The 137747-nt window shown below is 42.1% G+C and overlaps 2 protein-coding genes across 12 annotated transcripts in view; both read right to left on the reverse strand.

Moving 5' to 3' along the window:
- Positions 1-476: 476 nt before the first annotated feature.
- LOC107377561 (uronyl 2-sulfotransferase) lies at positions 477-86332 on the reverse strand. Its single transcript, XM_015947236.3, has 8 exons — positions 85893-86332; positions 42583-42626; positions 26528-26683; positions 12022-12101; positions 11779-11932; positions 2341-2438; positions 2113-2270; positions 477-918 (listed from the first exon to the last, which is right to left on the reverse strand). The coding sequence occupies exons 1-8, from the start codon at positions 86119-86121 to the stop codon at positions 626-628; spliced, it is 1212 nt and encodes a 403-aa protein (XP_015802722.3). The 5' UTR covers positions 86122-86332; the 3' UTR covers positions 477-625.
- A 10145-nt stretch (positions 86333-96477) lies between these two features.
- Positions 96478-137747, reverse strand: part of sash1a (SAM and SH3 domain containing 1a) — a 250617-nt gene continuing 209347 nt past the window's right edge. For 5 of the 11 annotated variants that reach the window (XM_015947237.3, XM_054747922.2, XM_070542788.1 and 2 more), the window contains 18 exons: positions 129792-129842; positions 129638-129687; positions 123113-123153; positions 121453-121542; positions 121255-121367; positions 118737-118835; positions 111941-112079; positions 110865-111841; positions 109138-109212; positions 108868-109011; positions 107336-107468; positions 106107-106276; positions 105470-105679; positions 102956-103106; positions 102699-102827; positions 99361-100397; positions 97071-97202; positions 96478-96913 (listed from right to left, as the gene is read on the reverse strand). In XM_015947237.3, the coding sequence (XP_015802723.3) occupies positions 96653-96913; positions 97071-97202; positions 99361-100397; positions 102699-102827; positions 102956-103106; positions 105470-105679; positions 106107-106276; positions 107336-107468; positions 108868-109011; positions 109138-109212; positions 110865-111841; positions 111941-112079; positions 118737-118835; positions 121255-121367; positions 121453-121542; positions 123113-123153; positions 129638-129687; positions 129792-129842 (4002 nt within the window). In that variant the 3' untranslated portion in view covers positions 96478-96652. The remainder of the gene's footprint in view (positions 96914-97070; positions 97203-99360; positions 100398-102698; positions 102828-102955; positions 103107-105469; positions 105680-106106; positions 106277-107335; positions 107469-108867; positions 109012-109137; positions 109213-110864; positions 111842-111940; positions 112080-118736; positions 118836-121254; positions 121368-121452; positions 121543-123112; positions 123154-129637; positions 129688-129791; positions 129843-137747) is intronic. The other 6 variants (XM_054747923.2, XM_015947244.3, XM_015947238.3 and 3 more) reach the window with 5 other exon arrangements.

Genomic DNA, 137747 nt, shown 5'->3' on the forward strand with positions numbered 1-137747 from the left:
TCATAAAATGAGCTAAAATACTCTGATGGTTCGATCATACTCAGACATACATGCACATCGAGTTGGAATTCTTTGAATTCATAATTGAGTGCATATGCTTGAACCCTCATTTACACCTAATACTTTGTCATAAATCAGTAATACAACAACTGACTTAATGTAGCACAACTCCAACCAGGTGCGCACTGAACACTACTTGGACTTGTCTCACAGTCACCAGAAATAAAAAAAGAGGTTTGGCACTTGGCAAAAGTCAGCTAATATACAAACAACACTCATGGCACTGTTAGAAAAATCCATGCTCCATCCAGTTTTTGGGACATCAGCGCTTTGATAAAGGGAATGTCTCGAATTTTAGCACCTTTCCAAACACGTTAAGAAGTCCCTCTTTTGCTCTGATCTCTCCCGGAGAATTCAGCAGCTATAGTTATCTTGAAAAGCTTCAGGACAAACTTAAATAAAAACTTGAGCTTGAAGTGATTTCCCTCTGTCTTTTGTCAGTAAGTCGAGAGTCCTTCCAGTTCCTCTAAATGCCGTGAATGGCAAAGCTGACTGCATCGAGTTTTCTTTGGACAATTTTTGCCAAAAATCTGTTTCATTTTTGGCTCCATCGTCTGAAAGGTCCTCAAGGATGGACCAGCCAGCTGTTGGCGTCCTCTACATCCGAGTCCAGCTCCTCGTCTTCTTCCAGAGGTTTCGGGGTTCGGAGGGAAAGTTCATGCAGGAAGGCAGGAGAGTAGGCGGGAACCTGGGGGATGGACTTGAGTCCAATCTTTTTCTTCATGAGGTGGAACTGGTCCCGGATGAAGTTGTAGAACTCGTACTCGTAGCGCATTCGATGGTAGAGCACCTGAAGAGCCTCCAAAGATGGCGTGTGTTTACGGACCGTGCCCGTCAAGTTCCCCACTTTCTTGTATTCTTAAGTAAAAACAGCAGAAATGAAGAGGTTAGTCAAATATGGAGGCTTAGAGTGTGAATTTAACCAATACACTTGCAGTGATCTCTATAGGAATAAATGCCTTGTAAGTCATACTCAGGGGAAAAAATAGCCCAGAAGCGCCTAGTTCAGCACAGAGAATTCAGCTGGAGAAAAATGTAGCTTCAGATGGCCAAATTTTGGAGTCTTCCTGATATTTGGACACCTTGCCTCGGATTGGCTAACATTAACACAACTCTACCACCGACTCCATTTGCTTTGCAACATTGATGTTTTATCTCCATAAATAACCACAGACGTAATATAATATAATTCTGATGTAGCACTGCCCATTCCTCTTATTTGACTAAATGAAGCAAATAGGTGGTTCCCATACCCGCCACGTTAGTCCTATCACATGTCTCGTCCTGCCCAGACAATCCAAAATAGGGAAAAGAGGTGGGGGTGAGGCTGGGACTATGACAGTGGGAGCAAATGAACCAATATAGCTACTAGCTAATTGAGCTAACTCAAAAGACTAAGGTGGAGCTCCGGGGCAGCCGACCCGCGTGGCTGCCTGGCGGCTGTAGTCATGTTGGTCACCTGTGGAGCTCTAATTTGGATTGTTAAAATACAAGCAGAGCTTCAGGCCACTGCGATCAGAGCTGGACGCTCTGGCTGCTTACGTCAGCTCATGCTCCGCCACATGTTGGAGATCAGCGGGACATTAGCTACATGCTAACCAAAGCTAATGTAGTTTTTCCGGGTGCGTTTAGCAAGAAAAACACAGTTGAGCGACTCCAAAGTGAAGGCCCCTCCAGCCAGGAGCGTCGACCGCTCCCGGCTTCGGCCAACACACACACACAAAAAAAAAAAAAAAACGCCTTGAGTTCTGCTGTGTGGTGGAGTTGCTAATGCTAATGGTTAGCTTCTGATAGCCGAAACGTTCTCTGCCGATTCCAGGACGCTAAACCAACAATGGCTTTCCATGTCGCGAGTCAAGATGGATGAGTCCATGAATGTTAAGCGGCAGTGTGACGTAGATCTGTCAGGCTGGTCTACTTTTTATCATGTGTCCTAATCAAAAGTCAAATATTTTCATTTAATCATTGAAAATGAGGAACAATTATTGATATTATTTTTGTTTTCTTTAAAAAAAAATCTCATGTCCCATCTATCAAGCGCTGTTCACACACCGGGGCTCTTATAGATGTCGAGTACTCCAGAGAAGTAATGAGGTAGGAGCCTCTCCAGCATGAGCAGAACATCTTCCAGCTCCTCCAAGACACCAACGAGGAGGTAGTTATCCAGAACATTCTGTTTGGCCCGTTCCAAAGCCCAAACACCAGGCTCTCTATGAGAAAACAAATCAGAAACATGAACCCTCTCCACAGAAGAAAACACTTTAGAACAACCTGACCTACCTGCACTGAGGATGCTGTCCACAGAAGTAGGGAATGATGTAGAAAACTCGAGGGTTGGAGCACTCTGGGTAATTCTCTAAAATGCACACATTTATATCCTGAAAGTAGACGAAACACACAAAACATGTTTTATTTTAGTGTGTATTTGATGCCTACTCTGTTGATGAGATCTCTAACTAAAGACAATGACAGAGTAAAACCATTAGAGGGGGCTCTAAGCTTACATCTGAAGGTGCTCTCAGTTCAACAATAACACAAAGACATTGACTCTGTAGTTGTATTTGGTTTCGTATATTCATCGTAACACAAAATAGTACATTTGTGAATGGTCACGTTCTTTTTATAGCATTTAAAAAGTAGAAATTTGAGACTTCTGGCCCCTTGTGGTTGTGATAATTACTTTTCATGAGTGTGTGATAATTTCCTCATAGCATAGCCTAACCCACGTGCAAAGTTTAATATTTCATGTGCTCATCTGATTACACCAAAATGCATTGAATCATTTCAAAGGTTATTAAATCTAGCAACATCATTAATTTTAATAATTTGGACTTTGCTAACAGCTGACCAATCAGAGGAGACTTTGCCCTTTCAGTGCACAGAAATAGAACAAAGTATTAAAGTGATTTAATATGTAAAATAATTAAATATAGCATCAAAGCTCTTGCATAAATGTAAAACTTCAGTTTATGTGCTCTTTGAAGCTGCTATTACAGCTTTTGGCCACACGGGGGCAGCAGAACAGAGCCTCAAACATTTAAAAGGGACATCGCTGAGTTTTCTTGTTCAATTGTTGTTACAAGTGTAAATTACTATTTATATAACCCTAAATGAAATATGTTGACGTCAGTAGGTATTTAATAATAACATTTCCACAGAGGTTCTGCCTCTGTGGAAATGTTTATTGTTGATATATTGATTGTTTATGTTAAAATTTTAACATTAACCATCATAAAATTGACTGTCAAAGGAAAACACTGATGTGGCTTGTATAAAAACAATTTTTTGTCTAGCTTTGTTCCTGTGTGTTTCCACAACATTACCAACAGACGACAAAACACCAGCATCTGTAAACGACCAGAACTAATTCATGATGTCTAGATTCACTTCTATGATGACTAAATAGGTCTTCTGTTAATATTACAATACACTTAAATTCATACAAGTTTCACAATTCATGTTCCCCGCATGCCTAGATCTCATGTGTTTATGATTCAGTCATAACTTCATGTCTTTTTCAAAATTAGATGATCTAAAAATGAGCGTGAAGCATAACGGGAAATCCATGCTGAATCTCATTCTGAAAAATAGGATTCAAAGTACTTTACAAGCAATTTAGAAAGTGAATTTTTAGCAACAATTTTTGTTATTAAACTTGCAACAAGCTGCTTTCCAACGTATTCCCCTTTCAGAGATGATGTATGGTTTTTCAGAAATCCGTAAAAGTGATTATCTTATCATGTACTGTGATAAAATGTAAACAATACGTCGCTCTTCTTTTTCTTTTTTTTTGCTAAGCACGCCCCCTGCTCCGCAGAGCTCTGTGCAACAGGAAACTGAGCGCAGACCAGAACTAACCAATAGCGTTAGACTACCGCTTATGGGCTTCAAATTTAAGGAGTATCTCAGCTGATGCAGAGTTGATGAACTTTTCACGGACAAGAAAGTCTCTAAAATATAAATATATGAGAACACAACATGACAAGAGAATAATACTCGCAAAGCAACGTGCTTTAGCTGTTTGTCGGCTACAGAATCACATAAATAAACGGAAAAGTGAAGTTGCAATCTTAAACAAACAAAGCAACAGATTTTTTGTGTGATATGCTTGTCAGCCACTAGATGGTGCCATTGCATAAGAGAAATACTCTGGAAAGAAGCTTTAATTTTAATACTATTTTTTGCAACACGCAGCACTTAAGAATGGACATTTTTAAATCATTAATATTATTATTTTGTAGTAAAAACCGTTACAGGAAAAAAATACATGAAAATAGAAACCATTGTGTTTTCCATGTGGTTTAGGAGCTCTTTCAGCCTGTTACACTTTTTCCATGAAGTAAATTTAAATGATAGTTTGTTTTCCCTTTTTATTGCTTCATGCACAGGGCTTTAAGTGTGTATAAGTCTGAAGAAGCCTGTCCATTGGAATTTGGAAATAATCTCTAAGTTAAATGCACACAGAATCAGAAAAACAGTACGGCCACAGACGCAAATTGGAAAATGCAAAACAATCCCTTCAGCATTAAAATCAAAACTTCTACAGGATTTCCAATTTGTTTAATAAACTCTGGAAAAAGCTTGAATTTTCTGATTAAGATATCAAATCCTAAGCTATCTTGTCTGAATGTGGGAGCCATTAAATAACAGCAGGTGGAAAAAAATGAGCAAAGATTAAAAACATGCAGGGGTGAAGCGGTCCAACCGCTAACTGCCGTGGAACCAGCAGTCAAATCCATGTGTGGTGACGTAAGTCTCATGCATGGAAATGAGTCCTGGGTAACAAAACACACACACTGAATCACACGCACGAACGCACACACACACACACACACACACACACACACACACACACACACACACACACACACGCACGCACGCACGCACGCACGCACGCACGCTCGCACACACACACACACACACACACACACACACACACACACACACACACACACACACACACACACACACACACACACACACAGCAGCGGTGGGCTATGTGGATGGGACAAATACCGATGTCAGGACACAGAATTGATGGCAAACTGAAAACATAATGATGACGTAAAGGCTTTCACATTTCTCCCCCGTTGTTTCATAAACCAGAGAGGTGTGTCAGAGCCAGCACCGAGGGCAACACCGTCAATCACACAGATGAAGCCGAATTAAGAAGGACCAGAAGTCTGGACGTTCCCAGAAGCAAACACTCCTCCTACCAAGCATGGAGCAAACACCAGACCAGGAGGCTTTGGCTAAAATTTTAATGCAGGACTTTTTAAAGTGGCAGAACAACCTTCAAACAGCCAGAAGTAAAAGCCCAAATCCATTGGACTTGAAGAAGAAAGATCATGGATGTAGGATAGTAACAAATTTGAGAGGAAGGAGGAGGCCATTTACTCCCTTTAATGTCAAAAGGGGAACGTGAGATTACAGATAATTAATTTCAGAGAACAGAGACAGCATTTATCATTTCTGATCATCAAACACCTTTTATAATATCTGGAGATTATTGTCACACCTCCTTCTTTGTCCTTTTTCTAATAATTCACACTGCACCAATATTTATTTCTGAGTGAAATAAAGTTGGATTAAAATACAAAGCAGCTAATCCAGAACGGGTGAGATGGCTGAGGGTTTGTACACAGAGTTAGATAAATGCTCTGCTTATTCCTTCTTTTCTTCTCTTCTTTGATTTAGCAACCAGCTGAGAAGTGACACGTTTATGCATTAAAGGAAACAAGCTGCAGATATAAACCCTGTATTCCCTCACCCAACCTCAGAAAAAGTTCAGCTTTGGGAGTTAGGGGTACTTCCTGTTCTCACTTTTATCTTTCTTGTTTTTCAACCGAGATTACCTCACTGGGACATGACACGTCTTCTCTCAGGGACGGATTGAAACAAAGATACTAAAGAAAAACAGGTTCATGGTTAATTTAAAACTTATGAGTGATTTCATTAACTCATCATTTTTAACCAGTATTTTGAGGTTTACCAAAGATGAAATCAAGTCAAGAAAAACATATGCTCTAAAACACACACACACACACACACACACACACACACACACACACACACACTTGCATGAATGTATGCCCGTAAGCATGCACACACACACACACACACACACACACACACACACACACGCATGCATGCAAGCACACACATGTACACGCTCCCTTCACTCTGGAGTCGCTCAACCGTGTTTTTCTTGTTATGATGCTCCCGCTCACACATACATGAAACAACAAGACAAAAAGGAGAGCTAAAATTACAACAAAAAAAAAAGTTAAAACAGGCAGTTACATGTGCTACATTTTCCACCAGGACGGCCCTCAAACATCGTCTCATTTCTATGCACCAGTTACACACGTGGGCAGAAAACGCGTACTCTTTAGAAAATCTCATTAGTATATTCAGGAGAGCTCCTGTGTTCACGCTCAGACTCGTTGTCTCGATTCTCACTGTGGATTAGATTAAGTGGGAAATCACATTAACTCTAACAAAATAAGCCCAATCTCAATCAATCAATCAATCAATCAATCAATCAATCAATCAATCAAAGCTTTATTTATAAAGCACCTTCTGCAACCCTGTCAGGAAGCCCAAAGCGCTGAAAGTCTCTACAAAAGTCTCCCACTGCAAAGCATGGGAAGTGGGCATGAAACTTTTAGAAACTTTTCCCATGAGGCTGTTCACCTCAGCTTCTTTTGTATTAACTTTAAAAAGTCTGCAGAAATGATTAAATCAAACTGGACCACATTATTTGGACCATAAACTAAATTTAGCAACACCTTCTTTGCTCCCAGTTGATCAGAAACTAGCATCTGAACATGAAAGGAGAAAAACACAGAAACTCAAATCAAATAATGAAGTTAACAAGTAATTTTCCCTTTTGCACATGGAAACATATTTGAAAAGACATAAAATGTCATTAAAAACATGAACACATTTAAATTGTTTTACTAAAGAGGGTTGCAATTACTAGTTTTGCCACATGAGAGCAGCATAAACAGGTACTAAATATTTGCAATGAAGCTTTTAGTTCAACGAGCCAGCATTAACATTTAAACACACAACTGTAGTATTTAGTTCAAATACTTTCCGGTTCTGTTTTTCATTACAGAACTAAGCATCTGGATCTAAAAACACGAGGAGTTTGTCTGCTGCCCGTAGCTTTCATGTTCAGAAGCATGTGTCATTTGGCTTACGGTCAGAGTTTGACAGCTTGTCGGTTTTCTGTCATCGTGGTAATCTCACTTGACTAGACCAGTATTTCTGAATAACCAGAACTAGTCCTTGACGCCTGGATTAACTTCACTGGTTGTTATGATTGTGGTAACCCTAACCCTCGCCCTAATCCTAATGGCATAGAAACGGATAATGAGATTATTTTTTTTGAAAGAAAGAAGTTCATTTTACAACCTGTTCATCTTGTGTGTGTGTGTGTGTGTGTGTGTGTGTGTGTGCAACATGGATCCGAGTGACCACTGCTTGCCTGTGCTAAGTGTAGTGTATGTTGAACAGGGAGTGGAGGCTGATGAAAATCCCCGCCGACCACAGGAATGTCTCAGTGACTTGTGCATCAACTTCCTCCTGGCAGGCGAACTGACGGCGTTCTTTCATTGACACTTCTCAAAAACAGCCAGAGCTGCAGCAGAGTCATCGGGGATTCTTAATGCACACCAGTCAGGAGATTCAGCCGCCATGGGTTTGAACTCTGTTCACATGGCTGGGAAAAACAGTCCCAAGGACACAGAGGAAAGCCAACCTTGATCTTCAGAACCCCACCAAGACTGGATTCTAATGTTTACATCAACATGGAATCAAATAACATCAAATAAGTCAGGTTATGTCATTGAGTCAAGTTAACTACGCAGCTTATTTGCTAAAGCAGTAGCTCAAAGTCACGTTGAGGTGTTAAAAAGAGAAAACCTGACGATAAATAGCAGCAAAATAAATTACATCTTCAAGGAAGTCCTAGTAAAGCTGGTGAAAATGACAGTTATGCAAAAATGAAAGGATCTGGCAGAAAGGGTGACTAAACAATGGAGATCAAGCAAAATGTGACCTTTGTGAACTGAGGAGTTGGGGAAAAAAATGCTTTTTCTGCTTTAGGAGGGATTTTTGCCCTTCACTAAAATGAATCCAGCTGATACTGAAAACGTTATTTTACGATTGCAAAACAACAAAATAAGGACATAGGTGGTTTTAAATTGGTGGTAGCATGCATCTTGAAAAAGTTAGACACCACTATTTTACAGCATCATCATTTTCACAATTAAAATGACACGATATCCCAGCAGGAAGCGCACCAAGCTGCAGCACTACTGCTGCTGATATTGAGTTACAATTTGATGCAAAACAGATTATTTTAAAAGTGCAGAGCTGTGAAATTTCCAAGAGTTTGGTTTTTCTAGGTTAGCAGTAATCTACCGAGCTCTAGGCCCTTCCTGGGCTAGCCGTTAGTGTGCTAATCCATCTAGTAATCTAGATTTATTCAAAATGGAATAAAAATATTCAAAAAGTTGTGTTTTTTGCTGAGTTGTGGTAATTTAGGGCACTGTTGCTGATGTAGACGGGAAAATATCAAAATGTTTTACACACACACACACACACACACACACACACACACACACACACACACACACACACACACACACACACACACACACACACACACACACACACACACACACACACACACACACACACTCACACACACACACACACACACATGCACTCACACAGGTAAGTCAAACTACAACAACACAGCCTCCCCCTCCATCTCAACTGTAGCAAGAGGTCCCATGTGCTCTGCATACTTCAATAACTCAACTCACATGGTCCAAAACTGCAGAGAAGGCAGTGCAATGCTTAATTACACCCAGTCAGACTCCAGCCAGACTCAGATCTACAGTTTTTTACACTCTGAAACACACCCGCTCCACAGCAATGAGAAATAACATGAGCTCACACACAGATGATTGTTTTAAATCCATCTAATCTATCTTCTGCAGGATTGAAAGTTTTTCATATTTGAAAACATTTAAACCGGCATTGAAACCATTATCTTATTGCAAACTTTAACTTATTCTTCGATGTTCTCCCTTAAAATGACACATGAAAGAGTTTTAACTGCATGCAATGTCAAATTTAAGACTTCTTTTATGATGGTGCTGCAGGAACAAACGTGTGTCATGTGGTAAATCAGGTCTGTAATTGGAATTATAACTAGACTTAAGCATTGGGCTGACATTAGGCTGCCTACAATTTCACATCGACCCTTTGGTGACAAAACATGTGGCACATTTTCAAAGAACACCCCCCTGCATCAGATGCTTATTTACTTTGCCAGAACATCTTGTGTTGCTACGCCTCGCTGCGTGCACGGCGGTGGCAGCAATGCCTGCAAATGATGCTGCAACACAGCTGAAAACGAGTTGACTCATCACTACTTAAAGGAGCATAATGGAAGTTTGACAGCCAAAACATGTATAGAAATAATAAATGTCTTCTTCTTCATACATTCTCCTGCAATGCCCTGGTCCTGTAGAATGAGCCCTGGCATTTTTACTGTGATTGCCTGTTTTTCTGTAAAATCACAGAAAAAGAGAGATGCTCGGGTCGAGCAGGCTGCTTCATGCACGTTCACGCTCGGGCATAGCCCGTAGCATTTGCTATCAGTAGCTTTAGCAGCAGAGAGAGAGGCAGTGCCACTTTGTCGCTGTTCCTAACGCCTAGTGACAAAGCTAGCTACATTTCTGAGGACCCTTAGCTACTTTCTGTAGAACTTTCTTCTAGATATTTCCTGCAAATTAGCAACAAAATAGCCATTTTCGCTCCAAACCGTTCTTTGGTTTGACATTGTTTCAGCTATCATCAAGGATATAAATGTTACAGATACGACTAATGTTACTGGTGTAAGATGTCGGACTCTCGTGCTGAAGACCCAGGTTCGATTCTGGATGTGAACATAGTTTATTTAGAGTTTCTTTTTTACATTAATGGTATATTTTTTTACAGTAAGATGCCCAAATTTGTTATTTGAGACTCGCCGAATGGCATTGAATTCACAGATAAAAAAGATGTGGGTTCAACTTTCATTTTGGAACAATTTTTCAAGCAAGGGAAGGGAATGATCTGAGCATGCAGGAGGACTGACCCATCATAAACCTTTGTCGGCTGTGCTGAGGAGAAAGGTACAGAACCACATTATTTAATTAATTAGCTGCACGTTCTCCTGTCCTCTGTCCTCCAGGCCCCACACACACACACACACACACACACACACACACACACACACACACACACACACACACACACACACACACACACACACACACACACACACACACACACACACACACAAACACACACACACACACACAAACACACACACACAGGACTGTCTCAGCTGTTATTTTTGTTAAGGAGTGTGCACGTACAGCATGCGCGCCTCATGCACGAGCCTACTATTGAAGCTGCCGTTACGCTTTTGGCCTGAGGGGGCAATCATGAGCATAAAAATTCAAAAGTCTGTAAAGTCCCTTTAACTGTGCTTAAAAAAACTTTTCTGGAAGTAAACTTCCTGCTTCTGTAGCAAATGTTTAAAAATAATCTTTAGTGTACATTCAGTGTATAAACAGGCCACGCTGGAATAAGGTATTATTAATTTGTACTTTTCTGTTTGAACTTTATGCTAAGACGTCATCTGGCCTAAAAACAAAGGAAAGAAAAACACTAGATCTGAGTAAATATACGACTTAGGCATACCATAAGTGTGCAGCTACAGTTTGCCAAATGTTCTCAACGCTTTAGATTTCCAGACAATAAACATATTTAAAAGTGATTTGGCCAAAATCGATAAGAGAGGGGCACTGGGATGAAAGCAGATGGAGAAGAATAGTAACAGATTTAGCTTTTTAATATGGAAAAAACAACTTTAGAATTCTTAAAGAATACCTCAGGAATGAAACAATTATAATTAAACATGGTGTTGTAATTGTAGCTACTGTATGTTAGCTGTTAGCTCTTGTTATGTCTTATTGGAAAATTAAAGGTGTGGATCACTGAAAACCATTTTTTAAATCTTATTTCTGATTATAATCAGTCACTCTGAATTTGTCATGCAGGCTGAACATGAACATAGTCTCCTACACCCATCTCCTGCAGTAGCTACTGATAGAAAATAGATGGTGAAAATCTAGGCCTTTAAAAGCCCGGCAGATCTATGTCACACAGTCACTTAACATTCATGGATTCACCCATCTCGACTCACGACGGGGAAGGCTGTTGTAGTTAACCAATCTGAGGAGAGATGTCCAAATATCAGGAAATAAGACTCCAAAACCTGCCGTCTGAAGCTCAGTTGTGATGCATTCCTGGAAAGGGTGCACCAGATCTTTTTCCCCAGAGTATGACTCTATAGGCATTCATACCTACTGGAGACCACTGCACATGTGTTGATTAAATGAGTGATCCACACCTTTAACGTAAGGGATGATTCCCCTAGAACAAATGTAATGTTTTGGATTAGGAATACAGTATTGTTTTATGTTTAAGGGTTTTTGATGCTTTTGATGTTTGATTCATTTTATTTTCTGTTTTTAAATGGCGTCTTCTCTGGATGGACCCCATGAGTCGTAGAGCTTTGTGACATGAAGTCAAAAATATACTACTACTGCTACTGCTACTAATACTGCTGCACTAACAACTCACCAAATATCGCTCATCATCCTTCATCCCTGGAGTTCGTATCAGGTGGTTCTGCTCCCCCCTCCAGTCTCCGAAGCGACGAAAGAAATAATTGGAGAGGAACCGGTTAATGGGGTCTCGGATGATGTTGATGTAAACAGGCTCCTCTATTCTGAACCTGATTAAAAAAATAGCAAAATGATGTTTGAAACTATTTAAGCCAATAAACATTAAGAAAGTTTTATGGAGTATTTAGCACCATCAAACCTGGTGAAGTTCAGGAAGTGAACATGTCTTGTGTAGAGGAAGGGTTGTGGGATTTTACTGATATTCTTCATCAGATCCACCTGCAAAAAGGACATTCTTGTTATTTTTGTCTTGAGCATTTAAAACCCAGTCAAGTTACAAAGACTCTAATCAACAGTAAAAAAAAAAAAAAAAAAACAGCAGACATTGCTCTCTGCAGCTGTCTGAAAACTCAGCAGCTGGGCAACACGCCTTCATTTCTGACCAATCAGAGCAACCAGAGCCTTTCAGCGGTCTGGTCTTCAGAGACAAAGCACGTTAAGGACTATATAGCAAAGCCACATGCATCCAGAGACTAAATGTTTAACACTTTTTTTATGGTGTGGAGCTTTCTTTCTTTTGTAAAATGTTTTAGTGAATATTACAGCCATTAGTTGAAAAGTACAAACATACTAAAGAACAAAATGCAACTATTCAAAAGCTTCCTCCTCTAGAAGATGAAAAATGTAAAAGAAAAAAAGGTAAAACTGTACAACTAAAGTGGCTTCCGTCAAAACTAAAAGAATAATCCCATCTGTTCATGAAGAATTAATGACATTAAACCAATTTGGATTATTTGATCTTAAACAGTTTTACAGTTTGGCTGTTAGTTTAGATCTGATGTGATTCGCTGTGACACATTCAAATAATTTCCATTTCTCATCCCAATAAAACAGTGCATACTTCTATCTCAATATGCATTCACGTTTATTTTTATATGGTTTTATTTATATTTACAAGTACATTTAAAGCTGTAACTTAAGTTTTTCTTTCTTCCCCTGCAGAAGAAGAAAGTATCATTTCTGTAGCGCCTCTCAAGATAAAAATCACGAGGCGCTTCACAAAAACAAAAAATGTAAAAATATAAAAAAGCATTTAGAAAATGTTTAAAAATATATTTAAAATGTGCAAAAATAGACAATTGGGATTTAAAAGAAAAAGTGTAAAGAAAGAGAGAGAGTGAATAGGAAAGAGGGAAATCAGTGGATCCTGAGGAAGGTGGAATAGGTGAGGAGAGCAGAATAAAGAGAGAGTGGTGAAGAAGGTCATACAAAAGCCAGCTTGAACAAGTGAGTCTTCAGCTGCTTTTTAAAGGAGACCACTGAGTCCACTGATCTCAGGCTCAGGGGGAGAGAGTTCCAGAGTCTGGGGGCCACAGCAGCAAATGATCTGTCACCTTTGGTCTTTAGCCTTGTGCTGCACAACCAGTAGGCTTTGATCACTGGACCTCAGGGACCTGCTGGGGTGTAGGGACTAAGAAGATCGCCAATGTAAGATGGTGCTTGTCCATGTAAGGCCCTGTAGACCAGAACCAGAATCTTGAAATGAACCCTGAAGTTGACTGGCAGCCAGTGAAGCTGGAGGAGAAGCTGGGAGATGTGGGTGTGTTTGGAGGACTTGGTCAGAAGCTGAGCACCGGCATTCTGAACTACCTGTAGACGGTTCAGGGAGGTTCTGCTCAGACACGTGAAAAGAGAGTTACAGTAGTCTAAGCGTGAGGAGATGAAGGTGTGGAGAACTGTCTCAAGTTCAGAGCGGGACAGAATGGGACTCAGCTTAGCAATGTTCCTGAGATGGAAGAAGGAAGAGCGAACAAGAGAACTGACATGAGAATCCAGGGTGAGAGCTGGGTCAAAGGTCACGCCAAGATTCCTGACGGAAGGTTTGGTGTGGGAAGCAAGCTGACCAAGAGAGTCTCTGACTTTGGGAACCAGCTTGTCTGGGGCACAGATGAGGATCTCAGTCTTATCTTCATTCAGCTGTAGAAAGCTCCCAGCCATCCAGGTTTTGATAGAGTCTAAGCAGGTGTGTAACAGCTGCAGCTTAGACATCTCATGGGGCTTAAAGGAGATGTACAGTTGGATGTCATCTGCATAAAGATGGTAGGAGATTCCTTTAAAGGAGCTCAGGATGTGCTGAAGAGGAAGCAGATAGAGGAGGAAGAGCAGAGGCCCCAGCACAGAACCTTGTGGGACACCGTGGGTAAGAGAGGTGATGGAGGACCTAAACTTGGAGACGGCCACAGAAAAGGAGCGCTCAGAGAGATAAGAGGAGAACCACTCCAGAGCAGATCCTGATAGGCCGACCCAGTCTCTGAGCCTCTCCAGTAGCAGGTGATGGTCAACAGTGTCAAAGGCTGCAGTCAGGTCCAGCAGGACCAGAACAGAACAGTCCCCTGCATCACTGTGAGTCAGAAGGTCATTAGAGACCCTAAGAAGAGCTGTTTCAGTAGAATGAGCTCTACAAAAACCTGACTGGACGCTATCATAGATGCTATGTTCATCAAGAGCAGCTGAGAGTTGTTTAGCCGCAACCTTTTCCAAGATCTTGGAGATGAACGGAAGTTTAGAGATGAGTCTGAAGCTGCTATGGAGAGAGGGGTCGAGACTCGTTTTTTAAAGAAGCAAACAGCTTCCTAAAGGGTTTCCAGGTCTGCATGGAGAAACATGTGACAACTGGCCAAAACACACCACATTCAGTCATCTTTGACTGAGAGCCATGCAGCTGAATTCATTCCGCACTTAAAATGCTTCCATATTGGAAGAATGTAACATAATATATGAAGCCAATTTTGACCCTGCACAGAGTTTAAAAAGGAATAAAAAAAAAACAAATGTGTGCAGGTCAGCTGATGAACTCAGACCTCAAGGTCACTCTGACAGCAGTGCAGGACAATAAAACTGAGTATTCTTAGAACATGTCATGACTAAATATCAGGCTGTTAGGACCTTTTATCACTCAGACTCAATTACTGAGCATAAGGAAATTGCAACACACACTTTATTCAGGGACATTTTCTTAAAGAATGCCACAAAATATTATTGAAAAAAAAATCATGTGACTTAATGGATTATTTAAAGGCCATTTTTGATATATTTAAAATATCAGTTATATGTACAGTATGTATACTAATAAAGATATAATACCTAGTATTTTGTCAGATTTTTATTAAACATAAGGAATGTTAGCTCATTTACTAATTGCATTTTAAATGGGACTCGATAAAAACAACTAATCCAATTAATTAGATATTTATGTTTACATATACATATACTGTATATATATATATATATATATATATATATATATATATATATATATATATATATATATATGTAAATACATATATGTACATATATATGTGTGTGTATATATATACATATATAAATATATGTATATATATACATATATACACACACACACACACACACACACACACACACATATATATATATATATATATATATATATATATATATATATGTGTGTGTGTGTGTGTGTGTGTGTGTGTGTGTGTGTGTGTGTGTGTGTGTGTGTAAATAACTATCTGTATAAATATATATATTTACATATATATACATATTTATATACCGGTATGTAAATGGTTGGTCTGAAAGGGCAACAGACGCAAAAGAAAATAACACAGAATATAACAAAGGTATGAAGGAAATGTCTGCACATCCTGTGTAAAAGCAGAGTTTATGAGCAGCATCTATATGGTTCAGAAGGACATCAAACATGGATGTTAGTTTCCCAGCAAATTAATTTGTATTGAACAATTTCTCATAAAATCTCCCAAAACTCCTGAATCAAGTCATTTTTTCTTCTGCAGTCTGATACAAATCTGAGACAAAGTGTTTTCTGTTTCTGCAGATGGAAGAGCTGGAGCTCAGAGGTGTAAAATGCAAGAAACAAACAAAAAATAACAATGCCACTACTTGTCCTCCAACGATTCTTCCTTGGAGAATTAAAATATTAATAGCTGGAAGAAAAACGTTCAAAGCAGGCCATGAAGTCACCATTTATCCCAAGTCTCTGTCATGCAAAAGAAATTGAATCAATAAAACAAAGATACATTAAAAATGAAAGAGTAATTTCTCCTATTTTACAAGACAACGGCTCCAGTTTCTGATGTTGGAGTTCACACTGCTGCAGCTGAAGTGTTATGCGTCCCTGGTTGGAGGCTGCAGCATCAACTCAATCCCACCAACAAATCCAGATTAACGGCTCAGCCACAGAGCTAAGAGGCAGGGGTGATCCATGATGTGATCATGATGGAATCAGAAATGATCACACAGGAAAGTCAGTTTCAGGCAGTTTCTCTGGTTCAGCATGCTGAAGAGATACTAAATGTAGGAAGGGGTGAAAGATGCATGGAATAGGCACAAAACACACAATTATGCCTTTCTATGCACACAAACTGGTGCAAAGTTTAAAGGGAACATGCGGAAAGGGAAAAGATGCTGGCCATGCTCATTCTTTAGAATATGCATTAAATGAGTGGATTCTTAATTTTGTGGAATGAAAGAAATATTTGCAACCATTCGACGTAAAATAAAATTAGCTTATTTTTCAATCACTAAATCAAGTTGCGAGGGCTAAAACAAATATGAACTTTGAGTTAAGATAGAAGATACTCGAGTGCAGGGATCTGCATGCAACCTGTGACTCTGGGGCCACATGTGACACCTGAGGAGGCTCTTTGCAACCTTGGCCTAAAAGTAACAGGACTTCTAAATGTACGAAATTCAGTGAGGCAGATATGCAAGCAACAGCAGTATTTGACAATGGGCTAAATAATCATGGAACTCATTTATAAAACTTTACATAGAATCTTCAATAAAGCTCAGCAAAAAAAATAAAAAATATATATATATATATACAAAAATGCTAATACATATTCCACCATATAGTACTATGTGTATGCGCAGCTGCACACAGTTCCTGCTTCACACCTATCTTAGAGATGTGTTCAGGTGTTTTGGATCACCCATTTTCTGTCATAAATGGTCATTGCAAAAACCTTTGTGAATAACTTGCAAATAAATAAGCTAGAATTTTACGAGTAACCATGAAGAAGCACAGACAATGATTTTATTGCCTTAGAGTGGTGCAGTGGCAATGCAGCCGTGTCTGGTGGAGCCATGGAGCAATCGCAGAGGACATAAAAATGGGCTAAAATAACAAAAAAAAAAGCACAGAAAAAGATGAAGTCAGATGGAGGCAATGATGAAGATGGCAATAACCATTAATGCCCTCCAAAATGGCTGCATTATGGTGTAACATGAAGAAGGAGCCATTTCTACCCTCTAACAACTGTTCCGTTTTGACACAGTGCCAGAGTGCATGAAACAGCCTCAAGGTCATGCATTCGCTTCTAAACTGTTTATGGTCCAGCAATGAAGACAGAAGAACAAAGAATGAACTCTTTTCTTTTAATTAATCAAAGAACTCTATTTTAATAAAGCTAATCCATCAAAGTGTTAGTCAATAATAAGATGTGACCGACCTGTGAAATTAAAATATTAATTACTTTATTATGATCTTAGAAATGAGAAGTACTGTGACTTCAACGATTCCAATAGGACTCATGTCACGTAGTGTTAAAAAGACATAACCCATTCTTTTAACTGATCCAATCAGAATCTTACAGATCTGACGGAGGCGTGCTTCTGACGGTGTTTGGTAATTTTCATTCGACAATAAACCATAACATCCGAGGTATAAAACTATGCCACGTCAGCTCTAACGCTAGTTCAAAGCGTTCCAGAGCAAGCATCGGAGTGGCCAATCCTAACCTTGTACTATTTAACCGAAAGAACCAACAACAAGCTGGAAATATCCAGTCGCTAAAACAACCAGTGGCAACAACAGCTCCTTTCAGAATAAAGCTCCACCGACCCAGGCTTGGGTCTGAACAGACGCCAGTAAAAGTGTTGTGTGCCGGAGGTAACTCAAGACGGGTCTGGTCGGAACCGTGGCTTCTTCTACAGCTCGGTTTGGGCCTCGGCATTCCTGATCTACCGAGGACTTCCACAAGGCAGGTAGACCCGACTTGATGGTGTCTCATGCTGTTTCTGAAACTAACCCAAGCTTATTTCAAAACATCTTCAGTTCCTGTCAGAACTAATCGCTTCTTCAGATTTGCTGGTTCTGATTTACATGACACGTCATCCATTCACCATCTCATCCATTTTTAGTCACACTATACATTTAGTTTTGAAGTCAGCCTAGTTTAATTTGTTAGTAATAAAATTCTTAACTTTTAAACTTGACTCTCTCTATTCTGTTGTGTCTGAGTGAATACATAACGGTTACATAATCTCTGCATTAAAAAGATCCCATCTTCTGATTTAAACAACCCGCGATTCGTAAGGTGGATTTCATATTTACTATGGAATCCCACGCCTTACGGCTTATTAAATAAAATGTAAGAACCTCTCAGTTTCCTTACAATGGTGCTCACGGATCACAGAGATATTCCAGATCTAGGCAGAACATTCAATGAAAACATTTGATTCAGTCTAAAGGGATTTTAGGTGGGAAATGAAATATTTTCCATCATATCAAACTCACACCTCCCCGTCTGTCCGCTAATTCCCACTGGAATGAGTCGGCTAAAGGAAACCTGACAGCGTAGCGATTCGCTGCAGTGCATCTCCGTCGCTAATAAGTCATTTCAATAGACTTATATTTTTTATTAATTCAGAGAATTAATGCACCAAAATGTAATTTAATAACCATAGTGTAATAGCAGCATATTTTTATTCAGATTATAAATATTGTCCTTCCATCTGTGTGTTCCAAAATCTGCTTACACCAGGGTTAGGGTTTGGATAAAGTTGCGCACATTTTCCCAAGATCTTTTTTCAGTAAATCCCAAAATTTGCGTAGAAAATGACATGCCAAATTTTCTGAATCAGTTTTATGACTAAGAAAGTTTTAAAAATGAGGCCCCAGGGGAGTATTTGACTGTTGGGATGATAAGCGACAGCAGCTAGGCTGATGATGATGATATGAAACAGGCGTCTGGGAATGACAGAGCGATCCAGAGAAAATAAACTACCGACCACTGCTACACAAGAAAACCGTCAACATCTCAATATAACGATTGATTCAGTAAATAAATGTTGTGCCACTCAAAATTTGTTGACTTTATTGACTCTTATAGCGTAGACAAAATATTTTTCTAAGAAAATACCTGAAGGGTGCAAATTGTTAATCTGTGTATACAATATGAAGAGAATTGCATGGTATGTGATAATAAAACAAAATTTGAACGATTCATTGATTAGCGGAGAAATTTGTCATGGCTTCCAGGAGAGGAGCAGCAGGATGTGCAGCTCAAATGAGCCAGAACGCTTTTATTGAAGCTAGAACAAAATCTACCAGCTTCAAGGAAGAAAACAGAAAAAAGTAAACCTGCGGTTGCTCCAGATGAGACAGACGCGATCCATTTAAGGAAACAAACAACTCCAAATAAAGGGAGAAAGCTTTACTTTATTTGTTTGTTTTATTTTTCTGTCAAGCCCTGTCTAGCATCTTCCTCTGCCATTATTCTGCCTTATCTTCACATTTTCAGTTATTCTTCAAAAGTAATCCAGTGCTGGCGACAATCAGCTCCATAGTGGCTCCATCTTGCTCTTATATGATCAGCTGTTCTGTCATAGCAACAGCTATTCACTTGTTTGTGTTCACAAGCCAGTTAATAAGAGGCCCCAGTCAGATTCACACCCTCCCACTTTTCTATAAACCCAGTAAATTTCCACTCACTCTATTTCCAGCCCCTATTGGTCTTCTCTAATATAAATATCATTAAGCACAGCAGAAACCATCTCACTACCATTTTATCCATCCATAAAACACCTAATGTAGTTAAATAAATAAACACTCTGCATTTCCTCCTTTTGTTCTAAACGTGAGAATTTTGACCCACCCCCTTGTCTGTCTGGCCACACCCCCCTCCTCTAATTTACCAGCCACAGGGAGAAAGTGAAGAATTCCAGACATACTTGCTCCACTGGCTGAGGTGGTGTCCTCGCAGGGCTCTAGGCGGAGGTCAATCTACAGAAAAATGTCAACAGCTCTTCTGGATTCAACTGCATTCAGCTCTGTTTAGTGATGAAAGGTAAATGTACGCCTCGATAATAAAAAAGGTTCTGAGAGAATCAATCTAAGTATTTTTAAATGTCTCTGCATTGCATACAAGTTGCATTTTAGAATAAATTAGGGGTGGAGATTTAACACGTTGATTATGATTAATTATTTAGTAATAATACTAATAAAAGTAAATTTTATTTGTAAGCATCTTTCAAGACTCAAGGACAAATACATCAGACATAAATACTATACTCAGTTAAAATCATGCATCAGACAATTCCAATAAAATCACACACACACACACACACACACACACACACACACACACACACACACACACACGCACACACACACACACACACACACACACACACACACACAAGTTCAATTGCAAGGATCAAAACAAAAAATCAAGAGTTTAAGAAACGTAACCATTCATCTCAGATAAATGAATCTAAACGAATCTAATTTATTACGTCCGGGAAGCACAAACAGGTAGATCATTAGCAGGTTCAAATCAATCATAATAATAAAACTGGAATTCAACTCAGACAAACAAATATAATGTATTACATCCAAAAACAACAGTGAGCATAGTTAGAACAATAAAGCCCTTGACCAGTACAATTTACTGAGATAAAAATACAGTGAACGATCATGCCGAATAAGCTTGTCTAAATAAATTAGTTTTAAGAAGCGATTTAAACATTTGAATCGAAGAAGTCGTGCGAACAGGCAGAGGAGTTCATTCCAAAGTTGTAGTGTGAGTGACCTGTGTCCCATTGTTGTTAAACAGATGGGAGGGATGACAAGAAGTTTGCCTGTTGAGAACCAAAACCTTCTTTTAGAGTGCTTTCATCATCTTTCCTCTTGTTAAAAGGGAGTTTTCCTCTCCACTGTCACTGCATGCTTGTGTGGCAGTGTGAGCGTCCTGTCACAGTGTCCCGATTGATCATGCACTCTCTGGCTACTTAGCCAATGGGATGTCCCTTTGGCTGTCTGGTAAGCGCGCTTGACTCTCACCCGGGAGTCTGGGGATCGAATCCCGCCCGGGCTCTCGTTTCTCCACCTTGCCACACTTGCTTAGTATGAGGATTGCGGAAAGGACTCTGACACTAGTCAGTGACTCGATGCAACCTGCTGGGTTCCTTACATAGAAAACTTTTTACTGATTGGCTTTAAGAATTGACCTGTATTAGAAAGTTTACTTTGTGAAGTGCCTTGAGATGACTCTTGTCGAGATTTGGTGCTATATAAATAAACTTGAATTGAACTTCAGGAAACTGCAAAAGTCACACATTGTGTCTATAAAGGAACAGGCTTGGTGACATTTGATCAAACAGCAATCTTTTTATGTCTAGGATAGGGCTGCTCGATTATGGCAAAAATAATAATCACGATTATGGTGACTGAAATTGAGATCACGATTATTTAGGACGATTTTTCTATTTATGTTGATTTTATTTGTTTTTATTCAGTCATAAAATTGCTCAAGACACAATCAGGACAAAAGTAAATAAGAAACAAGATGATCACTAAAATAACTCCTGATTCCCAGTATAAAAAGACCAATATACTTACAGCTCATAGTTTATGACCCAAGGGCTATAGACCTTGGTTTAACTTCTGTAAGTCTAACCAGTACAGACCCAAATACCAATATCTTGCAAATACTGACAGCAAGAATTATACAGTGGCATTTATAACAAATAAATGCAAATAAATTGATGTTCACAAAATGTTGCATAACATTTATTGAGTCGTGTCAAGGTGCTGTAGGAGAGTGCACTAGCACCGTGTCCTCAGAGAGATTATTTATTATTTATCAGCGTGAGGAAGTTATTTCTACCTTATTTATAAACTATTTAATTACAAGTCCATCAGTTAATGTAATAATTGTCTCAACCACAGCTGCACCCCCCACCCCCCAACCTGGTCTCACAGCAATCGGGGCAAGCTGCACGTATGTTTAGCGCGCCGCACGCGCACATTTAGCCGTTTTTATCGGCTCAGGAGTCCGCAGGTATGGCGTGTGTCACTCACCCTGGTTACTCCAACAGGGAGCCGACTCTGAGAGCCGTTTCTTTAGTGACTGACACATCACTACATCATTCCCTTTCCTAATGTCCTGAAGAACGGTCCGGAGCGCAGGCGGAGTGTTTAGCTAACCTGCAGGAAATGTCGACGACAGTTATCCAGAAAGTAGCTAAGGGTTACCAGAGATGTTTCTGAGATGTTCGCTAGGTACTTTTAAGATTTAAAAAGTCAAGAAGGGGGTCTGAGAAGCTGCTAGAAATAGCGTCAAAGTCGCCAAGTTGGCAACACTGTGGAGGAGCGCTTCATTTGTAACTCAGGGCAGCGCAAGTGGGAGGAGCAAATAATCGGCTTGTTTTGTTTTTTATAATCGTTCAAAACTCAGATCGTAATCGTGATTAAAATTCGATTAATTGAGCAGCCCTAGTCTAGGATGAAAAAAGATCAGATAAGTGTATCAACCCTAGTAAAGTTTCACAGAAGAGAAGAAGAAACAGAGAAGTATTAAAAAACAGGATTTATTTAAAAATGAAAGAAAGGTTGAGGGTGCGTCGAGAAGTTCCAGGCATTGCTAGATATTTTTAACAATTTGGGCATCATGCCAAGTCCCTACAACTTGGAAAACTAACTTTTGTCATGGTCTGCGTCTGCATTCCCCCCCTCATGTGTCTCCTTGTGTTCTCCATCCCCCTCTAAGTTCTCCTTTTGTGTCTCATAGCGCCCTCATGTGTCCTTTGTCTGCATCTCATTTATGTGTCTCTTTGTGTTCTTCATGCTCCTTGCAGAAAGACTTGTTTGCAGTCCCCCAGATCATTCCTCCCAAGTCCTGTGTTCATTCAGTCATCCCCAGCCCCTCCAGGTGTTCCTTCGCGTTCTGTGTCCATGTAGCTCCAGTCTTTTTGTCCCCAGCTCCCTCCTGGTTTTCTTCATGTCTCTTAGTCTCCCCACCTTAGTTTCTATAGGTCTTTTATTTCAGTTGTGTGTGTGTGGGTGTCCTTCCCCAGCTCGGTGTGTGTGTGTGTGTGTGTGTGTGTGTGTGTCCTTCCCCAGCTCGGTGTGTGTGTGTGTGTCCTTCCCCAGCTCGGTGTGTGTGTGTTTGTGTGTGTGTTTGTGTGTGTGTGTCCTTCCCCAGCTCGGTGTGTGTGTGTGTGTGTGTGTGTCCTTCCCCAGTCAGGTCTGGTGTCTTCCCCTGCTCCTTTCTGCTCCTCCTCTCAATTACACCTGCTCCTCGTCTCCTATCACTCCAGCCCCAGTGTATAAAATCCAGTCCTTGTCTCAGTGTTGTGTCGGTCCATTGTGGTATTCTGTCAGTCTTCTCGTGTCTCTAGTGTTTTTGGATCTCGTGTTCAGTAATTGGACATTTTTGGATTTTTGGCTCCCAGCCTTTGGATTTATTTTATTTTTCTTGGTTCATCCTAAATAAAGGATTTTTTCTTAATCTTCATCCCTGCCTTGTGTCATCCTGGGTATCTGCATTTTGGGTCATAACGATCTCCTGGCTCATATCGTGACAACTTTCCAACTAACCAGAAGCATCTTGGTTGGGTTCAAGACACAAGGTGTTGAGAGCAATTCGGTTCCCTATTCAAACATGAAGAGCCATCAGAGTGACTGCAGAGCACAGGTGTACTGATTATTTAGTTAAAACACAGAAAACCAGATTTTCACATTTATTTAAACCCATACAACAGCTGTCTTTCACTCACTGTTTTAATTTAAGCTTTCGGTTTTGTATTTTTCCAGAAAATATCACAAGTTTCCTTCACTCTGGCTCTGCTACTTGATTTCTGAAAAGGAGTGATGTGTCTCAAGTCAAAAGAGGCATTTCAAGCTCTCAGGCGAGAAAGGAACCGTTACGCTCAAGCTCCTGACCCTGGGCAAACCCATTAACGCACCGCTGAAAGGGCCAGCAGGAAACCGTCCAAAAACCTGCAGTGCCGAGCCAGAACCACAGCTGACGGGGTCGGGATCGCTAAACTTAGGCGACATACATCTGCATAAGTCAACACATGTTAAAGTACACAAGCAAATAAACACACAGAGATTAAGGCCCATTTTACAGTCTCGCTCGCAAACACACAGGATTTTTCACACCTTCTCAGGACAATCTTTCATTTCAAGAGATGGTTTGTGTGCAACAACAGTGTGAGGCTCTGACTAATGAGTAAACAAGTATGTTTCAATATTGGCTTCCAAATGACATCCAGTCGGCCAGTAATGGATGTGTACATTTAACTCCGACTGGATTTCCTAAAAGATGTAGCCTGTTTCAGACAGGATGTGAATCACTGTTGCAACACTCCACCACTCACACAGCTATCTCCAGTGAGTAATGATTTATTGGAAAAGTTCTATCTGTGGCTGATGGAGTGCATGATGACATAACTTTGAGGAACATTCAGCTGCATCTACATTCAGGAAAACTTTTTCTTCTTCTTTCTGGGAAAATTAAATCCCAAACTCAGCTTGACGGGGATGCAAAAACACCCTGAAAAAATCAGCTCTACATGAATTTTTTCAGACAGTTCCAATCCTGTTGCAGATGGAAATATAAACATTTTTATTCTTTTATTTTCATGAAACATTTTGAAGCAATTTGTTGCCTTGTTTACTAGTTGAAACACTGACAGGGAATGTTTAGCTGTGCATTATTAGCTTCCACCATCTGTTCCTTCTCAGCATCCTATTCACAAACAGGGTTCTGCAAACAGTTCCTACTTGTTTAAGGTCCCCGAGAGAACACACACACACGCACAGGGAGACCATGCAAACTCCTTGCAGAAAGACCCCAGACCAGGGTTTGAACCCAGGACCTCCTTGCAGCAAGGCAACAGCGCTAACCACAGCGCCACTGTGCAGCCCTGTGTCTTATATTTTTTCTTTGTGTATATAAAACAAAAACAAGTGAAAAGAGGTATCCTTGATTTTAACGTGCCTCAGCGAAAGAAAAATGGGTTTGAATCCACTGCAATTATCACCTCTCAACTTTTGGTTTTATATGTCAACTTGTAGATGTGAATGGCTACTTTTTAAATTGCTCTACAATAAGTTTTTATTGTAAAATAGCATCAACAGAATGGTAACATTTTTTGGACATCCGTCCATCCATTTTCTTAACCCACTTTTACACACAGGGTCACAGATGACACCTAAGGACAATTAAGATTAACCAATCAACCTGCCAATTATGTTTTAGGAATGAGGGAGGAAGCCGGCGTACCCGGAGAGATCCATCCATACACATGCAAGCTCCTTCCAGAGAGACCCCAGGCCGGGATGCAAACCCAGAACCTCCTTGCTTAAGGCAACAGCGCTAACCACTGCACCACTGCACCACTGTGCAATCCAATTTTTTTTACATTTATTTGCAAAAACTGATCTGACACCTGTTCTTTTCCCTGACATACCTGCCCCATTTTTAGGGCAACAATCCAGTACAAGCTACGTTTCCTGATTTCTTTTTCCATGACAGAGATACCGCAATCTCTCAAGGGACAACCAATATACTTTAACTGCATGTTACAAACAGTGCAGCTATTTGCAAACCAGATTCTTTTTGCCATAGCAGGTCACTGAATAAACGTTGTTTTACTAAGTGCGATTGATCAACATTCCTTTGCAACAACAACACTAGTACTACAGCAAGTCAAGACTACCAAAAAACGCCACTAACATTTAAAAAAACAACAACAACACTAGTTATAATGCTATTTTTCTACAAAGTCTCTATAGACACATGACCCAAACTAAAACAACCCAAAAAGCATCATTAGTTTCAGCTGCTTTTATTTTGAAAAATTACAGGGTAAACAAAGCAGTCATATGATCTAGGTAAAATGAGGCCTCATTTCATTTCACTTTATTTATAAAGGCCCTTCTGCAACCTTATCAGATGCCCAAGGTGCTGAACAACACAAGAAGCAATAAGAAACACATGTAAAACAGTTTAAAACAACAAAAAAAGCATTAAACACAATAAAGAGATCACATTACGTCCTGGACAATAGAGCCATGCTATGACAGCTGCTGTTAGAAAGCTATAACTTAAAATGCGTTTTAAACGGGACTTGAAAATCTGACACCAGTCAGGAATTTTTTTTTAAATAAAGCAACTTCGATTTGAGGCTTCGTATACATGCCCCTTTTGCCCTCGGTACAAGCCTTGAAGCCTCTGATTCTTTTCCCCCAGCAATAATGATCATAAAAAAGGCTCAAAGCTTAGCAACAGCTATGCTTACTGACTTTTGATGTAAGGTTATTTCAGAGAGAACACAAATTTACACTTCGGGCTCAAAAGGACCAAAAAATGGTTCTTTTTTCTTATAATGGGTAACTTATAGCCAACAACAGCCCACAAGGTGAAACGTCAGACTTAAAAAGGCAGAACCAACACATTTCCTTTGCTAAAATATGCAGTGAATAAAAGTATATTTGAAAAATGACAGAGTTTTTATTAATTTGCAGGTAAACTGCAAATAAATTTCCAGCTGTTGCACACAAATTTTCACAGGGAGCTTATAAATTAAATTCCTCATAGAGCTATTTTGGAGTCTTTACATCTTGTTTAACTTACCTGCTCATGTTTTGTGAGACGTGTCTTATTATGGATGTCAGAAGAGACTAAGTTGAATTGATGTTTCTCAGCCAGCAGCCTTAGTAAGATGACCACCGTCCGGCTGCCGCACTTCCCCACACGATTATAAACCACCTGACTGGGGAACGGGAGCACCTGCAAGTATAAACAGAGGAATAAAGTCTGAGATAACTATATCCACTTCATGAAGCTGTTTAGATATGCCGTTACTTATTTATGTGTAGTTGAATTAGGCTGTGAAATGTTTCTAAATGGAAATGAAGGCAGAAAACTAAACTAAAAAGAGAAAACTGAAGAAATCAAATATTTTTTCATGTTTATTTTTCCAGTTTGGACTCGCAACAAAGAGTGTGCAGAGTCCAGACATGCATGTGCATTTTCTTCACCTGCTCATCATTCAACTGAAAAAACTCATGCATTACAAACTAAAGCACACACACACACACACACACACACACACACACACACACACACACACACACACACACACACACACACACACAATCTAAAGCAAGTTGCAAAAATGACTCACCAGCTCAAAAAGCACCTCAGCTCTGATTCAGTAACTTAAAAAAACCTCTGCTCTTAAGGGAGGAATTGGAGACTTGCATGCATGGAACAAGTGTGGTCATTTTAGCAGCAATGGACTAATTCAGCAATTATCCCTAAAGGTCCACAAGGTTTATACAAGTGGAAAGCTATGTAAGCACATTTAGCAGGAGAGTGACAGACACCGGTAACGTCATGGTCTGTGGGTTCTTGTTGATGCTTTGCTTTTTGAAATTTCTCTACGTTAACATCCTCAGTCCGCTCCAGACAGAATGGAGGTGCTTTACAAAAGGATTGAAACCTTCCAAAAGCAATCAACCGCCCCAAAACGTTCAGCACTGTCCAGTGACCCATGAGATATTCTGGTAACAGGTAAACAAATACATTCACAAACCCGAAAGCTGAATGTTTATATCAGAGCAGTTTCACATCTTCGTCACTTTTCACACTGCAGATCTCAGCGTGGATTTAATGCAAACTGTGAGACTTCCTCCTGTCTTCTCTAAAATCAACAGAACCACCCAAATACAAAATATGTAGAAGCTTCTCAGGACTTAAAAAGAAAATGTGATGGATTCAAAAGAATCTGAAAAGCTGCTAATATCAGTAACATGTTATTTCTGTATCAATCTATTTCCCAAGAATTCAAGAGAGATGAAGGAATTTCACATCGACTGGTTTTCACACAATGTAATAAAACTCTTGGATCACCAGCAGGCTGGACTATTGCAACGGTCTTTTGCCTGGTCTTCCCAAAAAAGCTGTGAAGCAACTGCAGCTTATACAGAATGCTGCTGCTAGGGTTTTAACAAGAACCAAGAGAACCGAGCACATCACTCCTGTTCTCAATCTCTACACTGGATACCAGTAAACTACATGATCAATTTCAACTTGTTTATAAATACCTCAATGGCATGGGGCCAAAATACAAGTCAGATCTCTTTCAGGTACATACGCTCAGCAGGGCTCTGAGATCATTAGGAAACAGTCAGCTGGTAGAACCCGGGTCAGAACCAAACAGGGTGAAGCTGCTTTTAGCTACTATGCTGCTCACAGATGGAATCAGCTTCCTCATGACCTCAAATGTGCCCCAACTCTAGAAAGTTTTAAATCTAAATTGAAAACCTTCATGTTTTCATCAGCCTTTGAATGAATATTCTTATGCTGCACCTTCTGCACTGTAACTGCTCAGACTTTCACTTTGCTTCTTTTTTAATTGTATTTTCTCTCACATTTATGGGGCCAGAGCGGGCGACATTAAATCTTACCTGAAACTGCTGGCTAAGCATAAATACTGTAAGATTGTTATTCACGCTGGCGGTAACGACACCTGGTTATGCCAATCGGAGGTCACTAAAATGAATGCTGCTTCGGTGTGTAAGTTTGCCAAAACAATGTCGGACTCCGTAATTTTCTCTGGCCCCCTGCCTGATCGGACCAGTGACGACATGTTTAGCCGCATGCTGTCCTTCAACCGCTGGTTGTCTAGGTGGTGTCCTGAAAACAACGTGGGCTACATTGATAATTGGAAAACTTTTTGGGGAAAACCTGGTCTGATGCGGAGAGACGGCATCCATCCCTCTTTGGATGGAGCAGCTCTTCTTTCTAGGAACATGGCCAGTTTTATTAGTCCTCCATGACAACCCATGGTCCAGACCAGGAAGCAGAGTCGTAGTTTAACCCACCCCTCTGCAGCTTCTGTACTGTTACCCACCCACTACCCCATAGAGACAGTGTCCTGCCCACGGCCAAAACCACACAGATTAAATATCAGGCTTAATAAAGCAAACCATGGAAATCTCATAAATATTAGAACAAATTCAACTGAGCAGAAAATTTGAAAAATTAAATGTGGGTTGTTGAACATTAGATCCATTTTTTCTAAGACTTTGTTAGTTAATGACTTGATTTGTGATAATCAGATCTCTTTGCTCTCTCTCACAGAATCCTGGCTGCAGCAAGAGGACTATGTTAGCTTAAACGAGTCGACTCCTTTTAATTATTTAAATCATCATATTGCTCGAAGTACAGGGCGAGGAGGAGGAGTAGCAACCATTTTTCATTCAGACTTATTAATCAATCCCTTACCAATTAATAGCTGCAGTTCGTTCGAACATCTTATTCTTAGTTTTCCTAATCCAGATTGCAAAACTGTAAAACCACTCTTGTTTGTAGTTTTGTATCGTCTACCAGGCCCTTACTCTGAGTTTTTGGATCAGATCTCTGATTTTTTATCTGATTTGGTGCTAAATACTGATAAGGTCATTGTAGTGGGGGATTTTAACATTCATGTGGACATTGAAAATGATAGCCTCAATGTAGCCTTTAGTAATATCTTAGACTCAATTGGTTTTACTCAAAGAATAGATAGCTCCACCCACTCCTGCCATCATACATTGGACCTTGTGCTGACTTATGGCATAGAGTGTGAGGAAATAACAATCTTTCCACATAATCCAGTCCTCTCTGACCACTTTCTGATAACCTTTGAGTTTTTTATAACTGAGTTCTCGAGACATGAAAGTAAATTTCACTATAATCGGTCTCTATCTGACAACGCAGTTGCATCTTTTATATCAACTGTTCCATCTTTACTGTCCTCAGCATCTCAGAGGAACGTAGCAGAGGGCAATATTTTCAGTTCTAGCCCTCACAAATTGATGCTTTAGTTCATCATTTTAATTCCTCTTTACGTGTGGCATTAGATGATGTTGCCCCTTTAAAAAAGAAGGTAATTAGGGACAGAAAGTTGGCTCCCTGGTTTAATTCTCATTTACGAGCCTTAAAACAAAACTCTAGGAAATTGGAGAGAACATGGCGCTCTACGCACCATGAGGAGGCCTACCTATCCTGGAAAAATAGTCTTGCGCTTTATAAAAATAAGCTTCGACAAACTAGAACTGCTTATTTTTCAGCACTAATTGAGGAGAATAAGCATAATCCTAAATTTATTTTCAGTACAGTTGCTAAACTTAAACAGAATCATAGCTCTGAGCCATCTATTCCCTTAGCCCTCAGCAGTAATGACTTTATGGGATTTTTCACAAGTAAAATGAATTCTATTAGAAACAAAATCTTTAGCATCCTCACTAATGCGATTTCTTCTTCCTCAGTAAGTGAGGCAGCATCAGAGGTGACTGTAGAACCTCATCTGTGCTTGAACCGTTTTGATCCAGTTGAGCTTTCAGAGTTATCAAAAATATTAGCTTCATCTAAACCTTCAACTTGCATTTTGGATCCACTCCCAACCAAATTATTTAAAGATGCATTTCCTTTGGTTACTGCCCCCATTCTAGATATAATCAATCTATCCTTAGTAAATGGGTATGTACCACAAGATTTTAAGGTTGCTGTAATCAAACCTTCACTTAAGAAGCCTTCTCTGGATCCAGATGACCCAATGAATTATAGACCAATATCTAACCTTCCATTTTTATCCAAAGTCTTGGAGAAAATAGTGGCCATCCAAGTATGTGAGCATTTAAACACTAATGATCTGTTTGAGAAATTTCAGTCTGGTTTTAGAGAGTATCACAGCACTGAAACTGCGTTAGTGAGAATTACAAATGATATTCTCATGGCCTCAGATAAGAATCTTGTGTCTGTTCTAGTCTTGTTAGATCTAAGTGCTGCCTTTGACACAGTTGATCACAATGTTCTTAAAAGCTTGAACATGTTGTAGGGATCAAAGGAGCAGCGTTAGGCTGGTTTAAATCCTACCTGTCTGACAGATTTCATTTTGTAAAAGTACACGACAAATCTTCTTCATACTCCAGGGTTAATTGTGGAGTACCACAGGGTTCAGTGCTTGGACCAATTCTTTTTACTATATATATGCTCCCAATTGGTAAAATCATTAGACAGCATGGGATAAACTTCCACTGTTATGCTGACGATACTCAAGTTATATTTATCCATTAACCCTGATGAACCTAATCGGTTGGGTAGATTACAGGCTTGTCTTGAGGACATAAAAAATTGGATGACTCTAAACTTTTTGCTTTTAAATCAAGACAAAACGGAAGTTCTCATCTTTGGACCAGAAATCCAGAAAAGGAAATTGCTTAGTCAATCACCTAAACTGAATGGCATTAAATTTGTCTCAGAGAACAAAGTAAGGAACCTTGGTGTAATTTTTGCCGAGGACATGTCATTCAAATTTCAGGTAAATCAGGTTTGTAGGATCTTCTTTTTCCACCTTCGGAATATTGCTAAGATTAGAAGAATCCTTTTCAGGAGTGATGCTGAAAAACTAGTTCATGCATTTATTACATCAAGACTGGATTACTGTAATTCATTACTCTCAGGAAGTCCACAGAATGTAGTTAAAAGTCTTCAGCTTGTCCAAAATGCTGCAGCTAGAGTTCTGATGAGAATTAAAAAGAGAGATCATATCTCTCCTGTTTTAGCTTCCCTACATTGGCTACCTGTTAAATTCAGAATAGATTTTAAGATCCTTCTTTTCACATATAAAGCTCTTAAAAATCAAGGTCCATCATACATCAGTGATCTGATTGTTCCATACGTTCCTAACCGAGCACTTCGCTCTCATACTACAGGTTTACTGGTTGTTCCCAGAATATCTAAAAACAGGATAGGAGGCAGATCTTTTAGTTATCAGGCTCCTCTCCTGTGGAACCAGCTCCCAGTCTTAGTCCGTGAGGCAGACACCTTGTCTACTTTTAAGAATAGGCTCAAAACATTTTTATTTGATAGGGCTTATGGTTAAAATCTGATGTTAGCCTAAATCTGGACAAGTGGGGGAGTAGAGGGAGGTGGAGTGTACAGTCGGTAAAAACGGCTCTCCCTTGCCCTGCCTCCAACATGCCTCCATCTAAAAAGGCTTCGTTATCCAGAGTTATCTCTGTAGTTATGCTGCTATAGGCTTAGACTGCTGGAGGATACACAGACCACGTTTCACACTCTACTACTTTCTTCTACAGTCTGCTCTTTAACTGTATTATTTCCTGCTATTTCAGCTGTTAACTTTATTTTTTCTCTAAGTGTTTTTCTCCCCAGTGGAAGCTTCGGTGATCTTCTGCTGAGCTGTGGTGCCCTCATGGAGGGGGCAGTCGGCTAGCACACTGCTGCTAACCACTTAAAACATTCTCCCTCTCCTGATAATAACTTTTTGTTTCCTTGACGTTGGATGTGCTACTACTAGTTTACCCGTTTAATTATAGATCCACTAGGATAAATACAATAAAGTTTATCACTCACCAAATAGAATATTTACTAAGCAATCACGGTGTAACCATGGACACATTGCTTGGTGTGTGTGTGTGTGTGTGTGTGTGTGTGTGTGTGTGTCTGCTCTGTCTTCTCGATCCCCAGTGAGTCGTGGAGGATGGCTGCTTATACTGAGCCAGGATTCTCTCGAGGTTTCTTCCTGTTAAAAGGGAGTTTTCCTCTCCACTGTCGCTGCATGCTTGCTTAGTATGAGGATTGCTGTAAAGTCACTGACACTAGTCAGTGACTTGATGCAATTTGCTGGGTTCCTTATATAGGAAAAATTATTTCTGATTGGCTTAATGAACTGACCTGAATTGAAAAGTTTATTATGTGAAGTGCCTTGAGATGACTCTTGTCGTGATTTGGCGCTTTATAAATAAAATTGAATAAATTGAATTCATTTTAATGACGTTGATATTTTTGCTAATGGAAAGCACATTGAATTGCTTCTGTGTATGAAATGTGCTAGACAAATGAAGCTGCCTTGCCTTACGCTGCATCTTCTACACTGTAACTGCTCACCCTTTAACTTAGTCCTTTTATCTGTTTCTTATATCTGAAATGAATGTGTGTATTTTAATTGTGCATGTGTTGATATTGATGTTCTTGCTATTCTTGCTAATGGAAACAATATTGACACGCCTCTGTGTATGAAATGTGCTAGACAAATAAAGCCACCTTGCCAATAGAAAATTGCAAGAATTTTTTACATTTTAGTGATTTCATGCTTGTTCTGAAGTCTGAGACAACTTGTTTAATTGATTTTGATTAATATTATAATCAAAGCAACAGTTAACAGCAAAACAAAAACCATATACAGTTCTTAAGAGTTTTCTGTTCATGTCTCTTTCTTAGGTAGGCATTTAAATGTTTAAATAACAAGTCACAGCTAAGGTTCCTTACAGTTTGCTTAGGGTTAGGGTTGAGAAAGCCTAGGGCATTAAATTGCTGTTAAATATACATCTAAAGTTTTATCTTTTAAAAGACGCTTTTCAAACTTAACAAAAGCATTGCTGGCAAACATGCCTCAGCTTGAATGTTTTACTGAATGTTAAAGCAAACCTACAGGCCAAATACAACAAAACGTCAATTATACTTGCTTTGCAACGAAATTTAGGTCAAATAAGGGATGGTTTTCTTGGACAGCCATCCAACATTCTTTAGTGCTTTAGCCAAATAACAGTGGGCAGCTCAGATTGTGACATTTTAAAGGTGGGTGGAAAACATGCAGAAGATCATTCCTCGCTGATATAATCAAAAATGTGTCAAACTACTAACATCTGGCTGCTTATTAACACTGGAACAACTGAAAAGATGCTACAAAATGACCAAGTGTCCCATTTCAACTGATGATAATAAAGAAGGTGTCTCTTTATTTGATATTAGTTTTATTAAATCTGTTAAAATCTAAATCTAATCTAAATCTAAAAATGTCTGCAGTTAATGAAAACAATATAATTATATGTTATTTTATTATATAACCTTAACATGAAACATTCACTAGATTTGCCTACTCAGTTGTTTTTTGACATAAATATCTCATTGTCCATTCAGATGGCAGCAAAAGGCATCTAGACGAGTAAGATAATATTTGGACTGAATGAACGAGGTGATCTGAGTATTTCAGAAACTGGTTTTGACCTACAACCATCTATTGAACATACAAGGAATTGTCAGCTAATCCAGTGAATAGTAACATGGCTGGAAATGCCTTCTTGTGATCCATCCATCCATCCATCCATTTATTTTCATCCGCTTATCTGGAGTCGGGTCGCGGGGGCAGTAGCCTAAGTCGAGAGGCTCGGACTTCCCTCTCTCCAGCCACCTGGGCCAGCTCTCCCGGGGGAATCCCAAGGCATTTCCTAGCCAGGTGAGAGACATAGTCCCTCCAATGTGTCCTGGGTCTCCCTTTTGGCCTCCTCCCAGTTGTACGTGCCCGGAAAACCTCACCAGGAAGAAGTCCAGGAGGCATCCTGACCAGATGCCTGAGCCATCTCAACTGGCTCCTCTTTACAGGAGCCTTCTTGTGATCAAAGACCAAAATACAGAAAAGTTCCAGACGACAGAAAGGCAACAATATATCAAAGAACCATTGGTTGCAACCAAAGTTTGCATAGTACCATCTCTGATTCTTGAACTGTGGCGAATTTGTGAAATGGTAGCAGAAGACCACATTGGGTAACAATCCTGTCAGCAAAAAGCAAAAAACAGACACATTTACACTGATCTCCAACATCAGACATTCAGATGGTTGGGTCAGAACTTAGTGTCAATGACATGAAAGCATAGATTCATCCAGCCTTGTATCAACAGTTTACACTGATGCTGGTGGTAAGATGCTGAGGATATTTTCTTGGCCCCTAGTTTAAACATCACAGCCTCCTTGAGAATTTTTGCTGACCATGTCCATCCCTTTTTGACCATAGTGGACCTATCTTATTACAGTTGCCACCGGCAGGCCCACAGCTCAAATAAACTCAGTCCAACCTGCCCATCTCAGTCCAACCCCACCAATTCTTCCTGCCAAACCTTCAAAAGAATCCACGTGGGAATGTGTCAATCATCACAACTATCAGACACTCTTCCATCCTCCTGTAGAAGTTTCTACGGAAGCGAGCACCAGCTATCAGTGCTAAGTCAGGCTTAATACATCCTTCTGTAAACTTCTCTAATGCTCTGAGGCAATGTTTATGTTTTGGTCGAGGAAGAGGGGACAATCTAAGCATTTCCTGTTAACAATGAGCAGAAAAAAAAAAAGTCATAGCTGTGATGGTGTGAGAGCGGATCATTTAAAAAAAAAGAGAAAAAAAACTATAATGTAAACTTCATCTACATGAAATACATGTCTATATTATAGCTGAACAAATTCACTGTGAACTCTGAGAATGTTAAAAAACTCTAACCAGAGTGTAATGAATTAGATTACGTGTTATTTAATGAGCCATATGGCGTGGGATTCCATAGGAAATATGAAATCCACCTTAAAGATCTGTGAGTTATTTAAACCAGAAATTGGAACTTTTGAATGCAGGGATTAGATAACCACTATGTATTCACTCAGAGACAACAGAAGAAAGAGAGTCAAGTTTAAAAGTTAAGAATTTTATTACTAACAAATTAAACTAGACTGACTTTAAAACTAAATGTATGGTGTAACTAAAGTGGATGAGACGGTGAATGGATGACGTGTGATGTAATCAGAACCAGCAAATCCGAAGAAGTGATTTGTTCCGATGTGAACTGAAGGTGATGTCTTCGCATTAAGCTTTGGTTTGGAGGTCCATAAACAAATGAGACACCATCATGTCGGTCTACATACCCTGAGCGGAAGTCCCCGTCTAGATCAGGAGGTGTAAAGGTCGAGCTTGACCTTATGGAGCCGGAGCCTGTAGAAGAAGCCACGGCAACTGACCACCCGTCCTGGGATACGTCCGGGTCACGGCAATTTGTTGGCGTCTGGTGAGACCCAAACCTGGGTCTGGATGGTTCAGCTTTTATTCTGACAGGAACTGTTGCCGCAGTTGGTGTAGCGACAAATTTTTCAGCTTGTCGTTGGTTCTTTCGGTTAAAGAGTTTTAGATCAGGATTGGCCACTCCGTCACTTTCTCTGGAACACTTTGAACTGGCGTTAGAGCTGACGTGGCATAGTTTTATACTTCGGATGTTATGGTTTATTGTCGAATGAAACATTACCAAACACCATCAAAACCACGCCTCCGTCAGATCTGTCAGATTCTGATTGGATCAGTGAAAGGAATGTGTTATGTCTTTTTAACGCTACGTGAAATGAGTCCTGTTGGAACACTTAAAGTCACAGTACTTATTATTTCTATAGGATTATAATTAATATTTTGATTTCACAGATCAGTCACATCTTATTTATTGACTAACACTTTGATGGATTAGCTTTATTAAAATAGAGTTCTTTGATTAATTAAAAGAAAAGAGTTCATTCTTCATTCTTCTGTTGAGCTGAAAATAAGCAGGTTAGAAGGAATGCATGAGACCTTGAGACTGTCTCTCATGCAGACTAGTCTTGAGCAAAGAAGGGAAAAAAACTGTCATTCCGTTCTGTTACAAGAGGCATAAAAACACAGAAAGGACATTCCAGCTGCATTCCAGCTGCCACACACAAAGTGTCATAACTCTATTCTAGAACACGTGTGGTTTTTCCATACACTCTCATTTACGTTGCACGTACAACTCCAGTTCCAATCATTGCCTTACCGTTTGCCAGAACCGCAGCTTTCTAATAGTGTGGAGACATAAGTCAGCGACTGCAATTCCAAATCAGTTCCAACTGCAGGGGCATATCAACATAACGGATAATAAGAGACGGGGCTGACGCACCGCTCGCCGCAAACATTGTATTAACAGTCATGCTGGGATATGAGACAACAGCTAAAAGGAGTCCATCAACGTTTGTAAATAATTTACACCAATTGTCAGGCGTGTCGCAGCATCTGGAGGTTGAATGTACAGTAATAACACCTGTCAAGATGATGCTGTGGCTACATGTGGCAGGGCTCTTCTCTTATCAAGCCACTGTTTAAACGAAGGGAACTGACATGGGTTAGTAACAATGGTGACTGATTTAAAGATGTGTAAGTGTGCAAAGGCCTGTTTTAGTTTTAGTTATATCTTGTGAACTACTAGACAGACTTTAAATGAGTCGATTACTCATTTAATCAATACATTTTCAGTGGTCTCTAGTAGGAGTAAATGACTTGTAAATCGTTTTCGGGTAGAAAAAATATAGCTGTGCACCATTTTTCGGACGTACGAGTTGCTCACATCACAGCTGATCTTCAGACGGCAGGTTTTGGAGTCTTCTTTCCTGATATTTGGACATCTCACCCCAGATTGGATAACAACAATGTGGACCGAAAGCAACTATTGGACAATCCAATTGTCGGACTCGCTGAGCCACACTTCCCTTGGTCGCACTCACATATTTAAAGAGTAACTAAACCCCCAAATAACTTTTTTTTGCTAATTAACTGTATAATTGGGTCTTTACAAATACAATCTTTCTGTTTGTGTGCATTTTTGACATGTTTGTGTAAACTTAATTAAATCTAGAATCTAGGTCTGAAAACGTCTTAGTGCTGCCTCCTGTGGCAGAACAGCGGCTACTGCATTTTAAACTTGTGATTGACTGGTTCTGGTAAAATGTCACGTCATCGGTACAGTCTCCTCCCACTCCCCCTCCCTTACAGGATGGAAATTCCCCACACTTGGCCATGCCACTCTGTGCCTCCTGGCAACGCCCACTTTCATGGCATTTTTCAGATCTTGACTAGAGGTGGAGTTACGTTTTCTGATGGTGTGCAGTCCCTCTTTAAGCAACAGAACACCACTGGTGTGAGAGGTTCTCCACTCAATAATATCAGAAGGAGAAACAGCTACCACTTCATCTTTAGGACAAACTTCTAGAGTCCCAAAAAGAATGACGCCATTTGAAGTCACTGACAACAAAAGTCATCTGAACCTAGAAAGCGGCAACTGGTGTTAGAGCTATCTTGTTTCATCTGGCACTGCGGATTTCTGGTTCCGGCAGAAGCGTCTCAGGGAAGATACCTGTATCATAACTGTGTTCGTGTTAAAAAAACTAGCTTGTTTGCAGATTTGCTATAACAGCTTTAAAAACGTTCTAACATAGTATAGCTGTAAACATTTAGTGGTAATAAAAAATAAAACAAAAAATCAAAAAAAGAATGAAGCGGTTCTCTTGCATTTGTCTAAAAACCTCAGCCAATAACACGGCTTGGACCGAAATCAACGATTGGACCATCCAGATGTCTGTCTCACCGAACCACAGCACTTCCACCTTTACCTGGGTCCTCCACTCATAACGTGCACCCATGCATTTTGCAACAGAACACCACTGGTGTGAGAGGTTCACCACTCAATAATATCAAAAGGAGAAACAGCTGGCTGCTACCACTTCAACTTTAGGACAAACTACCAAAAAGAAAAACGCCAGCAACAGACAACAGAAGACGATTGGACCTAGAGAATGGAGTTTAGCACTCTCTTGTTTACTGTAGTAATGCGTGGCAGACGTGGCTCAGGGGTGAAAGCTGACAGCAGCGGTGATAGACTCGTGTTCATGTTTGTATTTAAAAGCTAGCTTGATTTGTAGATTTGCTATGCAGCTTTAACTGGTTCTGCACCGTCCTTTAAAATATTACCATCAACATGTGGAGTGAATCCAAATCAAGATGGCCACCATAGCTAACAGCCAACAATAGATATTGAGCTAAAGTTTGTGGTGGTACTGGCTGTCCAAATTTTTTGCATATTTTTTATTTTACAAAGTACTGCAATAGTTACTTGCCTAACACTTCACTACACATACTTCAGTGCTACACAAACCTTTTGCCTAAAGATTTGGCATTAACCATGTTTATCTGATGGCAGAATGTCTCATGAACCACTGAACAGATTGCCCTGAAACTCCCTGACAGTACATCTACAACTGACCAAGTTTTGGAGTCAGTCCCAGTCCACCATGGCTAATCAACATTAGAAAACACAAGTTAGGACAGCTGAGTCATTTAAAACACATAATTTAACACCATAATTTCTCTACACAGTAGGATCTCAATTTGAAATGAAGTTTGTAACTATCAAACAGTAGAATCTGTCAACAATCTGAAAAAAAAGGAGTAGAACGAGGAGCAGCTGCGTTGATTAACAGAAATGGAAAACAGGTGTGAGGGCAGAGGGAGCACAGAGCAAGCACGTTGTTGCAAAGGGAACTAATACAACTCAGACTAGGGCCCAATCCCAATACTTGTACTTCCACCTTTGCACCCTTCAATAGTGAGTTCTTGGCCAGGGGTGCGAGCGCATAGGGTGTCCCAAATCTCAAGTGTGGAAGATGACTACGCCCGCTTTTGCACCCCTGCAGAACTACAAAGGCGGAGCTGCACCATAAGGTGGAGCTGCACCAGAGTCAACCCCACCCATTCACGCAAACTCAGCCTAGCCCACTGACTTCCGTTTTTGTTTTCAACTTTATCGCAAACTGACCTGACCCACATGAATTACGGCTGTTACTAGTTTACAGTCGTTAATGCAATGTTCTGTGCTCCAATTAAACAAGATAAATATAACTTGCTACATGACAAAGTCTGAATATATCCCGAAATAAAAAAGTTTCTCGTAGCGAATATCTGCCCACAGCCGCTCTAACAAAAGTCATGTACGGCAGCATGTACCCTATCCCTGTGGGTTCTGGTAGTCCAGTGGCAAGATCATCTGACTCACGATTTGCTTACACCTCAGCTGATGCTGGTTCGATTCCCGGTGGGGTCAGCAACAATCTATTCAGCCAGCTGAAACATTTAATTTGTTCATATTTTAGTTGTAATGTTCATTTTCAGCAAAATATTTATGTCTCTACAAGTTCTTTGAATTTGGTCGTTCCTAAACAGCATTTTAGTTGAAACTCTGCTCACAGATGGACTCACACTGGCTAAATAAACGAATGAATAAATAAAAAAAACACATTAGTCATTATATGTTAAACGGCATACCAATAAATTGTTGTAAACATAGTACTGGCAAGTGTAGCTAGAAATGAGGAAAAGAGATTATAGAATATTTCCACTGCTGGGAGGCGAACCTGCGCAAAACTGCATGTCAACCTGACACCATCACCACTACACCACATCTGACAAAACTGAGGTGGCGTTACATTTTATTATGTTATTTGGTGTGTCTTTGTAGATGGGATGTATGATTTTTCTGGCGGTGTCTCAGTAGAAGTCATTTCAGAAATAATTTGTCAGAAAATTCACAGAATATCCAGATTTGAGAACCAAGACCAGACCCGCTTTGGGGGAGGAGACCAAATTGAAGCTGAGATGGGAAGAAAATGCATGAATGAGGCCAAAAATGGCTTTGGCGTGTTTCTTATGAGGAAATGACAATATAACATGATTAAAAGTTCCAAAAGTTAGATTTTTAATTATATGGAACCTTTACAAAAACTGTTCAATTCACTTCTCAACTCCCTCCTCAATCTTGCATTTTTTAGCTATAACACCCTCTTTGGTTCCAGAATGCTATAAAGTCTGACAACTGGAAGGAATTGGACTGACTCCGATAGAATGGGCGGGGCTGATTCTGGAATGGGCGGGGCTGACTCTGGTGCAGCTCCACCTTCTGGTGCAGCTCCGCCTTTGTGGTTCTGCAGCGAGCACCACTTGCCCCTGATCCACACTTCACCCAAGTCTGCATCAATTTAGACCCAATCTCAATACTCACACAGCAAAGTGCACTTGGACAAAGTGTGCAGTAGGGTTCGAGTGCGTAGTACACAAGTGTGCAAATAATTGGCGAATTGAGACAGGTAGCATCATCGATCGCAACGCATGCCGGGATGCTGGTCGAAGTGAAACTTTTCTTAAAAACCTTTATTAATAACTTTAAAACAAACAACAAAGCAATTTTTTTCTAAATAAATGTTACTTCATTGCTGCTTTGTTTACAACATTCAGAGCATAGACTAATCATCCTAAAATGAACTAATTTCATTAGAAAAGACGTATTTTCAGAAAATTAACTTGAGCCTTTTCTCCCGCAGCAATGACTTGTGGGTAATTCCCTTGCCCGAGATCCGCATCGTTGCGGACTTGGATGAAGTGCAGATTAAGGGTGCAATGGGGGCGTGGTCAACTTCTGCACTTAAGAATCGGGACACACCTACGCACTTGCACCCCTGGCCGGGAATGCGCAATTGAAGGGTGCAAGTGCAAGTATTGGAATTGGGCCTTGGACTTTGGGCAAGGGTATTACCCACAACCCATTGCTGCATTGGAATTTTAAGAAGAAGGCGGAGCAATGGCCCAAGAGCTTTTTTCTGAAAATATGTATTTTCAAATGAAAAGACATTCATTACTATTATGTTTATTCATGCTCTGAATGTTTTAGATTAAGATTTAATGTGGACAGGAAATAATGTAAATTTAGTCCAAAAATTGTTTGAAAGTTGTTAATAAAGATTAAAAAAAAATCCCGGTTAATGACGCATTGCTTCCTGTCCCCATTCAGCACACTTGTGTACTACGCACTCGAAGCCTTATGCACCTCCTCTAAGTGCACTTCACAGAAGGGCGTAGGGTGCAGTGCGAGGATTGGGATTGGGCCAATAAACAAAATCCAGAAATTAAAGAGGCCCAAAAACAGATACAACTAAACTGGAATTCCCAAAAACAAACTGACTACAAAACACCATAAAAGTGTGATTTAACCCTTGAAATGGCATTCTTGTAAAGGTCTGAAAATATGGGGCTTCAAAAATGTGTTTCTTTTTGCTACTACCAGTGTTTGTTTGTATTTAAGTACTCAAAATCATTGCCTTAATTAGTGTCCTCTGGTTTAAAAAAATGTTTGTGCAGTTGAAAAAATGGCAGAAGTGTCACAAATGTGCTTCAGTGTTTCCAAAGAAATTACAAATACAGACCTTTGTAGACCCAGATGAGCCATTATACTCAAAAAGAAATGTCTGCAGAAATATGAAAACAGAGTTTATAGAATGAGTAGAATTGAACAGAATGGAACTGGCTAATCGTATTTTTGTTTTTAATGGTGGAAAACTCTGAAAATAAAGAGGAAAAAACATCCTCTTCAGTTTGACATAAGTGACACTTCACTGGGTGGATGAGGCTGCATGAAACAGTGATGTGGCTGCTTGGGTTGTCAGCGGTCAGAACATGTTTTCATACACATTTACTGACAAGAAAAACACATATGTGACCTGAATAAATTTAACAAATGCTCTCATGAGCTGGAAGCAAACCTCACATCCACCCGTACTCAGACCCGATGAGAGGAAGAGAGTGGAAGCTTAATAACTAAGGGAGCGCGGTAAAAATGAAGTCACTTCACTGATTAATCAGGCTGATAAACAAGCAGAGCAGTCGGCACAGAGAGGAAGGGTAGATAGTGCTGCAGCTGGATGGACACAAAGACCCTGTGTCAGCTCTGCGTGTGTGTGTGTGTGTGTGTGTGTGTGTGTGTGTGAGTGTGTGTGTGTGTGTGTGTGTGTGTGTGAGAGAGAGAGAGAGAGAGAGAGAGAGAGAGAGAGAGAGAGAGAGAGAGAGAACTCAAAGCTTTACTGTAGCTCTGAAGCTTGTTTTTAGAGAGTTAGCATCTTTTAGGCAGACCTGACCTCTAACCTGTTCAGAGTTAATAAGTTTTCATTTAAGGACAAATAATTAGGGGCATGAAATAGTACTCACTCTAGGAAGAGGATGTCCGTGGTCATCCAGATATGTGGATTCTCCTGCAAGAACAAACACGTGTGTTAGAAAACCTTGTAATCCAATGAGACTCAGCAGAAGCAACATCTTATACTAAAGCAGAAATCTGGTTTTGTCCACTTTTCAGCTACTAAATATGATTTATGTTTTAGAAACCCTTGAAGTTCTGACCCTAATCTGTGATATAATGTAGGCAAGACATCAGTTTTTTTTTCTGTCTAGCACACTCCTTTGAGCAAATGGTATGTTTGATTGGTTGCAAGTAAACAAGAGACAACAGCACAATGTCACAATGGCCCAATAAATACATGCATGTATCTGAAAAACAGGAGAAAGCTGAGGAATGAAGAAAAGCCACATTAGTAGAGGAAATGGTGCATTAGACAGGAAATACCCAATTTGTTGCCTTCATGCATTTAAAATGTAACAAACCCAAACTTGAGGACACTACTGCTATCTCTTCATGACAGTTCTGCAGAACTGCAGACTTAGCACCAATTTCCTTTTTGTTGACTCATTCTAGGGGTTGCGGTCGCCTTTCGACCCGCTTTCCTAATCTCGACCCAAGACTCAGACGGCAACCGTTTTCTTACTTCGGAGTCATCCTATGTGTCACATTCAGGTTGTAAAGAGAAGAAGGGAACAGAAAAATAAACAAGAATGGAGAACGTGTGTGGGAAGGGGAGTTCAAATAAACTATAAAAAGAGGAAATATGACATAAGACAACAGCCTTCCCTTGTGTCTCTGAAATACAATCCAGGATGCAGATGAAAGTGAAGCAAATAAATCCACGAACTCTCACGCTGATTTATGTCCAACCAAAGCTTTCCTCTGGGCACACACATTGATGCTTTTTCAGATGCTTCAGCTGTAAATATATGATTTGTTAGAACTGTTTAGAAGTTAAAAGGCCTTGCCTGAACATGTTAGAACAAAGCTGTAGTAGCTTCCTCATTAATTCATCTGACGCTGATCTTTAAACGCTAACACAGCTGCGCTATGCTCACCCTCAGGTGTTGTTTTTGACCTAAAGTATCTTTTCATCTGCTGCTTCTGTTTTGTGGCATTACATCGTTTTCCTGAGGAATGAAGAGGGAAGCGCATGTTTGCAGCTGTCCTCTAAGGCATTTCAGGTCAAGGCAGGGTGAGGATACGGAGAGGCAGACGTCTCTGAGCCTTCCTCTGCCATCCATCACAGATACCCCCCCCCCCATCCAATAACCACCAACACCGCCAGCATGACCTTCGCCCAAGCCCTCCCTTCCTCCTGTGTGTGCTTCTCATTAACTTTTTGGACAGATTGGAACAAATTTCTTTTTCCTGGGCACGAGGCTTGTAAAAGTCGACAGCTCCCCCCCCCCCACCCCCACCGAGAGAAAATTTTTATTAAAGAGCCACTGTACAATGTTCTGTACTCACCGACCCTATTGTCTAATGGCACTACATAAAGTATTTAACTTTTTTTTTAAGTAAAAATAGATTTTAAACTTTAAGCTAGAGCTTTAACATTGATCTCAGTGATTGTTCACTTAGAAATTTAACCAGTTTCATTTGTAACACTACTCTGCCGCCCTCTGCTGACCAAAAATTTCACTAGGTTTTTGTGGAGCTTCTAGGGGCCGCTCTTTACCAGTTTTATGGCAGTTAGTTGTAATGCTAGTGTCCAACAGTGTAGATCAGGGGTGGGCAATCCCAGTCCTCGAGGGCCGCTGTCCAGCAGGTTTTACTTGTTTCTCTGCTTAAACACACCTGGTTTGAATCGACTAGTGATTAACAGGCTGCTGCAGAGCCTGATGAGCTGCTGAACAGGTGATTCATCTAGGAATCAGGTGTGTTGGGGCAGGTAAACAACTAAAACCTGCTGGATAGCGGCTCTCAAGGACCAGGATTGCCCAACCCTGGTGTAGATCTTTCTACTTCATGATTTATTTTAGTATTAGTTGGCTCTTGTTAATGTTAGCTCATTGTTAGCGCTAGCTATAGCAGGGTTGTTTAAGACATTTGTTATTCCACTTTCAACCAGTAGGGTGGATAAGCAGGAAACTGCTCAATGTTACTTTGAGAAGTACCAAAAAATATCCCAAAACTTACTTGGTATCCAGCAAAGGCTTAACTTTAAACAAGATGACTAGGCTATGACCTGTTTCAGGTTCATTTGCTCTGAAAGATGAAAATGATTGGAATTCAAAAACTAGATAAACTGCAGTCTGCTTTTCGAATGGGGAGCTTTATAAAATTATTTTACTGTTGGAAACTAGCTGCTGATACAAACTTCAGAGGAAAGTAAGCCAATTTATGGTTACATCTATACTTTATAGTACAGTATTGTGCTGTTGTCTCTTGGCTTTTAAACGTTTCCCACATCACATTGGAGCTTCAGATGGCAGAATCTGGATTCTTACTTCCTGATATTTGGACGTCTTGCCCCAGATTAGATAACAGCAATGTGGACCGAACGCAACTATTGGACAATCCGGTTGTCGGACTCGCTGAGCCACACTTCCCTTGGTCCTCCATTCATTACGCACTCATGTATTTAAAGAGTAACAGCAATGCGACTCTACCACTGACTTGCAACGTTGATAGTTTATCTCCATAAATTATCTCAAACTAGGTGAGACATCCTCTGCTGTTTCCTGGACGTAAAAACAACAATAGCCTTCGCCATCATGAGTCAAGATTGGTGAGTCCATGAATGCTAATCTACAGTGTGACGTAGATCTGTCAGTTTTCAAAAGCTAGAGTTATTTTCTATCAGAAGCTAATGCAGGAGATAGCTGTAGGAGACTATTTTCATGTTCAGCCTGCCTGAAAAACTCATAAATCAAACATAAAATTATTTTTTTCAGTCAACCACACCTTTAAGTAACACAGTGTCTTAATTATGTGTCACATTTTGTTTTCTTGCATTTTCTATTTCATATTTCTCACCAAACACTCACAAAGTTGTTTAATATTTCTTAAAAATTTCTCACTCCAAAAAAAAAAACTGATGAACTGAGAAAGATGTCAGGTGAGTTGTAGACATCCAAATAAAACGGACACTTTTGAGACAACAGCTGTTTTTCAGTTATTTTAAAAGAATATTCCAACAACACAAAAGGGAACTCGTTGAAAAAGTTTTCTAATAATGTTTGTTTCCTTGGATCACAAATTCCTCGGGTCGTGAATCCTTAAAATCACAGAAACTGATTAATTCAATTGAGCACAAGGGTCAGTTTAAAGTGAAGGAAAGGCTTAGTAACAAATATAAAAGTGAACATCTATTCCTTTGTGTGTTGCAGAAAGTGTGTATCAGTCTGTGATAGACAGAGGAACTAACTTGAGTGCAGACACGCATTGGCACGTGGCTAACTAGTAAATTGGATTAACGTGTCACAAGATTCAAGGACTCACCTCCAGATAAGAGGAACTGCAAAGCAAATTTAAAGCATTAACAAAATAATGCTATAATGAGAGCAATTAGAATCTGCCGTGATTAAAGTGAGTACGCACATTAAAACCAAACATGCATGCAATTAAAACAAAATATCAGTCTGCATGATGCAAAGTACATTACTGCTTAATATAATCTAACGCCTGCAGTTAATACTAGCACAGGATGTTGTTGCTTCTACATCAGTGTGGTTCGTACAAGAGTGCTAATACAATTTTCGTTGGACTTTACAAAAATTACCAATAATAATGAAATGCATGTGTCAAAATTAACTAATACACTTGAACAACAAAATGCAAAGTCTGAGTGTGCAGTAAAAGCGTGTTAGTTAGCTAGTTTTTAAACAATAAAGGATTTTTTTTGCTAGAATATCACTCATTGCTACCAAAATGAATGTAGAATAATTTTCTAGACTTTGGAAATTTCCATTTGGTGTTCACCTGCTCATGAAATGCAACAGAAAACTTCAAGAACTTCATGTATTAAAATCATAGACCGTTTAATTTGCTTTATAAAACGGCCTAAGTACGACCTACGAAAGCACCCGTCCAATAGGCTGAGATGGGAACGGAAAGCCAAACAAGAATGGTGTTTTAGAGGAGTTGCAGAGCCTTTGCTCGGCTGCGGGACAGGATTCAAAGCAAAGGTGGAAAGTTACAGAAGTGCTGTCATGGAATGTTGTACCGGTACGTGAAACCAGATTACAGGTTCCTCGTCTTGAGGAGACTAAACTTTCTCATTTACAACATCCTGCAGATATTTCCGAATAAAAACAAAAACCATGAATTTGAGGAAGGGAGGTGCTGACTCAGGCCTCATCTTTGTATTTAAAACAATCATATGTGAATGGATCCAGTTTTCTAACCTGATCTCTGTATAAATCAAACTCAGACACATGTCTATGGTTAAGGTCTTTACAATAGTGTTTCACCACAACAGACAGAACATACACAAAGTCTTTTGGCCTCAGTTACATGCACTACATGCCTGTTTGTGTGTGTAATGTTCGTGCGTGCGTGCGTGCGTGTGTGTGTGTGTGTGTGTGGTCAGAAATACCTTTGATTTGGTGTGTGGGAGTGGCCCTCCATTAAGACACATAGCTCAACCCATCGCCCTAATTACAGAAGAGAGTTAACACGAGGGTCAGGGGCTCCACCCCACTACGCCCTGCTCCACTTCACCCCTGAGGAGTCAGCAGTGGTCAGAAAACTCGCTGGTATAAATAAAAGCAACCATTGATATGTTTTTGCAGGTGTGCAAGCCCCAAAAACCTGGAAGGGAGGCTAATTTAGGGACTTAATGCTTCCCTAAAATTTAGGCTACTTGCATACATTGCAAGGACGTCCACACAGGCAGGCAGCTGTGTTGGGTTTGTGAACATATCATTAGTGGACACCAGTAGTTTCTGCCATGTATAGTGTAGTACAACAAGGATGCACTACTAAACTGATGACCTAGCAAAGGGGGGTCGTAAAAGTCAACTGTTTTGCAGAACAAAAAAAGCAAAGATTTATTGCTTTAGGTAATAAACTTGTGATAATCTACTATCACTGATGTCTGTCTCAAAGGGGAGGGTCAGAATATACAAAACTTCATTTGCAATGAGATTGGGCCTGGTTTTAAATGTGTTTCTGGAGATGACATCAATCTTTTGTACTGAACTTGTGCTGGTTTATTGTTGTGTTATTAAGGTCCTGGGTGGAGCGTGGTGATCATATGGGCCCACCATGCACTGGTGTGGTTTGATTGTCAAGAATTTGAAACATAATGTAACACTGGCCTCATGCTTGGGTTACAACCTCATTATACTCTCTGTTGCGCTAGCTTAGTGTGCTCTTCTAGCTTGTCATAAGGGTTGAGTCACTGCCTTGAGTGTGGCGCAGCTTGGGCGTGTGTGGTTGGACGGTTGTGGGAATGTGCAGCTGATGTATAGAGAGTGGTGAGGGTGTAGGAAAGTGCAAATATAGCACAGGAAAATCTTTTAGCTAAGGCTCCTTTCACACTGGATTAGGACCCTCTACTCTCCATGAACCTGGCTGGATTGAAGAAAGAAATGCTCCTTGGGTGTGAAGGCAGTCATTTAGCAACTCTCCTTTATTATTGGAGAATGTAGTTGGGTCTTGATCCAGTGTGAAGGAGCTTTACCCCTTTTTCACACTGAATGCATCAGCTGTGCAGAATGGGAGCGGAACATTGCTGCTTCAAACAGAATCCATTATAGTGTATGGGGGTGTGACGCGACAATTTTCAGTCTGCACCGCTAAACATAGGATCAGGTTCTATTTTTGCCACAAGCCACATCTTGGACAAGTCAATTTTCGCAATAAATATAGGGCTCGACAGGAAATCGTACATGGTTTCAGTGTAAAATCTCCAATAGTTTTCAAAATAAAAGTACTTCAGAAATGCCATTTCATATAAATGAAGCTACGTGTGACCCAACGTCTTATTGACTCCCTGCATTGTTCAAGTGCAACAGTGTGTTTTTCATGGCTTTAATCCTGACAGTGGAGAGGAACAATATCGTATATGACATCAAACAATTTCAAATGTGATTTCCTTATTTTTGGGATGGCGGATTTCAAAAAACAAATCAAGACCTTTTAAGTCTCGAGGGATATGGTGATTTTGCGAGTCAAGTGAGGAGGATGCGCTAGTCTCGAAGGATTTTGTCATCTTGTGAGTCCAGTGAGGAAGCCGTTTTGAGGCCAAGACTTTCCCGGTGTGTAATGGACAGCATTGAAGCTCGCGAGTAAACCGTTCCACTGCTGTTCCGCACCGCTGCTGTTTCCAGTGTGAAACAGGGGTGACTTACCATTAGTCCTTTAAAACCAGAGCCACATGTGCAATCTTTGAATCCAATGTGCAGATGCAAATGCAAAATTTATGGTCAAGACTGTCACAGTCCCCATCTACCAGTGCCCCTGAAGCTGCAGATCGGCCAACTCGAACTCCATCTCCCAGCAAGTTCAGTGCGACAAGTGACAATCCTACTCTATATATAGAAGTCAACCCTCTCAGTCGGTACTCAGAAATCGATTAAATCATTCATGCCTCGAGTTCTTAGCTTCCAAGCTCTTCTGAACAGTAAGTCAGCTTTCTTTCTTCCCAGAACATCTATACTCTCCAGTTTTCCTTCGAGAGACCTACAGGTGTTCCTAGAACAAACCATATGTCAGCAGCTCCCGACGCTCATGCCTCCGCATCTGGGTCGCACCGCACGCTACAGTCGAACTCCCTGCTTACTCAGTTGGTTCTTTATCAGACGTTGCTCAGTGCTTTTCTTGAAGTGAGGTACATATTATGTGTAAAACCATTAAATAAAGATTACATCTGTTGTATGGTTTGTCTTTAAAAGTGGGTCAAGAAAATTCTTCTAGATGACTCAGAAGTCAGCCGTTGATTAGAAACTGCAAAGATGCAAATGACAAAAGTGTATAAAGGCCATTCAAGAATGTAAAGTGGGGAGTATGCTATGCTGCAGCAGAATGTCTACATCTAGACACCTGAATACCAAGTCTCCATTCAAATCAACCACACGATTTACAACCTGTAACAACCTGACCGCGGTTCTGGTGTAATTTTTTGAATCTTGCTGTTAGAGGCTGTGACTCCAATTCCACATCACACTTCACTTATTTGTGCACACACAAAAACTGAAATCCCCACACTCCACTAGTCATTTTTAAAGTCTATAAAAAGTTGGACTAACTGGAAAAACACATCTAAGGTCAACAGCTGTTGAGAAAGTGGTTTGATGAGTAATGCCCTTCCTCGAATCTGATGCTTTAAAGAGATTAGGTCAACATTACACCACCAATGAAAACATCACAATCCTTAAATTACAGGATGTAATGCTCATATGAATTTCTGGTAAACTACATGCTTGGTCAGCTAACTCTTGACTACTCGTTTCCATTTTGCAGTTTGTACGTACATTTACTTGCCTTGTGGGCATGTGGACATGACACCAGATGTCTTTCTACTCTTTCCTTATGGGTATGACAGAGCCTGCCGGTGACCATTTTGACTGACCAGTGACTTTTCCAACACACCCCTAAAAAAAGGAGGGGACCTTTTTAAATTCTGTCAACAGCATCAATTGGCAAAAGTTCAAGTTACTGTATGAACAACTAATGATACAGTCCCCCCCCCCCATTTTTCTACTCACAAATTAAATACATTTAACATAATGGTGATTTACCTGCACATTAACTTTGTCAGCAGCGCAAACATTTTAGAAAATGTAATTTTAATGAGAAAATGGCTGGACTTTAAGTAATGGTACATCCATCAACTGCAACAACAACAGCACCCATTAAATTATAAACCAACCACAACTGGGCAACTACTTGGCTTGCGTTTTTGTGCTCAAGCACCAAAGTCATAAAACTCACACCACATGTGGAAATTCATCATTCACAAATGACTGGGCCACAAAAACACACCACTGGAAGCATTTGTGATGAACGAAAAAGGAATGAAAATAGATAGTTATTAGTTAGCTAATTGTAAAATGTCACAAAATCCCAAAAGGAAGTGCACTTGACTTGTCCCCATGTAACTGTTCAATATGGCACATTCACTGTAATACGTTTTACTGGTAGTTCAATTTGGTGTTGTATCATGGTCTTTTTCACTTAAATTGAGCACCAAATACAGCTGTAGTTTTATTATTTATTATTAAAACAGAAATCTGGGCTTTTTCTAAAGCCTGGGGCAGACTGGAGACAGACTCGCCACGTCGCGACAGCGATTTTGAGAAGTCAATTGGTCACACAGGACACGCGCCGCTGAACGCCTCTTGGAAAGTCACACAATAGTCGCAACATTACGCGGGACTGCAGAACAGGAAGCGGGAAATTACTATTGTTTACGTGATCAGACTTGCCGTTGTGTTTTGTGAGACTCATTAAAAATGGGTAAGTATGCAATTTACTTGAATATTTCAAGATCAATAGTACTTTAAAGTTATCATAACTGTGGTCGGGTTTGTGCCGTAAAGCCATTCTGTGTCGTAATGTCTGTTGTACAGTACTCCACAATGTTGTAAACAGCCACGGTGTCGGAAATAGAACTGGCAGCTATCTTCAGAGGCGCGGAGCGTCTGCCTCCGGTGTGCACCAGGCTTCAGACAGCATCATCTAGAGGTGGAAAAATTAATTGCACCATAAGCCCGTCCCCCTAATTCTGTGATTGTGTCTGAAAACAATGTCTCTCATTTTTGAACACGCGTCTCTAGCCGGCCAACAGAGCTACAGTGTTTACATTATACTTTTACATTTTTGCATCTTAAACTGGCTGTGTGTGAAAGGTGTGTGTATGTTTGTTTTAAGACTTACACCAGACTGTGTTTGAGGCTAAACAATCAAAGAAAAACAGGAAACACAGTCTTAATTGCTTGTTTAGAACGCAGCTCTCTTAAATTCCCACTTCATTCCTCAAAATGACAACGGCTGGTTTTGGAATTTCTAAACATGCACCAGCTCCCATATTTTAGGATTTAGTGATGATGCTGCCAAATCGCTCAAGCAAATCCTCGTAAAAATATGTGACATTCAGCTTTATGGTATTAGTTGCTTTAAACTTTAAAGTGATACTTTGGCTTGTTTTTAGCACCCCCCGTGTCCGTTAGTCAAACCAAAAGTGAAGCGTAGCTCCTTGCTATGCGTTCTTCTTCTTAACACCTTAATCTAACAGCTGAAATGTCTCCTCAGCCTTCACTAGCGTCTAGAGGAGAGGTTCATCGCTAAATTAAACAAATCAGCTGTGTTCATGATCTAAAACATGCAGGAAATGTGCTGGAAGCAGATTCCAGGGCCAGGAATGTCAGCTCCACTTTATTAAGTCCAGACCGGCACTCTGAAGTTGCAAGTGCGATCTTCTGGCCACAGAGGGCGGTGGAGATCTGAGTGACATTTCAGTAATCCTGTAAAGGGTCGTTACAGCATTTTTGAACTTTTGTTCATGTTCCAATTCCTACATTATTAATGAGGCAGAACAGCCACTCGTGTTTAGATAAAAAGTCAAATGAAATAAAATAAATCTAATTAGAAGCATCCCTAAGAATACATATAACATGTCTGGAAGTGAACTTAGTTATCTTTGGAGAGTCGTGTCAGCTGGGCCTCATTTCCTGTTTTGAATCAATGCAATGCTAATCAGCTGCTTATTTAAGCTGCACACATAAAATGTCAACAATGCAGATCGTCTCTGTTCTTATGGTTTCTACATTTTAAAGATGAAAACAGAGCATACATCCTTCCAGACAAATAATACCAGAGTTATGTAATTTACCGGTTACTGCTCTGTGGGAGACCTTTTTTCTTTTGGATAAAGTTCTGGACCGGGAACAAAAAACACATTTGGAGCAAAAAGAGAAGCACCATATGAATGAAAGATGAGAATCTGGTGAATTGCTACAGAAAACCCCACAGTTTGACATGTGACACAAGAAAAAGATTCAAGAGAAGCAGCTGCCACACCGAGGAAATGAAAGGAAAGAACGCTGGAGGGAGAGGCAAAGACGGTGAGAGTTAGATGGGAACAAATTGTTATCTGGAGCCCACTCAGGAGGTCTGCAGGCACAAATGAAGTGCGCTATCTGGACGCTTTCCTCTGAAATGTCTTTAACAGTCAGAAGCTTAACGAGTTCTCCAGGAAGCAGGAGGTCTGTGCGTGTCCAGATGAAGATATACAGCATCCTTAAAGGACTGAACTAAAAACTCCCACAAAAGACCTAAAGTGGACTCTTTTGAGTTTTTTCTATACCTCTTTTGACAGCAGTTTCATTAAATTCAAGTTATGACTTTAAATGATTATTAAAAGCAGAGATTATAAGGAAAACTTCTAGCTGTTGAGCACCGCTGCTTCCGGACAGGAAGAGTTGGCCAAGAAACTCCTCCAGCTGTGCAGCAGATCGCTGTTTGTTGGTTGATGGCAGACGATACATGAATTCCAACGTATTTCGTTTTAGCTCAAGACAAAACATTAATTGTTACAATCTGCAGCTCTATGTGTCTATTTGTCTATGACCAGCATTCATACATAACGACGATTTCTACTCTCAAATCTCTATTGGTCTGTGCAGCAGCAGGGACGACGCTGCAGGACAAACAGACTGCATGAAGACTTTGTGGTGCAAAGTCTCACACTGGTGTAGTGGACAGAAGAGAAAGGGGACCTGAAAGACGACAAAATAAATACACAACTTTGTGGAAGCAAGGCGATTAAAGAGGAAGTATATAAACAGGCTCTAGCACAAAGACACAATCAGGTTAGATTACTGTAATCTCTTTTCAGATATGCTTGTTATTATTGCAATTATGTCATAAAAAGTTTCCAGAGGGGCAAAAATAATGAGAGCTCCATCCAATGATTGCCTGGTATTCCCTGAAACAGGGTACTTTTTACGAGTTCGAGGGACAAGATTTTTACTGGCCTTTTACTCAGTTCTGTTTTAAACAAGGACATGATCCACAAAGGTCCCCTAAAGATAACGGCTGTCATTAAAACAAGAACATCACACAAGAAACATAAGAAACACAAACAGTTAGATCAGATATAGAGCGACGGGCTTAGCACCATTACAGCAGAACAATACGACGCTGGTTGCTGAGGAACGGCCCTCGTTCTAAATGGCTTTGGCATCAACTTTAGACTTGGGCTTTCCTCTGAGACATGAGCAGACTTAATTCTACTTCGATGGTAAATGGCAAACTGCCCTGTTGGCTAATTTACGTCACTATGTGACGTTTATTGCTCTGACTGGTCCTAGCGCTGTCCAATTGCGTACAGAGACAGCTTGAAAAACAACCATAGATCCCGCCCTTCTGACTGAGCTCTGTCTATGGGTCTTGGCCAGACTATGTGATTATAGGGTGGCTTACCAAGCTAACAATACTGTGCCTGTGAAACAACATTCTTCATTGAAAATATTTACTTGCCTTCTCCTCAAATGATCGTGTTGACTGTTGGCGCACACTCAAAGGTAATTTTTGTACCTAAATAACAGTTTGCTATTTTTATTATGAATTCCAGACAAAGGCAGGACTGGAAGGAGGCCAAGCTAGAAATCTAGACAGACACTAGCAGACGCAAAATGATTTTGTCCTGCAGGTCCGTCTAGCCATGGTCCACTGGAACCTCAGTAGATCCAAACAGTCTGATGTCTTTCCAGTCACAGTGCCCCTCACGTTTGGTGAGCCAATAATCGCACTCCATCAGTTTGATGGGCCAATCACAATGCTTTATTTGTTTGGTGGGTGGGATGTTACAGCAACTGAGTAAAACCAAATGGCAGTGGCTCGTTTTGGCTTTAGCATCACCTTTAGACTATTTAGACCTGAGATTTTCTTAGAATCTAAATGAGATAGAGGTATTTAAGTCCTTTAATTAGAAAAAGGATCTATTTGTGTCTTCTTTGACATGGTATGGGAGACTGCCCTATTGACCAATATCAGTAGCGGTGTGTACGTCACACTGTTTGTTATCCAATAGTATGCAGAGACAGTAGATTCCGCCCCATGACTGAGCTCTGTCTATGGGTCGTGGCCAGGCTATATATTCACATATATAGGATGACTTGCCAGACTAGGAGGAGGCAGTTTCCATACAATATAAACAATACTTCAACAAAAACAAGGGGTACAGGAAATCCAAAATGCTAATACATGACTTTAGATGAACAACAGATCTGACAAATGGCAGTGAAACCCTGGGGGGAGAATCTACTTAGGAAGGTGACGGGGAGCTCATGTCATGTGGATAAAGTGGGAAGCAAAACATGGCAGGTTATGGAGATTTAGGGATGTGATCACCACAAAAAGGCAAGCTCAAAAAATCTAAAAACTCACTATAAGAATATTCAAAACAGTAACTGCGACTAACGGTAACTAGAAACAGAAAGCTATGACACATCACCTAAATCCACAGCACAACAAGCTAAAAGTGGTTTGTGTTTGGGGCATTTTCTTCCCACAAAACACTTTTTGTTCAGCAAATTCTTGGATTGTTTTATTTGCTCCTTTGATGTCTATTAATAGATTTAAAACAATGTTTAGGTAGGAGAACAATCAGGGCCGTGTTGGTTTAAACAAGTCTACTGTATCATCATGAAGCAAGGTTTAAGGCTTCTCACAATTCATCAACGGATTATGAAAGAACGGATAACGCTGGAAACACTCGGATTCTTCCTGATGTAAGAGGTGCGTCTCCGCTTTGTTTTGGTTGTTTTGGCGTCGACATCAACGTAGCGCGCAACGTTCTGTGACTCTTAAAAAAACTGTAAAAACGATGAGAAACGCTGGCAGCGAAGGGCTTTACCGATCAGGAAACGGCTGGCAGCAAATGAATTAAATGCCATTTTTTACATCACACACAGCTGCTCTCTTGTCCTACAATGGATTCAGTTACAGCATACTTTAGCTCTGTTGGCCATCAGGAGATGTGTATTCACACCAAACTTATAACATCTTTTGTGTTTTCCAGACCATTTAATCTCATAATCATGGTCATTAATTGAAATGATTTTACATATTTCTTCTCTATACTGCTAAAGAAGCTGCAGGGATTGAATCGGCCCTCTTGTTAAATCGTTTGCAGGCCAGCCATTACATGCCATAACTGCAGAAAGTTACATTTTTAAGTCATTGACTATTAGTGGCAAGAGAAGGTTGTCACAGTCATGCAGTTGGGTTTCAAAAGAAACATCTCAAACAACTGCTGACAGTTAATCAGCCTGGAAGTGATGCTGAGTGCCAAACAGCTGAAATTCCTATGTGTTTTTCACCAATGCACAGTGGTTAGTCAAACATGTTAATGGGGTGATGACTTAATTCAGCTAATACATCATCATTATAATCATAATGTGGCCTTATTACAACTTAGGAAAAATTAAACACTTCCAAACCACGACTCTCCTCCAGACTTTGTTGCTGTTTTCCACATCTCTGCAGCTCCATAGTCTTGTTGATTTGTGCAGCCTCTCCAACATATTAGATTCAGAAAGGCATTGAAGTACCGTATTTTCCGGACTATAAGCCGCTACTTTTTCCCACGCTTTGAACCATGCGGCTTATAATGAGGTGCGGCTTTAGTCAACCAGAAAGGATGGATGCAGGAAAGTCTAATGAAGGAATGGTTAAAGGAGCGCTACGGAAAGCGCCCAGGAGGATTTTTTTTCACAGTGAAACGGCGCTGCTTGTTTTCCCAGCTTCACCCGGGGATGATGACAGCAACACGGAGAGCAACACTGACATCGCCACAGAAAAGGTATGTGACGAAGCTCTTCTGAGGCTGTTCAACTCCGACACTGAAGAAGAGGACTTCAGTGGTTTCAGAGCACAGGAGGACGATGAATAAACTAATCAATAACTTTTCTGTTTTGTTTGATACTGATCAGTTCAGTTACGTTCAGTTAAACTACGTTTTCAATTCAGTAGATATATGCGGCTTTTAGCTCACTGCGGCTTATATTGAGGTGCGCTCTAGCCAGAAATTACGGTATCTATAAAAGGCTACCAGCTAGTGCTTGTTACATTGCTGTTCCATGCATGTAGGTCTCTTCATGTGCTTCTAGATGAGTCTGCAGAAACCCTGGACCTCTCACTAATTACACGGTAGATGGTGGAACAGCCCTGACCTTCATGTCTGCGTCGACTTTTACACAAATAGTCATTTGACGGAAAGTGCTGTCAGGCTCTGTCTTGGTCTGCAGCACAGGTCAGTGCCAGATTCAACCACTGCTACATCCAGCAACAGCCACTCCCTAGGTCCAGGCTCTGTTCTTTCAGGAAATAAGCATGCACATGGCCTAGAAATGCTTATGGGTGTAAAGGTACACGTAAACCATCGGTTTCATATTTTAGTTTAAGTTCAGCGCAGCAGGAGGGAGTAATAAATAAAACATTACGTTTCCTTTTCCAGAGATTGCCTTTATAAGTCCACCTATTGCTGTCTAGTTCAAGTTCCTTTGTATCATCTCAGCTAGTCATTCACGTTTTTCTTTGGTATAAAATGTTTTAGATTTCAAGGGAGGGACACTGAGGCCTGATCATACTTGGATGGGTCCTTCTTGGGTGAAACCTCAGATGAACCCAAGGTGCACTATTAGGAAGGTGTCCAATCAGGTGGAATGGTCTTGACATGTGCTGACTAGGGCCTTATTTGGACTTCCTACTGAAAAAAGTACAATTACTCCCTTTTACTTCTCTGGAGATCAGAAAGCCACCATGACTCAGCATAAAGAAATCCTGCACACCCTGGGTTCAATAGTGCAGTTCAGCATGTGATTGTTTATGGTTTTGCTGAAGAAGCTGACTAATTAGAGAGAGTGAGGTTTTAAAATATAAAATAGTTTATTCCTTAAGATAAAAGATAAAACTAACTTAACAGTAACTTCTCATGTACCATATTCTTCTAGCATTAAGACTTCTATTTTTGTTCAGGCTGTCTTCATGTTGTTTGTTCCTTTTCCATTTGTTACTGGTTACCACTGCGTTGACCTTTCTTTCTTCTTTTGTTGGTCTTTGTAGTCATTTTAGGTTTGGTTGTTAGTTTACTCGCTCCAATCAACCCCATATGTTTTCACTACTTTTCAGTTTAAAACACCAATCCCTGGTGCCTTCTTAGTTTGCCCATGCAGCCCCTGATAAAAAAAAAAACAAGAAGAACAAAAGACTAACGTGTGTGTATGTGTCTGAAAATATGCGCCAAGACCTTGCCCCTGGAACCAGAAGCCACGTGTGCATCGGCAGCAGACCACCGTGCAACCCATGACATCACCTTGGTGCCTCCTGAAAGTTAATGCACACAGACATAAGAACACGCACACACCAACATACACTCACTACACATTATATTTTTCCATATTTGTGTCCGGTGCCAAATAAAGCACATGTAGCAGGTGTTGAACAGATGGTGGTGGCCCTGGTCTAAAAAAAACTGTTTTAAACAATATCTGAGCTATAAAATATCATGGTTACAATTAGGGCTGGGCGATATGACTAAATATTTCATCTGCATGATAGAAAATGTCTATTGTTTTATATGAAGCTCTATCATTTATGTCACACCTTGTCCAGTCTCCCCATTCTGTTCAGTCCTGTGTCCATGTTAATTGCTCCCACCTGCCTCTCGTCTCCCAATCACCCAAGGTCCCAGCTCCTCCTGTATTTAAACCCTGTTAGTCCATTTTGTCTGGTTGGCTCATTGTTTCATTGTCCAGCGTGTGTTCAAGATTAAAGACTCTAAACTCATTCTGGTTTGTCTGCCTGCCTGCTTCCCTCACCCGCATGTGGATCCTTGTATCTGCCTCACTCATCGGCACGTTGTGACACTCCTCCTCTGGCCTCGTCTCGCCGCAGACGCCGTCGCCGAACCCCGGCTGCGACAATCCCCTCCACCCTCCCGGAGCTAGATGTGAGGTTGGACCAGGAGACGCAGCTAGACCGCTCCTGCTACGTGGGCACCAGACTGGCTGTGTGCTCCCCCGGAGCTGGCCCACGGCGTTGGGAGGGATGCCGGGCTCCACCGTCGCCCCTGGTCCCGGGACGGAGCCGCGAGCTCGCTGCAGCTCCGGTTCGGCGCGCCAGCTTGGATCTGCCCCCAGTCAGACCAGCAGTCCTGTCTCCGGTCCAATCAGCGCCTCCGTCATCTGCAGGCAGAGGGACCACACCTACAGCCCAGCTGACGGAGCTCGCCGGCCTCCAGGCGGAGCTTGGCCAGATCCGTCAGCTCGTCAGCCTCCAGAAGTTCCAGCTGGACACCCTATCCTCCCCAAATTACCAGGAGAAGATTCCGGTCCAGTCTGCAGCTCTCTCATCTTTTGGCCAAAGGATCAAGCCCGCAGTCCACCCAGCAGAGCTCGCCGGTCTCCGAGCTGAGCTGGCCCAACTTTATCAGAGCCTCAGTCTCCAGGAGCTCCAGCTGGACAATCTATCCTCCCTGCTCTCCCAGTTTCCGGCACCACCAGTTCAGTCAGCTCCTGTCCCAGCGGTGGTCCCGGAGGTCGCACCGCATTCAGTTCCAGCGGTGGTCCCGGAGGTCGCACCGCATCCTGTTCCAGCGGTGGTCTCGGAGGTTGCACCACATCCTGTTCCAGTGGTGGTCCTGGAGGTCACACCGCATCCTGTTCCAGCGGTGGTCCCGGTGGATGCACCACATCCAGTTCCCGTGGTGGTCCCGGAGGTAGCACCGCATCCTGTTCCAGCGGTGGTCCCGGAGGTCGCACCGCATCCGGTCCAGCCTGTCCAAGCGGTCCCGTCTGCAGCAACTCTTCCTCCACTCCAGAGGCCGGTGGTCCAGAAGCTGGCGGTCCAGAAGCCGACGCCCCCGGACCTGAAGTCGACGGTCCAGAAGTCGACACACCCGGACCAGAAGTTGACGCCTCTGGATCAGAAATCGACGCCCCCGGACCAGAAGTCGACGCCTCCGGACCAGAAGTTGATGGAGGTCGACGCCCCCAGTCCTGAAGTCGACGTCCCCAGTCCTGAAGTCGACGCCCTTTCCAGTCCTGAAGTCGACGCCCTTTCCAGTCCTGAAGTCGACGCCCTTTCCAGTCCTGAAGTCGACGCTCTTTCCAGTCCAGAGGTCGACGCTCTTTCCAGTCCAGAGGTCGACGCTCTTTCCAGTCCAGAGGTCGACGGTCTTTCCAGTCCAGAGGTCGACGCTCTTTCCAGTCCAGAGGCCGACGCTCTTTCCAGTCCAGAGGCCGACGCTCTTTCCAGTCCAGAGGCCGACGCTCTTTCCAGTCCAGAGGTCGACGCTCTTTCCAGTCCAGAGGTCGACGCTATCTCCAGTCCTGAGGTCGATGCTCCCTCGTGTCCAGATGTCGACGCTCCCTCGTGTCCAGATGTCGACGCTCCCTCGTGTCCAGAGGTCGACACTCCCTCGTGTCCAGATGTCGACGCTCCCTCGTGTCCAGAGGTCGACGCTCCCTCCAGTCCTGAGGTCGACGCCGCCGTCTCCAGCCCAGTGGTCGACGGCGCAGTCTCCAGCCCAGTGGTCGACGACGCCGTCTCCAGCCCAGTGGTCGACGACGCCGTCTCCAGCCCAGTGGTCGACGACGCCGTCTCCAGCCCAGTGGTCGACGACGCCGTCTCCAGCCCAGTGGTCGACGATTCCGTCTCCAGCCCAGTGGTCGACGATTCCGTCTCCAGCCCAGTGGTCGACGCCGCTGCCTCCAGCCCAGTGGTCGACGCAGCCCGCCTCCAGCCCAGAGGCCGCCGCCGCCTCCAGCCCAGAGGCCGCCGCCGCCTCCAGCCCAGAGGCCGCCGCCTCCAGCCCAGAGGCCGCCGCCACCGACCCAGAGGCCGACGCCTCCAGCCCAGAGGTCGTCGCCGCCACCTCCGGTCCAGAAGTCAAGGACATGTCCTCCGGCGTCTCTGCCTCCGGTCACCGCCAGTCCTGCCCTCACGAGACGCAGGCCTCCAAGAGTCCGTCGTCGCCTCCTCCTCTGCCACAGACGCAGGCCCCCAAGAGCCCATCGTCGCCTCCTCCTCTGCCACAGACGCAGGCCTCCAAGAGCCCATCGTCGCCTCCTCCTCTGCCACAGACGCAGGCCCCTAAGAGCCCGTCGCCTCCTCCTCTGCCACAGATGCAGGCCCCCAAGAGCCCGTCGTCGCCGCCTCCTCTGCCCCAGGCGCAGGCCCCCAAGAGCCCGTCGTCTCCTCCTCTGCCCCAGGCGCAGGCCCCCGGACTCTACTGGTCCCTGCCTCCTCTCCATCGGTCCCTCTCGGCCCTCCGTCCAGGTCCCCCTCCTCCCGCCCTGCTCTGTGTTCCTGTGGGCATCTGGAATCCGCCCTTTGGGGGGGGGGGGGGGGGGGGGGTACTGTCACACCTTGTCCTGTCTCCCCATTCTGTTCAGTCCTGTGTCCATGTTAATTGCTCCCACCTGCCTCTCGTCTCCCAATCGCCCAAGGCCCCAGCTCCTCCTGTATTTAAACCCTGTTAGTCCATTTTGTCTAGTTGGCTCATTGTTTCATTGTCCAGCGTGTGTTCAAGATTAAAGACTCTAAACTCATTCTGGTTTGTCTGCCTGCCTGCTTCTCCCACCCGCATGTAGATCCTTGTATCTGCCTCACTCACCGGCACGTTGTGACAATTTACACCATGATTAGGCTGGACGCACGACTTACAGAAGTTACGTTACATTTAGGCAGTAAGAAACATGAGTTTAATAAACTCTTTCCAAAATCTACGTGAAAGAACACAATCAAAGAAGAGATGCAATATATTCTGTCGTAGTATGAAGATGTCGTCAGCCAGCGCAGAACCCCGAGCAGATCAAGAAACTACAGCACCAGAAAACTACAAAGTCTGAAGAGGTTGCATGCTTTCTGCTGCTCAGCTAACATGTACCGTAACTAGCGACACTCACGGTGATATGGTGTAAAACCACCCTGAAATGTATGTACTGCCCCCTAGCGCCAGGTTCTACACTGCCACTTTAAGTAGAAGATGAGAAGAAATAAACCTACTTGAGCTCTCTTTGAACCTCTAAATGGAGTTTTCCTTCATGTTTCTTTTCCCCTAGCTCTGTTTGCTTCCACCAACATTCCAAGAACATGCATATTGGGTTAATTAGACCCCTTAAAGTAGCCTTAAGAATGAATGTGTACTGAATGTGAATTTTGGTTTGTCCCATGCATTCTTTGCATTGGATTTCAGAGAGACTGATGGTCTAAGAACACCAGCTCCTACCATGGGGTCACTTTGGGATAGGGCAGCAGTAGCTCAACAGGTTGAGCGGGTTGTCCAGTAATTGGAAGGTTGCAGGTTCGATCCCGGCTCCGGACAGAGAATTCTGCTGTTGTGTCCTTGGGCAAGACACTTAACCCACCTTGCCTGCTGTTGGTCGGAGGGACCGGTGGCGCCTGTGCTCGGCAGCCTCGCCTCTGTCAGTGCGCCCCAGGGCAGCTGTGGCTACATCGTAGCTCATCACCAACAGTGTGTGAATGTGTGTGTGAATGGATGAATGATACACTGTTGTGTAAAGTGCTTTGCAGTCCTTACTCTGAGAGGCGCTATACAAGTGCGGGTCATTTATCCTTTATCATTTATAGCTCAAAGAGGGAAGCTGTGCTGATTAGTAGAAGAACAAGTGTGTGATGAGCTGAGGAGCAAAAGGGAATTCAGAAGTAGCAAACAGTACACCTGAGCCAAAGCTGAAAACGAGGAAACTAACCAACTCAAAAACAATAAACTTACACTATAAAAAAAGCCTGGCAAGCCGCAAACATCACATACAATATTGTGAGCCCTGGTGAAGAGTCTGACACTTACTGTAGATATAATGAGCATGGGAATTCCTGTGCAAAAATGACACATGATACAAAACTAAGAAAAAGAAAAGTCTTTAAGCAAAACAGTTTTCTTCAAAAGAATTATCTCTGCCTGATCACTGCTTTTGATATTTCTTAGGGGCCAAGTCGTCACAGTATGAGCTAAAGTTCAAACACTAAAACTAAACTTGCTGTTCAGCAAAATCAAGGAAGGAAGGAAGGAAGGAAGGAAGGAAGGAAGGAAGGAAGGAAGGAAGATAAGTACTCTTGAACGTTGATCTGGAATAGCAAACATCATTTGAAATAATGGTCTAATTTAACAAGTTATGATCAATACTAAATAGAAGTCATAAGATAGCTGTTTATTGGCTTAATAAAAGTTCAGAAAGAGAGGTTTCACACACGTTCCATGGCAATCAAAGACCTTTAAGTCATTTCTTCTTGTTCTACTGTACTTTTTTATTTTTTAAACCTTGCTTAAGGAATGAAATCCAAACCACAAGCACCAAAGACAAGCAATTATGAAATATACACCTATTATGGGTCAATTATCTTTATAAGGTGGGTTTCCTTGCATTAACAGTCAAATGCCAAGCCATTCTCCTGGTTCTATCATCATTGAAGGCATCTGAAAGATATGAGTCTCCTGCGTCAAAGCAGGCTTACTTAGTGCTTCACTTTGTGGTTGGAAGCAACACACTAAAACCCTGTACTGTGTCCTCCCTCCCAACAGGCACCCTGCTCAGCCTTACACACCTCTCTTACTCTCACACACACACACTGCCACTGTTCACATCCAAGCAAGGCAGAGGCAAACAAACACTGCCTCCAAAATGCAGCAGACGCTGTTGATTCATGTGCACCAGCGGAGCGCGCCACAGTGTTAAGGTGAGGGGAACTCTCTCACCCTTGACCGGCCTCTTGGAAACATTGCTATGGCTTGGAATCCAGTTTCAAATCTAACTTGGACTGAGTGAAGCATGGGAAAAACTCACAGATCAAATCCCTTTATCTGATGGCAGGAACTTTGTTCTTTCAAGGCAGCTATGACAAATGACTCCTGTTGTCTCTTTAATTCGTTCTCTGTGGCTTAGACCGTGTCCAGTTTTACTTCAAGGTTGGAAACAGTCAAGGTCACACGAGAGAAGAAAGGTCAGGTGGTGGAGCGGCTCTATCTATATTATCAGGAAAACAATTACTTCAGTTTTAGAGTCGTTCAGATGGAGGATGTTGCTTTTTGATGTTGCAAAGACAACCAAGCAGACGTTTAGAGGAGTCAGTGGGCTTGAGAGAGAAGTAGATTTGGCAATTGTCTGTATATAAGGGATAGGAAACTGCTTGCTGTCTAAAAATGGCTCCTAAGGCCAGAATGTAGAGGGAGAACAGTAGTGGTCCAAAGGTGGAACCTTGAGGGACCCCTTCAGGGAAAGGAGAGTGACTGGGATGGATAGTCATCCAGCATGACCTTAAGGATTCTGTTAGAGGAGTACGACCTAAGCCAGTCAAGGGCTAAACCTACACCTGCGGTTTTCCCACCCTCAACCAAGCAGAAAAAATGGAAACAAAGGAACTTACTGAATCCGACCAAAGTTTGAACTCCTGCATACATTTTGGCCTCAAAAATAATCCCTTATTCCAAAGACGTCAGCACTAAACCACACACACTAGCAGTGGACGTGCCTGTGTCTAACAATATTTTCAGCTATGATCACTTCTGCCCACATGGTGCTGGTCACAGATCACAGACTTCGACAGTCTGTGCTGACCTGTAATCCGAGTTTCTGTAGGCAAAGGTGTCTATAAGTATGCTCATAGGGGACTGGGTCCTACTCATCGGGGCTCTAGCTCAGAGGGTTACTCCGTCAAAGGTAAAAACCACAAAGAAAAAGACAAAAGGGATAAATGAAAGTAGAAATGTTTTGAATGTTTGGTTAATGATTAAACAGCACCACCAGGGTTCCATGCACTTCTTTGTCAGCGTGGTTTGAGTAGTGTTGTGTTAATTATTCGTTTTGAGACAACAAAGACTGATCCACATCAACCCAGCTCCAGCCGCTTCGTGAATTCAGAGATCATTTACTGTTATAATATATCTTCTTCCGGCTCTTGGAATATCTTCTTCCGGCTCTTAGAGAGTACAGATGCTTTTTTCCTCCTCTCGTCCCTATCTTATCCCCAAGGCTCATTGTCTGTCTTTGGGTGTACGGCGCTTCTACATTTTTCTGGAAACTGGAAATTATTCAAATGGACCTGGTCAGCTGGTCTCTCAACGTGATTGACAAAATTTTCTCAACAATGAGAATGGGAGAAGGGGCTCCCGGGTTCCCCTCTGGGACACATCCAGTTGGTCATATCATGGACTCCTGGAAACAGTGGAAGCTGATCTGCTTAACTCAACTGTCTGTAGAGGATTCTGAAGACGTATGGATATCCGTGGTGTTGGTGTCAGGTTTCCTGCTTTTTGGCCTGGGAGGTTACCTGGCTTACCGGAAAATGAACGAGCTGTCGAGGAATATTGGCTCTTTCCCGAAGCTCAGGGATGGAATACACCACACTGTGAATGTACAGACTCATATAATTGTTGAGATGAGTCGTAAATTTGGAACTTTGGCTGAGATTCATGCTTTAGCACAAAAGATGGATGCGATCAAGGACCAAGTGGATGAATCAGCATGGATTGGGAAAGATTAATTTACGCCATTATTGGATTTTGAGAGGTTGAAGACCAACGGAACACTAAGACAGAGAAGAAATTATCTCTGTCTGGCCCCAAAACAATTTCTTATCTGAATCTGGTGCCCTTGAGCCTGTGAGGCTGAAACGAATACCCCCCACCCCCAAGAAATGTGGAATGCTGCCGTCTCCATGGCAACTCTGTTTCCCTATCCCTGCCTGGGCGAGACTGCGAGCTGTGAAGGCTGCTGAATCGTTCCAGGAGTAACTGTGCCCTCTAAACCCAACGACCTCCTCCCCCTGTCCAGACTGAGTTGACAAGCGCTGCTTATCGCAACTGCATTCACTGACGTGTGGAGAGTCCCAAACCCTACCACCCCACCTAGTGGACACTTATGTTGTGTGATGTCTGAAGTCTGTTGCATCTCTGTCTGAGGTGTTTTTTGCATAGCAAAGCAGCCATCCCTGTGGAGGGTAACTCTGAAGTGCCTTTTTTTCCTCCACCTGAACCAATCCTCATGTAAACCCCTCTGATCTCTATTACGGTAGCACGACTCGGGTAGTGAATGATCACAGTCACCAATTCTTGTCATGTGTCTTTGCCCATGTATGTCTGATCTCAGAATTGTGTGAACTGAATCTCTAATTTCCCTCTGGGATTAATAAAGTATCTTTGAATTGAATTTGAATAAATAGACCTGCAGCAACTCGTACACCACAGCATGTTAGAGTGAGTAGCGTGCATCTGCAACAATGACAGATGTTTGGAACAGAATGGAGGTTTACACCAGCCAATCATTTGCAGAGTAAGATTTAAGTGTCAAGTATAATTGTGAGAAATACTTTTTAAAATATTTTGTGTAAATTACTTTTTTACCTTTGCAAACATGACAAACCACCAAAACAAGCCCAAGTAGCTTTTAGCCAATGTCACCAGTACTGTGCAATGTCACTCTCACAGAAATGCAATAAACACGTAAACAAGACTGCTGCCCTAACTACAACTAGCTTATTATGAAAAGAATAAATTAAAAAATGCAAATAATTTGTGTTTGACATTAAAGTAATGTCAAATGGAAGAATTAGGCTAACAGTATGAACTGGTAAATGTAAAAAAAAAATATTCGCATGGGGGCATATGAGGTGCTAGTCTAGACCTACACTCAAAAGTGAAAATCCCCTATATGTAAAGAGAGTCAACAAAACATGCACCAAAACACTTAAACCTATTTATTGTCAATATTTCTTCTAAGAAGACAAAGATCATATTTAGGTACAAAGGAGAAAAACAAATGTTCCACAATAAACTATAGAAATATAAATACAAGGCAGACAAATTCGGAAAAGGAGCTTAAATTACTGAATAGGACTGATTTTTGTCTTTACTTTTAGAAGAGCTTAATGCATATTTTAAGTACATAAATACAGGGGGCAGCTGAGGGGGTAATGTTCTAAAGCAGGGGGCCAGGTGCCTCACTTGTCCTCCTAGAGAGTCACCCCTGTGTCCATGTTAATTTATCTATTAATATTTAGCATTTAGATTCTGAATGAAGCCCAAAGAGCTGCCATTTGTGACTCTCGGCCCTTGCAAAGCTTGGCCTTGAAATATAAAGCCTCTCTGTAATTTAGCAATGTGGCTATGCTAGCTGGTGGTCAGCGGTTTACTTCAGTTGAGCAGCTAATTATAGACATCCCGCAACATATTGAATAAACAACAACATATTATGAAACAAAAGCTACAAGAAAGAGATAGAAGTTGTAAGGTTTCAAGGCATCTGAAAATGGATAATGATGGTTTCTAATTTTGTAGCAACAGAGGTTTAGCTGGAATCTTAGCTTGGTGATACTATAGATAGCAAAGAACTTAAAAACTGAAATAAAATGAAAGTAAAATAAGAAGCTCATTCTAATATTTGACTTTGAGTTTATTTTTTCATTGTAACATCCAGCTATGTTCTAACTGATAAGAATCTGATGGCCCATCGCTCCCAAAACAAACATTTTTCTACTCCCAAGATGCAGAAAAAAATTTAACAATATGATAAATCTTAAACTCCTGGAACCTAATGACACAATTTCCATAGATATACAATCAGAAAACATTTGTTTACAGTCCACACACTCTCAGTCAAAGACTAAATGGGCCTGAGCAGCAACACCTAAGGCTGATTGGAACTGAAGCAGAAAAGCTCAGAAAGACAGTGGTTTTAAACTCCTGTGGCTGAGTGTGTCATGGAAATGTACGTAGTGATTAGAGACACAAGACTTCCAGCTGGCACCCAGTGGCATTGATGTGTGTGTGTGTTCACAAAAGTGCAGAACAGTACACAAATAACATATGTTCTGTGGGATTTCACTGTCCAAGAAATCATTTCTGCATGGAAACGTTAATGGAAAGACCAACAATGTAGTAACCAAACAAAAGTGGGGAACATAGATTCAAGAGATGTTCTTGTGGGAGTGACGAATTATGAGTTGAAGCTACATCCTGCCTGGTCAAGCTGACACAAATTCAGCCTGGTCCAAAGAAAACTGCTGCAGCGGGGAGTAGCTAGTTGGGCGAAGAGGGCAATGGAAGTTGGTCTGGGCAAGTCAGCAGAAAGATAACTCAATCTGAACGTGAACCAGTAGACCCGGGCACACAACTGATTGCTTTTTAAGCGATGTGGTGTATGAGAAATGGCAGTCAACTAAAACGTTGCCCTTTTAACCCTTAAGATGGGTTTATCTTAAGTCCTTACATGACCTTTAACCTCTTGTTAAAGCCTGCAGAGATACTAGTTCAGGGGGGCAGACCTGCATTCCTGAACTTGAGAGGCAGGTTGCACAATAATCTCAGAGAAATAAAAAAAATTCCACATTTTATTTTGCATAACCAAATGTATGGCGATAATTTAAGGACTCAGCCACAGACGTGAACGAAGAGGAAAAGAACAAGTTCTTGGAAGTTTGTGTATTGTTGAAGACGTTGTTAGCTTTGGACTGTGTGGATTTCCCTCAGAAACATCTGGAAAAATTGAGCTTTTCATTGAGATTAAAAAGCTGCAGTGATGCCTGCGCCTTAGAGCTGAACTACAACAGTGCACCCCAGCTGGGGTTTATGCACTCAGAGGGTAAACCACTTAAAAAAGAATCCCCGATATTGAAAAACTGGTAAACGGAACGGGTGATGGCAGGATGTGGATTTTAGCACTGACTGCAAAGTGCTGAAAGAAAATCTTGTGGGGGTTAAAAAGAAGAGGACTGAAATGAGTGGCACTTGACAAAGGTTGGTTTCAGAGGAGACCGCATTCCGATGCAGAGGTGAGATATTTCGTAGAAGTAAAGTTTGCTTATTACCCCATCCCCGCATTCCAGCTATATTTTTCCCATTAAAAACATAAAATATTAGCATTTTTTAAATGTGTCTAATTTAATTATGTAAAACTTAAGATAGTTTTATGGGTCACAATAGTTCACACAGTTTACAATAAAATAGAGTCAGTGCTGCTCCATCCACCAATCAGTCATGTCAGGAATGTCATATCAAAGTTTAAAGCCAATCCTGAGTGACGAACTGAAATAAAGGCCTGCTGCAAAAGCCACTGATTGGACGGGAGGTGGGAGGTGTTACCAGCTCTCCTTTCCATTTAGCTGAGCCTTCAGATATGTGGAGCGTCTATGTAAAATCTGTCTTTCCCTCAAGAATAATAAATACATTCTTTCTAGTTTGTGTCAAAAGCATTTTTTGTAAAATACCTACAGCTGGACTGAAAGGGAGACAGAGAAAACTGACTGGCCCTGAAGAGAAATGGACGTGTTTTGAAAATATACTGAAATGGAAAAATACAGATAGCATGTGCATACAGGCGTAAGCTGAATCAAACTACTTTTGAAAACTGTAATTAACTGAATATTAACTTTCTTGAAAAATTGTGATTCTGGAAGTGAAAACTTGAACTGATTGAATACCTGAAATAAACAGCAGTCATGTTATAAAAATCTGCTTGGCAATAAATCAAAAATGAATAAATACATTTAAATTTCTGAGTTTCAGATATAGGTCTGTAACTGATGAAGCAGATCGTGCTGACTAGAGGCTGTAGTAGACGACTACAGTAGCATTCTCCAAGGGGGGCCATGGCCACCCAAAGAAAATTGCTGGTCATCCCCCTGCTTTTGTAATAAATCATATTCATGATGCATTTTGTTTTTTATTAAAAGTGACAGAAGGAGCAACACAATGTAAAGCTGTAGGCTAAACTCTCCCAGAGTTACCATAAGGGCCAGTTTGGTGTGCCACCCCATCTAGCCCCCTTATGAAAACTTCCTAGGGGTGCCACTGGATGATTACCATTTACAAGTAAGTAAATAAACTTTATTTGTATAGCACCTTTCCCAGGCCTAGGCCACAAGGTGCTTGACAACATTTTAAAAGTTTAAACAAGAAATGAGAAAATAAAAACAGTGAATAAAAACAATTTATTAAAATAAATAAAAACATATAAAAGTCCAAGACCACACCGAAAACAGAACAGCCCTAAAATAACTAGACAAATGCCTGGACAAATAAATGAGTCTTAAGCTCACTCTTGAACTTGTCGACAGAATCAATAGAACACAGGGTGTGGGGTAGGTTATTCCAGAGCCTAGGAGTTACAGCTTCAAATGAACAGTCACCTCTAGTGCGATGGTAAGTGCGAGGAACTTTAAGCAGATTAAGATCCCCACTCCTCAGAGCCCACATTAGGGGTGTAGAGTTGGATCAGTTCTCTAATGTAGGAGGGAGTTTGTCCATGCAGGGCTCTGAAAACCAAAACCAAAATCTTAAACCTAAAAGACACAGGCAGCCATTGAAGTTCCTTTAGGATGGGAGATATGTGAAACCTCCTATTTGTGTGTGTCAGGATTCTTGCAGCAGTTCTGCACTAGTTGCAGACAATGGAGCTCCTTCTTGTTCAGATTAGAAAATAAACTATAACAATAGTCTAAATGGGATGACACAAAGGCAAGAATGAGGAGCTCCAAATAATTTCTTGACACCAAAAGTCTAAGCGTCGAGATGTTCGTTAGTTGAAAAAAGCAGTTTCTCGTTAGCTGCTTACAGTGGTGCACTAAAGATCACTCTCTCTAAAGATCACTGTCAAAGATGACTCCTAAATTTCTAAGGCTTAACTTCACAGATCAGCCCAAATCACCCAGGAACTGCTAAATCTCCGGGACAGAACCAACAGGGGCAACAACCAGAATTTCTGTTTTGTTAGCATTTAGCTGCAGGGAACTTTCATTAAGCCATTTCTTTATCTCCACTAAACAATGGAGCAAAGAGTCTAACTTATTCAGCTCAGACTGCTTAAATGAGCAGTACAGCTGAATGTCATCAGCAAATAGGTGGAATCAAATGTCACTAAACCTTGGAATGATCTTACCCAAAGGGGTCAAATACAACAAGAAAAGAACAGGACCCAGGACGGAGCCTTGGGGCACTCCACTCAACAATTCTGCAGATTCTGACCTTATTTGTTTTGCTGTAACACTAAAGCTACGTTCTGATAAATAAGAAGAGAACCACTGAAGGACTGTCCCTGATAGTCCAATTTGGTCCCTCAGTCTCATCAGCAAAACCTGATAATCAACTGTATCAAAGGCTGAAGAAAGTTCCAAGAGAACCAGAACAGTACGTTTTCCAAAATCTGCAGCCATCATAATGTCACTGGACACTTTCAACAAAGCTGTTTCCAAAGAATGATGTTTATGGAAACCAGACTGAAATGGCTCAAGGATGTTACTTTGGTTGAGGAAGGTAGACATTTGTTCATAGACCACCTTCTCAAGAATCTTAGAAAGAATCGGAAGCTTGGAAATAGGTCTATAGTTGCTACGGTCAGTTGGGTCTAAACCTACTTTCTTCAGTAGTGGCTCCACAATGGCATGTTTAAGCGCGTTGGGAAACACACCAGTTATTAGAGAGAGGTTGACCATTTTGGTAATACAAGGGCCTATTACCTCAAACACTTTTCCGAAGAGCCTACAAGGAATGACGTCGGATGAACAATATGAAGGCTTCATCTTAGCCACTAGCACCGATATGTCAACAAGCGTCATAGTCTTGAAAGAGAACCACATACTAGAGGCAGGCTCAGAGACTAAAGGGGAACCCCCAGGGGAGGACAAAATTGTTATGAGCTGAACTAGGAAGACCCGTGAAGACGCCAAACACAGTAAAAATAGATAAAAAAAAAGTCTTTATTTGCAGCAGAGTTACCAGGAGGGCGAGGCTGGAGACAGAGTCAGGGACAGGCGAAGGTCGAAATGGCAGGCAGTGTGCAAGGCAGGGGTCAGGAGAAAAACAAGGTCCGGAGGCAGAAATCAGGCAGGGTGAATCGCTGGAGAATTTACTGGCAGGGCTGTAAATAATCTGGCAGGGAACTAGTGGTTTACTGGTGAATATATAGTAGGGGAAGCAGGTGTGTGAGATGAGCTGAGGAGTCAGGAGCGGGTGAAGTGGATGAAGCTGATTGTGGTAGTCAGGGAAACAGGGCTTGGCTGGGGCTTAATGATGAGATCAGGTGTGCTGCATGAAGGCTGAGGAGGGTGAAGGATTGGGAGTCATGACAGAACCCCCCCCCTCAAGGGCAGATACCAGATGCCCAGAGGAAACCAGAGCAGGGCGGGAGGAGGGGGACCAGGAGGGAGGGCCAGTGGAGTCTGGGGGGCCAGCGACGGGGGACCAGGAGCCGGGACTGCGGGAGTCTGGGGGGCCGGCGACGGGGAACCAGGAACCGGGACTAAGCGAGACTGGGGGGGCGGCGACAGAGAACCAGGAGCCAGGACTGAGGAAGTCGGGGGATAGAAGATACTGGAGGATGAGGACTAAGAGGGGACTCTGGGCTAACCCCAAAATTCCACTATCTCCGCTCCGGCACAAACTCTGCAGCAAAAACGGTCCCGTTGTAGTCAATCAGATCTGTTCCACTACTGCGAACGTGCCGTTCTGCCATCCGGCAAAAATAGGATTGATTCTATTTTTGCCGGACGCCAGAGCACCTCCGCAGTCAATGGACAGAAATCACAACCGCCCAACAGGAAAGGGAGCAAGCACAACTTCTGTTATTTCACAATAAATCGATAACTAAAAGCGTTTTTTGTTTCATATGCACAGGTTTAACAACTTTTAACAACTATCAATGGCGGTTGACCTTTAAATGCACAAAAATAAGCCATAAATACAGTTTCCACTATCAAAATAGTCACACTTTGTTGATCCAAACACTGCTGATCTCTCAACACAAATGATGGGCAGATTAAACAGTTCATTTCGATGCCTCTCCCAAACAACGGGTGTTTGGATCTAACTTCCGCATTTATTGCTCGGACTGTATCGCAAGATCTCGAAAATCACACGCATGCCTGTTTGCGCACCTCAGGTCTCCGCACCGGAGCGGAGCCGTTGTAGAGCGGGTACAGTATAATTTGAGTTCGGAAGCGAGCGGCAGTGGAGGGCGGATAGTGGAATTTTGGGGTAAGACACTGAGGGGACACTAGAGGACGAGGACTAAGAGGGGACTCTGGGATAAGACAATGAGGGGACACTAGAGGACGAGGACTAAGAGGGGACTCTGGGCTAAGACAATGGGGGACACTAGAGGACGAGGACCAAGAGGGGACTCTGGGCTAAGACACTGAGGGGACACTAGAGGACGAGGACTAAGAGGGGACTCTGGGCTAAGACACTGAGGACGACTAAGAGGGTACATTAGAGGAGGACGAGGACTAAGAGGTAACTCTAGGACTGGTGGGGACGTAGACTCTGGAGACTGGTGGGGACATAGACTCTGGAAATTCTGGAGACAGAAACACTTGAGACTGGAACACTGGGGACATAGACACTGGGGACGTAGGCCCTTTGTTGGGACTCTTGAGACTGGAACACTGGGGACGTAGACACTTGTGGGGACTCTTGAGAATGGAATACTTGAGACTGGAACATTGGGGACGGAGACGTCGACTTCAGAGCCGGAGACTGAGGCGTCGAATTCAGAGCCGGAGACTGAGTCGTCGACTTCAGAGTCGACTTCAGAGCCGGAAACTGAGTCGTCGACTTCAGAGCCGGAGACTGAGGTGTCGACTTCAGAGCCGGAGACTGAGGCGTCGACTTCAGAGCCGGAGACTGAGGCGTCGACTTCAGAGCCAAAGACTGGAGGCGTCGACCCTTGGACTGGAGGCGTCGACCCTTGGACCGGAAGCACCGGACTGGGCTGAGCCTCTTGGACGAGCTGGTCCGGAGCCTTTTGGAAGAGCTGGACCGGAGCCTCTTCGAAGAGCTGGACCGGAGCCTCTTGGAAGAACTGGACCTGAGCCTCTTGGAAGAGCTGGACCTGAGCCTCTTGGAAGAGCTGGTCCGGATGCGATGCATCCTCCGGGACCACCGCCGATGCAGGATGCGGTGCGACCTCCGGGACCACCGCCGAACCAGGATGCGGTGCGACCTACGGGACCACCGCCGAGGCAGGATGCAATGCGTCCTCCGGGACCACCGCCGGAGCAGGATGCGGTGCCTCCTCCGGGACCACTGCCGGAGCAGGATGCGGTGCGACCTCCGGGACATCCGCCGGAGCAGGATGCGATGCGACCTCCGGGACCACCGCCGGAGCAGGATGCGATGCGACCTCCGGGACCACCACCGGAGCAGGATGCGATGCGACCTCGGGGAGCACCGCCGGAGCAGGATGCGATGCGACCTCCGGGACCACCGCCGGAGCAGGATGCGATGCGACCTCCGGGACCACCGCCGGAGCAGGATGCGATGCGACCTCCGGGACCACCGCTGGAGCAGGATGCGATGCGACCTCCGGGGCCACCGCTGGAGCAGGATGCGGTGCGACCTCCGGGGCCACCGCTGGAGCAGGATGCGGTGCGACCTCCGGGGCCACCGCTGGAGCAGGATGCAGTGCGGGTGGGTGGTGTTTGGACGGGGGTTGCTGGCGACGGTTCCGGCGTAGTCGTCGGGTGGAGGGAGAGACGGCATCAACAGGGACAGAGGAAAGGGAAAGGAAACCGGATCTGATGGGAGCAGGAGAGTGCTGATGCCCCGGGACAGACAGAGTGGATATGGACAAGGTGACCAGATGTTCTTGGGGTGTGGAATCGGGGACATGAACAGGAGACGAGCAACGGCCAAAGGTCTCCTGCAGATGCCTGGCAAACTCCCAGAAGGACACAGATCTGGACGGACACAGAGAAATATAGTCCATCGCCCACACCACGGTGTCACCACCCAGATTAGACATCATGAAAGATACTTTCTCCTGATCTGAGGAAGCCAGGTCCAAATAGCGAGCACAGGCTTCGATGTAAGTCCGGCAAGACTCTGGGTCTCCACAGTATCTGTAGTGGAGTGTCGTTGGTGTAGTCCAGGATTCTGCTGGATCCATGACAGGTTAGAGGGGGAAAAAAGAAAAAACTCCCAGGGACTGTGTCGGCGTTGGGTCAAATGTTTTGGCCAGATTATTCTGTCATGAGCTGAACTAGGAAGACCCGTGAAGACGCCAAACACAGTAAAAATAGATTTAACAAAGTCTTTATTTGCAGCAGCGTTACCAGGAGGGCGAGGCTGGAGACAGAGTCGGGGACAGGCGAAGGTCGAAATGGCAGGCAGCGTGCAAGGCAGGGGTCAGGAGAAAAACAAGGTCCGGAGGCAGAAATCAGGCAGGGTGAATCGCTGGAGAATTTACTGACAGGGCTGTAAATAATCTGGCAGGGAACTGGCGGTTTACTGGTGAACATATAGTAGGGGAAGCAGGTGTGTGAGATGAGCTGAGGAGTCAGGAGCGGGTGAAGTGGATGAAGCTGATTGTGGTAGTCAGGGAAATGGGGCTTGGCTGGGGCTTAATGATGAGAACAGGTGTGCTGCATGAAGGCTGAGGAGGGTGAAGGATTGGGAGTCATGACAAAAATATTATCTTTAATCATCTTGATTTTGTCAGTGAAAAATCTCAAAAAGGCATTGCTATCTGCTTCACAGAAAACGGGTAACTGTAGGCGCAGGACATACAAGGGAATTTATCGTGTCAAATAACACGTTAACTTTTAGAGTTGATTATTTTATTTTATTTTTTTTATAAGTAATCCAAAATGCCTTTCATTCAACATCAACTAAAAACATCAAAAAAGTCAATCAGTAGGCTAAAAGAAGTTAAATACAATGTAGTGCCAACTCCAAAGAGAGCATGCTGTGGTTTTAACAACATGGGCTGGACATCACTGCTCTATCTGCCCTACGATGTATTTAAAACGACTTTTTTTCATTGCCACAAGGGGAGCAGACAAAGTTGAGGTTTACTCAGTTAAGAATAAAGTCAAGCTGAGTTTCTTAAACACGGTATGTAACTGACCACCAGGAAACGGCGCAGTAACAAGCAATTACTCCAGTTATGTGTTTGCCATCCCGCACTCTAAAAAAGTCAGAAACAGTAAAACGCTGGCTTGACCACACAGACCTGCTGTTTGACGGCAAGTGTGCTGCACATGTGTCCAGCTGAACAGAAGTCAGTGATCCTGTAGGTGTTCTGTGGTCATAAACTGAGGAATGTGGAGCGAATTAACTCACTCCAGGGTAATCTTTCCTAATTGTGCTACCCGGGCATAGAGATATGAGGCAGGGGAAGGCTGATCTAAAAATGTTCAAGTGGCAGGGTGCAATTATAGTGTTTCTAAATCTGTCATGAAAGGACTTGGATTCAGATGAAAGGTTTTGTCTTTCTACAAGAACACGACTGAGATGGAGCGGATTGAAGTAGGGGCGTTACATAACGTAAGAACAAGTTTTCTCACAAAAGCTGTGTTTGTCGTTCTTTTATACAAATAAATGCAAACATTACGGATGAGATGTTCCACCCAGTGGACCTCAGTCATTATTGCCACAAAAACCACCTTGTTGCATACCATTTAGAGTTTTATTAACATTATTTAGTTTTATTGATTTGCCAATAATGTAAAACAAATCAAAAAGTAAAACTAAAACAAGCAGACTGTTTTTACAGCACATAAGCACAGTAACTTGTGCACAGTAAATCATCCAACCACTTGCCAAGCAATTGTCTTGGGTTGTAGCCATTACTCAGAGAGAGTTGTGCACCAGTGGCAGTGAAATAGCATAAGGGAATTGGTCATTTTCTTCCCTCTCTGCCCTCTTTTCATGTGGTGGGAACAAATGCATTAATGAGAGATAATTACCTTGTGTTGTTTTAGTGTTTGGCTGCCTCTCTGGAGATGGCAACAGCAGCTGCTCAGGCATGCAGATGCTAATTGGTCATGCTAACCATTGCTATTATGTAATAACAATGGCAAAACTAAGATAGATAGACAACCTAGAGTCTGATATTGCAAAAATGATGTAACTGTGATTACATAACTACTGTCGTATCCTGTTAAGCTAAAGTGGCCTTTTAATTATTTTGAATTGAAGGAAAAAAAGAGATCCAAAGCACTTTAATTCCATTATATGATTTTTTAATATAAAGGGATAGTTATGAGTTGTGTAGAAATTTTATTAAAGATCAAGTTCACTCGTTTTTTTTTTTTTTTTTTTTTCAATATATTTGCAGTGGTCAAAAATAAAGCCTTGTGAGTCGATCTCTGTGGGGAAAAATGCGATCATGCTGCTGTTTCAGGAACTAGAATTGAGCCAGAGGAGAGATGAGCAAAAGTCGGTTTTGGAGTCTTACTTCCTGATATTCGGACATCTAACCTATGATTGGCTAACAGCAACATGAAGCTACCATTGACTCGGTTAGTTTTGCAATGTTATTGTTTTGTTTCTGCAAATAACACAAGCCTGAGTTTTACTTTGTTGTGGAGTTGCTAATGCTAACGGTTAGCTTCTAGTAGCCCAAAGGTGCTCTACTCTCTCCTGGAGGCTAAAACCAGAGGTGTGGACTCGAGTCAAATTACTTGGATTTGAATCAGACTCGAGTCATTATTTTAATGACTTCTTACTTGACTTGATAAAATTTATAAAGACTTACAACTTGACTCGGACTTGCCAATGCCGATGACTTGCGACTTGAATCGACTTGCATCTGTTGACTTGATGATGACTTGAGCATATTTGATATTTTAGCACAAAAGTGGCACAACGTGGACAAAAATCATAAATCATTCTTGGTTCTGGGTTTGATCTTGTACTGCTAAATGCAGCAGCACTTTGTTTATAATCAGTTTCTGTTGCATTTTCTGTTTGTTTGAGTAAATAAATGAAGCTGAATCATTATTTCTGGAATGTATTTATTATCATCGTCATTAAATTGAAGTTGGACAGATGACTCGATTATGACTTGAAAATTCAAAGTTAAGGACTTGGACTTCCACATCATTGACTTTGGACTCGACTTGGACTTGGTTGTCTTTGACTTGGACTTGACTCGAGACTTGACTGGAAAGACTTGTGACTTGCAAAGCAGTGACTTGGTCACACCTCTGGCTAAAACAACAACAGCCTTCACCGTTGAGAGACAAGATGGGTGAGAACAAATTTTAATGTGATGTGAAGGTGACTGGCTTTTCTAATCTGAGAGTTTTCCAGATTATTCTGTATCAGCGGCTAATGCAGGACATAGGGGTAGAAGACGTTCACGTTTGGCCTGCATGAACTCAGAGAGACCGACAATGCATTTTTAAAAAAGTAAAAAATCTAAAAAAAATGTCTGAGCTAATGGCTAATTTGAGTGGGTGAAAGTGGAATGTTGTCATTTTAATAAAACTCAGATTAAAAAAATACAGTGACCCATGCAAAGATTTCTAAAAACTTTTACACCAACTTCCTAAAGGGCAAGAAAAATTGATTCATCCTCAGTAGGGTTAGTGGGAGCCTATCTCCAGTGGTCATCAGGTGAGAAGTAGGGGACAAATGGAAACGACCAGTCACACACACTTTGTCACCAGGTCAGTGTCCTAGTGGTAGTGTCCGCCCAGGGACTGGGACATTGGAGTTCAAGTCCTGGTCGGGTAATACCAAAGCTTTATAAAAATGGAACCCAATGTATACCCGCTTGACACTCAGCTTTAAAGTTTTGCCTGCCTGCCTGCTCAACCGATTGGTAGAACGTATCTAAACTCCCAAAATTTCATTGAAGCATTTTACGAACTTAACAAGAAAAAAATAGTAAAACACAAAAATTCTAAAGAATATGGAGTTGTTTGAAGAAAAGACGTAACATTATTACATTGCATTAATATTACCTTAATATTATTACAATTAGTATATTATTACTATATTCATTTACATTCAATTAAAAGCCTAATAGCCCCAAGTCAAAAAACTGTAAAAGTGGAATGTCTTCATCACTTTTGTCTTGGTGAGGAAGTTAAAGGGATAAACCACCAAATAGTTGCCGTGCACGGCCACAGCTTCAGCTCATCGCTCCCCACGGGGATGGTTCAAATGTGGTGGACACATTTCACCACACCAGTGTGTGTGTGACAACTATGGGAGTTTAATCTCTAACACCTGTATGTGCTACTTTAGTCTCCGATCAACAAGTTTTTGCTCTGTGGAGGAGGCCAAAGTCCCCAAAGAAAACCCAACCATGAATAGAGAGAACATGCAAGCTCCACACAATAAGGCCTTGCAGGTGGGATTTGAACCAATGGCCAGCTTCTGACATATTGGAGTTGTTTTGAAATAAAAGTAAATCCTCCATTTTGGACTTTTGTCAGATTAGCCATGCATTAGCTAGTCAATTCAGTTTTTCCAAACTGAGGTCATTCAAAGTGCCACTTAGAACATATTAAATGTTCACACACTTTCCACAGAACATTCACAACAGTTGCTTTAAAGGCAATTAGAAGTTGGCGTTCACAACAGAAAGCAGCTCAGTAAACAGCGAGGGGCTCACTTCTTTGCAAGGAAGGCTGCTTGTTTAACCAACCCTGAGGAAATTACAACCCATCTGATTGTTTTGGCATTAAATCTGGTCATGATGTGAATCCAGCTCAGTTTTCGGAGGGCTCTGTTAAAGGTCATACTTAGTTTTTTACTCAAAGCTGACAGATTACAGCTTTAAAAATGCAGAGAAAACAGGCCAAGCTGTCCTGCTTCTACCTATTAATAAAAGCTGACGTGAATAAATGCAAGACTTTCTGAAAGCAGCTTATTAGCAGCTTTAACATTAGTTATAAACGTTTAGTGATTTCTTGGCAACCTCTATAAAAAATAACAAAAAATTGATGTTTAATTTTCCACATGACAGACTTTGGTTAGGCTCAAACTGGTGCACACCTGATTCACGCAGCTCTGATTTCAACTCCATCTGACACTTTGTAAACTGCTTTGTGAAAGTGATTCTGTCACTTTTCTGGCAAAACACTCAATGCTGTAAATTCTGTCAGTTTAAAGACAAAAATAGTATAATAATGAAAAAACAACCTTCCTTTTAATATCCTTTCCCAGGAAGCGGATGTGCTGGTGCAACTGGAGTGACGAGCTAGCTCCAAAACTCACACTTAACTTAATAAAAGTTTTGAAACTAGGCAGTCCATAAGTCTGACTGAATAAAACACAGATGTGGTGAAGCACAATTACATCTAGAGCTGAGGAGAACAGCAGGTCGGACCAAGAGACGGAGAAAATACAGTAACAGAGATTTATGAACTTTGAGACAAAGAAAAGACATTTTGGGTATAAATGGCAGTTTTAGAATGTCAGCTGGGATTGAAAATATACTAAGTTTAATTCGTGATAACTAGAATGAGCTTTTACTGGTGTGTTCAGGTTCATGTGCTCTGAGCTACAAGCTAGCTTGGCAGATTTACTTTAAAAATAAAGAAAAGTTCAGCACCTTTTGATTTTCTTGAGTTTTTCTTTAAAGGTGTGCTTCACTCGTTTAATCAGTACATTTTCAGCGGTCTCTGGTAGGAATCAATGCCTTGCAAGCCGTACGTGGCTCAGGAAAAGCTTCAAACAGCACGGGCAAGTCTGCCACATCAGAGGAGAGCGAGGGCCTTATTTCATGATATTTGGACATTTAGCCTCAGATTGGAAAAAACAACACAACTCTACCGCTGACTGATGTTTCATCTCCATCAATAACAAAAGCTTGGAGGAGCTTCTGCTGTGTGATTGAGTTGCAAATGCTAATGTTAGCTTTTGCTAGCTGAGATGTTCTCTGCTGATTCCGGACACTAAACCAACAACAGCCTTCCCTGTTTTCAGCCAAGATGGGTGAGTCCATGGTGCCATGCAGTATTTTCTAAATGATTTTATGGATGTGTGTTTTTCCTTCAGAAATTGATCATATTTTAAACATTAACTGTTGATTCTGACAAAGACACTTGTGTGATTTTCTTGGTAAAAGTTCTTTGCCCAGTTTGTGGCCTGATGATCAGACCAAGATCATTTCATTTATCGTGACTCATTTTTTTTTTCAGTTTCAGTATTCATGATTCACCAGTTCCTTCATGACATGAGGCCAAATATGTTAAAAATCAGTCAGAATTGAATAAACTTTTTTCTGGTGGAGATTCTGACCGTTTTTGCTATTTGAAATTAAAAAATGATCAACAATTTCTGAACAATATTCATGTTTAATGAGAAGCGTTCTGACCAATGTCCGAACCACCTCGGCGGACTCATCTCAGAGTCGTGCAGCAGATCTAGATCGATGTCCGAGCTCCTCACCCAAACTCTAAAGCCACTCTGAAAACCCAAATTTGGCTGCTTGGATTTGAGACCTTGTTCTGACGGTCACTTCCCAAAGCTTCTAAACATATACGAGGATTGGAACAAAGAGCAACCACTATATCAAAAGATTAGATTCTGTTTTATGTCCTTCTTCACCCAACAGTCCATTTCAGACACAGATCCAATTAATTAAAGAGCAAGTCACCCCCAAATCAAACTTTTTTTGCTGATAAACTGTATAAATGAGTGTCTAATTGTGCTGCAGACATGTGTAGTCAATAATTTGGCACTTTAGTGCATCTTAGTTAAAATGTAAATATTCTGCCTAAAACTGTCAGTGTTGCACCGTCGTCAGGTAAAAACTCTGCACTGCATGTGAATTCAAATCTGACATTGCTATTGGCTAAGAGGTACACTATGACATTAGCTGGTACTTTATGGTGTCACAATGTCATTGTGAGCCTGTGTGTGTGTGTATTTGTTAGCAACTCTGCCCTCTTGGTCTGCCAGGGAACAGCATTTGTGGCATTTTTCAAACATGAAGTGGGAGTCGAGTAAGGCTCTGGTAGGGGGTGACTTGCTCTTTAAAGAAATTGAGATTAGAAAGTAGAACCAAAGTACACGGTGCAGATTTTAAACGAAAACTATTGGGATTCATATGTTCTACAGTGAAAAATGAGCATTTTCTCAAACCCCTTTCAGTTATTCTCATTACTTTTCTCCTAGACTCCACAGACAGAACTATACGATGTGTGCTTGAGAATACTGTCAGACACAGACTTTGTGTTTTAATGTTTTATATTTCCTTCACATGCAGCTCTCTCAATTAAATACTCATACAATGGTTATAAATTACACCTAATCCATTAGTTGCTCCAGCTTTAGCTCATCATCCAGAACAGAATCAAGTCATGTTTGGCTTGGACGCCATGCAAAGGGAATTACTAGTCCTTGTTCTAGTCATCAGAGATGATACTTTTCTGCACAGCAGCTAGATCAATGTTTATTTTAAAAAGTAAGAAAGCGAGACTCTATAAAGTGTCAGACCTGAAGGTCTTCACGCCAGTTTAGTTACAGCAGCTAGACACTGAGCAACGGCCTCAAACTCCAACCTTTCTCCTGAGCTGAACAACAAGCAGTCTGTTCTCTCTGCTTGGCTCCTGACTGAGGAAAAACCCCACGCACTTAACGCACAATCCCACTTCATCAATCTGCAATGTTCCTCGGGATCTTCGTCTACAGCTCCCAACTCAGATCCACACCTTAAAAGTGATACACATCCATGTGAGCATCTAAGGAGTTTTCTGAATCCAAATAAAAAGATGTGGCATTGCAAGATTTAAAACTATGGCGAGACCTTTGCTAAAGAGCTCCTGATCAAGCTCCTGATCCTAGGACAGCCAGAGGACGTGGTTTTCTTAGGAGCTGTCTGCAGATTAGGCGTTTAACCCAGAGACCGCTTCCGTTTTACAAAGACGGCTTCCCCCATCACAACGAGCGTACTTAACATGCACATACTGTATACAGAGCAGAATTCTGACCTGAATAGCTGGTCCTCCTGTTAGGACTCACCTATGTCCAAACACTCCTCACCGCAACAAACACAACACCACTCACCTTCTGTTTGGGTGTTCTGTCCTGAAGAAGAGCCAGCTTCTCTCTGAGGGTGTTAGGTTTGAAGGAGCTTATTACCCTGTACTGAACTCCTGTCGCCTCGTCACACAAACACCTCCAGCGGTGCTCTGGTGCTCTGTCAGAACATCGGCATTTTTACATTACAGTTTATTTTGAACAAATGCTCCTTCCATTGGGCAGAAATTGGACTAAAGAAATCCAAAAGCACATTTCTCTTCCCTCAAAAGTTTTTGACTTGCTACGGAGTCCAAAACCTCAAACTTCCCATGAACCCAAAGTCACCACTTTCTGTGTGAACAAAGCCTTTGCCACTTGCCTCAACAACATACTAACTGTAACTGGAGACGATTACTCATAGATCCCTGTGGAGGTGCTGCACTGTGGTTATGTTGCTGCTACAAAGGCGAGCATCCTAAATCGATGCCGAAAATAGAGAAATGAGAGTCTGATGATCCCTGGGTCCTTGGGGGGTTTTTGCAGAGCTAAAAAGGGAAGCTCATATTGTGCAGGTGAAACCAAACATTGTTGATCTGCTAATGGAGAGAGTCTCTCATGAGTCCACTAGAGCGGAGTGCATGTGAGAAAGCATTTGTCTCCATCTGCCTCCGATCATTTGAATGAAGTGCTTGTTTGAGCTGATGGCATTTTTTCATGCTCTAATATGTTTGTTCAAGCATTTCCTGCGAGCTGCTCAGTGGCACCATCTCTCAGTGTGCATGAATTCACTTTGTGCTTTTGCTTCAGAAGTAAACACACTTCCTTTCAACTGATGTGGCTGCAAATCCCTTCTCTTTAACATCCAGAGTAAAACTAAGCTACCAAACTCACTTTGACATATTTTTCTGCACAGAAAACACGATGCAAAAGAAGCTGTCAAGTGTTTGTTTCAATCCAAACCAGCCTGTTTGCTTAAAATAGAAAACAGGCATGTGTGAGGCTCTGCATGTCTACAGGAAACCAATCTGACCCACGGGCTTAGTGGCTGACTTGGTGAGTGCCTCTCATTCTGTTCCAGATGTTTATCACATCAGAAAGGCCTTATAGGTCCGACGGAGCAATAGGTAGGAACACAACCTCCTTTCAACACGGGCACGCTCGCATCCAGACGCACAGACATTCCAGCTGCAGTCCGTGTTGCAGGTCAGTGACAGATGTGCCGGTGGGAAGTTTCACACACGTCTGATCCTGTGCAGTGTCGGAGGAGCGGCAGAGGTCAGTAGATCGGATATGTTCACACAAACACGAATTACATTAACTCGGCATAGATTTGAATAGAAACAGAGAATAATTGTCAAGTTAAAGGTGCATTGTGTAAGGATATAGTGAGAATTTTACAGTGAGGAAATCCCAATAGAGTCTAATGTCATGTTGGAAGGAAGGTTATACTGAAACATGTTTCATGTGCAGCTGGCTGCGGGGATTGTCAGGAAGGAGGGATGTAACTGCTGTTTACTGTCAACGAGTGTGGGGGTGCCGTAGCTAATACTGCGGCGCCGAAAACTGTAATTTGACGACGGGGATGACGGTGGCACAGGAGTTAAGTGCTCGCCCCGTAATCGGAAGGTTGCAGGTTCGGGTCCCGCTCAGTCTGTCGCTGTCGTTGTGTCCTTGGGTAAGACACTTAACCCACGATGCCTGCTGGTGTTGGTCGGAGGGACCGGTGGCGCCTGTGCTCGGCAGCCTCGCCTCTGTCAGTGCGCCCCAGGGCAGCTGTGGCTACATCGTAGCTCATCACCACCAGTGTGTGAATGTGTGTGTGAACGGGTGAATGACTGATTGTGTTGTAAAGTGCCTTGGGGGGGTTCCAGGACTCTAGAAGACGCTATATCAAATATCAAATACAGGCCATGACGGCCGGCAAAAAGCTCCAGTTCTACCACAGGATGTCATTTTTACTTCTTTTCTACATAATGCACCTTTAAAAACTGTTTAAAACTAGAAAATATGGAAAGGTGCCAAAGTATCTACTGCTCAAAATGCCAACATCAACTATTATCTGAGCTGACACAAATGTTTTGATGTGAGCGATCCAACGTCAAAAGTAATGTTAAGGCTGCTGCTAGTGGGTCATTAAAGACACCATGGTAACCAATAAAATGTGTCTCTCTCACTCACTAAAGTCAAACTTCATCTGAGGAAAAAGCAAACTAAGCCCCAACCAAATATGTGCCACTAGTCGTCAAAATAAAAGTGTTTTGAAGAAACAATGTGGCGGTTTTACCATTAATCTCTGGAAATGTCCATTTAAGTGTTGTTGAAAAAAAATCTGGTCTAAAATATGAGTGGGTCTAATTCTCTGGGTGTCACAGTGTTTCCTTCTACGGGAGCCCATGAGGACGAAATGCATTTGCTGATTTGTAACAAGGATTACAAAACTTTCGCCATTCATGAACATTGTACATGTTTACCTCTTCACTTGTTGCCAGTGATGAAAGGGAGTCTGATGTACTTGTTATTTTTCTAGAGATGGAACGATCTGGCAAAGTACTCGTTCAAAAATTGAGCTTCCAGGGATTTTTGACCCTAATGACCATCCGTAGGTAAGGTCTTTGAACACCAAACCTACCACAAGGATTTGGGCATGTACTGCCCCATGGACGTAGTCCTCTGCACTTTTTAGTCGTTGAGCACCAGGACCAAGCAGAAAACAACTGCTTGTGTTGAAGCTGTTTCCCATTAGAACGGTCCATAAGCTCATCTATTGGATCTGCCGTTCCTGCCACCTGTGTATTGACAGTTCAGCATTCCTGACATTGCATAAAAGAGCCTCTAGGCTGTAGTTTTATACATAGTTTTTGTATACTTACTGTAAAGATCTAAACTAACTGAATGTAGCTTATTGAAAAAATCATAAAATATATCAAAATGCCAGTTTGATCATGTTTCTGTGATCAATTTAAATTATTATTGTATTAAAAGGTCTGCCTGAGCTTTAGAACTTCAACAAGGTCTGAGTTTATTCGCTGTTTTAATACTTCTAATAATATTTTTTTTCATGTTTTCGGTCTACATCTCACCCTACGACGCAGAGCAACCCTGATTTAACTTGACATCACAATCTGCATGTTTTATAAGCAGCGGGGATTGAATTGTAATAGAATAATTAAGTGTTCTTTGCACCCCCAAATGCTCAGAATCACAAAAATCATCAGCATGGAATAAAAGAAAGCGCTCGTCTTCTTTTTTCAACCAAGCAGTGTGCAAAAGCGTGCCCTATTCCAGCAGCTGCTTGGACCTCTATTGTGCCTTGTTCCAGCGGTGCCACCGTGCGTAAATGCCATTAGAGCGCGCCAGCTGGATGTAGAAGTGGATGTGTCAGTCATCAGCTACACAACACATGATACCAATCAGAGCAGCTGCTAAGCTCCTGTTTCCCCAATAATCGTCAGCCATGCACCAGCAAGCCATCACTAATATACCAAAGAGCGAAGTTGGATTATAGGAGCACAACTTTCTGCGATTACATGGAGATAATAGAAAATTAACCCCAGCTTTCCTTGCCTGTGCCCTTTTTTAAAAGATACAGAAGCGTGGTGTAGCTGTTTGATGACGAGCTTGGATGGAAAAGCTGTGCTGCGCACTGAAATGATTAAAAGTTCTTACCGAGATACTGCCTTATGTCCAGCAGGATTTTAGGAGCTCCACCGTTCAGCTGGTAAAACAGAGAGCCGAAACAGAAGAGGAAGAGCGCAGCCATGCAGAAACCATAACCTCTCAGGGAGAAGCGCACAAGCAGAGCCGAGAAAGCGCCGTGGTTCCTCTTGTGTCGCTCTCTGATGTGGTTGGGGGTCTTGTTGCTGTGATGGGTACTGCCGCTAAAATTCTTCATCATCTCCTCCTCACAATGCAACGTGGAAAGTCACCCATCCGCCTCGGGAAAGTGAAAGTTGCCGCTTTGGGATCATTTGAAGGAGGAATAAGGATGGTGGGGTGACGGGGAGATGAGGGGTCCTGGTCTTTGGAGACGCGCAGGCACTCCGGAGCTCCTCCAAGGTTGATTTATAGTGCGCAGCTTTCAGCTTCTGCTCGCTCTCTGGTTGACTATTCCTTCCTTCCGTCCTCCCAGCCGATTTAAGGGTCCATCCTTCCCCTCCAAGTCTTTCTGGGTGTCAGATTACTGGACGTGGAAAGAAGGAAAAACCCGCCACCTCAGGCAACATTTGGTGTGAGTTAAACAGCGTCACCTGGTGTTCTTAAGGTCTGAGCCCTGCATTAAATGTTTCATTTAAACCTCAAAACGTTGATGTTTTAATTCATCATCTACCTTTGTATATAAATCCACAACAAGATAATGCAGACGAGCCCTTTTATCAACTGATGCTCTCATAAAATAGAACAAATGGAGACGTGTACACTACAAAAACTGATGTTCTAAGCCGTTTTCAGATATGTTTTTAAGTCTAAAATGACGCACATTTCTTATCTTCTAAAATAAGGTCATTCATCAACATGATCAAATGTTCTTGTTTTGAGTAAATCTGTCAATGGGGTAAGCAAAAGTTGCACAGCTACAATTATTAAAGGTGTGGGAAACTTGTTATATTAATACATTTGCAGCGGTCTCTGGCAGGAACGGATGCCTCGCAAGCCGTACTCGGGGCAGAAAAAGCCCATCAGCAGGGATAAGGCTCATTTCTTGATATTTTAACACCTTACCTTGGATTTGATATTGGCACCGGGACTCTACCACAGACTTCATTTGCTCTGCGACATGGATTTTTTTATCTCCACAAATAACACGCCTGGAGGAGCTTCTGCCATGTGGTTGAGTTATTAATGCTAACGGTTAGCTTCGGCTAGCTGAGACGATGCTAAAACAACAACAGCCTGCTTTTAGCACCTCCTAGTGTCCGTTTTAATTCACTGTCATAAAAACAAAACTGAAACTCTTCCTCGCTGTGCATTTATCATTTTAACACCTTAATCTAACGGCTGAAATGTTTCCTCAGCCATCATTAGTTTCTACAGGACTGGTTCATCAGTAAATCAAACAAATCAGCTGGTTTCGTGATCTAAAACATGCAAGAATTGTCTCTGAAATGTTGCGATTCAGAAAACTCCCAATGTAGACTTTTGTTTGACTCCTGTTGTGGTCGGATGTTCTTTTAAATCTTTTTTAGCTTCATCAGAAAAATGTTGTTTCTTCTGAGGCTCCACCATGATAAACACAATATAATAAACACTAGCCAGTTGTAGATCGCCTGTTCTGAGTTGCCGTCGTCGGTACAAGATCTGCTCGGGTGCAGGATCTGCTCGGGGTCCTTCGACTGCCGATGATGTCACATGACTGCAAATCTACTTGGCTTTCACACACACGTTTTGGAAAGACATCAGCAGTTTTGTTAATAAATTCTTGTTTGTTAACACCTAAATGTTTTCTTTATAATTGTAATTTGTTAATAAAACACCATATTATCTTTGTTTTGTAAAGAATGTGAAACTGCATAAAACCAACATCGGACTGACAAAAAACAGAACAGTTCTTATATGTGAAGCCACGTCTGTTTGTATTAATGTGGAGTTTGTCTGTATATTTCCTTAGTTGTTATCTAAATACATTCTTTGACTCTAAATATTGCTTGGTGTCTTTCAATAAAGTTCTTATATTTTATTTTGCCCCATTTCATCAACATCAAGAGCTTTTGAGGGTCACCGTTTATCATTTGCTTATATTTGACATTTCCTTTGGAAAATCAAACATATTTTCTCCAAAAAGTGTTGATTTTTGGACTACAGGACTACAACCGCTAAGACTACGACCGCAAATTTGTTTTGACCAATCAAAATCATAACGTGATAACGTCACTTCCGTAAGCTTCATGTTCAGCCAATCTACTACTTTGACGTCGTCGGCAGTCGAAGGACCCCGAGCCGATCCTGCACCCGAGCAGATCTTGTACTGACACCGTAAAGTGTGACTTCACAGGAGCTTTACGGAGAGGCTGAAATTGCAAACGGGGTATCCTGCTCACTGGGGGCGGAGAGGGCTGAGAGATATTTCATTAACCCTGTAAAAGGTTATTTTAGCACATTCTGGCTCAATAAAACAATTTAGAAACGTGAGAAAAGTTGCCTTGTATGCCTTTAAAACTAACTCAATTCTCACATTAGACTCGTTTGCTATATATTTGAATTCTAGCCCAGCAACTTTTGCTTGTCCCACTGGGACTGACTTTATTTCACATTTTTGCAGATGGTCATGTTTACTTTGTCGACAAAAAATAAGATAAAATAATAAAAAGATAAAACAGTAAACATTTTTTGGGAGAAAATTTATTTTAGCTAAATATTCGTCGCCGTCGTCATCGTCTTCCTCCGCTTATCCGGGTCCAGGTCGCGGGGGCAGCATCCCAACTAGGGAGCTCCAGACTGTCCTCTCCCCGGCCACCTCCACCAGCTCCACCGGCAGGACCCCAAGACGTTCCCGGACCAGATTGGAGATGTAACCTCTCCAACGGGTCGACCTGGGGGCCTCCTGCCGGCAGGACATGCCCGAAACACCTCCCCAGGGAGGCGTCCAGGAGGCATCCTGACCAGATGCCCAAACCACCTCAACTGACTCATTTCGATCCAGAGGAGCAGCGGTTCTACTCCGAGTCCCTCCCGAATGTCCGAGTTCCTCACCCTATCTCTATGGCTGAGCCCGGCCACCCTACGGAGGAAACTCATTTTGGCCGCTTGTATCCGCGATCTCGTTCTTTCGGTCATTACCCAAAGCTCATGACCATAGGTGAGGATTGGGACGTAGATCGACCGGTAAATCGAGAGCCTGGCTTTCTGGCTCAGCTCCCTCTTCACCACGACAGATCGGCTCAGCGTCCACATCACTGCAGATGCCGAACCGATCCGCCTGTCGATCTCCCAATCCCTCCTACCCTCACTCGTGAACAAGACCCCGAGATACTGTAATGAAGTACATTAAAGTTTTTAATGAGCCATAAGGCGTGGGATTCCATAGGAAATATGGAATCCACCTAACGGATCGGGGGGTTTATTTAGACCAGAAGATTGGATCTTTTTATTGCAGGGATTAGATAACCGTTACATAGTCACTCAGAGACAACAGAAGAGAGAGAGAGTCAAGTTTAAAAGTTAAGAATTTTATTACTAACAAATTAAACTAGACTGACTTTAAAACTAAATGTATGGTGTAACTAAAATGGATGAAACGGTGGATGGATGACGTGTGATGTTAAATCAGAACCAGCAAATCCGAAGAAGCGATTAGTTCTGACAGGAACTGAAGATGTTGTTTTGAAATAAGCTTGGGTTATTTTCAGAAACAGCATGAGACACCATCAAGTCGGGTCTACCTGCCTTGTAGAAGTCCTCGGTAGATCAGGAATGCCGAGGTCCAGCGGTAACCATGTTAAATCAGAACCAGCAAATCCGAAGAAGCGATTGTTCTGACGGGAACTGAAGGTGTTGTTTTCGCATTAAGCGTTGGTTCGGAAGTTCAGAAACACATGAGACATTATTTGCCGGTCTACCTACCCTTTGGTAAGTCCTCTGTTGATCAGGAATATCGAGGTCCAGTGGACCCTCTCTGGAACCGAGCCGGTAGGAAAAGCCGCGATTCTGATCAAACCCGTCTTGAGTTACTTCCGGCACACAATAAGTTATTGGCGTTTGGTGAGACCCAAGCCTGGGCCCGGAAGGTTGAGCTTTTATTCTGAAAGGAGATGTTGTCGCTGGTTGGTATAGCGACTGTATTTTTCAGCTTGTCGTTGTTCTTTCGGTTAAAGAGTTTAGATCAGGATTGGCCACTCCGTCACTTTCTCTGGAACACTTTGAACTGGCGTTAGAGCTGACGTGGCGTAGTTTTATACTTCGGACGTTATGGTTTATAGTCGAATGAAAAATGACCAAACACCATCACAACCACGCCTCCGTCAGATCTGTAAGATTCTGATTGGATCAGTGAAAGGAATGTGTTATGTCTTTTTAACACTATGTGAAATGAGTCCTGTTGGAACACTTAAAGTCATATTATTTATTATATTCTATAGGATCATAATAAAGTAATTAATATTTTGATTTCACAGGTCGGTCACATCTTATTTATTGGCTAACACTTTGATGGATTAGTTTTATTAAAATAGAGTTCTTTGATTAATTAAAAGAAAAGAGTACATTCTTCGTTCTTCTGTTGAGCTGAAAATAAGCAGGTTAGAAGGAATGCATGAGACCTAGAGTTATATCTCATGCCGACTAGTTCTGAGCAAAGAAGGGAAAAATAAGAGTCATTCCGTTCCGTTACAATACTTAAACTCCTCCACTTGAGGTAGGACCTCTCTCCCGACCCGGAGTTGGCAAGCCACCCTTTTCCGGTCGAGAACCATGGTCTCAGATTTGGAGGTGCTGATCCTCATCCCAGCCGCTTCACACTCGGCCGCGAACCTACCCAGCAAGAGCTGAAGGTCAGAGCTGGATGAAGCTAGGAGGACCAAATCAACTGCAAAAAGCAGAGATGAGATTCTCCTGCCACCAAACTCGACACACTCCACACCACGGCTGTGCATAGAAATTCTGTCCATAAAGGTAATGAACAGAACCGGTGCCAAAGGGCAGCCCTGGCAGAGTTCAACCCTCACCAGGAACAGGTCCGACTTACTACCAGCTATGCGGACCAAACTCACGCTCCTCTGGTAAAGGGACTGAATGGCCCTTAACAGAAAGCCACCCACCCCATACTCCTGGAGCGCCCCCCAAAGGGTGCCCCTGGGGACATGGTCATAAACCTTCTCCAAATCCAAAAAACACATGTGGATTGGTTGGACAAACTCCCATGCCCCCTCCATCACCCTTGCAAGGGTATAGAGCTGGTCCACAGTTCCACGGCCAGGATGAAAACCACATCCCTCCTCCTCAATCTGAGATTCAACTATCAATCGGACCCTCCTCTCCAGTACCTTGGAGTAGACCTTTCCAGGGAGGCTGAGGAGTGTGATCTCCCTATAGTTGGAACACACCCTCAGGTCACCCTTCTTAAAGATGGGGACCACCACCCCGGTCTGCCACTCCACAGGAACTGCCCCCGATGACCACGCAATGTTGCAGAGACGTGTCAACCACGACAGCCCTACAACATCCATAGCCTTGAGATACCCAGGACGAATCTCGTCCGCAAAAAGCAGAGACGAGATGCTCCTGCCACCAAACTCGACACACTCCACACCACGGCTGCACCTAGAAATTCTGTCCATAAAAGTTATGAACGGAGCCAGTGACAAAGGGCAGCCCTGGCGTAGTCTAAATATTGTTTTATTATAAAAATAAATTAGTCAATGTTCATTTTTGCTCAAATTTCTGTTACAGTAAATATTTAATTCTACTAAAGGGCTAGTTTGCTGGTGTTAACTCTCTTTTCCAACTAATTTTGACAAAACATTCCGTCATTTGAGTTTTCATCAACAAAAGAAACAAAAATGTCTAGCTTTGTTTCTACTAGGATGTGTTACAGTGGATTTATACAAGAAAGTGTAGTTGATCACATAATAACACTGGATATGTTTATTGAAAACAAAATTCCAGGTCTGTGTTTTTACATTTTTCTTTTCGCCCTTCAGGCGTGTTGTTACGGCATCATGTTGAACCATATATTTTTCCAGGGCAACATCAAAACCCATAATTATCTTGCACCTTTACTTAAGAGTAAAATACCTTACAGCACTTCACCAAGAGCCAAACAGGGTGACATCTGTCAATGGAGCAAAATATGGTTGTAAAAGATGGTTTCAAAGAGCAAACATAATAAAAACTTTCAAAATAAAATCGATATGGACCCTTGGGCATGTTATTTCCCGGGTAAATTAGATTCTATCTTATAGTAACACTTTGCAAGGTCTGCACTAAAGTTAACGATTTAAAGGTTTATAGCCCAGCCAGGCAGCCCAACTGGCCAGGATGTTTTATTGCACAGTTTGAAAGTGTAGATCCCCGCTCGCCTTCAAATAATCTAATCCAAACTACCACAACTGGGCCTAAGTAGTCTCTGGTGGGACTTTATCTCTCTGAGATGTGGTGTGCAGGAACTTGGAGGGAGTCTGCATACATTACATCAAACTGACTTAGACTTTGTTACGTGAGTGATTGAGATTGTAAAAGTTAGGCCAGCCCCAAAATTCAGAAGAACTTACCAGCTGTTTTTTCTCAAGGGTTTGGTTCTCTGAGCACTTCACATTGAAAAAGTACATTAAGACCTATTGCTTTAGAACAAAACAGGTCCATTATTGAATCTACAATAGTTTTAACACTTGGAGCTATTGCTTTAAAACAGGTTTCAGGTTACAGCACTCTGTAACCCTCTTCTGACCAGAAACTGCACTTAATGGTTTTTGTGGTTTGGCTTTGTGGTGGGAGGTCTCAACCTGCTAATAGCTCAAATGATGGCTAACAAGTAGCTTTTTCAGTTCACCAACCGTCAACAACAAAAAAAGTTATATATATATATATATATATATATATATATATATATATATATATATATATATATATATATATATTGTGTCATGGCAGAGCCTGGAAGTAAATCAAGAGAATAATGTATTTAGAGTTGAAACAAAGAGCTAAAATGAGACTTAACATTGTGGCCAACACTCATTGGAGGGAGCTAAAGGAGGCTAAGAAATCATGCTACAGTGATTTCTGATGATGACCTGGCTTTGTTGCAACTGGACTCAAGTAATTTTTTGTCCAACAGTGTGGATTATTTTTTACTTTGAGGCTTATCACTTGGCTTGTGGTAGCATTAGCTTGTTGTTAGTGCTAGCTACACTATGCTGCAACTGGGTTGTTTTTTGGAGAAACAGGGAACCTATGATGTGTTGCTTTAAGTTTAAATTTCCACAGTAGGGATCAACATTTAGTGCAGCGGGAATTACAGCAGCTGGAGACAACTAGACTTGTATTCCAAATCCTAAATCTACAGATAAGGTTTTCCATAAAGCCTGTGGAGTTCTCACTCTATTTGGGTTTACAAATTGTTTTGATGAAGTACACAAGAATAAAATCAGTGGTTTCAAAGCATCCTGTAACATTCTTTATAGATCTCATTTTATTAATGGGATTTCCAGTTTTCTACTGGTGGTAAATCACCTATTTTAAACTGTTGAAAATGAGCAATTGGATGAGACAGTGTTAATTTTGTTTAATATATAAATATTTATTTTGTGACGAATGAAAATTCACAGACTAAAACAAAAAGAAAACATAAACACCAATAATGACTAAATTAGGAACAATATTGACCGAAACTTTCGTTGACAAATAAGATGATGAAAATCTACAGAAATGAAAATCCAATCAGAAAAAGGAAAATATGGCGAATGGAAAAAAGAACCAATCAGCAAACAGAACAGGCGAGACTAGATGAGAAAGGAACCAATCAGAGTCCAGAGCCAGCCTCTGTTTGAACAAGCTACCGCTAACCAGACATCCTGATGTTCATGCCGGTCAAAGTTATTGAGCAGGGAGAAAACGTCCGCGGCTGGAAAAACTATAGCATCAGAAGAAAAATACTTTTATTTTAGTCGACTAAAATAAAAATAAAACTAATTAGATGACTAAATTGTGACTAAAATTTAAAAGAATTAGTTAAAATGTGCCAAAATTAACACTGGGATAAAGTTGTAGGTACTTCATCTTAAAGATTACTAATCAGACTTTCCAGCAACATAAAATACCAACTGTTATTAAAACTGACTACGTCCTAAACTTTTTAGAGTGTATTTTCAACCAGACAATGAATACTGCAGTCTCTTTGAACAATTCGAGCGATCTTAAACATTTCTTGCGGGAAAAACAAAAAACAAATTTTCGTTTCTTCACTCAAACAAATTCTAGACATTTAATACAAAAATGGTTCAGTAAGACATTTGGAAAAAAGTAAAACCCAACTCCAATACAAACTCAACAGCTGCATTGCATCAACCGAGCAGTCATCTGGCAGTGTTGGTCTGTTTGGGACTTAAAACTTGGTCTTGAACACTTGTGAAGTTCCCTAAGTAAAGTACAAGTCAGCCATGGAATAACATATTTAAGTCATGTGCTTCAGACGGCTACATTAGCAGGACCTCTGATAGGGATTTATAATGTAAAATGCTGCCATGGTTACGTATTATTTTAGTTGAACAGCCATAGAAACGCTGTTGTTTCTTTTAACCAATAATAAAACAATAACAGGCTGCTCCGCTTTATCTACACAGGAAAAACAGGATCAGCATTTAGCAAGAAACCTTTTTTATTTCATTTTAGAATGACAAATAGTTATGGACATTACTTTTCTTGTTTCAAGACAAGCAAATCTGTATGGACAATCATTAGGTAGATGAAAAACAAATAAAATAATTTGTACATATATTTTACAATACATACTGTAGTTTCTTACTGACAAGAGCAATATGCAGGAAGGTATTGCTATTCATATAGTACAGCTAATTACAGAAGATATGGAGATAAAAGCAAAAAAATAAGTTATTTAAATATCAATTACATATACAGAACGTGCAAGTTCTGCTAAGCATTTCATATATGTAATTAAGAATTTAGTTTTTGTAAAACTGCAAACACAAACGGGAAAGAAGAGGTTAACTCATGATTGGAAAGTTGGGATTGAGGACTCTATACAAACAATTAGAAATAATACCAGCATAACTCATCACAACCCTTTACAACACCTGACAAGTGTCCATTAATGGACCTGTGAGCAAATGTAACCAATTTATGCCAATTTAACTGCTATTTTTTACCATCTAAAGTGCATTTACAGTGTCAGTATTTCCATTCGTTACACAACACTTCCTGGGTCTTTTACTTGGTTAATCCTGACTCACATTCTTCAATCCTCACTTTCTCAGAGCACCACTTTGATTGCAGCGGGAAAAAAGGCATCAAATATCAAACGCCCACAGCAAGAAAAATATGAAATTCAGTAAGTCTTCAGCTTAGTTCAGGCTATGGAAGATAAGAGTACTGAAACACAAAAAGAAATGAACTCACACACACACACACACACACACACACACACACACACACACACACACACACACACACACACACACACAAAAGCAATATTTAATGCTCAGGTTCATGCAGAGTGCACCACTGAACGAGGAACAAGATTCTGGTAATTTTCCGTTCTGTTTTTTGGCCACAAAACATTTTAACAGTCTGACTCCTCTCATCAAGTCCCTGAATTTCAAGACTTTCCTAAAAGTGGACAGTCCTGATGCATTTCCTCTAAAACAGCCAATCTAAGCTAGATCGTACACGCTTTTTGTTCTTTTCTTTGTGATACGTACAACAAATGTGCTCCAACATGCTCCAGAAGGAGGTCAACGCGAGACAATGTCTGTGCCTTTCCTGAGGTCTTAACATCTGGGCTTCAGTCCTCAATCTTTAAACATGTTCTTTGGTCCACATCCATGCAAATCATCAAAATGAACAGGCTACATGTGTATATTTGTTTGAAAATAGCACTATTTCCCTAAAATCAAAGCAAATAAACAAAAAAATTGTGCATTTGTCACAGTTCTGTTTCAGTCATGATGTAGTCAAAGCGGTTTCTTGTAGCAATTCATTCATATTGGTAAGGCAATTTAAACGTCCTTCTCAAAGATCAAGGAATGCTGTTTCCGGAAGGGGTGATCGTGATTTCTACAGCCAAAAAGAAAATTATGATATAAGAGCGAGACGTGCATTCTAGATGAATACATCATGAACAAGACTTACAGTAACGTGAAATATAAAGGTGTATGATGTCAGTTGAGAGCTGGCTTCCAAAAATGGCTGTAACATTCAAAAAGCAATGTTTAAATTTATAGATCACTTGAAAATTAGAATGTGCTTTATGCTTTCATACAGAAACACGGTACAAATAAATGAATCGCCTGTTATCTGTTGATTGGTGTCCGTTTTTAGTTGATTAAAAGTCCAAATGCTGCCTTGCCACCAGAGATTTGTTTATGGAACATGTAGGAAATAAACCATCTGTATTAACTGATAAAAAGAAAACACACTGACCCTACAAAAAGAGTGTGCTATCATCCTTAAAGGCAAGATCCAAGTCTCTATTTGAAGACTTTAGGGTGTTATTAGAATGGAAACCATCCAACGTAGTGACTCGGTTTTGTTTTCTCTTTAAAAGGCATCTTGTCTTGGCTGTTGGGAGGAACTCCCTAATGCCGTAAACATTTAGGAAAGAACAAAGTGTCAAAGGGAGATGGTCCCAGAGCGGGGTAGCTCATGTTAAGTGTTTCAACAGGAAGTACTTATGTGGTCGCAACAGAGGTTGATCGGTTCTGTAGCCACTTTTCTGGTCACGTTTAAGTGAGGTGGTCCTGACTGACGAGTTGATTTCAAACTTAAGACGGGAACTCTCTGTGAACATTCACCAATCTGGCCTCACTGACCAGGCGACGGGCGTGTCTTTGATCTCGCACCCCAGCCTCCCATGCAGAGCTCTCTGTTAGCAACGCCACGCGACTCAGCGAGTTGATGCCTGCGGCTGCCAGGGACGAGTTGTACATGGGAAGGCCGATGGAGGTGAGCCAATCTGAGACTGTGCTGATGTTATCCATTGGTGCAGGTTTCCGGTACACCTCTGTCAAACCTCTGGAGGGGATCTGAGTGACAGTGAGATAAAATCACATTTAGGTAACTTAAGACCACCTAGCATGCCTTATTCCTCACTAGCTTCAGTTAAAGAAAATGCTGCGCTGAAAATAAGCTGCAACACAGCTTCCAGTCATTTTTTTCTGCCTAATTGTGTTGTTGCCTTACAGCCATGCGGTGCTGTTTACGGAGCTCTTTAACTCGGAGCTGGTCCATACTGGAGGCCACATCTTTGACGTCCTGCTCCAAGTCCTCAGAGTAACGCTGAATCAGCGCTTGAGGGATTCCACATCGGCCGTGCTGTGAATGAGGAGGATAAAGATGAGTTAATGTGCCAATGTGACAACATAACAGATTTAAATTAACAAAAGAAAAAAAAATTGAAAATGAAAGAAAATGCCTGAGTTATAAACAAGATCCCTGACTTGACTGAAACATCAAGACCTCAAGATGTGCCTGATATGCTAGTGATAAACCAACATGAATGAACTGTTGATAGGTAAAAGGGTTTTTGGTGGTTTCCAGTTTGGTTTTAAAACAGAATGTTACAGATACTGCATGCTAGCAACTAATGAACATCTAATGAGAAGAAATACATCTATTTAAATATCATTAGGTCTTTATTACTGTCCCAGCACTCTTGAATCATCTCGAGACATGGGCTTGTTATAAAGATAAAAACTAACTTTACCATCCTTTTCATTAATTACCTGTCCTTTAACGGCTTAGCTGAGTTGTAGTGTACCTCACGGATGTGTACTCGGCCTCTTTCTATAGTCCATTTACATGCTTCCACTAGTCTCAATAAGAACTATGGTGCACTTTTTTTGATACCCAACCATATATAGTCTCTAATATTGATCTCTATACAGAACGTCAAATCTGCCATTGAAGACAAACTTTCATCTTTATTAAAACCCCTTGATACATTTTTCATATGGAATACATCCAATAGAACAATGTTTCTTCTTTCAAGTTCAATTCAATTCAATTCAAGTTTATTTATATAGCGCCAAATCACGACAAGAGTCGTCTCAAGGCACTTCACATAATAAACATTCCAATCCAGGTCAGTTCATTAAGCCAATCAGAAATAATGTGTCCTATATAAGGAACCCAGCAAATTGCATCAAGTCACTGACTAGTGTCAGTGACTTTACCGCAATCCTCATACTAAGCAAGTCTTTAGTAATTTGTTAGGAAGAACATAAATCAAATATTTTAGGTTTTTATAGTTAATTTTTTGCCATGTTTTTCGGCAAAACTTAGTTCTGGTGACCTAAACTGAGCTGCAGTATTGAGAAATTTAAAGCATGGAAATGTGGATGAAAAAGTTTAAGCACTTTTAAAACTTTATGATGTACTTTTGAATAAAAAGCTTAACTGAACCGCACCATTACAGCAAAAACAAGTCTCACAGAGAGCTTTGCTGTGGCCTTAGCCCCTTTTTTGCACCTCATCCATTTATGGCTCATCTCTTTGAATTATGTGCAGTTTTGTTGCCAGTGTTAGGGTCTCCAGCATATTTCAGACACTGAGCCTGGGGTCTGATGAGTGCCAAAAGTTTTTATGACCCTGTCTGCCTTCAGTAAGAGTCAGCCCATAAACTTAACAGTCTGTACCGCAACACAGTGAGACTAAAACCACCGTATTTTCCTACTCGGCTACAGGCAGAACGTTTATAATTGCACACACGCACTAACATCCCCAATATCTGTGCAAAACAAGAAGCACAGGCTTCAAATTCTGTTTGAGTCTGTTTTAAAACCAACTGAGTTCTGAAATATTCTGCTGATGTTCAAAATAACAAATGAGAGAGAAGCAATGACTGCTAATAGGGTTAAACGAAGCCTGATGAGATGTTTGTACAGTAGGTCTGTTTTTCATACGCTTGTTGATAATTTCTGCTCTGCGTAAGAACATCTTTAAACAGAGCATATCATACATTTTAACTTAAAGGAAGCCTAGGCAGTTTTGGTTTGCTTTTTGCACCCCCTAGTGTTCGTTTGTAGAACCGAAAGCATAACTGATCTCCTCGCTGTGCATTTGTATTTTTAACACTTTAACACAGCAGAAATGTCTCCCCAGCCTTCCTTAGTGTCTACAGGAGTGATTCGCCACTAAATTAAACAAATCAGCTGTGTTCATAATCTAAAACGTACAGGAAATGTGCTGCAACCAGACTGCAGCACCAGGTATGTCAGCACCATCTCTTTCTAAGTCCCAACAGATTGGACCGGCAACTCTGAAGTCGCAAGTGGGATATTCTGGCCACAGGGGGTGATGGGGCAGGGTGGCCTTTCATTAACCCTTTAAAGGGTCATTTAGCACATACTGGCTTTAAAAAATGATTTAAAAAAAGTTACAAAGTATCCCTTAAGTTAATCTATTAAGTATCTTAAAAAGGAAAATTGTTATGAAACGATTATTTACGGGAAGCGGATGTTTTCATTCTAACCTTGTCAGAGTACGGCTCCTCGGTCAGATCGATGCTCTCAGTCTGCAACCGTTGCTCCAGCAGGGTGTGCAGATCAGGACTCATCTTGGCATGGGAAAGTTTCCTCATAACAGCCATTTTACCCCCAAGATCCGAAAGCCAAGGAGGCTGGACAGCTGGTGCGTTGTCTGAGTCTTTGCCCATGGATGACACAAATGATGTGGCAGATGGACTGGATGGCGTACTCAGGGTCTTGGCAGGAAGAGCGGGGGCACTGAGGATGGGGCTGGGACTGCGAATTACGGGGCTGCTCGGTTGAGAGCGGTTAAGGGAGTGAGTTGGAGAGGCGGTGGGGGATGGTGTGGAAGACAGCGAGAGAGTTGGGTGACGCATGCCATTGGCTAGTCTTTCTTTAGATTTCTTGGCGGGAACTGGAGGTGGGATGGGAGGTTTTTTAGTGTGGGTCAGGATGACCCTCTCCCCACTTGCACTAGAATCAGGACTTGGGGTGGGACTTAACAAAGGTTCAGCAGGGTTGGGGGATTGGATCATTGGACAAGGGGAACGAAGGGGCAGCTGGGAGGGTATGGGTGGTCTGTCAGCCCTTCCTTTAGGGCTTACCGTCGGAACCCCATATTTGACTGGAGAACGATCCTCCCTGCAGACCTTGAAAGGACTGATATTGACTGATTTGGGTCCTTCTTTTTTGTGTTTGAGCATAAACCTTGGATTCTCTTTTTGCTCAAAGTTCTGCTCCAAGTTCAGCTCTCCCAGAGAGTGAGACCGCTTCCAGGGTCCAGTGGGCTGTGAGGGACCATCAAGTTCCTCACAGCTGCGACTGGCTGGGATGGGCGACTGTCTCTGGGCTTTGCGCAGCCCCCGGAAGTTGAAGCTCTTGAGGGAAGGCTTGTTGAAGAGTGCTTTTGGGAACTTTGCGCGCTGGTTTTTGCCATTGTTTTGCAGAGTCTCCGATGAAAGAGCCAAGGGCAGCGTTGGGTAGTCTGGAGACTGGAGTCCTGCTGGCAAGCGACTGGAACGGGAAGCTTTCTTGCTTTTACCTGCAAAACACAAATCCTAGATGAACTCCTATTTGTAGGATATTTTAGCCCAAATTGAACAAATTAATATAAACAAACGCCATTAAAAACCAAGTAGCTATTGCAACTTATAGTCCCCCTCCTCCTTCTTCTCCTTAATATTAATATTCCCAAAAGGACAAAAACAAAGATTAGGACTTTTTTCAGCGTCATCGAGATAAGGAGGCTAAGAACATATCAGAACCAATGTGTAGTTCCAGCTTTTAGCAACTGGAAGGCGCTGATTCCCCTACTTGCTCATAAAATTTGCAGTGCACTTAGCAAGGGTGAGTGTTCACAGTAACGCGATGCAATGTGTAGCTCAGATGGATCAATTTCCTTTTCAGAGGGAGAAATCAGAGGAGTGGTGTGAGAGTGTGATGACATTCAAATGTGTGTGTCTCATGCTCATTTGTGTGTGAGTTAGCAGCCTTGTGACTAACAAAGTAGTTGAAAATAACTTAAAATGTACAATAAATAATGAATTAATACCAAAAACTGAATGTGTGTTCAATCGCTGCGATCATAAACAGACTTGTAGTCATGATTAGTGTTCCGCTGGATTGAGATTAGCATTTTGATTCATGGCCTGATTTGCCATTTTTTCTAAAATAAAGATAGGAGACTTTAGAAAGAACAGAACAAGAAAGGATGAAGCAACTTACCATCTTTCCTTCAAATGAATGAATGAAATGAAGGAGAGCCTGACTAAGTCAAGAAAGAGGAATGAAGACGCCTCTTTCAAAGTAAAAGCACCAAAAGATGAGTGGATGTGAATTCATGACTTCAGCTTGTGTTTCTGACTGCAAACCTGTTTAATATCCTAAAATACAACTTATAAATAAAACAATAATTTTGCCTTTCACTGTGAATTAATTGTATTAAAATAAAATTATTTTTAGATTAATCTCCATTATTTGTTTCAGCTATTTGATATAAATAGTTTATTGACAAATAACAAATGATGTTACAGACTGAATGACTTGTAAGGAAGAATCTTTACATCTGAAAGGGAAAGCTCGGGGATTAAAGCACAGAGTCAGGATTTCACAGCTGCTATTTCTGCACTGACACAAGTATAATTTCAATTTAAATAAAATATTTCATTTAAATACCAATTTAAACTTAAAAATAGTCATTTTACAGCATCAGCAGAACCAACATTTTCAGTATTTTTGCAGAGCGGTGGAACCCCAAACTTGCAAAAAGAAGAGTCTTTACTAAGCGTTACACGGTGAGTTTAGTGGTATGAAAAGAAAAAACAGACAAAAGAACAAAAGAAGAAAATGAAGCAGTCTCTTTTATTAGTCAAGAGAAGTGATACTTTTTTTCTACTGTGGCAGATTGCACGCTTTATTGTGAATGACACACACACATCATACATGAAGGAGGAACCAGCAGTTACACTGGCATCACACAGATTCAGGAACAAAGATTTTAATGGAGCAGAAAATCAACAGTGGAGAAAGGAGGTGAAGACGGAGACGCAGCTGTCTCCAGAGGAGGATTTAATAAGAAACAAACAAAAAAAAATCAAACATATCAGGATCAGACTACAGGTTAAATATTTTCATCCACATCGTTTTAGGCACATACTGTATGATTGTGCAATATATTCCCTAGAAACACACGAGTGGTGGCATTATGAAATGTTGAGATGAACTTTTAGCACTGGCCGTCTTCCTGTTGGATGCTTTTGCTTTCACAAAAACACAACAGCACGAAAACACGAGCTCCAACTGCCTTCTCTGCTCTTTCAGTGAAATCTTTGAACGCCACATTCTGAAAATCCTCAACAAAAATACTCTACGAGTTCACATTCATCTTTCTGGCGCCCATTTGCGGACCTGGAAGCCACAGGTGGGCCAGCGGGGAACATGTGTCCACAACTGGGAAGCGAGTTTGTTCTCATCAGAGCAGTTCTGTGCACCGGGGCACGTCTCTCCCTCTGTGCTCCCAACACTAAGGGGTGGGCTAGGCTTAGCGGTCTGGAGCCTGGCTCCCTCTCAGTTACAAGTGGACTTTGGCACAGATGGCACAGAACGCCTAAAGGATGAAAAGAGTGGTGAAGAGAGGTGGAGTGAAAGCAAAGTTAGTGTCTGAGATGATGCTGCACTACGGCGGTGGGGGTGAGCAGACTGGTCCAAAGGAGAGGGATGGGTAAGGCGTAAGAAAGTAGAAGCAGGTGATGCAGCAGCAGCAGGGGAAAGACAAGGAGAGGAACCTTGGTGGATTACATCTGATTGGATTATTGTGTGATGATTTAATATGAGGGATTATTACCGTTTTCCAAATTTTCGTTACTCTCGTAGCAGCCCGAGTCCCTTGGGGAGTCCCCCACCAGGCCCCGCCCCTCTGACAGCAGCTTCTCCTGAGAACCCGACAGCCCGGAGCGCTCTGGATCACTGCTGCCTGCTCACACAGAGCATCAATCTTTAATGGCTTCTTGTCACTTCAAGTGTTTTATCAGGATTTTCCACGTTTATCTACATTGGTGTTGAGTCTTTAAGTTCTAAACTCCATGACTGATTTCTACTTACTGTCGTACTCCTGCAGCAGCTCCACAGCCGTCAGCAGCACGGCTCTATGCTGAGGATCTCTGATGTTCAGCTCGTCTAGGTCCTCTTCTTCCAGCAGCTTGAATGTGTCCAAGTCCTCATAGCCGTTGAACAAGAACGTGGGCATGTGCTCCTGTGAGAGGGAAAAGTTGTTTTTTTTAAAGGATTTTACTCGTCTCTGTTGTTTTATTCACTGGATGAATTTCAATAAAAGCTTCTGAAAAGAATTTCATTTAACATCTTAAAACTATTTAGTTTTGGAGCCTAAAACAGATAAGCCTCAGCCAGTTTTACACATGTTATGCAAAATTTCATGTGGTAGTAACTGAGTTTTTCCACAGCATTTGTTCTTGGTGCCAACAGATCATGGAAGATCCTAAAATATTACATGAGATTTTGCATAGTGTTGTTGTTAAACGGGCATGTTGTGCAAAACTCACCATTTGTGCTGCTAATTGTGTTTCTACTGCCTCTATAAAGACTCTTAATATAAAAAAAAACCCATCCATCAGTTTTCTGTCAGTGTTTGGTTTTGGCAATTATGAGCCTAAAACAAGCCATTTAAAAAATGCATCATTTGTGACATCACAGCTTTAGACTCAGATCACCTCTCGTGTGCAAGAGAGTTGCTGCTAGAAAGCATAGGAGGAGTGGGTGTGGCCAGCAACAGCTTGTCCTCTTAAACTGACAGAGCCCTGAAACAGCTCATTCTGGAAGGTACTGAAACTCATAAAGTTTGACTATGAAACTTTTTCATATTTTAAAATCTTTTTCTTGAGCCAGTGAAGGCCTGACAACTCTAACGCACGCATTGAGTGCAGGCCTACAGTATGTGCTAAAATGACTCTTTACAGGGTTAATGAAATGTCACTTAGACCCCCACCACCACCCTCTATGGCCAGAATACCACACTTGCAACTTGAGAGTTGCTGGTCCGGCCCCTGTTGGACTTAGTAAAGTGGAGCTGACATGCCAGACAATTTCTGCACATTTTAGATCGTGAGCGCAGCTGGTTTGTTAGATTTAGTGAAGAACCGCTCCAGCAGAAACTAATGAAAGCAGAGGAGACATTTCAGCTATTACATAAAAGTGTTAAAATGACCAATGCACAGCGAGGAGAGGTGTTTTACTTTCGTTTTTTTTTTACTAACAAACACTGGGGGGTGCTAAAAGCAAGTCAAAACAGCTGATATAGCTTTACGTGAGAGGGAACGTATCCCTTTTAAAGGTTTTCCTAAAACATTAGTTGAAAACTCTAGCATGTAAAGTGATGTGTGATATGAATTCTGTCAAAAGGACACCAGGTCTTTAATGTCTAACATTTTTCACAATAGCTCCAGCTATGAGGATTTTTAAATACGATAAACATCGATTGATCCCCCTTTAACACCCCCCCCCCCCCAAAAAAAACCTCTTGTTTATTTATTTATTTGGATGCTCTTTAACTTAAGGCAACATTAATGTGATAGTATTATTTAAAGTAATGTTTAACTTGCATAAAAAGCTACTTTAGAGTAATCGCTGAACATAAGTCAGCCTTCGTCCTACAAACTTTGCAAAATGTAAATGAGACACGAACAATACGACACAACGAATGTGAGAAACTGGGCGATGCGATCAAAGCAACCATCAACCACAGAGAACAAAGTGGTCCACTCAAACACACACACCCAGGACTCTGTGATATCTGAGACAACATAAAAGAGCTCACGACACATCCTCTCTGTGAGTGCAAAGTCAGCCAGCTTCAAACTACTCATAACAGCCTCCAGTTTTTGTTTTACACTCGAGTGATCGTCACGTTGAGCAAGACCTTCAATTACAGAGTCAGAGTTCATGAGAGAGAGCTGCTGCTGCTATTTCTGCTGGACTCAACAAAGTACCACCACAGCTCACTTATAGGATACTTTATCCTTTTTATAAAGAAAAAGAAAAACGGACGTTCGGATTGGCATCTTACAGGCAAGCCTGATCATTACGGTTTGAGAAAATGGCAGACTGACTGAATATGAACATAGGAAAATAAGAAAAGTTACCTGAGTCCTCGAACAAAAGCGCGACAGACGCAAATAAGATGAAAGTGAAATGGTTTTGTGTTTAGCTGAGGGAATTCATTAACAAACAGCCCTCAGAGGCATTCGCAACAAGCAGATTGACATTTTAGCATCAGTAGCCCTTCATCTGGGACTTGGGAGTTGGACAGAGCTATAAACAGACAACCCACAGGAAGTCTCTGCCTCTGTGTGAGGAAGTAAAGGCTGCAGGCTGCTTCGGTCGGAGATGATAACTCATGAGTAGGTTTTAGATGAAAAGAGCTGGGCTTTCTGCAGGGGTGTGGTTCATACGGGGGTGTTCATGTTTGTGAGTCGTTGTCAAATCAATCATCCTAAGCCTGTTATTGGACTCACTACATTTGTCTCTGTGTGCGTTTGAGATTTTCGTTGACCGAATGAGCAAATAGTAAATATAATACAATGACGACTATAATCTGCCAACCTTGAGGTTTATGCGCTCCAGCAGCTCCTCCACTGATGTCGGTTTGGGAGGCCGGCCCTTCCTCTTCCTCCTCACGGGCCTCTTGGGCTTCTCCTCTTCTTCATTCAGCACGTCTACATAGATGAACTTGAAGGTGCCCACTTTGTTATTGAGCAGACCCATCCAGGTTCCCATGGGAGGCTTACTGATGATGTCGATCACATCCCCTCTCTGGAAGAACAACAAGTGCATCATGAGTCTCATTTTTACCAAATAGTTACAATAAACCTTTATTTAAATTCCACACACGCACATTTGTACATTTCTGAATAAAATCATTTTAAAAGCAGAAAAACCAAAACGTTCCAATTCTTATTAAAGCAGCAGTCCGGAGTCGCTCTGCACCTCGGCTCTGGAGCCCACTTCCTCCACTCATGAGGAAAACGGAACCTTTTACTTCATCTACACATCTGTTCAAGCAGGCATTTGCAATTCAGGTGCACCTTAGATCACGGAAGCAGGGCGCCAAGAGTGCTCACTCCTCTGAAACGGTCACAAGTAATTTCATTCTATAAAACGAAGGATTCCTGGCAAGTGGTAAACAATTCAGACAGCTGTAAATCTTCCAGGCTGTGGCCATCACAGGAAAGAGACACACCTTTAGCTTGAGTGAATCGCTATCATACGGGCTGGGTGTGAAGTCCGTATGGACCCGAGCCCGGCCGCAGAACGGTCCTCTGTAAGGCGGCTCCTCGTCATCTCCATCCTCTGACTTCACACTCTCCCTGTTGCTGGTTGAGGAGTCAGTGGTGCTCACAGTCTGACCACCTGGACACAGAATATTTACAGAAGCCTCAAATGAACCACCTGTAAATCAGTCAAGAGACGATTAACTGTGGCTGAGACCTGACTCAGGCTTTCTTCAAAACATCTCTTTGTGGTCATGATGCAATAAAATGCACATCTCAAGAAAATGAAGTCATAGTCGTAGCATTTTCTCTGTCATATATTTGTGCGTGCAGCGAGTAAAAAACAAAACAAGACATGGGTTCTAGCTTTCAGGTGTCATGAAGGAATCGGAGAGGAAAGATCTCCCTGAGACCAGGAAGGACTGAAGGTAGAGTGGCAAAAGAATCTCTTGTCTGTTCCAAAATGATTCTGTTATGTCATTGGCTCCCCTATGTGGCCTTGAAGGGAGAAGAACTCAGACTGCCCTCCCCTCCCCCTACTTCTAACACGGAACTGTGAGCTCCTAGATCAATCTGCAAGTGATCTAGGAGAAAGGTCACAGGGCCGCTAATCACTGAAGCAACACACATGCACGGACTCACAAATGCACACACCGCCTTGGACTCGATGCTCTCTCATTCCTTGAATCTCCTTCACACCTCGGAGCAGTAGAGGGGATCTCCACCCCTCCCACCCACCACTTGTGCTTTACGTTGTGATCGTCTGTGCTTTTATGTTTAGGGTGTTTTAACTGAAACCCAAACTCGTCCCCCTTTTGGGGGCAGGGTGGGTTTCTCCATCTTCCCTCTCTAATGTCACCCCCCTTTCTCTTATATTTTCCCATTTGCACACGAGTGGCTGCTCTCAGAGCCTGCTTGAACCTGTTTAGACTGGGTTTGTGCGTTTCTTTGGTCAGACTGGTTCAATGACAATAAAGTTGATTCTGTTGATTCCCAAAATGAAGTTTGTAACTCTGAGATAATTACTCTGATGGGTGAAATTCAGCATGAATTCAAAGACATGTGATGAAGCTTCTAGCTCCATCTAGTGGCAAACCTCCAGACTGTCCTGAAGCAGATCACTTTAACATTATTTTCTGTTTCAAAATAGAAAAAAAAAAGAGTCAAACAATCATTTCAGGGAATTAAAATGTCTCACTCATTGAACTCTGTCCACTGAGGGAACTCCGCAGACTTTCCACAGATCCTCCTGCCTTAAGCTTCGGCTTCTCCAAGGAGTCGGTGTCTGGGAGAGGTGACTGTGGAGAACCGGGAGCTCCATCGGGACTGGACTACAAGATGGGAACAGAGAAGGGAGGAATACAACGGAAAGACACAATAAATGTTAAGCTATGAGATGTGAGATGATGAAAGACCAAGAGAAGATCAGGAGAACAAATGCATCATGAACATTCCTTTGAAATTCTCTCGCTTTATTCTAAAGAATAATTAATATTCATAACAAATCACATAAAATCAGCAACATATCTAATAATATTTGTCTTATGCTGACATCAACTCAGCCCAACTTGTGTAACTATTCACTTGTTACATGTCTGAAACATCCACTAGGTGGCACTGTAGTCTACAGATTGGTGTTACAAAGTTCAATGCCGGCACTTACTGGCTGCTTCTGTGACAGGTTTAAAACGTGGGCGCTCTAATTCACAACCCTAAGCCAACTGAACTAAAGGATTTAGAAAGATAAAGAATGTGTTATTTTGACATGGAAATTACAGCTTTATTAGCCACTTTTCACCTTCTTGTGATTACAAAACAAGAAAACGGAACTACAATAGTGATGTTGAGTGCACTGGGCTTTTTATTTCAGTCCAAAGTGCAAACTTTACACTGCAGCAAGTTTAATTCAGATTAAAACTAACAATATTTACAATGGTCACAAGTAAATCCACTAAATTATCACAGATTATTCATATAAATGCAGATAAATTGGAGAATTAGTTAATTTGCTAATTCAAAGCATGTCAGTGTGCATCTTATAATAAACCATGTAATTATGTGATTAAAGGAGCAGACAAGGATCAACCTAGAATATTATATTTATCGGTTATGGCTCCGTAACAAAAGGGTCAGAGCTAGCTCCTGACTGAGGGCCAAAGTTGATTTATTTTTCTCTGAGCCACTTGCATTATTGTTTACATAAATGTTTACATACAGAAAAATGCACAGTACGGTCAGAAATGTGCATTAATAGTTTAGAAATGTACTAAGTTTGTGTACTTTGCTCTGATATAAATAAAAAAGAATTCAGTAACTTTTAGTCTTGCATGTCTACTTTTTACAGCTTCTTAACTAAAGTCCAACAAGTGCTAACGCCGCTGAATGCCTTAAACATGTTGTGATAGAAGCGGCGTTAAGCCCAGGGGACGCTTACATCACTGAAGGACACAACTCCACCCAGCTGACTGGGTCCAACAAGGGAAGAGTGTTTGTTCTGTAACTAAAACAAACCCCCCCACCCACTCACAGCTCGCAGACAGAACTTGTGGTCTACACTGTAAAACATCATCTAAATGTTCACTCAACCGGACCTTTTCCTTCTCTTCACAGGTGGTTTTCTGTGTGTTTTTAAATAGTTACGGTTCAGCTTCTCTTTCTGTTTGAGTGCACCTTCAAGGCTCATCTAGACGTTCCAATAACAAAACCAGATTCACGTGTCGCTCATCTCACCTGCTCCGACAGGGAGCTGCTGTATTTCTTTGACATGCGTTTCCTCATGGTCTCCTTCACTGATTTGACCTTCTTGCCCAGAGAGATCCGTGATGTGGTGGGGGATTTGACCACCTCTCTGTATATCGCCTCCTGCTCTTTATTCTGGGATTCAAAAAAAACAAAAAAACAAAAGATGTTGAACAAGCTGCATGAAACAGATGAAAAACAGGGAGAATTGAGCTGATTTAATGTGGCATTTTATGCTTCAAAAAGCCTCTTGGCACCTACATTGCTCTCGGAGCCCGTGTTGACCACATGGAGAGAGCGATTGGACAAGTCGAAGCCCCCGAAGCTGCACGTTCTCTGTGGGGGCGGGCCAAAACACAATCAAATGAGTCAAACTCAGAAGGTCACATTTAAAAAATAACCCTTCCCACCCACTCCATCGACAAACGATGACTCATGCTTGGCATAACACAGGCAGCTGTTTGTTTAATGCACATGGATGTATGGTGTCACACGAGGACTGTGGCGTGGCGACAGACGTGACGTAACAAGCTATTATATTTTAAAACTGGTCCAAATGAGCCGCTTTATTGTTGACTCATTATGGGCTTTTCTTAATGATGCAAAACTGTAATTGCATCTTTTACAAGCTAACACTTTTTTTGCACACCATTTTTGCAAATGAATACAAAATCTGCAGAAATGGGCCGTTTGCAGTCATGTACAACATATAGGATGGTTGCTAAGAGACAGCAACGCAACAATCTCATCAGATTTTTTTGGTTTGAAAAACCTGCTCTGAGGAAAAAACACAAGATCTGACTTGACACACAGAAATATCAACACAAGACATTCGGATTAGACATCGAAGGGGGAAATGCTTGGTGATGTTTCCCTTTAACTGTAGCAAAGCTGCTTCGTGGAACGTTTATTCAGTCCTGGAAGATCAAAATCCTAGAGATAAAAGAGCTGTACATGTCCATAGCTGCAGTCCACATCACAGCTTCCAGGCAACAACAACAAAAAAAAGAAGAAAAAAAAAGGCAGTTTGGAGCACAAGGATGTTTGGAGAGAAAAAAACACATCCCATAATAATGTGATGGTGATGTTTGATGAAATGGACATGCACCCAGAAATAAAAAAAGGTCTCAGAACATATAAAAAGGAAAAAGTCACATCAGCGATAGAGGCACGGGCCTTAAAAGAAGATAAAAAGCAACAAGAAAAAAATATTTGGATGAGAGCGACCTCCATTGATGTCACTAGAACACGATAGGACTCAGATACTCTCAAAGCTGCAGGATAGCTCTGCTATGCCTCCCCACCCTTCACGTCCCAACGGTCGCCTCTTCTACACGAGCGTGCAGTGTGCGTGGGACTATTTTCATGCTGCTTAAGGAAAATGTTATTACTCCCATTTTCAATCACGGCTCGATGATAAAAGCCCTTCCTATCCAATCTTTTCCTGTAATACTATTTTACACTTAAATTGATTTGAAAACGGATAGGCATGGGGGCTGTAGATGAGGTAGACTTAATGAGGCCAGGCAATGAATAGGTCTCTGAGGTTTGATGGTGAGCATCTTTTTCAGGATGAGCAGCTCGGAGCTTGTGTTACCTTTCCTACTCCCACGGGGACAGCGAGGCTCCGCGTTCTGCAGGGATCTGGCATTTTTAAAAGGCACTTATGAAACTTACCCTTCCAACTGCATATTCTGTAATCATTTCATATTCTGCTGAAATAAAAAGTTTCGAAGCGTAGAGCTTTCATTTAAAAGTCAATATTGGCGTCTGTCAGTTAGGGTCGGAGGATGCGACGTAAACAAGAAGAAGGAACTACTTTTTAATCTAAAACATTGTTTTTAAAGGTTTTAATAACTCACTTAGATCTGGTCCTGTGTTCGGATACATCAACTTCATCTTAACCTTTAACCTCGGAGCTATTCTGCAACTTTGAAGCCCCGAGTCCAGAGTCGGCGGCCGATTTAAACCTAATGGTCCAAACTCACAGACTTCTGCTGGATGCGCAACAGCACCCGCTTCGTGCAGCGGTCCACACTGGCCGCCCACTTCCTGTCCACCTCGCGGTCTTCCTCCAATAGACAGCGGCGCTCGGCGCGGCTGAGGGTGACAGGGCGGACCAGCTGGGCCCAGTTCAGGTGGCCGTACAGGCTTCGCTCAACAACATAGGTGATGTTCAGCTCGCTGACGGCGGTTCGGCCTCGCAGCTTGCGAGGGGGAAACACCCAGCCCCCTCCGCTGCCTCCGAAACCTTTCGACTTGGCGACGTCGCAGCGGACAGGGGAGGAAGGGGTGACGGACGGGGGGGAGAAGGGTGATTTGGCACTGCGTGAGCGATGGTACAACAGGTGCTTGGTGGAGTAAGCGTAGTTTGGGTCGGGTTTCCTGTGTGTCCAGCTGCCGTGGTGGCGGCTGGTAAGTGTGTGTTTAGGGCTGCCTTGTGGACCGTCATCCAGGGAGATCAGGAGGCGTGACTGGGACTGGGGTTTAGGTCGAGGCTTGGTGAGGCCATAGAAGGCGTACAGGGCTTCGTTGTTACTTACCCCGTGGGATATGGAGCTCAGGGCCTTCCTCATTTCGCCATCTGTAGTGGAGCGTTGCAACTTTCCTTCATCGTCTACTCCGCACCCATCAAGCTCTGAGAAGGAGGAGCCGCTGCCCGCTACCCCGGAGATGGAGCCTCCCAGGTCTCTTGAGGCAACTGTGGTTCTCTGTGGTGGTCTGATGAGTCCGTGGGTACTAGAAGATTTACTGAAGGTTTTCACCAGCTTGTGCCCGGACCAGGTGTCCAGGCTGCTGGACGATGGGGAGGTTGTCAGACTGTCTGTGTCTCCGTCTAGAGAGAGCTGATCGTGATTGAGGGAAGGCAGCGAGGCCTCCAGGGGCAAAGGGGGCTTCTTAAGAACCCCTGTATACAGAGCTGCCTTGTCCTCACAGCGAGGCGGTGTCTCCAAAGTCAGGAAATCTAAAGAAGACACCACAACAATCAGTCAAGCCATCTTCTTTAGCAAGAATACAAACTGATACCTAAATGTTGAACTTAAAGGAAAAAGCTATCAGAGACCTTCGGTGGAATGCTTCTTGCCCTCCTCGACTTTGATGAGCTTTTTCCTGACTCTGCGTGTTGAATTAACTAGTTTATGAAGTCGTTTGAACTTCACAGAATCCTCGGATTGCTCATCGTCCGACTGTTCACGAGACTGCTGGGAGAAGACAAAAAAAAGGTCAGATAATGATAAATTGGTGAGGGACCAATTTAAGATTTCATCCTACACACTGAGATTTCAGGAATGCTGTTAAAACACAACGGATGGACGTTTTGTTTAAGATGACAACGTTAGTGAGGTGAGAGGCTGAAGGGATGGAGGCCCACTGCATTGTGTGAAGAAATGTACGGGAATTATGAAGTAACTGCTACACTAACCCCCACATCACCCTGACACACATAAAGTTGCTACACCTCCATAGCTGGACAGTTTTATCCCTCCTTTGATTTTTGGACATGAGCCAAATGTTGGCGTAAAGAGTTCAAATTAATTTATTTGTTTTTCGGTTTCCAAAGCAAAACCTCCTCCTGTGGCTGTCTAAAGCATTTTGACTCTGGTATTGTTGGATTACCTCACAGCATTTCTGCTGTCTTTAAAGCAAACTACAGACTGTTGAAACAAGAAGGAACAACTCTGGCTTTTTCAGAGCAAAATGCCTGAAACATCACCAAAAACCACAGATACCAAGACACCCTGCGGACTGGCACTGCCTACTGGAGCTAGTGTAGCAGCTGGCCACCATCTTGAATGGGTCCCCATTTGCCACCATAGCATTTATTTCAGGGTATCTGCAGGTTTAAGGGAGCCAAATTTAAGACTTTATAAGACCTCTTTAAGGCCATTTTGACCAAATTTAAGCAATTTTTTAAAATTAAATTTAAGCGATAATTTCCAGCTATTGCCTGGAACCGGTGCTAACCACGTCGCCAACGTGGGATTAGCCATCCAGTTACCATTAAACTTGCCCTTCCCCATGGCGCAAGCTCCCGCTAGTTTAACCAGCTAATGTGCTCATCTAAAAATAGCCCCCTTTCACAACCAACTGAATGTGTACGGTTCCGCTTACGCCAACATCGTACACAAAAAATGCTGAACACTAACTAGAAATTTATGAAAATTTGATAGAAATAAAAGAATCTTGTTTATTGGGTTTTTGGACATTTAAGACCTTTGGTAACTGGATTTAATGATTATTTGTCATTTTTAAGGATTTTTAAGGCCTTGAATTTGGAAAAGCTAATTTAAGACTTTTTAAGACTTTTTAAGGACCCGCGGATACCCTGTTATTTATACTGAGGAAGGTGTTTACTCAACTAAAAAACACATTTTATCAGTTTTTCACGGACATATGGTATGGCCTGATAGTTAAAAAAAAAAAAAATATATATATATATATATATATATATATATAACTAAATCAAATTAATGGAATTTTTTTTATTATAAAATCCTATCAGGTAGACTAGAAAAATCAACAGTAATCCAACACAATCGGTTTTCAATAGTGTGGTGGTTGTTGCAACCGTAGGCTGTACAATAGGTGCTCAATTTGCATAGGGCTTGGAGAGTGAGGGACCCATCCAATATGGCGGCGACACAGTTACGCTCTCCAGTGCCCAATGGCATGTCTACGAATTCAGGTCTATGGTAGCATCAAACTCATCATCATGTGTTAGGACCATTAGGCAGAAGTTAGAGCAAAACAAGCTCTCCCTAGTGGCAGCATGTGGTTTAGGGTTTATGTCCTGCCCCCTCCAAATGCGACGTTTCCTACAAATGCATCTTCAGAGAGAACGATTTTAGTTACTGAGAATGCAATGTACAAAAAATGGAGCAAATTCATGTGATCTCAAGTTGTTCAAGGATGCATTAGTTTTCTATGAAGGTGTGCCTGCAGATCTTTTTACTGCTCAGTCATTTTTCCTTCAACGATACCAGCTACCACAGGTAGCACACCTGGCAACTGGTGTGAACTAAAAATGTTTTATTCAAATTTACATTTTTTTATACTTGTATCAAGATGTGATGCTCGCAATTGCAATAAATGGTAAATGACCTGCATTTGTGTGATGCTTTATCAAGTCCTAGCACTCCAAAGCACTTTACACTATAATCAGTTTTTCACCCAGTCATACCCTGATAGAGGTAAGCTACATGGAAGTCGTACAATCAGCGCCAACAGTCCCTCCGACTACCACCAACAGGCAAGGCGGGGAAGCTTCTTACCCAAGGACACAACTGACACAAACACAGCTGGGGTTCAAACTGGCAACCCACCGGTTACAGGAAGTACTCCTAAAACCACTGTAATGCTAATAAAGATGAAACTTAATGAATTAGTGTTTCTGTAAACATTTCCTGTGTCCAGATGAAAGGAGAAAGCTGTACTAGTGGTACTTTGGGGAAAAAATGTTTCAATATGAACTTAGATCCTTCAATAGGATCTAAGTTTTAAAACTTATTTTGTGCACTTTTATCGAACGGCAGGTCAGAACTTCACAAACTCGGACTTCAAGTCAATCAAAGTGTCTTGTGAGTTAGCCCTTTCAAAACTCACTCGACTCATTCCAGAACTGTATGATCAGTTATTTTTGTGATGCTAACCCAACAGACAAGAGCAAAGATATTACAGACATTCATTCGGCTCATACTGACACACAATTCTGACTGTAGCAGTGGCCGCTTCAGTCTTAGTCTACCGTATTTTCCCGGACTATAAGACGATTTTTCCCACGCTTTGAACCATGCGGCTCATAATGAGGTGCGGCTTTAGTCAACCAGAAAGGATGGATGCAGGAAAGTCTAATGAAGGAATGGTTAAAGGAGCGCTACGGAAAGCGCCCAGGAGGATTTTTTTTCACAGTGAAACGGCGCTGCTTGTTTTCCCAGCTTCACCCGGGGATGATGACAGCAACACGGAGAGCGACACTGACATCGCCACAGAAAAGCGACGAAGCTCTTCTGAGGCTGTTCAACTCCGACACTGAAGAAGACGACTTCAGTGGTTTCAGAGCGCAGGAGGATGATGAATAAACTAATCAATAACTTTTCTGTTTTGTTTGATACTGATCAGTTCAGTTACGTTCAGTTAAACTACGTTTTCAATTCAGTAGATATATGCGGCTTTTAGCTCACTGCGGCTTATATTGGGGTGCGCTCTATAGTCCGGAAATTACGGTAGATGAAACTTGAGGTCATTAAAAAATATATATATAATGCAGCCGTGCTGCAAAGGCCCGATAACAGAGACAGCAGAACAGCTGTAAGCCTAGTGCAGGCTTTTTCACAAGAAGCCACTTTGTCATTAAAGCAGTAAGTTTGTGGAGCATGAACGCCTTAGATTGGTTTTCGAAAGGAAGTGGAGGATGGTAAAGGGGGACACGATATAAAACTCTTAGCTCGAACCCGGGGAGAACCATCCATGCAAATGACTAGATAATCGAGGGGAAAGAGACACTTACAAAAGAAGAGTCTAATGTATGAGGCTATGAATCAAGAGGAGCTAAATGGACACCATTGTGAACGAGGTCAAAGGAAAAGTTCCACCAATGTTTCAAGTTCAGGATTGTTCACATAACTTTAGATCTTTGTTCTGCATCCCCCCCCCCCCCCAAAAAAAACCCTGCAAAGCTAAACATATAAAAACTGTTAGCAAAACAAGTCAGTTCATCAAGATTACCGATGTGCACAAACACTTACCCCCTTGCAGAGAGAAGCAGAGCACCACTTCTATAGTTAAAATCCCACAGTTCATCAAAAACCAGACTACAGACTCCATAACAGGACGTTGTAATCAATATCCTCCATCATCGTAACGCTCGTTTAATCTAAAACACTATCTACACGCTGCCCATGCACATGCTGGCAGATGCAGCCCGTTAGTGAGTTCAGCTAAGAGGAATGAGGGAACGTTTGGAAGTGCCTTGCTGCTTAGCCGGCAGAGAAAAGGCGTGTTGTGCATGGAGAACAATCCCAGCATTTGAGACCCTCTGACCCTGCCTTGGCCCCCAAATCACTAGTGGCTCGCCCTGGAATGTGGGCTCTTTTTCGCTGGAGTCCAGGAAAAATAGAGCATCAGACAAATGCCAAAGAAGGAAATAAAAAAGTACTAAAATCTGCAAACAAGACAGCGACGGGCATGAACTTTATATTCTGTATTTATAATCCAGACACAAAGAGAAGGGTAAAACCGCTACTCTTTAGATTTGGGAGTGACCTAATTAGATTCACTGGAAGGAAGTGTTAGACACCAACAGAGGCCCCGGCAGAGAGGAAATATTTCCTGAAGCGGCCAATTTTGGAACTTGGGGCAAGAAGAGATACAGGGCTCTCCCTCTTCTGGCCTTGGGGATGAGTGCAAAGTCTTAATCTTCCCTTTCTGTGACTCCCTCGTTTCCTCTCTGCCTCCGGCGCTCGCCTCCAGAGCCCAAGTGTGTGTGTTTCTCGACACAATAACCCTACAGTACTGAAATGCTTCAATCCTCTCTCATGTCTTTAAAATCCCCCAATCGATCCTCAAACAGGAAGCGAGCAACTGGCAGCAGAAGGGTAACGCAGACTAATGAATGTGATCATCATGCACAATTCAAGTGCTCAACATCAAAGAGCACGATTACATACATAGGACCTGGGCTCAGGTTACAAACAGCATGACTGACCCACTTTTCATTTGGAAAGAAGTCATCGATCAAATGAATATCTGAACATGACTTTACAGAGATAAAAAAAATGCATGAGCTCACTGAATTGAGTTCTAGCAGGAAATGCTGATGGACATGATTTTATGAATATAGAGCTGTGGCAAGAAGTTTAGAGGAGGACACAAATATAAACCCATAAGTTGGCCGCTTTAGTTTTTATGATGGAACTTTTGGGAACACCAAAACGAAAAAGAATACAGAACAGTGAGGAGACGACTTTTGGAGGATGGCTTTGTGTCCAGAAGGGCAGCAAAGAAGCCACCTCGCGCCTCAGAACACAAGGAATAAAGAATGATTCCTAAGCATCCTCCCTTAGGAACTCCTCCCAACGACCTAAGATCTGTTTGGTGATGAACTGTGACTTTTCCTGGACGATGGAGCATTGCGACTTAAGGCTATAGTCAGAATTAAGTAGCTCAAGGATCAAAATACATTTTTGCCTCCATGGTTGGGAAATTCATAGACTTCAGTCTTGGCATTTCCAATATAATCGACCAATATTTGCATTAAAAAGTAATATCTGAAATTATCAGTTTGGGTTTTTACTCTTTCAATGACAACTTTTCCACATCATGCATATATTATACATTAGACCATTCAACTACATCTCACACTCAAAGTATCAAAATATGACAAATGTGAGGTAAAATTTGAGATATTTAAGCTAGTTTGGCTCAACTGGGCTAGCTTAAATTGAAGTAGCTGTCATTACTTTGCACAGATAAGGTTTAAATTTTAGGTATGAATCAAAGAAGAAATGTGACGTTAGTTACCTAAACTTATTTAGTTGTTTGTTTTTATGGAGGAGAGGGAGGTGGACGTTGTATATATTAGTACTGGATTGTATCAGCATCGGAAATAAAGAGCTAGACTGTAACAGTGTATCAGTAAAAATACAATATTAGACATTCCTCTTTCAGTCCTATTAAAATATGGTAGTTAATCTTCAAAAAGCAGATGAACAAAGAAAAAAATGACAAAATAAGAACTGATTATACATGAAATGAGCAGTCATCAGTCAGGACTTGGACCAGGCATCTGCTGACAGTACGCCAAGGTGAACTGGGTTCTGGGTTCATTTAAAAAATGCATGTAATTAATCTTTGGTAGAAACACCTTGCAACAAGGTGTAGGAACAGTAGACAGGCAACCATAGTTAAAAAGCAATATTTGTGTCATCCTTTAATCTTTGCCTGTGTATGGTCTATAATTCAAAGTTTCTCATCAGATGTAAACCGTCTGTAGGCTTAAGTTCAGCTGTCACATAACTTCATCAGAAAGTAAACAATCAAACCGAGAATGGTTAATGAGGAATTTGCAAAGCAGAGTTGAAAATAGCAACAATCCAGATATGTGGGAAGTTATGTGGGGATTTTTGTGTTTGGTTAAACTTGGCTCCGTAAAAAAAATAAGTGGGTCAGTTTCTGCACATGCAGCGACTCCCACATGAGTTCACAAAACAGAAAACTGCTCTAAAAACGGTTTTGCATTTTAATGAGATTAAAAACACACCAAGGTTGTCACCAAACACGACACGATTGTCGAAACTCCAACTCATGGCATCTGTGACTTTCCTCAGAGCCGGACTCTCCTGAAGGTAACCGGAGGAAATTCTCAACCGCTCTCTCCAAGGATCACAGCTGACAAAAATTACCGCCAACAAAACAAGCTACACAAGTCACGAATTATGACTATGTTGGGCTGAAATGTCCAACAAGATGCCTATGAGAGGACAACACTGATGAATAAAATATGGCTGCGAGCTCTTTTTGAGAGGCTGCCAATATGTGAAAGAAGAAAACTGAAGCATGCGACGGGCCACACTGTCAGAGGGAACACCGATTTAATTAAGCTGCTTGTGACATGGTGGAGAGAAATGCAGCTGCAAGGATGCGTTGTTGTTTAGCCTTTAATGCAGAGCAGAGAAAGATGGAACGAGAGGAAGTGAAGGTAAAGGCAGGGTTATTTTTAAAGGAGTAGGTGAAAATTGCAAATATAAACCCAAAAAACAATTGAAAAAAACATCAACAGGACATGTTTCTTGGCTAAATCAATCCTACTGGTGAGAGCATTAAGAGAGGTAGAGCAGGGAGAGGTTTGGGGGTGTACTTACGTTGCAGTTTGAGGACTGGTTTAGATTGGGTGAAGATCCGTCAGCCCACTCTGCAGTGTCAGAACTGCAGGACTGTTTGCTGCGCTCATACTCCTTCAGCTACACGGAGAAGAAAATTTTAGAGAGGCAGAGGGGACGAGGGGATGAGGGCGGGCCACCCACTCTCACCCAGAACACACTACTCTCTATACAGGTTTAACAGGGATTCAGGGACGGATGGTTGGATAGAAATCTGGAAATTTTGTGTTTAAGTAACTGGAAATTATTCATGCAATGAACTAAAAGTTCATTTTTTGCACAAATGTATGTTTTAATATGAAATCAGATGGCATGGAGACACAATGATCTGGAGATGTGGAGGTTATAAAATATGGCTGCGACTCCAGCTTGTTCTTTTCGTGTTAATACAGAATCAGTGTCTCAGTCAACGACACAGCTAAAGATGCTGCAACAACTCCACAATCATCATGAATTAACAAACAGTACAGTGAAAAAAAATCAATCATGAATGATGCAGATTTTGCTTCCACGCAGCCTGACCCTTTTGTAATATCCAACTGAATATTGATGACATTGGTCTATCCCTTGACTTTTGGACTAAATGGTTAATAGGTCAGGGTAAAATGACCCAAATGCCTTTGAAAATGTCCAAGTGCTTCACTAAGGCTGAAAAAGTACCAGAGACCAAAGAAAAACCATAGCAGCCCTTCAGAAAGTCTGAAGAACTACTGAACAAGAGATGATGGTTAGATCATATAATATCTGGCCAAAAGAAAAGTGGCCACCCAAAAAATTATCACACACTAATATTTCATTGGACCGCCTTTAGCTTTGATTACAGCACGCATTCGCTGTGGCGTTGTTTCTATAAGCTTCTGCCATGCCGCCAGATTTATTTCCATCCAGTGTTGCACTGATGTTTCACCAAGATCTCAATGGGGTTAAGGACTGGACTCTGTGGCCGATCCATGTGTGTGTGTCTCATGCTCCCTGAAACACTCTTTCACTAATTGAGTCCGATGAATCCTGGATTTGTCATCTTGGAAAATTCCCGTGCCATCAGGGAAGATGGAAAAACCTGGCCATTCAGTATATTCAGGTAGTCAGCTGACCTCATTCTTGGAGCACGTCCGGTTGCTGAACCTAGACCTGACCACCTGCAGCAAGCCCACATCATAGCACTGCCACCACAGGCTTGTACAGTAGGCACTAGGCATGATGGGTGCATCACTTCATCAGCCTCTCTTCTTACCCTGATGCACCCATCTGGACTCATCAGACCAGTAACGATGCAAGTTATAATGCATTATTAAAACAATCTCCTTAGATGTTTTCTCTGCTTGATGCATGCCGGTGAGCTGACCTTTCTCAAAACACACCAACATCTTTTCCACGACCATCAGATGTGTCTTTCCACATGGTTGTATAGAAATGAGAAGCAACCCATTGCACCAGTTGGGGTAAAATAACTTGTTGCAGCTAAAAGATGATCACCCATGCAGTAATTATCCAATAGGAGGATCGTCCAGGTGGTGACTTTTTTTTGGCCAGGCAGCGTACTCATCCTAATAATGATGTTTAAGAACTCCAGAAAACGAGGAGCTTAGAGCAATGGGAATTTCTTCTCAGGATGACAAGTTGCCTCGAGGACAGTGAGTTTTAACGGGATATTTTAGTGAAATGTTTAAGCTTATTATGTGGTGTATATGGTGTAATGTTTGGTTTTTAACCAAGCATTTATCTCGTTGACAGATCTAAGTGGAAATTTTGATTTTTAAACTTTTTTTTGACAGTTAAACACACAGACACACTTTACGATCCACTGTAGTAACTCACTAGATACAGAAAAGACAAACACAAAAATGAAAACAATCGTGACAACAGAAAAAAAGGTAATCAGGTTGACCAGACAGCTGAAATCAAGGCAGTACCCGATAAATAACGTGTAAATGCTGCTGGTAAGTCATGCTACCCAGCAGCAAGGCATTACAAATGATCACCAAAAAGCAAATGGAAAAAGAAGAGACAGAACGATCAATGGCATTGATTGGAAAACCAAAAGGAAAGTGGAGGAAAAAAGACAGAAAGCCAAATGATTATCCACCATGTCCAACTAGAGGAAACCCAAAATGCACCATGGCACCCCACCTTCCCAACAGTTAGGGCTATTTAGTAACCATCACCATCAACCTGGAGCTGACTAACACCCACACACAGTCCAAGAGCTCAAACCCTAACATTCAAACTCCTGAACCTCTGGGCACGCCGGACGCTCTGGAGTTTGTTCATTTGTGTGTGTGTAAAGAAGACAATGCAATGTTAAGGTTTGGGGCCTTATAGGGGTTAGTATGAGTGAGCTGGTTTAGTATGCCAGAGTAGTTAGACTATGAGGCGTAGGGAGGCTAGAATCAAATCCAGGAGGGGGGAAGGGATGGCAAGGTTAAGTAAGGTCACAGGCCGATGAAGTTGTTGAGGGAGGAGGTGGAGGGAGCGGAGAGGAAAAAGAAACGAGTCCTACCCGAGCCAGAGCTTCTTCTACGGTGATCATCTTCTCTTTCACCATCATCATCAGCTGGATCCGTTCCTCATCGCTCATGGTGATCTCACTGGCCACATAGCCAATGTCCTCTCCTGGTCACCCCAAAAGCAAAAGACTTAAACACGAGGCAGCGAATGCTCTGTAAGCTGGATCTGGAAAACTAAAAACCACACTAACCTTTGGACGACTGACGAACGACGGGTTTGTGCTGAGATTTGCGAAAATTCTGCCAGAAAGATTTGTTTTTCTTCTTATTGTCCCACTTGCCTGGAGGGGAAAAGGACGGTTTTGTTATGCAGTGAAACCCACAAATCTGATGTCCAACTGCACCGAAAACTACTAATTTACTCCTTTGTTTCCCTCACTGGAAAGCAACCGCAAAGGCAAAGCAATTAGACGTCCGCGATACTCAAAACAATGTGTCTATAAAAAACAGCAACATGTTTTAAAATCATTGACATTTCCAGAAGTGCAACCACAGGAAGAAGTGGGGCAGATATGATGAACAAAACCTCAATGTTTCAAATATCCACTTTAAAATGTTGGCTTTCTGATACAAACATGTTCTCCAAACTCTCGTGAGTTCAGTAAGAGGGTCATCCTGAAAGGGAAAACATTGATGTCTTTGATGCCCAGGTCTACACGCAAGATGTGTTTGGCTGTGAAACTATCTGGGAATCGGGTTCAGAACTGAATAGTTCTGAAAAGTTCAACCTTCTCGCTTTGGTGTTGATCTTTCTCTCTTATTCTGTTTTAAGGCACCCATCTTCCTGTCCTTCATCCAAACATTCCCATCTTCACAAGAGTGTCCCTTATCCCTCGTGTGTAAGGGGGCAGGTCTTCTGGTCAAGATTCTGCTATCCTAAAGACCCAAAGACTCTCTGAAAGGAAGATCAGGGGTTTCATTCACAAAGTTTGCATTAATTAGGTTCTCACTATGGATTAAACTCTTGTGATCAGGGGTAGACCGATATATCGGGCTGATATTTACCACGTTTTATACATCGGTATCCACTGATATTTGTCTTTAGTAATGCCAATTTAAAGTTAGGAGCATCCTCAGGCTACCTGGTGCTGTTGCAGAACTGAATTTAAATGTATTTTTACGAATAACATCTGCAAGAAATGCTCTAGCTTTATTTAGATGTCTGACTTTAACACTGAGCAGTGCACAAAGTTAAGATTTAACAGAGGTGAAAAACTGATTCAGCTTCAGAAATTTTGTGTATCAAACGATGTCATCAGTGACATTGTAACATGAAAATATGGTAGAAAACGTGTAGATATCGACCATGAAAATTGGCCCATAAAATTGGCAGTACATATCGGCTAACTGTGTCTCCTACATATTGGTATTGGCATAGAAAAACCAATGCTTTGGTCAAAAATTACTCAGATTACATTTTCAAAAGGATTGCGGATCGGAAGCCGGCAGCTACTTCAGGGACGCCTCTCCAGGGAGGTGTTTCAGGCATGTCCTGCCAGCAGGAGACCCCCTGGTCGACCCGGGACACGTTGGAGAAAGTGCATCTCCAAACTGGCCCAGGAACGACTTGGGGTCCTACCGGAGGAGCTGGTGGAGGTGGCCGGGGAGAGGACGGTCTGGAACTCCCTGGTTGGGATGCTGCCCCTGCAACCCGGACCCGGATAGGCGGAAGAAGACATGTTGGTACTGGCATAGAAAAACCCAATATCAGCCAGCCTCTTCTTGTAAATCACCATTTTTCTGTTGAAGTGAAAACGCTCTATGGTAGAGACATTGCTCTTTTGTCTGAACCCACCAGGATGCATCAGAAGGGATAAACTTGCAAAATACAAACTTCGTATCTCCATTTACCTCCAGATCCATCTTCAGAGCTGGACTTGTGCAGCGACATTCTAAAGTAAAAACACAAGAAAGAAAGAATTACATCAGCAAGAACACATTCATTAATTACCTTGTTTTTCTAAATCAAAAAATATATTAAACTACAAATAAGCACATGTTTACTGGGTTTTCTCCAAAACTGGTGATGCAGTTCTGCCTCGTGACCACTTGGTGTCAGTGGTGACACTTCAGAGATTGTAAACCAGGCTCCTGAGGCTTGAAAGGGAGAAGGTGGCAGGGCAGGATGCACAACTAATCTGTATGCTGAAGCTGGTTATAATACAAAACCCCCAAACAAGGGGAAGGACAACAACAAGACGGGAAAACTAGGTGAGCGTTAAAGGAAAGTATGGATTTAAGGAAATGCAGCAGGCAGGAGTGGGAAGCGGAGGGATCAAGACCACAGGGCGGACTCTGCCTGTTTATGTTTCCACTTCCATCCACAAAACAGTTACATAAAAAACAAGAAGAGAGGAGGGAATCTGAAGGGATAAAGACAGACATGGAAAATATTTGAGTGACTAAAAATCCAAACATGTGAATAAACTACAACTAACAGCACCCAATCAAAAAGTTCCGAGTGAGCAGCTGTGACAGAGATGAGAAACCAAATCTATTTCCGTCTGTATAAAAAACGGTGAAGTGTCGACGATTTGAGCCGTTGAGAACTTGGGTTCAGTTGTCTAAAAAAACCATTTTTGTCCAAGACAAGCGGACGTGTGCAGTTTTCTGTGCTCAACAAGCCACCTTCACACACCTATTATGATTAAATCTGCTTACACACGCAGCTGCTCAGCCATGAAGACAGACGGTAGAGAAAGTTTGAAACGGTCCACCAGATCCTAACAGCTACTCTTTTCCTCTGTGATGTAACTAAATGTGTGTGTGTGCGCACATGATTATGTGTGTGTTCAAACATGGCAGTCTTCTCATGGTGCAATGGGAAATCTCTTTCAGCCTAAAAAGTCTGGCTGCCATGGCAACATAATGAGATGCTAATTGAATGAAGGCCTGTATGGTTCGTCCCTGTGCTCATCCTCCCTCTCGGATAGGTTAGGGCCCAAGCAGTAGAAGCTTTTCTGTGACAGAATCCGCTCCCCCCTCTGACAACACCTTCTATAAATTAACCCCCAGTGGTCCACAAACTTGTGCACATTCATTCAAAGTACCTGCATGTTTCCCAAAGAGTTTGTCAGCTCAGTCTGTGTGTTGCTTGGCAACTTAATTGGTTTAACCTCAAGTCTTTGACGTGCTTTTCCACTTCATTCCTGCTCTTTGCACTTTTAGTTTTGAAAAGCTCTGGTGCTCCTGTTTTAGGAGGTAGAAATTAGCCAGAGGCAGAAACAGCAGACTTTAGCGTCTTGATCATTATTCACAGTATTTAGATGCCTCGCCTCTGTGGAGGAGGATTAGGGTCACTGAAAAAAAAAAAGAAAAGTTTTCCCCGGCCAGCCGAGACACGTAGTCCCTCCAGCATGTCTACCTTTGGGTCTCCTCCCAGTTGGACGGGCCTGGAAAACCTCACCAGGGAGGCATCAAAGAGGCAACCTGACCAGAAGCCCAAGCTACCTCAACATGGCTCCTCTTGATGTGGAGGAGTAGTGGATCTACTCCGAGCCCCTCCTGGATGATCAAGTTCTCACCCTCTCTCTAAAGGAGAGCCCAGACACTCTGGAGAAAAGTCAATTCAGCCACTTGTATCCGCAATATCATTATTTCAGTCACTACCCAAAACTCGTGACCATAGGTGAGGGTGGGAACGTAGACTGATTGGTGAATGAAGAGCTTCGCCTTCCACCTCAGCTCTCACTTCAACACGACAGACCGGTACAATGCCCTCATCACTGCAGACTCAGCACTATTGCCCTGTCAATCTATCGCTCCATCTTTCCCACGCTCATGAACAAGACCCCGAGATACTTAAAGTCCTCCACTTGAGGCAGTACCTCATTCCTGACCTGAAGAAGACAGTCTTCCTTTTTCCAACTGAAGACCATGGTCTCAGATTTAGAGGAGCTGATTCTCATCCCAGCTGCTTCCCACTCGGCTGCGAACTGCTCCAGCGAAAGCCGGAGATCACGTTCTGATGAAGCTAGTCTTTGGCTAGACATTGTTAAATCAGATGAAGTGACTTTTCACTTGAAACCATAAGAATATAATCATGTCTAGGAAGTACATTTTGCATTAATAATTGCATAATTTCCATTATATTACATAGAAAATTGATGTCTGATAACATTTAACCTCTCAAGGAGGAAAAGTGTAAGTCAGACTCATGAATAAGTTTTATTTGTGCTAAACCTTTAGCATTGGCGTTTTGGTGTCTAAAGGCACACCACCTGGAGCGGAGTGATCCACGGTGCACATGGACAAACAATAAAAGGTGACAGGGTGACAGTGGTGGTGTAAAACAGGAAGAATAAGGGGGGTGACCTCTTTGGGGGCTACTGGTTGCAAAGGTCAAAAAAAAAAAAAGAAAAGAAAAGGGCGAGTACTAGCTAATATAGCAGGAAAACAGAAAGCTATGCAAAAAAAAAAAACATCCAGAATTATGGTTTTCAGGCTGCTCAATGGGAGCTGCAACGCACAAGCTATAAATGCACAACAAGGTGCTTAACTACACCAGCATGCTGTTCACATGGCCCAGCATACAAACACATCTGACTGTTGCATAAACTGGGCTTCCAGTAGCACAACAACTTCTTAACGTGCCGTTCTCCTGCGGTCGCCTTAAAACCCAATAATCTGCTGTTTTGATCTCACGCCCGCGCACATGCATACTTATTCTGTTAACCTTCCTGGTAAACCAGCTACCCCCCCCCCCCCCCCCTTGCAACAATCCAATCCAATCAATCACATTCCTAAACAGGAAGACCTCAGCTTGAACCCCTGAACCTCCTGAGAGCTCTCTGTCATCAACGCTTGCATACCAGGCATAATGGGAGCTATGCCCATCTCGTGCCAACAATGGAGCTGCGAGGAGACATAAAGGGGTGGTCCAGCTGCTGGATGGAGGTCTGGGTAATCTTCTATTGTTCCGCTGAGAGGTGCTGATGGGGTATCTGTGCGTCAGCAAGCAGGCATGCCTTTTGTGGGGCTGTGAGGAATGTGTCCGAGGAATGGTTGGGGCTTGTCTATCCGTTGGCCTGCACATGATAAATCATCCTACCTGCAATCCATTCGCCACAATGGAAAACGGACAATGGGCAACAAAATAGAGAAGCGAGCTGGAGGGGGATTAGGGAGAGAGGGAGGATTTCTGCACAAATGATGAAAACCTGGAGGCAGCAGATGTCAGCGATGCTAACCTCAGACATAAAGAACACTTTAAACAGTGTTCATTACATACAGTAGCTAGTCACATGAAAGAGAAATTGTTTTTTTTTTTGTAGGAAGACTGCAAATCAGCAGAAGTCTGCATGTTACTTAATAATAAGTATCTGACATAAGGAGCAGGCAGAATATTGTATAGTTAGGATCTATTTGAGGGCCTCTCTTAAACAGCAGAGATACGTCATTTAAAAAAATCTGGCATCTGGCTCCCATCATCCTCAACTTTTGCCTGTGCAACATATACAGCCATGGGAAAAGAGATCATGTCTATGGTATGCACTTCCTCTGCAGCAGATGAACATGACAATTCCACAGGGGGTCACGCACGGGTGATGAGCAGAATGAAATAGGAAGGGAAAATAAAAACAAAGCCATTCCTCAGTGTTGTTTGCACACGGCCAAAGCATCTTTCAGTGAGATGAGGGAGTACAAAACCGTAATGTAAAAGGATTTAATGTGTGTGGTCAAAAGGCAGCCATTTTCCTAAATTTGTCTAACACAGCAACAACGTGTCATGGTTATGTAGAGAAATGCAATGCACATTAAATAGAGTGATGTGCATAAAACATGAGAAATCCCCAACTTTTGCAGAACAGGAACCTTTGGAAAGGAACTCCACCCATGCCCTGCTCCATCCTGCTCTTTCGATCATGTTCCTTTGCTGTAATCTTCTGGCCATCACCCTCATTGTCTCCCCCTTCTATGCTGCAGGACACAAAGCCAGGAAGGAAATACAGAGGGGCCAGAGAGCACAGAATGGCTGCTGAACTGAGTGGGTCAGCCTGAGGAAACCGTTGTTGGTTTCCTTTAACCTCAGCAGGGATGTTGCCAAGAGAGCTTAGATGACCAGCTAAGTCATAACTGTGAATGCTGATGGGGTAGATAACCTCACACACTTCAAAATGTCCATCTTCAAGGGATTTTAGAGGCCATTTCCTTTGTGTTCTTGGGAAAAGATTGATAAATAATTGCCTACCTGTCATAGATTGCTTCCTGGTCGGCCTTAATCTAGAGAAACAAGGTCCTTTGGGATTGATGCAATAATAGAAAGTCCAAGCACCGCAAAGACCAAAGTGTATAAGTACCCTTTAAAAACAGCTTTAATCATTCAAACAGAAGCCACTGGTGGTGTGAAGCTTCACAAAATACTTTTCAAAGAGCTGCTATGGCAATATGGAGATAGAGGCTTGTAAGAAGACGGTAGCACACTTTGGTCTTGCTGCCCTGATACCAGCCATTCTCTCATCAATCCTGTAGAAGTAAAACTCTTGATGGAGACAATTCAAAAAGCCATCTATATTGAGTAAAAAATAAATGATTTATAATGGTTACACACAAATACCAGAGCCAGCGCTTGGTCTGCATTGCCGGCAGTAAGCCGGACTTGTTTCCAGTGAGAGTTGGGTTATTATGGACAGGCGTTGTTCCGGTCCATTGTGGTGAAGAGAGAGTTGAGTCTGAGAACAAAGCTCTCGATTTACCGGTCAGTCTACATTCCGAGCCTCACCAATGGTCACAAGTTTGGGTAGCGACCTAAAGAACGGGATTGGTCATACAAGTGGATGAAATGAATTTTCTCCACAGGGCGTCTGGGCTCACCCTTAGAGATAGGGTGAGAAGCTCGGTAATCCAGGTGGGGCTCGGGGTAGATCCGCTTCTCCTCCACATCAAGAGGAGCCAGTTGAGGTGGCTTTAGCATCTGGTTAGGATGCCTCCTGGACGCCTCCCTGGTGAGGTTTTTCTGGCACTTCTAATCGGGAGGAGACCCAAAAGGAGACCCAGGACACACTGGAGGGACTATGTTTCTCAGTTGGCCAGGAAACATCTTGGGATTTCCCTGGAGGAGCTGACCCAGGTTAGGGAGATGGAAGTCTGGGCCTCTCTGCTTAGGCTGCTGCCCCTGTGACCCTACTCCACATAAGCAGATGAAAAGGGCATGGATGGATGGGTTACACAGGAAGACACTTCTAACTGATTGAAGCTTAATATTCATTATGCACTAACAGAGTTCTAGGTGGCATTTGTTCGGCTAAACGCTTGAAGAAAAAAAACCCACAACAAAGCAGCCAATGTAGAGTGAATCTTGAACCAGACTGCATTAAGATTTGGTTGATTCAATTATATTCTGACTGATTTGATTTGGACCATGTTGGGGAACTAAAGTCTGACCTGATTGAATTTCAACATCAAGACTTGAGCCAATATATTCTGGTGGATCATTGACCGCCTGTTACATTGTTATTGTAAGAGTAGAAACATGTTGTAATTCAGTGAAGACTAGAAACTAACAAATATATTGTTGTACATTATTTATGAAAACCACACTTATTTACCAATAATGCATTGGTAAAATGGATGCATTTTAATTCAAAAGGACAAGCATACTAAGACCCTGTTCCCACCAAGCCAGGGATCACACAAATGGAAGAAAGTGGCACCAAAAACAATTCTTTCAAAAACTCAGACCAAAGTGGAGATTTGCAAATTCTCTGTTATCAACATTTGCTTGTGGACAAACAGGGTTTTAAGATTCCATGTCTAAGGTCTTCTTTTCAGCCAAGACGCCAAAGATTTGGGGAACTACTGCCACCTACAGGCTTGGCATTGCCAATGAATGTGCTTCACAACACAGTATATAGGCGGTGAGGTGGTGTGGACACAAGTTTTTTTTCCCTAGATGGGTGGAGGAGGATTTATTTGGTTTTACAGAAACTCGGCCATGTGTGTACACGGTCTGTAAAATTTCTGTCCTTTTGGAACAAACTAAGACAAAATGTGCCTGTCTGAGTAAATCAGTGTTTCCCTCCTTGATGAGTCAATCTTTAACCATCATCTGTTGTTAGCCTGTCATCCGCTGTAAGACAGCACAACACTGCAAACATCCACAGAAGTTATCCATCAGAAGAGACGTCTATCCCCCAGCAGCGAGGTCAGACCTCTCCAAAAAACGTCTAACCATCATTCAACATGATATTCCTGCTGGTTTGTGTATTTGTGTTTTTGCTTGTATCCATGTGTTGCTGTGAACCTGCAGAATATCTAAATGTGATTTATGATCTTTTTGTGCAAAGGTATACAGGTTGATGTAATCCAGAAACAAGCCGCACACATTTCCAACTGAAGGCACCGGTTACAGCTACATAGTTAAATATTAAAACATACTTTCTGTCTGTTTCTGGAGTAGACACCTCGCTGCTGAAGCCCAAGGATTCCTGAGGATAAAGACATAGGGCATGTGTTAGGCTGACATTTTCACCAGATGCCAAGTACAAATTATAATACAAGTCAGTGTTTGGGGCATGTAACAACTGCCTACCTGGATCTCATTGCGAAGCTGCAAAGAGGTAGTGCTTGGATCCTGTTTTTCCTGGAAAACAGAACAAACGAGAAGAAAAAGGTCAAAAAGTCACTGATAAATATTAATCACTCAATATTTCTGAGGAAGGCAAACTTTGAGCACATATAAGCAGAGAAAACTAGCTTTGTATGGTGGAAAAAAGAAGAAAAAGTAAAGAACAGAGGAGTAAGAGCGGATTGGATGATTTACAGTTCCCTCATGAGGGAACAACGTTCTTTGTTACGGTTCAGACGCACCTGCACACCTGTGAAAACAAACAAGCATCTGTGTGCAGTGCACACATTTTTACAGTAGTTGAGTTGAGACTTGATTTAGGTAGCAAAGACCGCTGCACTTATTTTACATATCTCTCCGCAACAGTGATGCCAGTAACACGTTACTTAATAGCACGTCACTCTAATATGACCACTTTTTTGTAACGACTGATCTAATGTGTTACGATTTCCATAACAGTAATCAAATAAAAATTTCTTGTCCAAGCCACTGTTTTACATTTTTACCATTTTAGTGATTTTCTTAAGCAGGGTGCATGTAGCCGATATGAGCACGCATACTAAATCCAGGAAAAGCAGTGTACTACCTTACTGAACAAGCAAACGGCACCGCCGTCCCATTCCTTGGAAAGGAACACTCTAGTGATGTGTCGGTCGCGAACAAACCGGCTCTAAGAGCCGGCTCTTTGAAGTGGACGATAGGAGCCGGCTCGTCATTGGCAGCCGTCGTCACCCCTCCCCCCTAGCTTCGGTGAAAGCTATAGACGATTGGTCAACATGTGTAACTGTGTGTCCAGACTGTCCACACACAGAGCAGTAGGGGCGGGGAAGAGGGAGGATCAGACTCAGACACACAGCAGAGCACGTGCGGGCGGAGGGAGACGAGAGGGAATGAGAAGGAGGAAAAAGGCGAGCTAGAGAGAGGAGAGTGCAACGAAGACGGTGAGAAAATGAGCGACAGCAGTCGGAAAGTTATGATTTCTTAAAGTGTTCAGTTATTAAATCCATATAAATGATAAACATTTGATATATAGAATTTTTTTACATTGGTAAATCATTTTACATATAGTTTTGCATTGTTTTGGTTTTAAATGTACTCTACCCAACAGAAAATCTGAGGAGCCACTTGGGAGCCGAGCCAAAAGAACCGGCTCTCTAAAAAGAGCTGGAATTCCCATCACTAGAACACTCACTCATGGTGCAAAAATAACACATTATGAACACTGAACAAGAGACCAACACAACGCTGGTAATAAAACCCCAGCAAAACACACCAAAATTGAACAAGCAACTGGACACATGGCTACCCACAATGCACCTTGCCTGCTTGCTCCACAGAGGGTGGGTTCACTACAATATATTTGTTTTTTCCCTGCGTCTTAGGAATGCCGACATGTATGTGGCAGGTTTTTATGTTAAGTGAAGTCAAGAGAGACTGTCTTTAATTTATTTTTATTCAAATGTGAATTTCTGTCAGGAAATAAGCTTTAGCTGCTGAAATGAACTAATAAAATAACTCATAATCCAAGTTAGTTTGTAAATAAAGTAATGAGTAAAGTAACCAAGTTACTTTTGGAAAGAGTAACACGTAATCATTAATCAGATACTATTTCAAGGTAACTGTGGTAATATTGGGTCATGTTTGGTAAATCTTGAATAAAAACAGACACCAGCACACTGCAGTGGCCTTTAGGTCAACTTTCTCCTCGAGTCAAACACCTGCTGATTAGACAACCGCGTTATACTTTTATTTATTTATTTATTTTTTTACATGGTACAGTTCATAATAGAGGCTAAAGATATCTCAGTTAATTTATTAATAAAGTTAAAAGGATGTCTTTAGGGATATTTAGGGGCCGTAATAAATGACACATTTTTAATGACTATCAACCTAAAAGAAAACACGATATTTTCTCAAATCCAAATACTTTCAAATTACAATAAAATTGTAATGATTTCCCAGACTACTACTTTTGACACCACGGTCAATGTTCCTTAACGAGCACTTTTAAAAAATACTGTCATGTTTCAATAAATGCAAGACACTGGTTACGTAACACGTTGAAACGCCTAAAAACACGAGTCTGAGGAATATGTGACACAAAGGGTTCTTCAGGAGATATTTTAAACACAACCCTTTGAAATTAGCGACAAATAAACACTGCTTCATAGGGTGGAGGTAACATACAGATTTTATGTTGCAGACTGTGAATTTTAGAGTCAAAAACATGCGTTTAGAAACTAGCTGACATGACCTACCTGTGTGCTTTTGAACAAAGAGATAAGAACTCCCACAACCTTTTGGTCTTTGTCATTAAGGTGCAGCTAACAGACAGGGTTGTTAGTTTGCTTAAGTGTAACAGTTTTAAAATGCACACAAGACTAAGGCCTAAAGGTTAACTTTAGGTCAACGTACCTAATTAAACCCATAAGAGATGTGTGACGTCTACGTCTGTGTGGATGGTGAAAGAAGAAAATCACATGAAAGTTAGACCTTTGACATTAAAGTTGCCATTCTAGATCTTTTTGACCACTTTTGAGGAACCTCGTTTTTGTGATTTTTCTTTAGGAACCAATCGAAAGAGAAACCCAAGACAAGTTCTTCTTTCTGTCTGACAACTTTAGTAACAAAAATAAAATTACGGGAGATGAGCCAAGATCCAACACAAGAAGTTGGCTAATTCATGTGTGAAAATTTCCCAAAGTCAACGTCGGGAATTTCTTAAATTTTAGAGGAATTTGTGCCTACCTCTTGGAAGTTGGAGTGGTTTGTTGTCTGATCATGTTACCAGAAATAAAACATGTTTAAAATAACAACAGATAGTTTTTTAAACTTTAAGCTAGAGCTTTAATGTTGATCTCAGTGATTGTTCAGTTAGAAACTCGACCAGTTTTATATTTGACACCACTCTGCAGCCCTCTGCTGACCAAAAACTGCCCTTGATAGTTTTGTGGAGCGGGTAGGTGTTCTAGTGGGAGCTTCTTACCTTCTTTACGGCTGTTAGCTGTAATGCTAGCAGTTGGCATTTTCAGTTTGCTGATCGTCAATAAAAAGCACAAGAAGAATAAAAATAAGAATTTATATTTTTCTGTTGTTGGAGGAAACTAAAGGAGGCTACAAAATCATGGACTGATGGTGACCTGGCTTTGTTGCTATGGACTTGTAAGTAAGAATATTTTTGTCCAACAGTGCTGATATTTTAACTTCGTGGTGTTTTTTTAGTATTAGTTGGCTCGTGTTAGTGCTAGCTCATTGTTAGCGCTAGCTAACGCAGGGTTGTTGACTAGAGTTTTAACTCCGCTTTCAACCAGTAGGGTGGAGGAGCAGGAAGCTGCTCTGTTAGTTTAACAAAAGTAATGACATGAGCCAAGTAGTGGTAGAGCAGTGACGTAGTTGAAAACATTTAAGTGAGCCTTCTGTTGGCAGCAAACTGTAGGAATGTAGTTTCCTGAAACATTGAACAAGAATAGGAAATGAGTTGTTTTTGGAGAAACTTGCCTCATTCACCTTCTCCACAACCATACACTAAATTCAAAATCAGAGGAAGCTGAATGCAGAGGAATTCTTCAAGCAATTTAGTCATACTTCCTTAATTTTGAAATATTTGTTTCCACATGGTCACCCTCATATGAAGGGAATTAGTCAAGGGTGACCTAACCTCTTTTTAAGAGCTATTTAAGAGCCTGGAGTTAAATGACAAGTAGTTTTGAAGTGCTGAGATGGCAGAAAGGCTTCAAATTAGCCTCAACCCCACAATCAGGATCACAGTAATCACCAGCAGACAGACTAAAGATGTTAGTCTGCACGGCTGACGACAACTTCAGCTCTGTAAGTCCCACAAGCCGTCTGTCCATGTGTCTGTTACTGTGATCACGCAAACAACCGGAGGTTTTCATGAGATAAGTCATTTAAAGTTGGAAGAGGCTTTAGACAGATTGTCCATCACAGGGAATACGAGGATTCCCGTAAGTCAGAAGGCAGGTATCCGTCATAAAAGCCTCTTAATTAGCTTGCCAGGCTGAAAAGAAAATCTGGGACACAAGTGTTTGCCTTTTTCTTTTAAAAGAGACAAAGAGAGACCACATCCATCCTTTATACAAGCACAGCTTTAGTGTTTAAACAACAGCACCGTGCAGACTCCATTGCGTACCCACATGAAGAGGAAGACTTTGAACGTTCACGCACAGCCACAAACACTTTCACAAAGGTAGCCGCAAACTGGTTTTGCTATCAGATCCTCTTTCTTTGATGGCTTCTCTGGCCTGTAGAGACAGATGGAGATGTGCTGGTCTAACTGGTGAAAAGGTTTGGGCATTGTGCCATTTAAAAAAAAAAGGTTTTCCACCTTTTCTTCCAGCAAACACACAAAAAACACACAAAAACACCAGATCAGGCACGAACCACAGACATAAACAGACGCAGGAGCGCCCACACACATGCAAACAGTTCGCCTCCACTTTCGCAGGCATGAGCTCCTAAAATACACAAAGCAGCCTTCTGTTTCTCCTACTCATCCCCGGTTTTCCTGCGTTTCCCATCGATGCCATCTCTGGCATGACAAGGAAGTGGGTGAGATGATGAATAACAACAAAAATCCTACACCCTGTCCTCGTTTCATGGCAGACTTGCGAGGCGCGATTGTAGCTACAGAGATTTGACACGTTTGGTAGCATGTAAGACGTGCTTTGCCAGTGTGGGAAAAAAAAATGGCAGGGAGAAGTTGCCAGTGAAACTGGCACCGTTTCTCAAACGGAATATCAGATCAATATGTTCTGAAGGGGAGTCTATGTGAGCACAAAGCTCAGATCTCGGAGCCCACTCCCAAAGGGGGCATGCTATCCTTTACATGAACTCACCAGCAGCGTCTTGTGACACACACTGCCCTACTTACTCAAAACTGGCATGTGCGTGTGTGTGTGTGTGTGTGTGTTTTCCCGCCAGATGGCCACGGGGGCTATTTCTGCACAGCTCAGTTTGTGTGCATTATTTCTTCCAACTGCTTAAGCGTGACTGAGTTCAGTTAAAAAGAAAGAGAGCAAAGGGAGAGCTTCGGCTAATGAGGATCACAATGTCAGCTAACAGGGGGCACACACACACACTCTTCTAAACACTCCTTAATGTGGGCAGCAATTACACACACACACACACACACACCTCGATGCTGTTATAGTATGAACAACAGGATGAGATGGAGTTTGTTACATGAAGTCACTGCTAACCTGAGAGGCATGTGGAGGTGAATGAAGCTTTGCAGAGAGGTGGTTTTAGTGGAGGAACTCCAGCTGGGGTGGTTGGGTGGATCTGGGTGGGCGAGCTAAGACGCGTAGGAATGTGAATGTGGATGGACGGGACGGGCACTAAACAGACGGCCGTTAGCGGTGGAACCGGTATGCAACAGCGCACGCCTGCAGAGCCAGATCTTTTGGAAAGATTTACAAACACGTACTCGACTCTGAATGCATCGTTGCACAAAAACAGGATATGCATGTTCGTTCTCCGACAACCCGCTTTTTCAGCTGAGACCGGCTGCAAGAGTAAATGCATCTTCAGTGTGTGAAAAGAAAAACAAGTCCTTCACGAGAGAGCTTTTCTAAGCCATGAGGATCGTTATTTTGTTACTTCAAAACTAATACCAAAGTTATTACAAATTCCAATGACAGAGTCCAACACTGACAAATAAATCAAGAAATTCTATTGCAAATATGCCGCATGCTTTCCACAAAGGTTATGCCAACAAGGGAGCGCTGCCAACATCTGCTGGAAATAATCTTACAGCCACAAAGACAGCTGTCTGCGAAAGTTGAATTTCTTCAACCACGAGGACAAGTAAGCAGCAGAGATGACTTGTACTGTAGCTTTAACTCGTCTGAACTAACCAACCACGCGGGCATTTAGCGCATAAGCCACACTCGTCCTGGTACCATGACAAAACACAACAAGCCTGTGCTCGAGACCTCTCAACTCTCAGGCTACTCAGCTAGAACTCAATCACAAAGAATCCCTGAAGCTAGCAGGTTACTCAGACACAAAGGATGAATTAAAACAGTTTCTATTAGCATTGAGTAATTTGAGGATTGTTTCATCAAAGAGATTAATCTCATGGGTGTCCTTGTTTACCCAGCATCTTAAATCCCCTCAGAGAATCTGTGGCAACAGCTAATTACATTGTGTTAAAGGTTTTTCCAGATAACCACAAATTCCTAAAATAACTGTCCTCATTTATATCTGATGTGCTTCATCTGTTCCATCACTGCGGATAGACAGACACGCCGTTTTTCTGCACTGGCTGTGAACGATAACTCACCCCAACTAAAGGAGTCACTGCTCGCTGAAGGGACATCCCTCATCTGGTCTGTTATATACGTCATGTTTTGGCATTTTTTCACCCCAGCAGAAACTACAGTAGCACAGACATTGAGCGGAGTGATTCAGAGGCTTCAAAAGGCAAGTTCAACCAAAAGAGTTGGGCTTCTGTACAGCTTGAACGACCTCGGTTTGAAGAACAGAGTGAACAGTTCTACACTGACTGACAAGCTAACAAACTCGCTGTTTTAACTAGAATTTCTGGTTTTAGGTTGACACTCGTTTTCTTGCAGTTGCAGAAGAAATATGCAAAGCAACCCACCAAAAAGTTGCTCTCTCATGTTGCTGGCATAGTTTGATATTGCTTACCTCTAAACGTTGTACTAAATTCAAGTGATGAAATAGTACGATAACACATCGTTCTTTTGCAACACCACCAAAAAGTAACTGATAATAATTGTATGATTTCAGACTGTTCTGACAGAATCTGTCATGGTATTTCTGCAGGAAGTACCCCAGGCTGAACAGGACGTGCTACAGCTAGCTGTTGCTACTAGCACCTGCATATAACAATATAATTAAAGGTGCATTATGTAGAAATGAAGTAAAAATGACATCCTGTGGTAAAATTTGCACTGCAGTCACTAACTCTGGAGCTTTTTGCCAGCCGTTGTGAAATTACACTTGTCAGCTCTGCAGCATTAGCTAGCAGGAGCCACGGCAACCCCAAACTCACAGATGGTAAACAGCAGTTACGTCTCTCCAGAGGAGAAAAGCTGACACTCCCCACAGCCAGCAGGATATAAAATGTTTCAGTATAACGTTCCTTCCAAAATGACTGAAACATTAAACCCTTTTGGAATTTTCTCACTGTAAAATTCTCACTATATTCTTACAAGCTACACTAGGGCTGGGCAATGCATCTAAAATTTATTGTTATCGAAATTTCTTAAACTTATCGGGATCATTTTTCCCATGTCAATTAATTTGATAGTAAAAAAAAAGAAAAGATTTGTGTAGGTTAGCAACATTCATGAAGCTGTATTATGAAAAAACATAAGACATGTGACAGCCCCATCTAGTGGACAACTTGTTTCCACGCATACCTGTAGTTATCGTCCATTTATCGTTATCGAGGAGGAATCCTCAATATATTGTGATATTCCAGGAGGGGGAGGACCCAACCTTACCTGGATGTCCTATGTCTTATATATTCTGGAAGTTGTGCAAATGCAGGGATGGGCGTAGATATTCTGCTGGGGTGGGGCTGGGTTGGTGCCCTCGGACTCCGTGAGGCTCTGCAATGCTGCTGCTTTGGGCCCTGGCAGGATGGGCTGGGGTCTCCATGCCCTGGGTGGCATTTTGACAACAGAGGTGCCAATTGGGGCCAGTGGGGGAGCTGGCTCCCTGGAGGGCTAAGCCCAACCAGCCATTCCTCCACATCCCCACACATTTCTCTCCTCCTGCTCCCTCACATCATCACACAAACATACACATAGGACCTTGGGGGGTGGACAAGTCAGGGGGTGCGGGTATGGACCCCATTTCCGTATTCCTGTGGCAACCTGCCCCCCAATTTTATCTGCACCTTAAACGCTTCCACCAACGACATTCCAC

The sequence above is a fragment of the Nothobranchius furzeri genome, chromosome 2 (assembly GCF_043380555.1).
Source record: "Nothobranchius furzeri strain GRZ-AD chromosome 2, NfurGRZ-RIMD1, whole genome shotgun sequence".
In the NCBI taxonomy this organism is placed as follows: Eukaryota; Metazoa; Chordata; class Actinopteri; order Cyprinodontiformes; family Nothobranchiidae; genus Nothobranchius; species Nothobranchius furzeri.

Coding starts and splice junctions, on each gene's coding strand:
- LOC107377561 (XM_015947236.3), bottom strand. CDS start 86,121: ATGATGAAGAATTTTAGCGGCAGTACCCATCACAGCAACAAGACCCCC. Junction 42,627..85,892: donor GGACATAAGGCAGTATCTCG/GTAAGAACTTTT, acceptor TTGTTCTTGCAG/GAGAATCCACATATCTGGAT. Junction 12,102..26,527: donor GTCTCACAAAACATGAGCAG/GTAAGTTAAACA, acceptor TCCTTTTTGCAG/GTGGATCTGATGAAGAATAT.